Source organism: Sebastes umbrosus, chromosome 6, assembly GCF_015220745.1.
Source record: "Sebastes umbrosus isolate fSebUmb1 chromosome 6, fSebUmb1.pri, whole genome shotgun sequence".
Lineage (NCBI taxonomy): Eukaryota > Metazoa > Chordata > Actinopteri > Perciformes > Sebastidae > Sebastes > Sebastes umbrosus.
The window spans coordinates 25,010,942-25,122,332 of NC_051274.1; the positions used below are offsets into that span (position 1 = coordinate 25,010,942).

The 111,391-nt window shown below is 39.9% G+C and overlaps 5 protein-coding genes across 7 annotated transcripts; 2 read left to right on the forward strand and 3 right to left on the reverse strand.

The window, feature by feature from the left end:
• Nucleotides 1-5,152: 5,152 nt before the first annotated feature.
• On the forward strand, nucleotides 5,153-16,682 carry ttll10 (tubulin tyrosine ligase-like family, member 10). Its single transcript, XM_037771519.1, has 12 exons — nucleotides 5,153-5,402; nucleotides 7,227-7,597; nucleotides 7,770-7,926; nucleotides 8,630-8,748; nucleotides 8,984-9,104; nucleotides 9,758-9,843; nucleotides 11,466-11,646; nucleotides 11,752-11,923; nucleotides 13,201-13,341; nucleotides 14,765-14,881; nucleotides 14,977-15,070; nucleotides 15,974-16,682. Exons 2-12 carry the CDS (start codon nucleotides 7,282-7,284, stop codon nucleotides 16,612-16,614), a joined length of 2,145 nt encoding a protein of 714 aa, XP_037627447.1. The 5' UTR covers nucleotides 5,153-5,402; nucleotides 7,227-7,281; the 3' UTR covers nucleotides 16,615-16,682.
• A 4,506-nt stretch (nucleotides 16,683-21,188) lies between these two features.
• LOC119489748 (probable pleckstrin homology domain-containing family N member 1) lies at nucleotides 21,189-35,398 on the forward strand. The gene is made up of 11 exons (XM_037772532.1): nucleotides 21,189-21,714; nucleotides 27,826-27,949; nucleotides 29,776-29,922; nucleotides 30,182-30,268; nucleotides 30,987-31,074; nucleotides 31,152-31,288; nucleotides 31,386-31,532; nucleotides 32,018-32,104; nucleotides 32,381-32,456; nucleotides 33,418-33,494; nucleotides 34,893-35,398. The coding sequence occupies exons 1-11, from the start codon at nucleotides 21,620-21,622 to the stop codon at nucleotides 35,022-35,024; spliced, it is 1,197 nt and encodes a 398-aa protein (XP_037628460.1). The 5' UTR covers nucleotides 21,189-21,619; the 3' UTR covers nucleotides 35,025-35,398.
• Nucleotides 35,399-35,504: 106 nt separating this feature from the next.
• Nucleotides 35,505-67,952, reverse strand: arhgef19 (Rho guanine nucleotide exchange factor (GEF) 19). Its single transcript, XM_037772528.1, has 18 exons — nucleotides 66,418-67,952; nucleotides 66,014-66,207; nucleotides 63,277-63,509; nucleotides 47,243-47,954; nucleotides 45,667-46,128; nucleotides 42,985-43,117; nucleotides 42,813-42,898; nucleotides 42,459-42,715; nucleotides 42,189-42,349; nucleotides 41,935-42,087; nucleotides 40,544-40,673; nucleotides 40,301-40,375; nucleotides 40,119-40,208; nucleotides 39,870-40,033; nucleotides 39,139-39,297; nucleotides 38,969-39,048; nucleotides 38,779-38,883; nucleotides 35,505-38,607 (listed from the first exon to the last, which is right to left on the reverse strand). Exons 4-18 carry the CDS (start codon nucleotides 47,931-47,933, stop codon nucleotides 38,453-38,455), a joined length of 2,901 nt encoding a protein of 966 aa, XP_037628456.1. The 5' UTR covers nucleotides 47,934-47,954; nucleotides 63,277-63,509; nucleotides 66,014-66,207; nucleotides 66,418-67,952; the 3' UTR covers nucleotides 35,505-38,452.
• ano11 (anoctamin 11) lies at nucleotides 66,215-89,615 on the reverse strand. 2 transcript variants are annotated; one of them, XM_037772531.1, is made up of 26 exons: nucleotides 89,540-89,615; nucleotides 85,556-86,147; nucleotides 85,283-85,432; nucleotides 83,976-84,102; nucleotides 83,763-83,881; nucleotides 83,549-83,656; nucleotides 81,790-81,926; nucleotides 81,633-81,690; nucleotides 81,440-81,550; nucleotides 81,188-81,353; nucleotides 80,775-80,865; nucleotides 79,474-79,570; nucleotides 79,247-79,390; nucleotides 78,182-78,319; nucleotides 77,254-77,352; nucleotides 76,988-77,090; nucleotides 75,751-75,862; nucleotides 75,592-75,646; nucleotides 75,365-75,462; nucleotides 73,694-73,830; nucleotides 73,378-73,583; nucleotides 73,153-73,289; nucleotides 72,796-72,886; nucleotides 71,945-72,128; nucleotides 70,747-70,764; nucleotides 67,982-68,564 (listed from the first exon to the last, which is right to left on the reverse strand). In XM_037772531.1, exons 3-25 carry the CDS (start codon nucleotides 85,412-85,414, stop codon nucleotides 70,751-70,753), a joined length of 2,664 nt encoding a protein of 887 aa, XP_037628459.1. In that variant the 5' UTR covers nucleotides 85,415-85,432; nucleotides 85,556-86,147; nucleotides 89,540-89,615; the 3' UTR covers nucleotides 67,982-68,564; nucleotides 70,747-70,750. The 2 variants fall into 2 exon arrangements, with proteins under 2 accessions (XP_037628457.1, XP_037628459.1); XM_037772529.1 differs by lacking the exons at nucleotides 67,982-68,564; nucleotides 70,747-70,764 and adding an exon at nucleotides 66,215-66,475.
• Nucleotides 89,616-90,899: 1,284 nt separating this feature from the next.
• plekhm2 (pleckstrin homology domain containing, family M (with RUN domain) member 2) lies at nucleotides 90,900-110,100 on the reverse strand. Of its 2 annotated transcripts, XM_037771432.1 has the most exons (20): nucleotides 109,507-110,100; nucleotides 106,484-106,590; nucleotides 106,044-106,153; nucleotides 105,704-105,803; nucleotides 105,471-105,558; nucleotides 105,202-105,376; nucleotides 104,066-104,125; nucleotides 102,514-102,802; nucleotides 100,942-101,709; nucleotides 100,788-100,857; nucleotides 99,452-99,542; nucleotides 99,069-99,133; nucleotides 98,761-98,849; nucleotides 98,466-98,598; nucleotides 97,648-97,838; nucleotides 97,461-97,526; nucleotides 97,182-97,341; nucleotides 95,919-96,098; nucleotides 94,720-94,836; nucleotides 90,900-94,535 (listed from the first exon to the last, which is right to left on the reverse strand). In XM_037771432.1, the coding sequence occupies exons 1-20, from the start codon at nucleotides 109,564-109,566 to the stop codon at nucleotides 94,398-94,400; spliced, it is 3,057 nt and encodes a 1,018-aa protein (XP_037627360.1). In that variant the 5' UTR covers nucleotides 109,567-110,100; the 3' UTR covers nucleotides 90,900-94,397. The 2 variants fall into 2 exon arrangements, with proteins under 2 accessions (XP_037627360.1, XP_037627361.1); XM_037771433.1 differs by lacking the exon at nucleotides 104,066-104,125.
• Between the last annotated feature and the right edge of the window lie 1,291 nt (nucleotides 110,101-111,391).

Here is a 111,391-nt window from a genome sequence, read left to right on the forward strand (position 1 = left end):
CTTCATGTTAAAGGTAAAGGCTATAAGACCATCTCCAAGCAGCTTGATGTTCCTGTGACTACAGCTGCACATATTATTCAGAAGTTTAAGGTCCATGGGACTGTAGCCAACCTCCCTGGACGTGGCCGCAAGGGGAAACTTGATGACATATTGAAGAGACGGATAATACGAATGGTAACCAAAGAGCCCAGAACAACTTCCAAAGAGATTAGAGGTGAACTCCAAGGTCAAGGTACATCAGTGTCAGATCGCACCATCCGTCACTGTTTGAGCCAAAGTGGACTTAATGGAAGACGACCCAGGAGGACACCAAATCATAAAAAAGCGAGACTGGAATTTTCCAAAATGCATATTGACAAGCCACAAAGCTTCTGGGAGAATGTCCTTTGGACAGATGAGACAAAACTGGAGCTTTTTGGCAAGTCACATCAGCTCTATGTTCACAGACGCAAAAATTAAGCATCCAAAGAAAAGAACACTGTACCTAATGTGAAACATGGAGGAGGCTCAGTTATGTTATGGGGCTGCTTTGCTGCATCTGGCACAGGGTGTCTTGAATCTGTGCAGGGTGCAATGAAATCTCAAGACTATCAAGGCATTCTGGAGCGAAATGTGCTGCCCAGTGTCAGAAAGCTTGGTCTCAGTCGCAGGTCATGGGTCCTCAAACAGGATAATGACCCAAAACACAGCTAAAAACACCCAAGAATGGCTAAGAACAAAACATTGGACTATTCTGAAGTGGCCTTCCATGAGCCCTGATCTAAATCCTATTGAACATCTGTGGAAGGAGCTGAAACATGCATTCGGAGAAGGCACCCTTCAAACCTGAGACAGCTGGAGCAGTTTGCTCACGAGGAGTGGGCCAACATACCTGTCGACAGGTGCAGAAGTCTCATTGAGAGTTACAGAAATCACTTGATTGCAGTGATTGCCTCAAAAGGTTGTGCAACAAAATATTAAGTTAATGTTACCATCATTTTTGTCTAGGCCAGTTTCATTAGTTTGTTTTTTTAAATGATTCTGCTGAACCATAATTCAAAAACAATATCTGATTTTCATTAGTTAATTTTCAGTGAATTTTTATTTATTATTACTTTTGTCAGTTTCAAGTTATTTCAGTGACCATTGTGGGTTTTTCTCTCTTTAACGGAACGTTACCAACAACTTTACCTACGTCTGTACTTGTGCTTATATCCCATTTAATGAGGCCTAAATATCTTGCCAGATACTGTCATTTTCCACTTCAAGTGGTATTGCTCGTGTGTCTTTTCATAACTCCAGAGGGTGTAACCAACATACTGAATGACGTTAATCCAGTATGCATCACGTACATGTTTCGCTGCATTTACAGTTATCATTGAGTCTCAGCTGGGTGGGACTGAAGCAGCTTTTCTCCACCTTAGCACCTCGTGATGATAGTGTGAAATACCAAAGCTGCTTGGAGTACATGAAGTCTTTATTTTAGAGCCATATCAGTGTTTTTACATCATGTTTATCACATACACCTCATCATTTCCCAACGTTTGTGATGACTAATCACTGCGATAGGGTTAAAGTGAATCTGAAATTGTCACAACCGTAAACCCTCAACAGCACACAGTTATTTAGACGCAGATATGTAAAAAAGAAAAATGATTGCCTTTATAGAGAGGCAAATCCTCCCCTTCTGGTGGACCCATGGGATCTTTATTTTGGAAAACATATGAATGGTAGTCTAAGGTGAGAGAAAAATATCCCGTTTGATCCCGTTTGAATTGCGGCATGAATCACACATATGTTTATCAATTTAAATGATAATTTTGCAAGTCAAGGAAGTTGCAGTTTGTAGTAAAACTGTTGAACTATGAGAGTGTGAAAGTACGTAATTAGAAAGACTACACACCCAAAAGTTGTGCAAGTGGCGTCTCTCTCGCTGAAGCTACAATGCCTGTTTCATACTTGAAACAGATAAAACACATCAGGTGGCGTATTTATTATACACATGACTTATACTGTGCAAGACGAGAGATGTAGTTCACTGAGCGGCTTCACACAAAACTAAATGATACTACGACAAACCTACGACAAACTTTGACTTTCTTGACTTGCAAAATTATTTTTTAAATTGACAAACATCATATGTGTGATTCATGGCGCAATTTAAATGGGATCAAATTATCGTACATGTTTTTTCTGAAATAAGGTCCCATGTCGATCTGCCGGAAGGGGAGGGACTTTTGCTCTTTATAAAGGCAATAATGACATATTTTTTTTTATTTTTTTACATATCTGCCTCTAAACAGCTGTTTATGTGAGGACAGAAATGTGTAAATTCCATGTACATTTTCCCATGTTAAATCCAGTCTTGGTGAAACTCGATGTCTTTGTGTCTCCATCTTGCATTTGTCACCAGTGTGAATGAGTGAATACAGACCCTGGGAACAAAATGTCCCCCCCCTCCCCTCTACAACAGCCCCCTCTGCTTTCCCGGTGTAATTCTGTAAGGAAATCATGAATAGCGGGAGACAGAGAGACCCTATTGAAACGAGCCTTTCTTTACATCGAAACTTAACTCCATTCCTTCCACTATAACACCTTGACAAGGAGAATCCCTCCTGATAATGGGTTGTGTAGGGACACCACTGCTGCAGGCTGCATCCCTGTAATTGCTGAGCACTTCCTGGTGCAGGAGACAGTTGAGATGACATGGGAATGGGCGGGTCTCCAAAGACACACACACTTTATGGTGTAACTGCCCTGAGACACACACACACACACATACTTCTCATCTAATGATATACAGTATATTCATTAGTTTAATTTCATATAACTCCGTATATGTTTAGCTTCTCTGATAGAACACATTTTCACTGTCTTTTCTTTGGAAACTATTTTATGTGGTTTCTTTTTGAGTAAATAGGAGAAGAACTGGCCTGTTGAACAGACAATGAGAAGAGCACTGCCTGCGGAAACTCAGAGAAAACAAAAGGAAAGTTAAGGTAAAAAGCGTCCCGCATTGGCCCACACTGTTCTATTGACAGACAGAGATCAAATCAAAATAGGAAAGTTATTAATTAACATTTGAATCAGGAAATATGTCATACAAAATGGGAACACACAGATAGCCACACAAAATACACAAGCAAGGATATTCTCATACACACACACAGCCTCTTGGCAGATGGTGAACCATGAGGTCGACAGGGCTGTAAAACAAGCCTGTTCTCTTTGTCCACCTACGCAGCACTTTGCACAGTGTGTCTATCAGATGGCGGCTCTTTATCAAGGTGTGGCTGACACTGGCTCCGCACACAAAGCTTTGTTAAACAGGAATATGGGACGCCCGCTTCTAATAACTGGGGTGCTGTGGCTGCAGCTCTCTCTTGTGGCTGCCATTTTGCAGTGTGTGTAAATGACACAATGAACTGGCGTGACTGTCTGGTGACTTTTTGCTTCCTTCTTGAAACTTTAGTCAACAGCACATACTATGGCGTGTGATGACACCTACAGTTTGCATTTCTTTTGATATGAACCATGGAGGGACAGTTGACTGTTGCTTTTTGGGATTGTTAAAGATAAAATCTAAATCTTGTTCAGTTGTCAACATCAGTCTCTTCTTATACCCATAAAGCCATTTTTGGAGGCTTTTCCCCATTTAAGTTCTCGTCTGTTAGCAGAGTTTGACTGACCTGCCTTAAATATCCTATATCCTCTGTTAGGTGTAAATGCGCTTTTAAACTACAGGTGTTAGGCGTATGCGTCACTCCTGGTTACCCCACTGTATGTGTAATTATACGGTTGCATGGATGCTGGGTCTAAGAGGCATCCACCCCTGTCAATTATCAGACTGTTGGGAGGAAGAGAGGAGATTATGCATAATTGCCAACCGTGGCCGGGCCTGGGTGTTTCCTCCTGAGTCAAATCACCGAGACAGAAAGGTGATAAGTGCGTTGGCCAATGCGAGCAGACAAATACTATGTTGCTCAACTGCATACCTGCCACTGGATTTGGCTCTGGAAACGATATGATTCATCAATCACTGTTGGAATCATTATATTTATAGCAGACATTAGTCTCTCATAAGTATGATTTGAACAGCTGAATGAATTAATGTTAAAATAAACTGATGTTCACAATAAATACAATATATAAAATAATTAGGGCTGTCAAAGTTAACGCGTTAACGCAAATTTGTTTTAATGCCACTAATTTCTCTAATACAACTTGTGATTTTTAGGTTGTAGCAGACTCAGTTTTGAAGCTAGAGTGATACTGGAACAAGTAATTCATTGGTACCAACCATGTCACACTAGTTTGTCGCGAAGGAGGCTAAATAAAGCTCCAAACCTACGCTACATTTTGGTGTTGAAAAACTGTCATGGCCATTTTCAAAGGGGTCCCTTGACCTCCGACCTCCAGATATGTGAATGAAAATAGGTTCTATGGGTACCCACGAGTCTCCCCTTTACAGACATGCCCACTTTATGATAATCACATGCAGTTTGGGGCAAGTTATAGTCAAGTCAGCACACTGACACACTGACAGCTGTTGTTGCCTATTAGGCTGCAGTTTGTTATGTTATGATTTGAACATATTTTTTATGCTAAATGCAGTACCTGTGAGGGTTTCTGGACAGTATTTGTCATTGTTTTGTGTTGTTAATTGATTTCCAATAATAAATATATACATACATTTGCATAAAGAACGCAAATTTGCCCACTCCCATGTTGATAAGAGTATTAAATACTAAAAAAATGTATGATTCATTTGCGATTGATCACGATTAATCATGAACAATCATGTGATTAATCGCGATTAAGTATTTTAATTGATTAACAGCCCTACTTAACACATGTACCCTGGACAGAATTTTCACTTTTTTATGACATTTTGTGTCACTGAGCTTGTAGAAGATATCATTTTACCTTTTGTGTCAGGATATAATACCCCAGAAAACCGACAAATCCATTTTGATTGACACTCTGCTCTCATGTTACCGCAGGGTTCACACAACAGAGGCTAACAGGCAATTAATAATGAATGAAGCTAAACTTGGAGGTTGGGTAGGTGTGGGATACATAATCTTGAGTTTGTCTTGAGCTGCTGTTGTTGTAAGATTCAATCTACCAGCGGCAACTGTTGCTAAGGGTCCCATTACCGCAGTAACCGGTGATTGTTTACACTGGTCTAGTGGGTTTGCTTACTTGCAGTGTGACAGACTACACGGCTGATTTCAGTGGGCTAAACTGCTGACAGACATGTGATTTCACCTCTGTCAAGTCTGTCCTTCAGTCTGTGGTTTTGCTGTTTGTCTAGGTATGGCCGTTGGACTACAAGGTTGAGCGCACATGGCAGGAGAAGAACAGGCTGAGTAGGTTTTCATGGAGTCTGGCTGTCCTTGTGTGTGACGCTGGAGTTGCAGGTAAACCCCTTTGCTTCTGAATGTAGCTACAATAAGGTCAGCTCCTGTCTTCTAATACAAAACACTATTTGAGAGAGAGCACATTTTCTTTGCACTTTTTAATGTTTTTTGAATTTCTCATTTGCTAAGTGTGATATTACATTTCAACAATACAAACAAAACTAGGCTAAAAGTCTAAAGCTGCTAACAGGTGCTAACAACCCCTAGGAGATTAAATGTTCATTAAACCAAACAAAACTATACTAAGAGTTTTGTCAGTAGTGAGCCTTAACATTTAAGATGTAGTCTGATGGAAAGGTGATATGGGGTTACCAGAGGATGGTCATTCAAGCACAAAGGTTGAACTGGTGGTGTTAGACAAAAGGTCAGGGGGTCACCAAAATCATTTGGCGTAATCCTCTGAATACCTTGACCATCACATCCTCGCATCTATCAATTTACACGGCAGTTTGGCCAGTAGTCAAAATATATTTTTTCCTGTGAGCAGTTGAATGGACTGACAGCTGGACTGATTGATATGCTATATAAGCCTTGTTATTAGAGGGACAGAAATAATGTATGACGAGCTGTTTAGAATTCATACTAATCAACAAGTGTCTGCAGCCAAGCTAGCGCCTCCGTGAGGCTGTACTTAGGTACATTAGTGCGTTGAGCTAAATGCTTACATCAGCATGCTCACGATGACAATATTAACATGCCAATGTTTAGCACACTGGTTCCCAACCTGGGGGTGCTGACCCCCACTATGGGTTGCCAAAGCTTCACAGGGGTTCGCGAGACCTTCTTGATTTTAAGATATCTCAGCATTTCATTCATTTCTGTGAGGAAAACTAAATGGAAGTTTGTATTTTTATTTAAGATATAAACGGGATAAACAACCAAAGATCTAATAGAAAAATGGCGAAGTGTCTGCGAGAAGAAAACAACTTCCCAGCTTTTTTTCTTAAGGGTCCCTTTTTCTATCATTGAGTAATCTGACAACCCCAAATTACATTTTATTTATATTTTATATTATATTTGATGCATAACAATAACAGTACAGAATAAGTGATGAACTGTACAATTACCCCAAATAGTGAACGCAATAGTTGCAGGAAGTTTGTGTAAAACGAGCGATTTAGATGAATTTTGACCAGATTATTTACTGTGAATATTTCATGAGATGAGTTTCCCTTTTATGAACTTTAATACAATTCTCTGTATTATGTTTTTTTGTTTGTTTTAACAATCATACATACTTAATGGTCTTTTTTATTTGATACATTTTGTGTTTTCTTCTCCCTGACGCTTGGTCATTGCTCTATCAACTCTTTGGTTGTTTATCCTGTTTATATCTTAAATAATAATCCAAACTTTCATTTAGTTTTCTTTACAGAAATGAATGAAATGCTGCGATATCCTGAAATTAATAAGGCCTCACGACCTCCAGGTTAGGAACCAGTGCTAATTATGCATGATTGTTAAAAATAAAAAATAAATAAACTCATTACTGATACAATATTCACAGGAATGTATCTGCTCAAATTGCTTGTTTTACATTGAGTTAACCCAAATGGGTTAATTGTACAGTTTATCAGTTGTTTTGTGCGGTTATTGTTAGGCATTGAAATTGAAATGTTGACCCGATGATGGCGCTAGATGGACAGCTAAGCGTGGCTAATGAAAATATCATGTGACCATACCAGACGTGTACAGTACTATTAATGAAGGTTAAACTCTTCTTTCTCTTCTTTTTCCTCTCATACTCTACCCTCATAAATCTTCAGTGTGCTCTGACTCACAATAAAAAAACATCTAATTCCTGGTCTCCGTTTCTGATTACAGCGTCACTACACACCATAAAGAGGTTCTCACCAGCGATCTGCACCAGCACGAGGTCATGTCTTCTGAGTGCTGGGTGAAGAAGCCCTGCTATGAAGATCAGGCGGAGGAGACCGGACTGGAGAAGCAACAAGGGGAAGAAGCAGAGAAGGAGGACGTGGAGGTTCCCTGTGGGGACAACCAGTCTGCAGGAGGCCTGAGACAGGAGGAGCCGGGAGGAACACGGCCTTCGTCATCTGACCATAGTGGCGTGCAGGAAGCGATATCTGAAGTTAGACTAGAGCGGGTTCAGAGGGAGGAGAGGCAGACTCAGGAAAAGAGAGAGCGGTTTTCCCACATGACTGTCAACCAGGGAAGCCGGCATAGAGGTCCAGGTGTGTGTAGGGAAAAGTGTGATGTCATTTGTTGTTCTTTCCAAAGTTGATCCTTTATTGCAGCAAAACAACAAAATACAGTTCATCAACATCATTTACATGATGTACATAGTTATAAAGCTTATTTGTTTGTGTGAGTATGAGATGATTTCTGTGTTTGTGTGTGTAAAAGTATCAGGTGCAGGCCTGGTGGAGCGTTACCTCCGGAGGTCCTTCCCCAGGGGCTTGTCGACCTGCTCCTACCCAGACAGGGACCGGCAGCAGCAGGCAGAGGAGCCCCGGGGGCCAGGGCCTTTCTACTTCTTCGGAGGAACCAATGGGGCTGAAATGTAAGTAGACAAATATCAAATAAAGGACATGGAGTGTATCATTAATGTGCGGCGAAAAAGCGAAAACATTTTTCAGAACAAGCTGGATTTTTCTGAGCTTTCGCACTGCGAATAAAGGCATCAACCAATCATGTTGTGTGGAACGGACATATTCTGTACGTACACAATAGTGTACAACAACACAGAGGCTCTGTAGTCCGAACCAAGGCGGCAAAATTTATTATTTATTTCAATTTTTGACAAAGGCAGCGCAGACCAGATCCACTCCCTCCGTTGTTACCTTCCAAAATAAAAGCCCTAGGCATAAACACTGCTCAACTGTTTACCAGAAGAAAATTCACTTACAGCATTTTGCTTAAAGGAAACTAAAATAGCCTACAGTAGTTAAAAGTATAGAACAGTTTACTTCTAACAAACTGCCAGACGCTGCTCTGGGTCAATACAATCCCGGTAGTTGGTCCTCTGCCTGTGCAAATCTATTCAAACCTTTTATCGAAAAAGTATTGCAACCGTCGTAAATTCACATCGCTGCCGGTATGAATAGTTTTGATGCGAAATATTCACAGACAAGTATTACACATTTTTGTGTCTTTTATTCGTCACGTCCCTGGTGTGTAAAAGCCTGTATTCAAAACCCTAGTTTTACATGTGACCCCCTGATCTCTGGATTGTTGTTTGATTTTTCTTTGGACCTTTCCTTTAGAGTGATCAGTTACTGTGAGAGCAGAGGATGGAAGAGGATTTACAACAAGCACAGGGAGGATTTCAAACTCAAGTGGTGTGAGTCCAAATCACCAGCCAACTACCATAACTTCAGAGAAGGTGCAGTGCTTGATTAATCACTAGACATAATCTGAATGCTGTTTTTTTTTTTACTATAAACTGTAAAAATGTGCACAATCTGCCCAAAGGAAATGAGAAAGAAAATTGGAAATCTGTATCTCAAAAATGAAACTGATGTTTCATTTCTGTTCTCAGTTTGCTTTTTAGTAGAAAAGAGGATTATTGCCTTCCATTCACAGAAAGAAAACATGAAATCTTCATGTGTTGTTCCAAGGTGAGCAGCTGGTGTACCAGATTCCCAACAACAAGGTGCTCACCACTAAGATCGGCCTCCTCAGCAGTCTGCGGCAGTATGAGCGAGTCAGCAGCAAAGTCTACCACGGACGACGACTGAGGTTTTATGTGTATTAAAAGCAGACGGATATAACCGCTATTTCCCTCATATAATTTATAGTTGTGTCACAAATCTCCTAGCAACAATCTGGTGCCATCATGGAGGTTCAATAGAGGCCCGGCTCAGCAAATACTGAGAGAAAGACATATCAGCCTGTGATACTATTTAATAAACACGGCCAAATGGCATCAGCAGAAATCAGGCCTCCCATCTGAATCACACAAGCTTGGTATTGAGCATTATGTGTGTCAGTTATATAAACTATAATTATTGATAGTAAATGAATTCAGATATAACCTTTTACAATCTGAAAAACACCCAAACGATCTCTTTAATAGGAACAAATGTCTGTCTGATGACACATTTACAACACTACTGCATGCTTTGAAAAGTGGTCAGCAGTAATCTAGAGTATGATTCATTTTTAGGAAAAGAAAACATGTAAAAACACAGGTATGGTCCTTTAAACACACACGGTTTTATAGTTTAAAAATAAGGTGGAATAAATATTTATCTAAAATAACTCAGTAGGCTTTGGATGCTCAATATATGACGCATTTTTTCATGATTCTGATTTCTAATCCTGCTGGTTCAAACAGGGGAAGACACAGCCATTCATTTGTGCATCGTCCTTGTTGTATTTGTACTTCCCAGGACTCTTAAAATGGAGGAGTTTATTCCCAATACCTTCCGCATGGATGTGAGGGAAGAGAGGGAGGCTTTCTTTGCCCAGCAGGAAGGTAAAAATGCCCAAACATCTCAGTAGTACTTCATCAGAAGTATCCTGATGCAACGACAACACAACACTGGTTCAACCGGATTTGTGTTTATTTAGAAGGCTCCAGTGTAAAAAAAGATCAATCAAAGTTGACCTGTCAGGCATCCAATAATGAAAAGAAAGAATAGTTTGTGCTTGGTGGTGTTACGACAACAGTTGCCTTGGTGATTGTTTGAGGACGTTGGAAAATAATGCACTCCACCTCCCATAAGGCCCTGATTATATCACCAGGGGAACATGCTGTTGCCATAGAGATGAGTCAGCAGAGGGCAGGGCTGAGACACAAACACAAGGAGAGACGCTCAACAGGACTGAGACAAATAAAATACATCTAATATTAAGACTGAAGAAAAATATATATTTTTTTAGGACTGGAGATGTAACGATTCCCTGGTTTCTGTATTATTTGTAGTAATACTGTACAGACACCCAGTTATGATAAGTGATATACAGGTTATGACAAACATGGTTATCACTAAGTAAACAGGAGAAAGACACAGACAGCTGGTTTAGATCTCTGGGTGACGGATGAGTCTGTGGAAAAGAAGACGAGAGAAAAGAACAACCATCCTGAGAGTACTCTAAGAGAGATCATAACTTAGACTAAACATTACTCGCAAGGAGTCCTAGCTTAGGAGTAATTTAGGAAACATCTGTATACAGATGTTTCCTAAATTACTATAATAAATATATATGTATATATTTATTATTGGAAATCAATTAACAAAACAATGACAAATATTGTGTAGAAACCCTCACAGGTACTGTATTTAGCATAAAAAATGTGCTCAAATCATAACATGGCAAACTGCAGCCCAACAGGCAACAACAGCTGTCAGTGTGTCAGTGTGCTGACTTGACTATGACTTCTTTTATCTATGTTTCTGCATTGCATTCACGCAATCGATCTTTCAGAGGTTGTAGCGGGCTCAGTTTTAAAGCTAGATACTGAAGATACTGGCATCATATGAAACTAGAAAACCTAAAGAATATATTGGTACCAACCATGTCATAATAGCTTGTCGTGAAGGAGATTAAATAACGCTCCAAACTTGCGCTAAACTGTGGCGAGGAAAAACTGGCATAGCCATTTTCAAAGGGGTCCCTTGACCTCTGACCTCAAGATATGTGAATGAAAATGGGTTCTATGGGTACCCACGAGTCTCCCCTTTACAGACATGCCCACTTTATGATAATCACATGCAGTTTTGGGGCAAGTTATAGTCAAGTCAGCACACTGACACACTGACAGCTGTTGTTGCCTGTTGGGACTTTATGCTAAATATAGTACCTGTGAAGGTTTCTGGACAATATTCGCCATTGTTTTGTGTTGTTAATTGATTTCCAATAATAAATCTACACATACATTTGCATAAAGCAATCATATTTGCACACACCCATGTTGTTGACAGCCCTAGAAAGAATAAAGAACAGGACACCACAGAACACAACAGAAAAACATTGAAACAGTACAGACCTGAGAAGTCTCACTGAATCTCTGAGCAGAGTAGGACTTTATGTTTCATACCTGTGTATTTCACAAGTTTGTTGATTTACCTGATGTAACTTTACGACTGTCACCAGGTGAGAGCGACAATGAGAGTCCATTGTGGATCTGTAAGCCCACGGGTTCGAACCAGGGCAGAGGGATCTTCCTGCTGAAGAACCAGGAGGACGTAAACGCCTTCAGACTGAAGCTGCAGCAGGACAGCCAGGCCGACAGGAATATTCTCCACCGCCAGCCTCAGGCTCGCATTGTCCAACAGTGGGTGAACATACCGAACTATTAAAATGAAAATCAGGTCACATTTTGTGTCTCCAAAAAGGCAACATCTTGTTGACAAATTGCCCTTTCCTATTTTTCCCCCAGTTACATCCAGAGTCCGCTGCTCCTGAAAGGGAAGAAGTTTGATGTGCGCTCTTACCTTCTGATCGCCTGCACTGAACCTTACATGGTCTTCTTTCGCCACGGATATGTGCGACTGACATGCGGCCTCTACGACCCCAGATCCAACAACCTCTCTGCCCATCTGACCAATCAGGTACACCTTAATACTATACATACTCTACCAAAACATCCAGGGTTAACTCACTGACAGGTCAAAGTTTAAAGGATAGTGTTGTCCTAAAACAGTAGCCCATATTTAGTTTGTTGTAATCACTCCATCTGTTCATACTAGCCTTTAAAAGATCACTTTCGAATGTGTTCTTTCACTGTGGGTGAAAGCTGTGCAAAAATATAGACGAATGTATTTAAAATGGATTGAAGTCAAATTGAAGGCTTTTACGTAGGACACCTACATGTTCTGTTCGTGTTTTAAACAGCTGTCAACACTACGAGCAACCACGACGCATATTTCCCCGGATTCGTGTTTACTCCATCATTTATCTGACGGTAATATAAGGCTTCTGCCCTGTAAGTTAGACAAATCAAGTAGATATCTTTCAAACTTTGGAAGATATTCTTTGCAGTTGCTAGGTGACAATCCCCATACACTGCTCGTTCTTGTTTTATTAAATCAACTTTCTTTAATGAATATAACTTGTCAGTTTCGTTTGATTGCTGCTAGACCGACCCGTTAATACAGGTGTGTCCTTTGCGTTTGGCGAGTGGGAGAGAATTTTTTTTTTTTTTTTACCGCAGTGACTTTTCAATATCTGTTGATTTTTAGACTTAACGCTCTGCAGATATTGGAAATGTTTGGATTATACGAGTCTGAAACAATCCTTTGCAGTCGCTGTGCGCAATATACGGATACATTCAATAAGAGAGATAACTGAGATATGGCGACGATCCAACTTCTTAAAAAATCTGCTCTGTGCTCCTGCTCACGCTCCCCACTCACATGCTCTGACAAATATTAATTTGTTTCGAAATCTGGACACAAAAAGGATCGATTGCAGGTATCGTTTGACTGGAGAAGTTTCAATACTACTTGGTACTGAGTTATTTCGGTTGATACCTTAAAGGAGTACCGATTCCAGCCATAATTACCGGTACGCCTGCATTGAATAAAAAGAAGTACTGGAAACTGGACTGAAATCACTGATCATTTTGGGAGTTTAAAGGCACTTTATTTATTATTCATTCACCAGCTTGATACACAATCACAGATTTTGATACTGTTTGCCATGTAAACTTACATTTAACAAAAATCTAAAAGGACAAAATCATTCATGATAATACTGGAGAGATATTTGCATCCCATCCTTCTTTGCATTACTTGTCCTCCATTTCCAGAGAGGTTGAATAGATCAAGCCTTAGCTGTGGCACTGACTGTCTCATGTGTCTCTGGTCCCCCTGCTGTCCGTCTCCAGTACATGCAGAAGCAGAACCCCCTGTACAGCCAGCTAAAGGAGGACACTGTGTGGTCCATGGAGAGCTTCAACACCTACGTCAACGACAGGTTTCGGGTTGCCAAGGGTCTGCCCAGGGACTGGGTGCTGGGCGCCTTCACAGTGAGTACTGCCGTGTGTTGTAGCTCTCAGGGACCAATTACCATTATAATGAAGGCTGTTGGTGCTTGCAGCTAATTGAGATTGTGGTTAGTTTTGGATGATCTCATTCCTGTCTGAGGATACATCATGTTATTACTAGATGAAATGTGCTGTTTGGTGGTTGTTTTTATCCATAGCACTTTACAACAAACACAATCTACACATTTGAACTATTCATTTTTAGGTTACACTTTTTAAAGAGAAACCTCAAACCTTCAATGTGTGATAGTGACACTCATTGAAGTTTATACAACGAACCATATACATAGAGAAAGAATCTAATCGGTTATTAGAGCCACTCTGTATAGAAATGAAAAATGATTTCAACTTTATTTATTATTAAAGGAACAGTGTAACATTTCCAGGGGTCTGTTAGCAGTAATGGAATATGATATTCATAGCTATGTTTTCATTAATGTATAATCACCTGAAACTAAGAATCATTGTGTTTTTGTTAGCTTAGAATGAGTCCTTCATATCTACATGAGCGGAGTCCGCCGTGTTTCTACAGTAGCCTAGAACAGACAAACCAAACACTGGCTCTAGAGAGAGACATTAACGTTTTTACGTTACCTGAAGGACACCGTATTGCAGTAACATGAGCCTCAGAGTGCAAAACCGTGGTACCGCCAGCTACCGTCTAACTTCCGTTGCTCCTAAAGTAGTGTTATTATGGTAAGGACGACCTCTGAGCGAGGCGAACAGCGTTACCACGGTTTTGCACTCGGCGGCTCACGTTACTGCAGCCTTGGAGAGGGAGGAGTGAGCGGAGGGGTACTCAGTTAAAGCCATGATGTGTAGGATTGGCAGCATCTAGTGGTGAGGTTGCAGATTGAAACCAACTATTATTAATACATGTATTAAAGGGGCACTCCACTGAGTTGCATTATGGGAATTGTAGGATTCAGTGTGGTTGGAGGTTAAATCATTTTATGTACCAAAAGTCAGGATATCTCGTCCTCTGCGGTGTTGATTGTTTTTGTGTAGCTTAGTATTTCCTTAACTTGGTCTTTAAACTTACTTTTCTGTCAGGTTATGTGTTAGCTGGTAATATACTATAGTTAGTGAGATACAGTAATTTAGTTTAAAGCTGCATTTATCAAAATTATATCTACTCTACTAAGAATTTTAGCTTTTAATAGCTTATTGTTTTGTTTTTTTGATAAAAAGTTCTGATAAACCTACTGTACGCTCCCTGCCCGGCACTGAACAGCACACAAACAGTCAATGTTGTGTTTATACCTTGTTTTGCTAGCCCCAAATAACCAAATAAGATATTATTGCAGCTAAATTGTTTCAACACAAAGCCAGTCATCAGTAAAGAAATGATATAATAATTTATCCTAATTTGACTGGCTGGTTGTCTTTTCTTTCCGTGCATCAGAAGCGCATGCAGCAGATCATGACGCAGTGTTTCTTAGCAGTCAAATCCCAGTTAGACTGCCGACTGGGCTTCTTTGATTTGTTTGGCTGCGACTTCATGGTTGACGAGGACTTCAAGGTGGGTGAGACGTCGCTGATTATCTGATTGGTGTTCAACATGTGTGTTAATGTGTATGTTTCTGGACTAATCGTGTCTTCATGTGTTTATAATAGGTGTGGCTGTTGGAGATGAACTGTAATCCAGCTCTCCATACGAACTGTGAAGTGCTGAAGGAAGTGATACCCAGCGCGGTTGTGGAGACGCTGGGTGAGTTTACGTTATTACATCTATACAGATAGAAAAGTTTTTTCCAAGGTTCAGTAGATATTTAAAGGCAGGGTTGGTGATGTTGAGAAACTAGCAAGAGTACACTAGATTTTTAAAAATGATCCGAAAAATCCAGCTCAGTGTTGACAACTCATTTCCAATGAAAGTAGCTAGCAGCACTAGCTCCAAAAGTCCTTCAATCTAGCAAATCTCCAATGCCATGCCCCATTATGCAACTCCAATTATTGAACATATACAAACTAGGGTTGCCAATCGTTTAAAATATTAAATCGCTATTGTCCATAGTTAATCACGATTGATTGCAAATTAATCACATTTTTTATCTGTTCAAAATGCAACTTAAAGGGAGATTTGTCAAGTATTTAACACTCTTGTCAACATAGGAGAGGCAAATATGCTGCTTTATGTAAATGTATGTACATATTTATTAGCGTCTGTCAAAGTTAACGCAAATTCGTTTTAACGTCACTAATTTCTTTAATGCATTAACACAACTTGCGAATTTTAGATTGTAGCAGTTTTAAAGCTAGAGTGAAGATACAGGTATATGAAACCAGAAAACCTAAGAAATCTGTTGGTACTAACCATGTCATACTAGCTTGTCCAATCATTACATTTGGGCCTAATATAATTATTGGACGGGCTTATTCCTGTTCTGCGACAGCCACACACCAGATTTGGGATGTAATGACAATTTCAAGTAATATAACAAAAAATGTTTCTTAAATCTTTACCAACCCTGCCTTTAAAGTGTAAATTTAACACCACGCTCAAACAAAAGTGTTCTTGCATCATTTCACTGCATGCACAGGTACAGTCATAGTTCCCAATATTAACTATGTTACTTCACTAATTTGTTGCTGTCACTCCTTCATGCTCTAGATTTAACTCTGGAGATCTTCAACAAGTGTCGTCTCAAGCAGAGGATTTTTCCTTTGGCCAGTCAGAGGGATTTTGTGCTGCTTTACAACAGAGTTTTTCCACCTGATTCAGTGCTGGCCTGCAGCAAGAACAACACAAACGGGGAATTCAACCAGAAAAGCACCAAAAATACTGTACTCAGAAGATGCATGTCAGGGACAGAGGACAAAATTGTGCCCCCATCACACCTTGTAAGTGGGGAAGGACGGAGTAGTTCAAAGTCTGGCCAGTGTCCCACCACATCCATCACCGCCTCACCTCTCCATCAAAGCTCTCCGTCAGTGCAGGGACCTTCACATTTACACAGCAAAAGCATACAGACTGCTGGGAATAAGAACCCCAGGTCTAGGGTCGAGCTCAAGCTGGGCAAATGTAGTTTTCATCGTCATTCGAAAGCTGCAAATGATGTGAATCACTCGAAGGCACAGCAGAAGACCAGGATCATCACGTCGCTGTCGTCACCAAGAATCACCGTCTGTGGTTCTCCAGAGATGACGACACCATTCCCTCCTCATGCTGGTCCTCCTGTCTGTGGGAACAAACTTGAAGAAGAGCTCAGAGAGGACACAAACTATGTTTATGAGAAGAAAGACGAACTGTGATGCATTATTTGCAAATAGCTGCAATCTAAAGAGCTTTGTATAAAAATAAAGTCTATCTACAACTCGGACATCTGGTACTGTTTTCAGGGTTTCCGCCGGGGGCAATGACTTCTCATTGAAATTTAATGAGAATTAATTTATATATTTTGTGCAAAATAGAATAAAAAAAAAAGTAATATTATAGTATGTCGATATTTTTTTTTGAAAAGTTATAAATAATATGTCGAAAAAAAAGTCATAGTATAGTATGTCAAAAAAGTAAAAATAAAAGTCATAGTATAGTATGTCTAAAAAAGTTAAAAAAAAGTTATAGTATAGTATGTCAAGAAAAGTAAACAAAAGTCAAAGTACAGTATGTCGAAAAAAGTAAAAAAAAAAGTTATATCATAGTATTTCGAAAAAAAGTTAAAAAAAAAAAATCATAGTATAGTATGTCGACATTTTTTTTAAAAAGTTATAAAATAATATGTCAAAAAAAAGTCATAGTATAGTATGTAAAAAAAAATAATTATAGTATAATATGAAAAAAAAGTTTAAAAAGTCATAGTATAGTATGTGAAAAAAAGTTTAAAAAAAAAGTTATAGTATAGTATGTCGACATTGTTTTTTAAAAAGTTATAAAATAATATGTCGAAAAAAAGTCATAGTAAGTATGTCAAGAAAAGTAAAAAAAAAAAAAGTCATAATATGGTATGTAAAAAAAAAAGTAAAAAAAATAATTATAGTTAAGTATGTCAAAAAAAGTAAAAAAAATAATTATAGTATAATATGTAAAAAAAAGTTTAAAAAAAAGTCATAGTATAGTATGTAAAAAAAAAGTAAAAAAAGTCATAATATAATATGTAAAAAAAGTTAAAAAAGTCATACTATTGTATTAAGAAAAGTAAAAAAAGTCATAGTATAGTATGTCAAAAAAAGTAAAAAAAATAATTATAGTATAATATGTCGAAAAAAGTAAAAAAAAAAGTCATAGTAGAGTAGGTCAAAAAAAGTAAAAAAAAAAGTCATAGTATAGTATGTCGAAAAAAGTAAAAAAAAAGTTGTAGTATAGTATGTCAAAAAAAAGTAAAAAAATAATTATAGTATAATATGTAAAAAAGTAAAAAAGTCATAGTATAGTATGTCAAAAAAAGTAAAAAAAAAGTCATAGTATAGTATGTCAAAAAAAGTAAAAAAAAAAGTTATAGTATAGTATGTCGAAAAAAAGTAAAAAAAAAAAAAAGTCATACTGTAGTATGTCAAAAGAAGTAAAAAAAAAAAAGTCATATTACAGTATGTCGACATTTTTTTTTAAAAAGTTATAAAATATGTCAAATAAAGTCATAGTATAGTATGTCAAAAAAGTAAAAAAAAGTCATAGTATAATATGTAAAAAAAAGTCATACTATTGTATTAAGAAAAGCAAAAAAAGTAAAAAAAATAATTATAGTATAATATGTCAAAAAAAGTAGAAAAAAGTCATAGTATAGTAGGTCGAAAAAAGTAAAAAAAAAAGTTATAGTATAGTAGGTCGAAAAAGTAAAAAAAAAGTTATAGTATAGTATTTCGAAAAAATTTAAAAAAAAAAAAAAAAGTCATAGTATAGTATGTCGACATTTTTTTAAAAAAAGTTATAAAATAATATGTCAAAAAATAGTCATAGTATAGCATGTCAAGAAAAGTAAAAAAAAAGAGTCATGTACAGTATGTCGAAAAAAGTAAAAAAAAAGTCATAATATAGTAGGTCAAAAAAAGTAAAAAAAATAATTATAGTTAAGTATGTCGAAAAAAGTAAAAAAAAGTCATAGTATGGTATGTCGAAAAAAGTAAAAAAAAGAGTCAGTATAGTATGTCAAAAAAAGTAAAAAAAAGTCATACTTTAGTATGTCGACAAAAGTAAAAAAAAGTTATGGTATAGTATGTCAAAAAAAGTAAAAAAAAAAGTCATACTTTAGTATGTCGACAAAAGTAAAAAAAAGTTATAGTATAGTATGTCAAAAAAAAGTAAAAAAATTATTATAGTATAATATGTAAAAAAGTAAAAAAAAAGTCATAGTATAGTATGTCGAAAAAAGTAAAAAAAAAAGTCATAGTATAGTATGTCGACATTTTTTTTTAAAAAAGTTATAAAATATGTCAAAAAAAGTCATAGTATAGCATGTAAAAAAAGTTAAAAAAAGTCATAGTATAATATGTAAAAATAAGTCAAAAAAGTCATACTATTGTATTTAGAAAAGTCAAAAAAGTCATAGTATAGTATGTCAACATTTTTTTTAAAAAGTTATAAAATATGTCAAAAACAAAAAAATCATAGTATAGTATGTCAAAAAAAAGTCATAGTATAATATGTTAAAAAAAGACAAAAAAAGTCATACTATTGTATTTAGAAAAGTCAAAAAAGTCATAGTATAGTATGTAAAAAAAAAGTAAAAAAAAATAATTATAGTATAATATGTAAAAAAAGTTAAAAAAAAGTCATAGTATAGTATGTCAAAAAAAGTAAAAAAAAAAAGTCATAGTAAACTATGTCAAAAAAAGTAAAAAAAAAAAATTATAGTATGGTATGTCGAAAAAAAAAGTAATATTATAGTATGTCGACATTTTTTTTTAAAAAGTTATAAAATAATATGTCGGAAAAAAAGTCATAGTATAGTATGTAAAAAAAGTTAAAAAAAAGTCATAGTATAATATGTCAAAAAAGTCAACAAAAGTCATACTATAGTATGTAGAAAAGTAAAAAAAAGTCGTAGTATAGCATGTAAAAAAAAAGTAAAAAAAATAATTATAGGATAATATGTAAAAGAAAGTTAAAAAAGTCGTAGTATAGTATGTCAAAAAAAGTAAAAAAAAAAAAAGTTATAGTATAGTATGTCGAAAAAAAGCAAAAAAAAAAGTTATAGTATAGTATGTCGCCATTTTTTAAAAAAAAAGTTCTAAAATAATGTCGAAAAAAAGTCATAGTATAGTATGTCAAAAAAGTAAAAAAAAAAAGTCATTGTATAGTATGTCGAAAAAAGTAAAAAAAAAAAGTTATAGTATAGTATGTAAAAAAAGTAAACAAAAAAGTCATAGTACAGTATGTCGAAAAAAGTAAAAAAAAAAAAAAGTCATAGTATAGTATGTCGAAAAAAGCAAAAAAAGGTCATTGTATAGTATGTAAAAAAAAATTTAAAAAAAGAATTATAGTATAAAATGTAAAAAAAACTTTAAAAAAAGTCACAGTAGGCTATAGTATGTTGAAAACAGTTAAAAAAAGTCATAGCATAGTATGTCGAAAAAAGTAAAAAAAATAGTTATATAGTTTGTCGAAAAAAAGTCATAGTATAGTATGTCGACATTTTTTTTTAAAAAAGTAAAAAAATTATATGTCAAAAAAAGTCATAGTAAAGTATGTTGTAAAAAAAGTAAAAAAAAAAGTAAAAGCATAGTATGTCGAAATTATTTTTAAAAAGTCAGAGTATATTATGTTGAAAAAAAGTCGTAGTATAGTATGTTGAAAAAAAGTCAATAAAGTCATAGTATAGTAAGTCGTAAAAAAGTAAAAAAAAACCTTATAGTATAGTATGTTGAAAAAAAGCCATAGTACAGTATGTCGAAAGTAGTAAAAAAAGTTATAGTAATGTATGTCAAAAAAATGTTGAAAAAATAAATCATAAAAATGTCATATATAGCATGTCGAAAAAGCCATAGTACAGTCTGTCGGAAAAAAAAAAAGCCATAGTATAGTCCGTCGTAATTTTTTTTTTTTTTAAATTCATAAAAATGTCAGTGTAGTATGTCAAAAGAGTCATAAAAAGTCAGAGTATTGCATTTCTCAAAAAGTAATAGTATAGTATATCAAAAGAGTCACAAAAAAGTCACAGCATAGCTTGCCAAAAAAGTCATAAAAAAAGTCACCGTATGGTGTCGGTGTGTAATAAAAAGTCATAAAAAAAATCATAGTTTAACATGTAAGAAAGTCACAAAAATGTCCTAGTTAAGATTCTATTCATCACTTCAATAACTGGGTTCATTTTACTTTAGATTTGTAAGGAATATGACGTAAAGAGAACCTTTTAATTTAAATTTAAAAAGAGGTTTTTCCTCCAAAATAATGGTAGACTCTTTTACTGTAATCAAAACACAACATCAATAGCTGTTGCAAATGGAAAATATATCCATCATTTATCTTACATCAAGTTGCGTCACTTCACAGACACAGAAACAGCTCCTGCCCTGTGGAAAGCCAGAACCACTCAGACATGATTGTGTACAAACCCTCCCACCATCTTACTGTAATTCTAACCAGGAAAACCAACACTGCAAGCTGCAGATGTTGTGGCTTGTTGTTTTGACTGCAGCCCTCTGTTTCATAACTCATAATTATCTCACTTGCCTATCCATATTCAGGCTCTTTGCATGTAAACACAGACAGGCATGGTCCCATCTTTCCCAACAGGATGCTTGCTTCATCCATATGCTTCTCAACAAGGAGGCTGAGAGCACCAGAGTTATCAACACGAAGAGGTGTAATATCTGTAGCAGCTGCATTTTTATACCTACAAATGGTAATCTTTAAATGACAACCAGTTTTTATTTGTCATGGTGAAGTGTCAGCAGGTTCTCAGTGTGAGAGTCAGACTGTCAAAAAGAACCAACAACTGAGGAAGCTGCTCAGTTCTCTGCAGACAGCCAACTGACAGGAAGGAAGGAACAACTACAACGCTGCAACTCGACAAAAACGTCTTACCACTTTTATCTTCAATTCCTCTAACACCTTTTTGTTCTCGTGGTTCTATGGAAATACAAACTACATGCTGGCAAAAAGGGGGAACTAGAGCTTAGCAGCACCACCCCCTCCCTCCAGCGTACAATATCCTCTTTTGGACCCAACCACCCTCCGTTTTTTTCTGTTATCTCTTTGGTTTTAGTGTGGCACACACACACACACACACACACACAGTGGGGATGACTGTCTAGGCAGATGGTGCTCAGTGTGTGGACTAGAAGCTGAGACGGGCGGAGTGGGACAGACTCCTCATCCGTCATGGGATGCTGCAGTGTGACCCAGAGGCATACTGGAGTGGACGAGGTGGGCCCTGATGAGATCGAGCTCCTGGAACTCTCTGGAGATAATTTAGGGTAAGAATTAAAGCCAAAAACTTCTGAAAAATAGAAAAGTAGAGGTGGGGAATTAACAGAGTTATGATGACTGTACTGCAGATTCAGTCGTCTTTGTCACAGCCTTGTGCCTTTTAAGTTTGTTTAAATGTGGTTTTGTGTTTTTGAGTTCTAGAGGAGGAAGCGGTGAACTTTATAAGCTTCTCTTTCAACCTCTGGGGTTTTCTTTTGCATGTCATGCGTCACATTTTGGAGCTGAACATGCCAAACACAAGACTAGGTAGCCTCTTGCATAACCATTTTTCAAAGCTGCAGCGTATTCATTGATACCACAGCGAGGATGCACACACTACGTGCTTGTTTTCACAGATTAACAGGATGTGATTTTACACAGATAACTTCCAGGCAATGCAGTGAAGAAAAGGTTAAATTGTAAACCCTTTAACCAAGATGAAAACACCTGCACAACAACACATTACATCCATATGATTTCCACTCATCAGCACCCAGCAGAACAACAAGGCGGGAGAACTAATTGGCTCCTATTTACTAAACATGAACTTGAGGATTCGGTGATGCTGCACTGATGTGATTAGCAGATTACTATAAGACAATAGCTGAAGCATGGCGGGGTTTAATACAGAGTTAGGGCGGGACAAATCCCCACTTGTTCTAAGGCTGGGGGATTAGCAGTGGCTAATCACAACAGTAGCTACCAGCCCTTATGTGTGGCCGTTTAATCATTACTACTTATGGTCGCAGCCCACTTATGTTTGTATTCTACAACACAGACAAAATTGTTTGTTACTAAGGTGTAGAGGTGGAAGAAGGTACTCTGATCATTTACTTAAGTAAAAATAGTACCAACGTGTAGAAATAGTCTGTTTCTAGTCCTGCATTCAAAATTTCCATCCAAAAGGACTAGCATCATACCTAAAGATTTCTATTGTCTCTCAACAACTCTCAACATGGCGACGGTGAGCCACGACTCACAGCTAACAGCGCTAACAGTGCAAACAATGGCAAAAGTGCAGAAAGAGATAACGGTGTTATCTGGGGGGGGAACCGGACAGGTGGTGCTACGCTTCCGTGCCACCGTCGGTCGTTGTCAGCTGTAACTGCCATATGAGAGCAGTGCAGAGCAACTGGCAGCGAGAGCTAGCCAGCGGCGCACGCTCACATGCACAAACATGCACTAAAAAGCTATGCGTGGCCGGCCCAGCAATGTCAACAAAGCAAGGAGAAACTTGGATTACAACACACACCTAGGGAGAGAGATTCTCTCTGCTCAGGTAGACATTACTCCTCTAACGATCTTTACATCGCATATACTGTAGTTGTTTGCTGCTATATTAATATCTGGATATCATATAGACAGGTCAGAGTATAGTATGTCGAAAAAAATTATATAGCGTAGTAAAGCATGTACAAAAAAAGTCATAGTGTAGTATGTCCGAAAAAGTGATAAGTATGTCGAAAAAAGTCATTGTATAGTATGTTGAAAAAAGTCGTAAAAAAAGTCAGTGTAGTATGTCAAAAGAGTTATAAAAAAGTCATAGTATAGTATGTTGAAAAAATAAAAAATAAAAAAGTCAGTATAATATGTTGAAAAAAGTCATAGTATAGTATGTCGACCTAAGTTATCAACTAAATAGTGGAGTAAAAAGTGCAATGTTTGCCTCTAAGATGTAGTGGAGTAGAAGTATAAAGTAGCAGAAATTGAGGTACAGATACCTAAAAATTGCTCTTAAGTAAAGAGTAAATGCACTTTGTTACTTTCCACCACTGCAAAGATGCACACATATACTCAATCAGACATGTGGTGTGTGCTGAGAAATGTACACACAAATCCATAGCTGTGTCCAAATTTCATTAATAGTAACTCCAGAGGCGTTGGTAGAAATCACAGTGTGGCATGATCACAAAGAATACCAGGTGAGCCTAGCCCATCCAAGACCAAACATCTACTTAATAGGTTCTGAAACGTGTAGGCCATTACAACTATACTTTGCCTAATGCACCACAGTTTAATCATACAATCCTTTTACATCATCATGCATACATATCCACCGACATCGTGTAAATAAGCTTACTTTTGATATTTGCAGCAGGGGATGACGGGGCTTGGTGTTGAACACTGCAATGATTTCATCATAGTCTCTGTCAAAGGAGAGCAGGTATGGAAAGCCGTTTGAGCATTTATTCCATATCCTTGATATCAGACGTCAGTGTCCTCCACTAGTTCGGTCTTTGTCAGCACTAGTTGGACATTTTGTCTTACTAGTTGAACAAAAACTCTTACTAGGTCTTTTTGACCTTACTAGTGAACTAGTGAGGCTCAAAATGTTGCATGTCAAAGCTTTTGCAGCGTACTAGTTAACTAGTGAGACTGTCAGTGTTACTAGTTCGGTCCAGAGGTCCACTAGTGAGTCAAAAAGCTGACTAGTTGGGCTTTGGTCCTATAGTGTGGTGCACAGTCTCACTAGTTGGATAAAAGTGCCACTAGTTGCTGAAAAACAGTGACTAGTAAGAGTTTTTGTTCAACTAGTGCTGACAAAGACCGAACTAGTGGAGGACACTGACGTCTGATATCAAGGATATGGAATAAATGCTCAAACGGCTTTCCATATGAATGTCAGTTGGTATCTGACTAACCGTTGGAAAGAGTCTTTCACCAACTGCTTGTAATTAGTAAGGTAGCGAGGGCCCACATAACGTTACTGTGTCATTATAACTTGGCACTTTATGTCGAGGAGAAACTGGTGCAGGAGGAGTCGGTCTTGGTTGAGAATGATGGAGCTCCTCTGGCTTCTGTTCCTACATGCACAGGTGTTCCGGTGTAACGGGTGACCGTGCTATCTGGTGACGTTCCGCCAAATGCATCCGTGTGCTTGTTTACGTAACTGGTTGACGTCACGCTGACGTAAAATTCATGGCGTTCTGTTCGTGTTTGCAACAGCTGCTGTCACAACGAGCAATCGAGAGGGTTGCCAGATCAGACTGTCAGTTTTCAGCCCAATCACAATTTAAAACCCGCACAATTCAATAAAACCTACATTTATGTATCAAATAACCAAAGATAAAATGTTAGATGAATAGGCTATCACAATTAACCCACAAAATGTGCAGTCAGACAGCCAAATACACACATTTCCATGTCATTATAGTCAATGATAATAAAGTAGGTCCTCCTTTATCCCTAATGATGATTGAATACAACTCATGTCAATCAAATATTTCTCAAATTAAATTAGTCAATAAGTTTACTGAATTTTACATCTGTGTTTTTGACTGTAAAATGGCAGCTTGTTTGGTAATATTGTTTTAAATATTTTTTTACTAGCCCAATTTAATCAAAAGTAGTCCAATTGGGCGGAAACCAGCCCAACCTGGCAACACCGATTAGGCAGAGAGACATCTGCTGCCACTAAATGGAAGAGGAGGGGCTGCTCTCAATCTGGCATTTGTGAAATGCACTGCCAATCAAAATCTGACCTTTCACGTAGCCTAAACAAGAAGTAAAAAAACAAGAATTGTTTTATGTCTGTTCAGAGGATGATACAGCAAAAAAGGATGCCTTCTGATTGGGTGCCAAGTGGGTGGACCTAGGCCCACCCAGGCCCACCCACAGCTACAATTACTGTAATTGTTTAGATAGATAGATAGATGGATAGTAACTTTATTGATCCCGAGGGAAATTCAAGTTTCCAGCATCACAGTTCCATAGTGCAAAACATGTTAGTAAAAAGGCACAAGTTAGTAATACAAAGTACAAAAAAATATACCAAATATGAAAATACCAGGAGATGAAGAAAACTGTTAAAACTGAATATAGTGCAGGGTAACAACAAAGATACGGGACTATTAAAAATGGGAGTATAGTGCAAAAAGTGATATAGTGCTGGATAATAACATATAGGAGATATACAGTAGAGACCAGGGGATTAAGAAATGGCAAATATAATATACTAAATGCAGGATGAGAACTGAGGTAGAGAGTTTTTTTCTTCAAAAATAGACTTACGTGCAGAATAAAGCTGTACATTATTGGTAGAAGACAGTAAAAAACAGTCTATAAAAGTGCAGAGTAGAGCATAAACTAATTGCATAAAGTGATTTTGACTGTTGGTATACAAGAAATTAATGCACTTGTGCGGCAGTCTACATTGCTTATTTAACTTTTACAAAGAGAAATCAAAATGTAGGCTATTTCCAAAGATGTAATGCTTTTTGTTTTTCATTATATTCATTATTTAATGTTTATTTTTATAGGTGCAAGTATATAGCATGAATCAATGTCACATACCAGCATTTATAGTCAAAGATAAATTGCAACGCAAGCCCATAGATGGGCCTCTATAAAGAATATACACAAAACTCAAAATACATTAATTATTCGTGACCACATGACTGATACCTCTTTAAAAGCTGATTCGACTTGAGTTTAAAATGATCCATTTTGAGTCCCGTAAGGAGCTCCACATATTGATCCACCAAGCAGAAAACGACATCTGTCCAAAAGGAGGATTTACCAAATGGCACCTAACACAGTTCTCCATGAACACAACCACCATGTCACTGCCAATTTAGGCATTCATGGACAGGTTTAATATTAGCAAATCTATTGAAATGATCAAAACTTAACATATTTAGTTTCTTAAGAACATGACAAGATGTGATCTTATTGGCTTCCTGTTAAAAAATGTTAATTTTAAGATATAGCTAAAGATATATCATCTATCTATATTTGTGCAATGCATTGTGGAACAATAGGTTAGATCAATATCATTCTTAAAAATCAACTGTTGACTATTCTTCATTTTGTCACTTTTTCTGTGTACATCCACTACAGTACACATTCAAAACCTGCTTAGAATTAGTGCGACAGGCTTCAAAATATGGCAGTGAAGGGAAGGGTCAGCAGGTGGGTCTGTCTCTACTCTGACTCTGACTACTGTAATCTGATTATGTCTGTCTGCTGCTAGGCTGCAGGGGGGTCAAGACAAGCCATTTAAATTGTGATATGCTCCACTGCTCTTCAATCTCTTTTTCTTTTCTTTTAGGCACCAGTCCAAGCATTTACCATTAGGAAGCACATACAAAAAGGGGCCCACGATCATAGTTTAGAGACAGTTTTGAGTCTCGAGTCTGCATGACTACATGTCTTTGAATTGCAGGATAGAGCATGCACCTTAACATTCATACTGCACAGACAGGACCAGAAACTGAACTCACATCTGTACCACAATGAGGGCACGAAGCCAACCACAGAGCCACCGCGCCCTCAGCATTGACTGCTGCTACGTGACAGTGAAGTCTGATGAAATGTGTTAACATGGAACTAGCGCTGTCGAAGTTAACGCGATAATAACGCTTAACGCAAAGTTGTTTTAATGCCACTAATTTCTTTAATGCATTAACACAACTTGTGATATTTAATTAACCTCTTAAAAATCCGACGGGACTCTGATCTTTTGGAGGTTGTGGCGGGTTCAATTTTTAAGCGGAAGTGAAGATACTGGCATCATATGAAATTAGAAAACATAAGAAATCAACCATGTCATACTTACTCCAAATTTTGGCGTGGAAAAACTGTCATGGCCATTTTCAAAGGGTCCCTTGACCTCTGACCTCAAGATATGTGAATGAAAATGGGTTCTATGGGTACCCACGAGTCTCCCCTTTACAGACATGCCCACTTTATGATAATCACATGCAGTTTGGGGCAAGTCATAGTGAAGTCAGCACACTGACACACTGACAGCTGTTGTTGCCTGTTGGGCTGCAGTTTGCCATGTTATGATTTGAGCATATTTTTTTTGCAAAATGCAATACCTGTGAGGGTTTCTGCACAATATGTGTCATTGTTTTGGGTTGTTAATTGATATCCAATAATAGATATATGCATACATTTGCATAAAGCAAGCATATTTGCCTACTCCCATGTTGATAAGAGTATTAAATACTTGACAAATCTCCCTTTAAGAAACATTTTGAACAGATAAAAAAATGTGAGATCAATTTGAAATTAATTACGATTAACTATGGACAATCATGCGATTAATCACAATTAAATATTTCAATTGATTTACAGCCCCTAATGTGAACATTTGATGAAATGTGTTTATTCAGGGTGTGGAATCTGGGAGAGACCAGGCTTCAGCTGTCAGTGAGGAACAGCAGAGATGAGCAGCAGCCGCTGCCACCGCCGCCACCACCACCGCGATACCCTTCAATACGCCACCTGGAAAAAGAGGTCACTATGTGTGTGTGTGTGTGTGTGTATGTGTGTGTCTATTGTGTAGGACATGTCAAAGACACAACCGGAAACTTCATCGTGCACATTTCACAGTAACAACACAGTTAGTGGCTCACTTTAAGCAAACACTTTAACACTTTTTAGTGCTCGAGCATAGTGTGGCGAGATGTGTCTCACATCAACAGTTTCCACTCGGTGCTGTTATTTGTGTTGAGGCCAGACACACGGTGTTTACACACTGTAGGAATCTTCCATGACAAAAGTGAGAGATTCTGCATTCCCTGTTTGGTGTGATTCAAACTTTACAGGAAATAAAGGAGGGAGGAAACACTAACACGCAAACTTGAGTTTTTAGCACTTCTTTCCACTTGAATGACAAATTTTCTAAATATAAAGCCTCCAAACTCCTACAGAAGGACAAGTTTAGATACAAATCTCCTTGTATTGTGCAACAGTTTGCTCAAACAACAATGTCTAGAGGCTTGCAATAGTGAAACAAACTAAAATTTTCTTTGTAAAGCATGACTCATCTCACTGTGAAACATGTGGTCACATTTAAATACTGATGGGGGGAGTGATATGAGTCAAGTCATATTTCATTTGTATAGCATATTAAAAAAAAAAAAACGCAGTTGACCGCAGTGCTGAACATATACATAATAAAAATCAAAACAAATCAGGCAACAATAAGAACAGAGTAAAAACAGAATGTGCACATAATAGCAGTTAAAGAGCTGCAGCACAACAGAAGATAAACTTAATCAAACACCAGCGAGAAGAGGTGAGTCTTCAGCAGCGATTTAAATGATTCTGTCGTCTGAGCTGCTTTAATATGAAAAGGTGAGCTGTTCCACAGATTAGTGGCGGCCACCGCAAAGGCTCGGTCACCTCTGTTTTTTGAGTCTAGTTCTGGGGACTGATTGGTCGACCTCAGTGCTGTAACTGGAGTTGGTGATGGGTGGGTGGCAGATTTGGTGCTAAATTAAAATAATTTTACCACTTGAGAATTTATAAAAATAATCAATAATCCTTCCAAAATACCACATTAAGACACCAAGACCTTGAGGAACATTACAGAAAAAGCCATGCCGTGATTTGGTTTCAAAAACCTTTAACATTTGGAGATTTTTGGATGGTTTGGAGATTTGGATCGCGAGCAATTCTGTTCTGGAAACTGTTCAGAAACCCCCTTATTGTCAATCTACCTAGGAAAGCCATACATCCTCTGAATGATCTAGGTCTCTAGTTTGTGGTTGTAAAGTTTCATGAAGCTGTGATTATCCTAAAGGTCACTACATGTCATTTTATACAGTGAGGTCAAATTTTAAAAAATGATACCCAATTTATGTAAATCAAGACTGTTTAGAGACCCCAATACTTGAAAATAACACATTTATACTGCATTCAAAAAACTACATGTGATTATCATAAAGTGGGCATGTCTGTAAAGGGGAGACTCGTGAGTACCCATAGAACCAATTTTCATTCACATATCTTGAGGTCAGAGGTCAAGGGACTCCTTTGACCCCAAAATTCAGCCTAACTTTGTAGCGTTATTTAGCCTCCTCCCCAACAAGCTCGCATGGCATGGTTACCAATGGATTCCTTTAGTTTTCTATATTCATATAATATCTGTACTTTCACTCTAGCTCTAAATCTGAACCTGCTACAGCCTCTGAAAAACAGTACAGTCGGTCAGGATCGCGGGTCTCAGGGGGTTGATTAAGAAGAGAAAATGGCCACCCACTAGAAAAAACTACAAAATACTTCAATCCACACATCATAATCAATAGATATGGGCTGATACAGTTTTGTGTCTGTAGGTGGTGCTGTGGGGCCGGAGCAGAGACGAGCTGCACCAAAGGATCTACTCCCACCAGCCGATCAGGGAGTGGGAGGGCCAACCTGCCCACATGTATGGAGAGATCATCCACTCCTCCCTGGTGTCTCTCTACAACAGCTACACACAGGTAAGTGATGAGGTGTGGCTCCATCAATATGTCATCTTCAAATGAAATTCTCTTTAAGAATATCTGTAAGAGTTGTGATAGTGCTTGGGTGCCATACAGTACCCTAAACTTCTGTCTGGCAAGCAGCATCTTTTATTGAAAAAATAGTGAAACAGGTCATTTTTATTGTCATGTCTGTGTGAACAGTTGATGGAGCCTCTGACACTATGAGCCCACAGATCCTAAGTCTCGACTCAATACTTCACCTTGTCTCCCACAGGAAACCAGTGAACACTTCCTGGTGTTGTTCTCTTTCCACTTGCTGATCCTCTCTCTGGACCACTCTCGACAAGACTTCATTTATGAGGTATTCTTTGTGCATTTTACTTGAAACTGAAATATATATATAAATAGTGGCTAAGATTCAACCACACCAGATCCTTCCATTCTTACCTTTCACAATAAAAGCCCTACACATAATACACTGCATAACTATTTACCAGAGACAAATTCTCTCAGAGCATTTCGCTAAAAGGAAACGTTTCGGTACACAGACCTTCATTAGGTTATTTAAAAATAAATAAATTATATATATATATATATATATATATATATATATATATATATATAACGGAATTAAAAAAAACTAAAATAGCTGACAGTAGTTTAGGCCATACAGCAATTTTCTTTAGATAGACTGCCAGACGCTGCTCTAGGTCAATAGGAATTGATTGATAAAATTGTCAAATCATATTTTAGTTGTTTTTGTGAGTTGATATAAATGTAACTGTGTTAAAAAGACATATGATATCATCTCATATTGATCGCAGGCCCCTGAATTGAATCAAATCAAAATCATATTGGGGCAGACTTTGTGATATCAGCAAATATCATATCGTTGTCCAAAGAATCAATATAATATTGTATCGTTATGAAACTTGTGATTTACACCCCTAACATGAGCCATAACAGCTTTTTAAAGGTGACACTAATAATACAAATGCTTGATAATGTCTTTAGAGGAAGCTGAAGCTCAGTGACAGACATGATTTTTTTCTTACCCTTCGTGTTCTCTTATCTCGCAGGGCATCCTTCCTCTTTCTGGACTTTCCTTGGAAGCCATCTCAATGGCCCCGGACGCGTCACATTCACCACACATGTTTGAGATCAGCGGTGAGTCAGTGGAAGTTCAGCTAAGACATGGCAACACAGTGTCAAGTACTGAGCATGTTGTTCCCTCTTTCACACAGGCCCAATGGTGGACTCCAAGGTCTTCATATGTGCCAGTGCTGCGGATTTACAGAAATGGATGCAACACGTAGACGACAGGAGATACAAGTCAATGGCACAACCCATGAGTCCCACCCACTGCGCTCTCTCCTATCTTGTAAGGACCAACTGCTGTACATTACAACTCTGCATGAAAAATCAAAGCGTGGTTAAGTTGTAATTAATAAATTGATCACCATATTTCTTCCCTATAGTTACCCTGTGATGAGCACTGGAAAAGAGAAGAACTGAAAAAGTACTTACTTCAAGCTCCCGTGTGGCAGTGGGAGGGCTCGCCGATACAGCACATGGGTCAGCCGGGATACCTATCTGTCGTCCACATCATCAACACACACAGACAGGTAATAAATACTCTGCCACACTGCTTTAAGAATCTGCAAATGAGCACAGATAATTATTAATTTATCAGCTTGAAAACAAAGACAAGACGTTGATTTTTGTACATTTTTGTAGTCTTTTTGTACATTTTTGTACAGTTATGGTTAACTGTACAAAAGTATATAAACAACCAATACACTGATGGATAGTGAAAATGGCAAACAGATGAACTGATAAACAAAAAATCCATAAGGCCTGACATTTGCTATCAATACAATGTCATTGTCAACTGAAAGACAGAGATTTACACAATATTATGTGTATTATTAACATGGTATCAATATTTTCCTTTTTTAAATATCATTCTTTTCGTCAATACCGGTATATCGCGACACCCCTAGTGCCCATTTTATATTATAGAGAACATTATTTCACGTGTCACAGTATTTTGTCAGTGGTATCATCTGTATTAGACAACAGTAACAGTGACATGTCCTTGTTCTTTCAGGGACTACAGGAAAGACTGATGGTTCTCTTCCCACAAGACGTCCTGCTACTGTCAGTAGACAACAAGCGTCTGAATATAAGATATGAGGTAGTGTAAAATGACTCTATGGGAAAAATCCATAATAATACCTCCTCAACCACTGTGGCATAACTACCTGTCGCGGTAATCTTTACACAGCGCTTGTTCTTTTGACACATGACACACAGCTTGGGTGGAACATTTTGTAACTCACACCTGCCGCCTACAACATCCTTCAATGTCTCTCAGTCTAAAATTAGGTTCTTCTTGTACAAACATTGTATGAAAGTGAAAATTCTTGCACAAATTAAAGCATTTATTTTTCTTCCATGTCATCTCTAACAGGGCAGGTTGCCCCGACACAGCATCAGAGCAGTGGAGAGATCAGCCCTGCCTGGACGGCTGGAGTTTGAGCTGATAGGTATACTGTGCAAATGTGTGACATTAAAGGGATAGTTTGGGTGCTTTGAAGTGGGGTTGTATGAGGTACTTATCCAGAGTCAGTGTATTACCTACAGTAGATGACGGTCGGCACGCCCCCAGTTTGGAGAAGCAGACAGGAGTCACCGCGCGGAAGCAAAGCAATGTACTACTATGGACGGGGCCGGCAGCAAAATGTATTTTAGACACCTAAAAAAAAAAATCAATATCAGTTTAAGTGTACACTATATCGAGAGTTCTTTTGCTGGTTTACCTTGCTGTAAGACAGCTATACAGTCTGTGTTTCCGACGGGGAACCGAAGCTGTTATCTATGCTCTTGCCAAAGCAACCACACTTCATTGAAAAAAACAGTAATTTTACCTCGCACAACACGGGTGTTGCTGGTCTACCGCTGCCTCGATCAGTTAGTTTGTTTTTGTGTGACTTTGGTTAGTTTGGATTCACCAAAGTCACACAATAAAATAAACAAACAAACTAACTAATCGAAGCAGCGGTAGAACAGCAACTCCTATGTTCTGCAAGGTAAAATGACACATTTTTTTAATGGAGTCTGGTGGCTTTGGCGAGAGCATAGATGGATACAGCGGCTTCAGATACCTGTCGGAAAGGGCTGTCTGACGGCAAAGTAAAGCGGTGAAAATATTCTAAATATAGCGAACACTTAAACTAATATTGATTTTTTTAGTTGGGCCTTTCTTTTAGGGGGCTAAAATGCTTCGGTGATGGTACTCCTGTCTGTTTCTCCAAACTGGGCGCGTGCCGACCGTCATCTACTGTAGGTTACACACTGACTATGGATAAGTAACTCATACAACCCCACTTCAAAACGCCCGAATGATCCCCTTAATACTTTTTTAGCTATAAATGTAGCATTGAATTATAGCAAAATTAAATACCGTGAGGAATACAGTCATTTCATATAATTGCTGTTGTGTTTTAGGTGAGCTGGTGGAGCCCCTGCAGGTCTCTTGTACCTGTCTGGAGGATTATCGCAACTGGATGTTTCAGTTACAACAGGTAAGACTGTGCTGTCTGACATATTTAAAGGAATATAAAATGGTTAAGAGCTGAGGGGAACTGCAGAGTTGGTGGATTCTTTGTGGCTTTGTCACTACTTTGTCACTGGTTAACATGAGAGCAGAACACTGGAGCATTTAGCAGCTTAAGTGCGATATGTTTCCCTCAGTAGTTGGTGTATAGACCAAAACAAAGCTAAAAGAAAGTGGATTTACATGCATCACTCCAAAGATTCAATGTTGCTCCATATCTGCAGGACGCGCCAATTCTAATGAGTTATTCAGTACAACAGGCCCCTTTTCACAGCAGCCCTGGTATTGTGCATGCCGGCTCACTGGGACGTCTGTGACACACCAAATATAACAGGACCATAATCTATTACATCTGTGTTTACCATGTAAATTACATGTCAAAATGGCTCCTGTGAAAAAGGGCCTACTGAAGGCAAGCGCTTTGCATTGCATAGGTGTGTGTGAAAGTGTGAATGAGGAGGTAAGGCAGAAAAGCATTACATAAATACAATCCATCTACAATTTAGTATGCAAATGCTGTGTGTAGTTTGTTTCTATTGCCCCCAAGTGGCCGTCAGTTAATGCAGGTTTAAGATTTAAAAACACAGTTTTAGCCCATTTACTACATACAGTATCTTTCCATTACTGAGGAGCATTTTCTAATGCATGCTGCAGTGTTTTCTAGTACTGCCTGTAACTTTCCACCTGGGCAGCCACTGGTTTGGTTTAGTTTGGTATGAAAATCAACCTGTACGAACTTGTTAGAGATCAAATGCATTCTGGTTCATTTTTTTTTGTCAGTTTTGGTCTGTGGTTGTTTTGTAGAAATGAAACAGCTTGAAGCACAGATTATTTTGAAAATACTTTGGTTCTACTGCATAGAAGCTACAACATTTTATAGTGATTTGAACGTGAGACAACTTAGACTCTAGAGCATCCTGTAAAGGAGCAGTGTGTAGGATTTGGCGGCAACTAGCGGTGAGGTTGCAGATTGCAACCGACTGAAACTACGGTGGCAAACGCGAAAACGTGAATGTCCCTCTCTAGAGCCGGTGTTTGGTTTGTCCGTTCCGGGCTACTGTAGAAACATGGTGGCCGGCTCCGTGGAGAGGATCGGCTCCATATGTAGATATAAATGGCTCATTCTAAGCCAACAAAAACACAATGATTCTTATTATCAGTTGATTATGCACTTAGAGAAAACATACTTATTAATATTATATTCCATTCCTGCCATTAGATCCCCCTAAATGCTGCACACTGTTCCTTTAAAGTCAGTCAAAAAAGTTTGTATTTGCAAGAAATATTCACATGTGCTGAGGTGATGTTGAATACCTTAAATGTGAAGCAACTTTGCATCAACTAAATTTTTCTCTCTGACCTGCAGCCAGACAGAAGCAGCCACGTTACCGCGAGTCACGCTGCACCTCCTATCATGCCAAAGCTGCAGAAGAGCAGGAAGGAGTCCAAGGAACCGATGATCACAGCCGACCAACGCCACGTCAACGGATGCAGCTGACTCATCTGGATGTGGAAAAGCTCGGCTTTTATTATAAATCAGAAATAACCTGTAGATAGTATGTACATATTACTTTTATGTGCCACAAAACGGAGATACAGAAGTGAAGAGGCTCTGAAATGTTCTCGCCATATTTGGGTGATTTTGTCACTCTGAGGGACTGAACAGATGCTTATAGTTCTCTTTCATGTGGGAACAAACAGGAACAAGGTCATAACCCAGTTTAAGACCTCAGCTGAAGTTAGACGTAGAGACTGTAGAGCTGTAAAGGTTACTTGAAGAAAATAGTACTGAAGAAACTGTACATATTTAGCTTTGATGTCTTTGCCATAAAGTACATGTTTGACTTTTCCACAATAAACTGTTTAAAACTCTAAAGAATCATTTATTCAACACAACATAAAATGGAAGTATCTGTATTTATTCAACAGTTAAACATTTACAGTAGTGTGCAGAGATCCAGTAAACATCCAGTGTATCACAGTACTTATATTTATTAATGTGGTATTAGAAATGAATCAAACTGAAAAAGTTTATAGTTATAGAAAGTAATAATATTTGTGGAATCTTTGTTCATATAAATTACAGTCCATCTTCTACTCTTTATACATGAAGCCATCTACAGTAAAGTACATTTACATCAGAATCTCCTTAGAGAACGACCAGCTAGAGGAGTATAAATACACATGCTGCAACAGCAACCACTTAAATTACAACTAACAGACGCAGATATAGAAAAAAAAAGGGGTTATTATAAACATTTCATGTGCCACTGGAAGAGTTTACATTTGAATGTTGATTATAGTGGTTCATTAACAACAGATCTCAGCTCAGTTACACTGCGCTTTTGGTCATTTTGGGGATTTTTACAAGTAATGAGGGGAACGATGTGGACGATGTAGGACTAGCTTACTTGATCCTTTATGATTAGTGTAATAAAACAACGTCTAGCTTATATTCAACTGGAGCTAAAGTTTTTAAATTAGTACGTGTGAAGCACTTTTACAACACAGATGATTGATTTATATGGGTGCCGAGGTGAATTTGTATTTTGGTAAGTCTCCATTTCCTGGTTTTTAAAATTTACTGTCAACAAATGCCATGAAAAGAACAAACCCAGCATTGTTAAACCTCCCTACCCCGTCTGTGGTGCTCAGCCCCAAGCCAAACTTGTTCCTACCGAAGACAGAAATCTTTAAAATGAGTCACAAATATATAGTTTCAATATTACAAAAAGCTAAATCATTCACTAAAACAGCTGAGCACTGTAGGTTTTTTAGCAAACGTTACTCAAACAGGAGTAAATAGTGCATTTGTTGGGGACTACTTTCAGCTGTGGATTAATACACATTTGGTGCTCTAGTCAGTATTTACATCAGCAGGATGGTGTATGTGTGATCAACTACAACTCGCTCCCTCTTCCTCTCCTCAGTTCTCATGCATTGGCTCCGTGTTGTTGACTGTGTAGTTGCTGTGGCTGCTTCGACATAAAGTATATTGATGTTCAAGGTTTTTTTTTTTTTTTTTAAATCAGGGTTAGCCCTTTTTTTGAGCTGCGTAAAAACAACGTGGAGAGCGTCCGGACGAGGAACGCTAATCATGTTCAGTTTTCTGAAGCTGCTCCTTTGATTTAGAGTATGATTTTAGAATTAAATGTTCAAACGAAGGCTGTGATTATATACATAATATATAATATATATATATATATAAATAATAAAATAATTATTCAACTATAGTAAGTTATTACTTTAAGCTTTTGGGTGTTATCTATAGTAAATATAATGATCCAAAATGATGTAAAACTGCATAGTTTTAAGTGAAAAACCCCCAACTCCGTCTGTCTTCCAGCATCCCTGATATCAGGCTTTAGACAATATTTGTCAGCAGGATGAATTCATTGTTGGTTTTGGTCTCTTCGTGGGATTTGTTGACATTAATAAAAATACAGAATATAGTCAGCCTAATCCTTTAATCAGATTAGGGCCCTAACAAAGTATTTGCGTAGTGCGGCCTTGTTAAGAGGATAGTCTGTCCTTCATTTATGTTACAGAAGAATCGTGAAATCATCTTTTTAAAGAAATTAAACCGTCATTCTGCAGTTGCCTTGTCTGGACAACGACCAGAGTTCATGCAGTCATAGTTACTACAGACTATTTACAGTGCGTACAGGGAGGGTGTCGTCCTCTTTAATAAAGAGCCAAGGATTTTTTATCAATCCACATGGATGGAAATGAACTGATGCACTGTAGTGTATCAGATATGGGATGGACTAAATCACTAAAAAAAACTGTACATTTTGTTGAGTGTGTTGACTACACAGCAGAGCGATTTCTTATCTGCCTTCGGAAATTAAAGCAACACACAGTGTGAACAAAGATAAAAGATAAAAGGCCTCTGATGTGTCCTAACACAGCTCAGTAGGAGGATCTGCCTCGAGCGACTTCCTGGTGTTGTAACACTACATGAGTGAATCTCCTGCACCTCACAGAGCTCAGCTGACTGCATGAGACAGTCCAAAGAGGGAATCTGTCTAGAAACTTCAGTGTGGCAAAACTGTTAAAAGATGTCCACATGTCGGGATGCCTCGGTAGCTCACGTACTAAGGCAGTGGTTCTCATCCTTTTCGAGTCACGACACCCCCACACTAATTAGGTGTTGAGTGCTGCAAAACCGGTGTAAACAGCCGTTTCTACACTCCTTCCTACACTCCTTCCTAGCTGATTTTGAGTGATCATTGTGAATGCTTTGATACATAAATGTAAATAAATATTGCTTTGTTTTGTGATGACAGTTTTGTTTGTTTTTCTAGCACCTAAGCGTTGTCCAATGAGCTCCACATACTGTAGATTTTTGATACGTTGCGTGACTTTTTCTCGGCCCCTAACCCGCCAGAAATCCCTCGTCAAAAACTCATGTGCATGCACTCTCCATGCAACTCTCTATCTATTCTGAGGCAAACTATATCACTGATACAGGCGATTAGTGTAGAAAAAAATATGTTATTTAATTTTTTTGTCATCTTGCGACCCCCAGAAATGATATCGCGACCCCTTTAGAAGTCCCGACCCCAGGTTGAGAACCACCAAGGCTGAGTCCTTACCGCAGTGGCCTGGGTCTGAATCCGACCCCGCTTCCCTTTGCTGCATGTCGTCCCCGCTCTCTCCCCCTTTCCTGTCTTATCTTCAGCTATATCTAATAAAGCCCAAAAAATAATCTTAAAAATTGGCCGAATGTGAACGTTTGTCAACAGACTCTTATTGTATAAAAGCCTCTCTCATTTCAAGACTGTATCTGTAGGTAGCATGCTAGAGGAAAATGCTGGCTTGTTTTAGCACCTGCATGCTATACGACATACTGTGGGTCCCACATCCATCTAAAATCATCTTAAAAATGCACCTTTGACACATGACAAGTTGCAGTAAAAGTGGTTAGTCTTCCCCCTCCAGTTTCTGCGTGACACATTTGATGCGGATATTTTCTCGGAGGTTGCGGAGGCGAGCGCTGCGACTTGTGATTTCCTCCACGTAGGTTTTGGGGAACCAGCCCCGCTCCCCGTCAGATAGTCTGATGCCTTCCACCCAGCCTAGTGAAAGACAGCATCCCTTAGACATCAAACAAACCACTACACATCTACTACTGGTTTACAGACCAGACAGCCAGTAGGACACTCAGATTGAACTTTCTAAGTTATGTTAGGTGCAGGTTGAGGTTGGAATGCAGTTTATCTAAAAGAGAACTTTATCCAGCTTCTTACCATCACTTGTAATGGTCTTAGCGTGAAGAATGTCGGCCTTCTCCAGCGTTAACTCATCGTGCTCTTGGGCCTGATAGCTTTTGATGCACTGAACCTGGGATATATCTAAGAGGATAAAACAAGAAAAAGATGAATGAGAGGATTAAAAGGTTCATACTGATTCATAGTGCACCTAAAGCTCTCTACTGACCATCATTCTCACTGGCATGCTCGATGTCTTCGCGTGGATCAGATGGAAACATGGCTGTGATCCATCTCTGCTTCCCGCTCCTTGGTAGACACAACAAAGAAGGGCAGTTAGAGGCCCGTCTACTAAAGCATCCAGTTGTGGACTGAAGCTAAATTATTGTTGTTACTCACTCAGTGTGTGACTTGAGCAGGATCTGGTGTTTGAGCTGTTGGCCTTCACACAGCTGCAGGTGGAAGATGAAGCCTGAGATGCCCTGCAGCTTCAGACTGAGGTCCTTCACTTTCAGCTGTCCTATCTTGGCGTGAACGAACACCATGAACTTCCACGTACTGCAAGAACAATGTTGTTTTATTATCAAGATCACCAGCAGACAGTGCATGTCTAATAACCAGCTGGTGAGTCTCGTGTCTATGTGTAGATTTTTGTCATTGTAGCATATTTCAAATTATTCTGATGATGTATGTTTATGGATAATCCTGGTGAAACCCTATGTGTTGTTTTCAGACTATTAATCTTAGAGCCATGGGGGTGGTGGACAACATGGACTATTTTTGGATGCATTTGATTTTGCCACCTCAGACTGCTGAAGCTCATATTAGCTTAGGTTAAACTTTAGTATGCATTTTTGCACAAAATACGCATAGCGGATTTTGTTCTCAATTCATTACAGTGTTGTTGCGCTGGGAGGGGATTGCTGCACAGCCAGTACGAGAGGAGGAATGATTATGGCGACCTATTACTGTTTCAACGTGCATATATGGCATGTGAGCTTTTTATTAAGAGAGACTTATCCTTCAACTTATATTTGACACATTTTCTAAATGCTCCTCGTTGCCTATCATTAATCAGTCAAGCAATATTTTAGTTCTTGGTCTCTTTGTATCGGCTGAATATCACTCACTCCTTCCTCCTGGACAGCAGCAGACAGTCATTGAACAGGTGGAGGTACACAGGCTTGGTGGGCAACTTGAGCTTTGAACCGGAAATACTCATCATCTGAGTGTCCACCTCCAGGAGTTCACCGTGTTTCACCAGCCAGCGGGACTGAGAGATCAGAGGGAAGATCTGCAAACAAAGGAAATAAGTTGAGAAATACTGCAAAATGGTTAACGATGCAGATAAATAAAAGAAAATGAACAATTTCAGTCACCTTTCCCTCAAAATTGATTTTCTTATTGAGGTGAATAAGTTCCTCCATCCTCTTCATCGACTGCACACTGGAGTTACATTCTTTGATGATCTAAGAAGACACAACGTGGTTATTACTGCTGTGCTTCACCACTGATAATACTGGTACTCATCCAACTGGCTATTAGAGATGATAATCACCACCTTTTTTAGCTCATTGAAAGCTTTAGTGGCAGTGTCCTCATCCCGGGAACCCGGTGTCGTCCTCTTTAAGATGTTCTGAAAAGTAAAGACGTTTTTGAAGGCATGCCAAAAGAGAAAACAATACTCTTGTTGCTGGGGAAAAAAAATGCGGCAAATTGCTTAGCCGGTCCAAATATTATCCCATTTACAGTTCCACGTAATTAGGTTTCAAGTGCAAACATGAATTCTGCAGTTAATTTTTACCTCCACCAGCATTTTAAGCCGTGTGATTCTCTGAAACGGGAGGATCAGAAAAGAGGTCAGAGGAAGTCTTTGGCAGATGGGGTCCTCCTCCAAACGAGCCAGGATGCCGGGGAAACGAGGGTTCTCGTGCCTGAGAGGACAAGACGATTATATTTAGAGAAACACTTTAATGACTTTTGGTGAAAGTGGGTGTGAATTCCAGCATGCTTTTTACCCTGGAAAGAAAAATGTTAAGCCTCCTCTAGATGAACCATCTGCAAGTTAAGTCATGCAGGTGTAAAATAATACCGGAGCACCCTTAGAGGAAATCACGGACAGTTTATACACTACAGCCGCAAGTGTGCACAGAGAGATAGTGCCTAGATACTTTTACATATATTAGGCGAGGGGGAAAAAAAACGATTAATGTAAGAATTGCGATATCTTCTACAGTTCTGAATTGATTCTTTGATTCTGAACTTCCAAAAAATGATTTATAAATAAATTAATTAATATAATTTTCACACTTTATTCTTTTTTATTTTGTTCTGTACATACATGATCATCTGTACAAAATCGGACTTTCATACAACTGTATAATGTTCTTTCTAATTAAAGTTACATATACATATAATTATACAGGATGACAGGAAGCAGCATTCAGGTTTTAGTGTCAGAGATCACCGTGAAGATTGATAAATCTCCCATCTCCTAAACTGGAAAACATTTTCATGCAATTTTTAATCGAGAATCGATTTTGAATCAAATCGTGAGATACCAAAAGATTCACACCCCTAAGGCTGCATTCACATTGGTTTTACAGCGGGGTGGGAGAGTCACTTTACGGCCCAATAACTGCGACAATTAACTTCTTTTGTTCCCACATGACTGGGTTGTACAGCTGTAGATCACCGGTTATGTGATTGGCCACTGTAGCGTGACGTCGGGTTGCGTTTCTCCAAAAATTGATTTTTGTTTCTACTTTTCCGCCGCAGGCTATTGCATTTTTTTTCAGCAGCCGCAGCCCAAACATGCTACCCCCAAATCCATCGCACCCTCCAAGGCCTGAATATGTACTTAAAGAGGCATCACATTCTTTGTCTCACGCAGCATTCAGCTTTATTGATTTCCCAAATGATGGTTTTTTATGATGTTTTTATGATGCTCATTCTGTATGTTATATTATGTGCATGTCATATATGGTTGTTGATGTTTTCTTGATAGTCTTTGATGCTCATTGTGCAAAGCAAATTCCCCTAGGGGCAATAAAGGTTTCATTAATTTCATTGAAAATGTATAGGAAGTCTTGCGTTTTCATTGCACCGCCTGATCTGGTATGAATGCAGCCTAACATGTATGTCTAGGTCTCAAACAGCTGATATGTTATACATGTGATGAAAGCAGTTACTCACAGCAAACGTTGGTACGTCTGCTCCTGGTACGCCTGGTTGGTTACATAAGGTAAATAAACCCTTCGCAGAGCCGGGCAGTGCTCCAGGACGATGTCGCACACGTCAAAACGCAGAATGTCTTCCTCCAGCCGGTGCTCCAGGTCCTGAAGAAACCTGCAGGCACCGAGTCAGCAGAAAATACATTTAGAGGAGGACACACGATGACGGAGATGTTAAAATAAAGACAGAAGCATATCAGCAGCTCATTACATCACCTCTCACTGACACCTTTGACTTCAGGCAGCTTGGAGAAGAGCCACTGCTTATCCTGAGCGCCAAGACACTCGGCGACCTCCTGCGATAACATGAAGTGGTCCACCGCGATCGTCAAACTACGAATGTACGACGCCTCCGACGTCACCAGCTCAAACTTTGCCTGAGTTGAGGAAGAGACAGTTGGTCAGCCAGCCATCTACAGTAAAATTAACTAGCAAACAGATGTGGCGGTCCAAAAGAGAAAAAAACATCTGCAATGTCTCATTCACCTCCTGTAGTTTCCGTTCCTCGTTGCTGAAGTTGTCGAGCTGGCCGCTGGTTCGAACATCGGGGATGTCCTGCCACAGTGCAAAAGCAGAGCCTCGTGATGAGCGAAAGGAGCTGGATGGAGACAAATTAGAAGGAGACGGGGTCCCGTCTGAACCCTCATCCCTGAGCCCCTCCTCCTCTGTGCCCGGCTCCTTCCCCTGCTGCCTCTGGATCTCTCTGTTGATGGCCACGTCACTGTATTCCTGGTACAGAATCGCTGCAGCACAGTGAAAAGGGATGTTACAGGAAAACTCAATCAAGTCTCGGTTTAACTAAGTGCAATAGCTTAAAAAAAATAGTTCAGGTAAACTTACAACTAGGCAAAAACCGTGATAAGCGATTCGAACTAGCGACAGTTGGAAGCGTGCAGAACTCTTCCTCTATGGATTTCTTCCGTATTCTGTAGAATAGCATGTGAACTGACGTCAATACATGTCCTTTAATCTTTGCAGTTTTTGTGTGGAAATAGTTTAAGTCCATATTTACCCGAGTTTTGTGCTCCACCGATGCAAAGGCATGCCATTGTCACTGCTTGGCAGAGTGGGTGTAGGTCCTACAGGACTGTGGGGGGCGCTATCACTAGAGCCTCCTGAGCTGCGGTGCCTGGAGTTGGACTTATCTAAAGAGGATAAAAAGCACACGGTGCAGGTGTGAGGTCCATGGAAGAAGCAATAGACCTCATGCAATAACATTACTCTGTTTGAACCTTTCTGGATGTTTAGGGACAACTTTTTAGGAGGTAAAACTCCAGCAGCACTTGTAGTTTACAGAACAGCTTCTTGATATAATTGGCTGTTTCGGGCTCTCAGTTCACCTATTTGTGCTTTCTTCTTAAAGCTACTACGAGGAACTTTCATTTTGTGTTGATTTGGGCGGCCCCTGTGGACAAAAGCGGTAGTGTTTCTGAGCACCAGATTCCCTTTAGAAAACTGAAAGACAGTCTGCTCCGCTCAGTCCTGGTTCTGGTTCTCCCGTGCCTCCCTTTCCTCCAGCGGACCCAGAAATATGGCCTGAGCCTCCAGCAGCATGGTGTCGGTGTTGACTCCCAGTGGGGACCGGTGGAGCAGCGAGGCGAAGCTCTGCTCCTGAACGGAGGAAGAGCCGCTGCTGCCGGGTGCGGAGCTCCGACTGCAGGTCGAATGTTGTAGCGAGGCCGGATCTGGGTCTGTCTGAAGCGGGCTGATTGCTGATGGAGTCTGAGCTGGAGGAGTTTCCGGTGACCCTGCATGCCGTAAATCGTTTCGCCTGATTTCGCGAGGAATCTGACCCGATGACAGGCATTAAGAATAACTATATAGAAATAGACAATATTCTTGCAAATGGTCTCATTTGCTCATGTAGGTCATATATAGGCATCAGAATTATATTGAGACCGTTTCATAACCAGTTAAAAGTTCCTTGTAGTAACTTTAATCTACCAAACATATAATTTACACAGTTACCTAGTCCTTGGGGGTAACAAATATTTTCTTTTCCCCAGTATATTTTCAGACATTTTAGCCTTTAAGAGAGAGTAAAGAGACGAGAGGTGACTGGAAATAAGGAGTGAAAGAGAGGAAGATGACATGTACTTGCACCGGGCACATTGCGATTACAAAGTCAGCATCTTAAACCCCCAATAATTATTTTCATTTATGATTAATCTGTTGATAATTGTTTAAATGATTATGATCCATTCATCAGTTATGTACAGTTACTCTCTCAGTTAATTACATGTCTGTCAGTCATGTTGTTGATTGACTAGAATTCCAGTTGTTCCAAATGTTGACCTTTGCCCTCTGGAAACAAGTCTGGACACAAGTAACAGAAGTTATTGACTAGTTTTCTGTCATACAACAGCGCAAATGATTGAGGTTTGACATTGACTGATATGCAGGAACACTGAAGGTCTTAACCCTCACACTTTAAAGGGATAATTTGAGTGTTTTGAAACGGGGGTTGTATAAGGCGGTCGGCTCGCCCCCTGTTTGGAGAAGCAGACAGGAGTTACTGCGCCAGAAGCAAAGTTAAGTACTGCTGTGGATGGGGCTGACAGCAAAACGTGTTTTAGACACCTAAAAGAAAGGCCCACCTAAAAAAATCAATATCAGTTTAAGTGTACGCTAATATTTCACCGCTTTATCTTGCTGTCAGACAGCCCTTTCTGACAGGGAGCTGAACTGAACGTGAAACTTATTTATGCTCTCGTCAAAGCAAGCAGACTCTATTGACAAAAACAGTATAGCTAAGTTTCATTTTCAGTTCAGTTCCCTGTCGGAAAATATTCTAAATATAGCGTACACTTAAAGCTGAAGTAGGCGAGATTGGAGCAAATATGATTAAAAAAAGTTATTTTTATAAAACGGTCTCTATATTGTGACAGTAGTACATGAAACAGGTAACCTGAAAAAATCATGTGCCTCTGTGTCCTCCGGTGCTCCTAACGGCATCTGTAAGATTTCACATACCGGAGGAAAACAAGCAGTAAGAGCTGACCTGAGGTCTGCTGTCCATCTGCTGTCTACGAGAGCCGGCTGTCAATCACTCGCGAACTCCGACCAAACGGTCAAACTAGGCAGCGCTGATCAAATATGAATCAATATTATGTTACGTTAATGCCTATTTCTCGCCTCAAATGTTTTCAGAATCATCTTGTAGTGTACTGTTTAGCTGTAAAATGAGAAAGTTTGGACACGGCAGCCGTTGTGAAATCTGGTGAAGGAACGCCAAGTACCCGTCACATGACCGGAGCACAGCCAATAGGAACGCTCTCTCAATTAAATGACCTGTGATTGGCCAAAGTCTCCCGTCATTGCTAGATTTTCTAAAGCCTGAAAACAGAGCCATGAGGAGGTGCAGAAGTCTAGTTTTCTCTCAGAACACTTGGATTACAATATGCTGAAAGGTTATTATGGAAATTTTGCCCAATGATGCCAAAAACATACTGCCTGCTGCCACTTTAAACTGAGATTAATACTATCCCTTTAAGTTGGTTTGTCCTTTACTTTGTCACCAATCTGCATAAATATGTTGTCTTTGTTGAAGATGAGACCATTGAACTTGTGTTTTTTAAATCACTGTTTGTGGTATTTATTTGTAATGGGTTTTATATTGCTCTTGGTTGGGCTAGGTTTATGGACTACCTTTGAATGAAATGTTACCGTGATATTGGTTCTGTTTTCTACTCACAGTCGGCGTTGGGGCTGATGCTGTTGGCGCTCTGTCTGTCTCTGGAGGCGACCCGTGCAGACAGCGACTTCCCCAGCTTCAAGGTGAAGGAGCTCTTCCTCTGAGACAGCTGCAGTCTGGATATCAGTTCTGAAGCTGAGAAGCGCCGCCGTTCTTGATCCCCCTGACGACTGCGTGGAAAAAAGCTCCCCCCTGTGGCACTTGACGTTTCTACACTCCCGCCGTCTTCCCCCACCCCTGGCATTGAGTCCTCTATTATTTGCAGGGGTTCTGCAGGTAGATTAAAAATATCATCGTCTGTGGATGAAGGGCTTGAAATGGCCTCCAGAGAAGATAATCCACTGAGGTCCTCCTCCAGGAAAGATGCAAAAGGTCCTGGGAAGATGTAGTCTGCGTCCAGGATTGGGCTGCTGAGAGATTCATCGCTCTGGCTGTCTGGGGAGTAAACCTGGATCTTTCGCCCTGGAAACAAGAAAATAACTTTATTGGATTATGAGGAGGCACACCAGGCAAAAACTTTGTCCTTTCATAAACTGGTAAATTTTGCTTCCATAACATGTCTTCTTTCAGACTAGTGAAAAGAAAACATCCTAAATACACATTTAGGTGTTTCCTTTACTACTTTGTCTATTCGGGTCTGTAGATTTCTCCTAAATTAACAAAAAGTTAACATTAGATAACGCCTCATTTGCATATTTAAACATAAAATTTCAGAAAAATTGTAATACAAAAAATAATCGTCTTAATGTAAGTAATCAGCTGGGGAAGTTTCATGGTGATATCTGTTGGTTAAAGATTTTTACCCTATTCACCTTTAGTGTGCAAAATGTATGGAATTTTACAATCCATATCTTTAAAGGCTGTTTTCTCAAAAATTACTTTTCTCTCCGACTCTGAGCCAGAAATCTCCACTTCAGTAGCAACCGTGTCATACTAGCTTGTCGAGAAGGAGCCTAAAAACACTCCAAACTTGCGCTAAATTTTGGCGAGGAAAAACTGTCATGGCCATTTTCAAAGGGGTCCCTTGACCTCTGACCTCAAGATATGTGAATGAAAATGGGTTCTATGATGGTTACCCACGAGTCTCCCCTTTACAGACATGCCCACTTTATGATAATCACATGCAGTTTGGGGGCAATTCATAGTCAAGTCAACACACTGACAGCTGTTGTTGCCTGTTGGGCTTCAGTTTGCCATGTTATGATTTGAGCATATTTTTTATGCTAAATGCTGTTTTGTGTTGTTAATTGATTTCCAGTAATAAATATATACATACATTTGCATAAAGCAGCATATTTGTCCACTCCCATGTTGATAACAGTTTTAAATACTTGACAAATCTCCCTTTAAGGTACATTTTGAACAGGTAAAAAATGTGTGATTGATTTGTGATTAACTATGGACAGTCATGCGACTAATAGCAATTAAATAATTTAATCGATTGACAGCCCTAGTTTTTTTCATTTTCTACCCTATTCATGGGATGTCTCCCCTTACAAGGAAGCATGTAAAGAGCTTTTAAAGCCTGATTTGTTATGTCATCTTAGTCCATAGGGGAAAAAATCTGCACACTCACGGATAGACTTCTCTTTCAGTGAACCCTGTGACGTCCTCCTCTGCAGCTGGCAGGAGTCAAGGCTCTGAAACCCGGGACCTTCAGGTGAGGATGGGGAGCAAGGTAACTGAGATTCCCAGGAGTCTCTGTCGGAGTATAGAGAGGACAGAGGGAATGGCAGAGGGAGGCTGAGCGCCGCGTAGAGAGGACGACATATTGTTGTGACACTACGAGGTTTTTCTGTCTGCTCCTGCAAAGAAGTCCTGATGCCGTTATGGCATTCAAGCTCACAGTCACTCGCAGGTGTATGAGAGTTCAAATTCAACGTTGTTTCGTGCTCATTGTCTGTCCTGTGGCAGCCGTTCTGCTTGTCATTCAGTTCATTTAGTTTGTGTCTGAAACAATTCAGGGTCACAGAGTGTGTCGTGCATTGTGCCTCTGGAATAACAGTCGGCCTCGGAGAGCCGAGACCGTTTAGTTTAGGAGTCACTGGTGGCTGTAGCTCAATAAACGCCAATGTTTCCTGCTGGCACACGGCGACATGCTTGTGGTGACAGGGGTGGAGGAGAGGCCTGTCCTCCTGGGCCTCGCTCAGAGCCTGGGACTCCCCTGAGCCAGGGATCCACATGCTGGGACTCTCTCCTCGGCAGCGAAGAGAGTGAAGGTGGGGTTGGAAATCAGGAAAAGGTGAGAATCCATACCCAGGAAGCATGGCTGAACGAACACATGGGAGCTGCAGAAGAAGAGAGGGAGAAGAACTATTTAATATGTTTTACTAAAAAATATTCCACATGATCTTTTTATCATTTTGTTTGACTTTATTAATGTCTCATTTAAATGCAAAATTATTTCTTTTAAATGTATGAATTCATTACTTGATTATACCTTATTAAAAGGGACTGTGTTAAAATGATTAGTGTAGGGAGAGGGGGTTGAATCTTATGTTTAACTTTTTAAAAAGGCAAGACTCCACACTATTTTATTTGGACCCTCCTCTTGACTTGAAAAAATACCCTCTACACTCCTGGAATTAGCAGGATGGACTCTGAAACTATCGACACGTGCAGGATGTTTCCCAGTCACACACACACGTACCAGCACGAACACACATACATTAAGGTGTAGTGTATCTCCTGAGCCGTGTCTTCCTGCTCTAATTAAAGACCTCTCAGCATCCAGCACCTGTATTTAACATCTAGACACACACCAGCCTCCAGACAGAATACCACAACAGACAGACAGATGGAGTAAGGTAGGAGAGCACACCCTAAACACTCTCACCTTTCACCTGAGATCTATACCCATCCATCACTCTGGTGGTTTGCCAGTTTGTCTTCCTGTCAGCTCACATTAACTAGCAGGCACCTCCTGTGATTGAATATTCACAGTGAGCGTCTGCAGCGGCTCATAAAGTTAGCTCTCCTGACAGGCTGTTAAAACACACACTTGTGGAGCTCTGTCTCTTCTTACCCACCTGCTTCCTGAACAGCTAATCCTCATCTCCTGGATTTAACCACCAGGTAAAAGGAACTGTACAGACGCTAACATACAACACAGACGGTCACATGCAAACTGTGTACGCACAGAGGAGGGATGCAGAGGTAAACTGGTTTTATATTTGTTATTTAGTCACATTACACAAAAGTCACAGTCCCACATCATTTTCAAAATACCTTAAAAAAGCAGCACCTTATATCCAAACAAAGTTAAGGTACACTATTCTTGTCAACCAGAAGTGACACAAGAGGGTGGAGCTAAGTACAACCAAACACTGAATGAGACATTTTTAGAGGAAGAAAAGGTTATAATTAACTTTGATGAACAGAAAACACACTGTGAAAGGGTTAAAGCTGTAAGACGAAAACATGGACAACTCCCAACAACCTGAGCATCCCCGCTTTATGGTCTATTTGACTCTAAATGGGACCATAATTTGCTAAATGAACATCATGCTGTATTGAAGAAGACTTGCTGCTAGCGATTGAGACCATAAACTCATGTTTACAATGTTTATTGAGGTAATAAATCAAGTTAGAAGTCGGCTCATTTTCTCATAGACTTCTATACAATCAGACTTATTTTTGCAACCAGAGGAGTCGCCCCCTGCTGGCTGTTAGAAAGAATGCAAGGTAAGGCGCTTCAGCATTGGCTTCACTTCTCAGACCCGGAGGTTGCCGCCTTATTTTACATTATAGTAAGTACTATCACATTAAACTGTACACCTGTAATTTACATAGGAGTGTAATTTAAGAGGATGAAAGCATACATTAATGCTTTTCCTGAAAGTATAACTTTGTTTAGGATGGTGTTTGTTTGCCTGGAGAATCACAGCCTGGAAATAATAGTTTACCTTCCTCTTTATTGAGAGCACATGTGTGCTGTGAATATGAGGCTGTTGAAAAGCCACACCTGCTCAGGCAGCCCAGTCAATCCTATCTCTCTCTCTCTGTTTCTCTGCTACACTCACACACATGCGTTTGCATGCATGTATGCACACACACAAACACAAGTGCACACACACACACACACACAGTACTGCGGGCACAAATGGTTACCTGTTCCCTGCTGCAGACAAAGGCAGCCTTTATCTGAGTACCTGGGCCAGGCTGCCCTGAGCACAGGACACCTGAGAGGGTGTGGGAACTGCTTATACTGATCCACTCATATAGTGCAGCCACTGAGCCATATAAACACATCCAGACCACTGTTGCATAATGACACAAGCTTACTGGTGTCTGAATGTGATTACTGGCTGGTTCAACTGTAATCCTGCTGTAGATGTACAGTATTAACCAAACTTTTCTTACCACTAAATCAGGTCTAGGGCTGTCAAAGTTTTAACGCAAAATCGCTTTAACGCCACTAATTTCTTTAACGCATTAATGCAAGTTTTAAAGCTACAGTGAAGATACTGGCATCATATTAAACTACAAAAGCCCAAGGAATCCATTGGTACCAACATGTCATACTAGATTGTTGTGAAGGAGGTTAAATAGCGCCATAAACTTGCTCTAAATTTTGACGAGGAAAAACTGGCATGGACATTTTCAAAGGAGTCCCTTGACCTCTGACCTCAAGATATGTGAATGAAAATGGGTTCTATGAGTACCCACGAGTCTCCCCTTTACAGACATGCCCACTTTGATGATCACATGCAGTTTGGGGCAAGTCATAGTCAAGTCAGCACACTGACACACTGACAGCTGTTGTTGCCTGTTGGGCTGCAGTTTGCCGTGTTATGATTTGAGCATATATTTTATGCTTAATGCAGAACATGTGAGGGTTTCTGGACAATATCTGTAATTGTTTTGTGTTGGTAATTGATTTACAATAATAAATATACACATATAGTTGCATAAAGCAGCATATTTGCCCATGTTGATAAGAGTAATAATTACCTGACAAATCTCTCTTTAAGATACACAAACTGTATCTCCATGATCATCTTATCTTTCAATATTATCGTAATGAATAAATGTTCACATAATCCTCCATCAACAGCCGAGTCATCATAAATCAACATACTCTTTGTATTAAATTAGTTATCTGCTCATTTGATCAAGAAACCTCAAAGATCCCAAAAACCGACAATAAGCCTCACCACCACATTCATCACAGCATGAAAGCATCCGATTACACCTAATGCACATTCCTCATGCTGATACAATTATATCACGCGATTAAAATTTCAATTCCAAAGACGTGTAATTTCCCTTGTCATAGCAGGGTGTTATTTGTGACTGTTATGGACTTTGCTGCCAGTGTTTCCCCTGTAATTTCACTAGGCTGCTCTAAGACGCCATGTCTGCATACAGCAGTTAATGAATGGCACCCTGGCATGCCTTTAATGCCAGCAGTCATACGAGGAGCATTTTTAATTGTGATATTTTTCATCATAAATGTCTCAGAATAATCCTTTAATGGAGTATAGCACATAAATATGAGCATAAATCCATTGCTGCTGATTCAGCTTCACGATGGAGCCAAATGTTGTGTAATAACATAATTAAAGTTTGTTTGATGTTTACCAGAGGGGAGATACGAATGTTCAAACAAATGGATTCACTGTTGGATCTGTTTGCGGTTCATGGATGTGAAGAAATACACTTCTACACTGTTTGCTTTTCTAATGTTAGGGAGTGTGATAGTGCTGTGATAGGGATCGCCTCGCTTCCCAGCATTGGACGCTTGATGGGCTGCCACTAGACACAAGACACTCGGCACCTCATTGCACGAACGCTTTGCCTCGTGGACTGCTGCTCCTAGTTTTCGCACCGGAACCAACATGGCGGCTCGTATATCAAGAAAATAGTTCACCGAAATGTGTTTCTCTGAATCTGTCTTTATTTTGGATCGACAACGATTCGTTTAAAAGTTTCTCGAGGGTGTTTTTCAGAGGCTGTGTGTCACACCGGATTTGCATAAAGTAGCCTAGACCTCAACTTTATGCAAATGAGGAGCGGCCAACGTGACGCCCCGTCTCTCGAATCGTGCCGCAACGCTACCAGATTGCATTGCGCGGCTGCTTACACAGACAATGAATGGGAAGTGTGGAAAAGGCTGTGGACACGTACCATTATGGTTTCAGAGAGGAAAATGATCATCATATATTTGTGCCTGGTTTATAAAGTCGTAGTCTGACTCACCAGATATAGACTGTGGGTATAAGCCTGCTATTGGCCACGTATTTCATCGCATTCTCCTCCCCTTCCGCTATAGAGAGCAACCTTTCCGGTGGACCACCATCGGATGGGATTATTTCAGAAAAAATATGAACGGTAGTCAACGTTGAATTGCACCATGAATCACACATATGATGTTTGTCAATTTAAAAGATAATTTTGCAAGTCATGAAAGTCTCAGTTTGTTGCAAAACTGTGCAAAAGTATCAGACTGTGAAAAAAAGTAAATAGAAAGACTTCACATCCAAAAGGCACATAAGTGACGTCTCTCTCACTGAAACTACGATGCCTGTGTGTTTCGTAATGGGATGTACTCACATCAGTTCTTTCGCTTCCCGGTTGATAAAAAGACCAGGAGTCGCTGGATAAAACACATCAGGTAAGATAACCTTTCATTTGTGCGTGAAACATAGCAGTTAACTAGCTAGCTAGTGTTGGTGATGCATATTGTGTGAGACGAGAGATGTAGTTCACTGAGCGGAGGCTTTCTTGACTTGCAAAGTTATCTTTTAAATTGACAAACATCATATGTGTAATTCATGGCACAATTCAAATGGGATCAAAGATGTATTTGTCTCTCTCCGTTGACTACCGTTCATATTTTTGAAAAATAAGACCGGAAGGGGCGGGACTTTGCCTGTCTATCTGCTTGTTACCGTTTGTCCTGTGCTCAGCGACGCCCAAGACGATGTGATGGTTTAAAGAAGTACAAACAAGCCAGACCATTTTTTTCTCTATAGCAGAATGATAATGTGTGCAGTCACACACAGCACTGTGGGGATAGATTTGGCTATGCAAGACTATAAGAGTCGTTTAACTAATACTCTGTTTGTCGATGTGGGTCAATAAATGACTCTTCAAATTCTCTTCTATCTGATAAGACTTTAGCCTGAAAACATCAATCTACTGTGTTTTGTCAGTGTGGCCATGAAAGGCTGATTAGGGTATTTGCTTCAGTTGGTCAGACATTACTTCAAGTTGAACATCATCAACATGAACCTTTCCAAGATGACATCACAAGTCGGGGCTATATTTGGCACATTTTTTCACATCATCAGGTTGTGGTTTACTAAGGCTGTTTTTCCACGGGCCCGGTACAGCCTGCTTTAAAAAAATAAGTCTTCTATATTTTTCTTATTGGTGACAAATTCCATGAGAAAGACAAAAAAAAAACAACAATCAATTTATCCAACTATGAACATACTGTAGTTTATTTTAAGTTATTCCAACATACGCCACCCTGCTGCTGTAAAGACTCACTGTGTATTAATCCACAGCTGAAAATAGTCCCCAAACAAAATGCAACATTTATTCCTATTCTTGTTACATTTACTAAAAACTACAGTGCCTCAGCTCTTTTGTGAAATTATTTAGTCTTTTTTTTAAAATGAAACCATATATTTGTGACACCTTTTTAAAGATATAAGTCTTCAGGAACCCTCAGGGCCCAGCGCCACAGACAGGGTCAAGTCAGAGAGTACTGAGAGACAGAGAAATGCATAGCAAAAATACTGAATGTCACCAGTCTTATCGGTTAATTGTGCAAATATCTCCTCCCTCAAGACGTCACAGTTTTGGCAGTAACTGTACATAAACTAAGATCTGGTGAAGGAACTTTTTGTTACGTTGGTCCTCATTTCTGGAACAAACTGTTTGCTGATCTGAACACAGATTCTCAGTGGATGTTTACCAGGCTAAAACTAAGCTTGTGAGATTAAATCAGGGTTTGCCAGGAGAGCGGCTCTATTAAAAGTCCTTTCTCATCCTCTTGTGTAATATAGTACAAAAAACCTGTTTGAGTTTCACGACATTTCCTCCCTATTTACTTTTCAGCTGCTCAAACATGGATGTTCCTACAACGAGGTGACCCCGGATGCAACCCATATCAGCTTTCAAGTCTAAAAAAACTCTCTTTCTGACGTCAACAACAAATGCCAAATAGAGCTGTCCTGAATACCATTTCTTGGGCTTTGAAGCCTCGGTGAGAAATATTCGAAGGTATTCGAAACTTCCGGCACGGCGCTGCAGGCTGACATGTTCTTCTGTCTGTCTGCCTCCACCCCCCACCCCCTGTTTCAGTGCCGCTGCAGCACTACTGTACACACACACACCTCTACACACAACAAACAGTGATATCCGTTTGAAAATAACTAATAATAAGTCATGCTGAACATGAATAATGAATAAGGTGGAATTATTCCTTATTTCATGGGCCACTTTGGGATTTCTACTTTATCATTACATACTTATATCAAAGTATAACAAAAAAAACGAAGCATTCGAATACTGATTTGGAGGTTAATTACCATGGCAATGGTCAAAGCATTGAAGCAATCGGGTCAGCCCTAATGCCAAAGCAATTGTTTTTCCAGTAGTTTGTGTGGTGATACACAGTGAAAGTAACCTGGTTCCAGACCGAGCCCATCAGAGCTTGGTTTGTTGGATTAAGAAGGTCGGGATGTCATTTTTTTGTGCCACGCTGCGTCCAAAATCTCATACCATGCACTACTGCTCAATATGTGTACTATAATACTATACAATATACCTTTGTGTGGATAAACAGTAGTATGTATCTTCTCGGACCCACTGAACTGTAATTATCACGTCATTTCCTGAGAACCCTACTTGCCAGTTGGAGACGCGTAACCATGGTAACCCGTACCAACCTCACGTGACTAAACGATGATTTGTGGGAATCATAAAGTCTGAACTAATTTAAAAACTATATTACGCCTAGAAAAGTGAAATCTAATACTTATACTTAAATTGAAGCGTTATTGATGTTATAGAGCTGTCCGCCATTCCGAACGTTGTCGTTACTATTACAAAGCATTATGGGATATTTATGCTGCCGTAGTGTCCAGTATTTGCATACTGTAATATTCCCTGGAAATACCCTGGAAGACATTTTATTCAATTAGAGGACACTGTGAGCTTTGTTATGTACTGGTCACAGATGGAAGTCACTAAAAATCATATTGGAGGATCATATTTATTGTTTGCAGTGTTAAGGATATCCAACCAACTAATATTTGATCTAACATTGATCAGACTGTGGAAACTTCAGTGTCTGTCCCTTCCCCCCGCACACAGTTTTCCCTCCATGAGCATAGGTCTGGTGTGTTTGGTCAGACAGACTGGAGTGTCCTGACAGTGTGGTGTGACCAGCTCATGTGTGTGTGTGAGATCGCAGTTTAACTTGGTCACATCGGACCACTAATTGCCAAGCAGGAGACTAAAGAGCCCAGCATTGTCTGCCGAGACAAGACATGACATCATTCAGCGTCACTTCTGGGAAAACCATCCTCACAGTCTCTCTGTGATTTTGTAACACTTTCTATCACTGCTGGGAAAGTGATAAGATTCTGTCCACTGGAATTACTAAAATTATTTTAAAAGTTTTAACAGTGGGATGTCAACTTATTAGTGTTTGTGCTACTCTTCAGCACAGAATATATTAATATTTTCTTGTGTTTACTGAAGCAGCAGACTGCTGTGTAGTTAGGGTGAGTTGTTGCAGGCTGCTGTGGATCTAAAATAGCTTTAAAGGGATGGTTCAGATGTTTTGAAGTGGGGTTGTATGAGGTACTTATCTATAGTCAGTGTATTGTACAGACAGGAGTTACCGCACGGATGCAAAGCAATGTACTGCTGTGGATGGGGCCGGCAGCTAAACGTATTTTAGACACCTAAAGAAAGACTCACCTAAAGAAATCTTTTCTTTTAGGTGTCTAAAATACATTTTGCTGCTGCCCCCGTCCCCAGCAGTACATTGCTTTGCTGCTGTGCGGTAACTCCTGTCTGCTTCTACAAACTGGGGGCGTGCTGACCGTCATCTACTGTAGGTAATACACCTACTATGGATAAGTACCTCATACGACCCCACTTCAAAACAACTGAACTATCCATTTAAAGTACTAACCTCAAATCTTCCCCTCATCTTTTTGCAGTCTTTTGTGCCGGTTTTCCATCCAATTATTTTGATGCAAATTATGACGTGCGTTGATGTAAAAACAATCAAAGGCAACCTGGAACTTGTTGATAAAAATCAGACATTATGCAATACGATTTCGTGCTTGTTTGCGGTAGGCAGGTTTTTTGTCAGTGAATGATGTGGTTTTGCAGTACAGTAAAATGTATCTCCCATGTGTCTAACCTTATGATTAGATAATTGTTAGTTGCCAAGTGATTTGCCTCGACCCAGCTGATAGCAATGCACGTAACTTGAATTTTTGTTTTTGCACACTTAAAATACCTGGATTGGAAGCCAGGGCGTGTCTTCTTGGTATTTTAATGGGCTTTGTCTAAATCTCTCAATCAAAACAAACTCCTCAGCGAGTTCCTGTCAGAGAAAGCGTACCAGATGTCAAGTTGACGCACTAAGCTGCTGTTTTTTTGGAAGATCTGACACTGAATGGTGTGAGAATGGTTGAGTGAAATCAGGTGAGGGAGTTTTTTGTATTCGTTGCTCTTCGAGCCTCCACCCACTCTGAGACAGGTGAGCACCCCAGAGGCTACAGAGGAGGCAGGTGGAGGGGGGAGATATGCCCAAATGTTTACACATGGTGTGGGTCCTCCTAATCCGCCTCTAAAGCCTCAGGCAACTTACCCATGACCTTCCCAGACACTATGAAGATACAGACTGGCTTTACAATCACACACAAGGCCCACCTGAATGTGTGTTTGAGACGCTATCTGTCTCTGATTGAAAGCGACAAGACGTAGAGAAGCCTTCTCTGACCTTGTCTCACCCGGTGGGATTCCCGCTGACTGAAAAAGGGACAAACAGCAACCTCTCATTTAAAAGCCTGAAAAAAATGGTGACCATCTCACACGTAAACGGCAAAACTTTTGGACCTTTAACCTCTCACTCTGCCACCATAACAACTGCAGTCAGATAAGCCGGCACTCAGGAGACATACAGCCAGGATGGTAAAGACACAAAGGAGCTATTGACTAACTTATGGAAATCTGTCTAATTATGGTGCTTTGTCATAAGTCACAAAAGCTATGGAGGGCCAAGGATCCAACATGCAGTAAATCCAGAAAATCTCATAATCAGTACCTTCTGACAGACCATGGTTATCTGTATGAGATGAGATGCTAAGAAAAGGAGTGCTGATTTAGGATGTTTTGTCAGGTTACATGGACATATGAAAAATCCAACACATTGGGAATCCACCTCAGTAAAAAAAGTAGATCTGTCCTCCACCAAAGAAATTCTCAGTCGATTAAACACTCATACGATTTTTGTCGACTAATCATTTAGCTGATTTAATCGACAGATCTGTAAAACGGAGTTTCTCCACAAAGAATCACACAAAAGCACCACTTTAAATCTGGTGTTTACCAGAGATTTGCACATAAGTTTCTTAGAAATAAGTCATCAGAATGAAAGAAGCATAAAAAAAACAACTAAAGACCAAAACGACCGATAAGTCGACTAATCGACTAAGAGGGACCAGCCTTGGACATTGTTGGCTTACAGTACTGTATGTTCAAAAATCCACCAGACTCCATCATCAAAAAAGTGATTTTTTTTTTTACAATTAACTCAACAACCATTTCATGTTTCATACAGCTATTGACAACAGTTTCTCCAATAACTGATATCTCACTATGGATTAAATGTGATGAGCTAGTATGTAATGTGTCATCCTTACACGTCTAGGTCCGCAACTAATGGTTATGTTCATTATGCATTCATTTTATTAATAAATTGTTTAGTCGATAAAATAGTTAAAAATACACAATATTCCAGAGCCCAGGGTGGTGTCTTCAAATTTCCTCTTTTGTCTGACCAGCAGTCCAAAACCAAAAGATATTTAATTTACAATTATGAAGCAGATATAAAGCAGCAAATCCAGAGCAATGAGCAACTTTTTGGCAATTTAGGCTGATCAACAACTAAAACATTCAAAAGGGTAAGGCTAGCAATTTATTATATTTTTTTGCGTTCATTCCCATGAAAAGACCAAATCCTCTGATGCATAGAGCTCCATTGTTGTCCAAAAACTATCCACATCAATGATCCACACTGTTGCACAGGGTGACGTGTTCCTTCATTATCATGAACACACACAGTATAGTTTAATTTAGTCAATCTCACATACACCATCCTAAAGCCGTAAATACTCAATAGAGCACCAAATGTATATTACTATGCCTCTGAAAGTAGTCCCCAGTACATTCACCGTTTTACACATTTTTGAGTAAAGTTTGCTAACACTACAGTGATTTCTTTTAGGGGAGCTATTCAACCTTTATCAAAAGTGAAACTTAATTTGTGACACATTTTTAAAGATTTACACTTTCAGTGGGAACCAATGGACTTGAGGCTGAGAGCCAAAGACATGGTAGGGAGGTAGAAAAGTATTTAGGGACGGACTAATGCATTGTTATTGTTGGTAGAGGTGGGGGAAAAATCGATACAGCATAGTGTCGCGATATTTTGCCTGGCAATATTGCATTGATACATGGACGGAAGTATTAATCTTTTATTATATAAACTAAACCCTTAACAATCCGGTGGGCCCGGCCACTATTCTGTCTTTCAGAGGTTGTAGCAGGCTCAGTCTTAAAGCTAGAATGAAGATACTGGTATCATATGAAACTAAAACATCTAAGGAATCCACTGGTACCAATGTCATGTTAGCTTGAAAGTTTAAATCGCAATATATCTTAATTATAATAATAATAATAATAATAATAAATTCAACTTATATAGCGCTTTTCAAGGACTCAAAGACGCTTTACACTATGGGGGATCGCAATACTCAGCGTATCGCAAAATGTTTAAAATCGCAATAAGATTGTATCATGACTTAAGTATTGTGATAATATTGTATCATGGGGCTTCTGGTGATTCCCACCACTAATTGTTGGTTTGGGACTTTTTGACAATAAGAAAATATCAACAACCTTATCTAGTTTAAGACGTTTTTAAATCAAAAACGCAGAGCCGTATCCTTTAATCCATTCTCAAAGTTACTGGTGATTCATTTTCTGTTTCCCGACCAATCATATCGGCACTAGAAGCTTTGCAGTAACTGAGTAACATTAAAATAAGGTATGCCGTTCATGTATCTGCTGTAGTTTCACTTCAGTTTTTTATGTTTTTATGGTTTAAATTCAGTGATAGGAGTCGGCCGGGTTTGCTGTACTCAAACTGTCAATCAGAGCACTTGGATTACAATCTGATCATTTGCCACTGAGCTCTCAAGAGGCTGACCTACTTTACAACAAACTGCTGATGCATCTCTTGCATTCATCTGCTCCTGTGTTTACTTGCGCTCTCTTCTTCCTCTCTGTTGTCTCGCTCTCTGCTCCACTTTTTCCCAGCTGAGCAACAGCAGTTTCTCCTCGCCCCCCCTCCTCTTCCTCCTCCTCCTACAGCCTACAACTTGCTTTTATTATCTGGACAGGTATGGACAAGCCGTCCACTGGGCTGCTTGTTGTTTTGAAATGTGATCGGGTAAAAGTGGAACACACCTAACGAGCTGACCATCCAGACGGCTAAAGCTATAAACTATTCAAAAACAAACTCTGGATACCAGCAGCGTCTTCAGGGTTAAAGCCAGAGCTAAACACCCTTGAAGACGCTGAAAAGAAAAGAAGAGCTGCTGCTGTTTTACTTGAGAACAACATCTTGTTTGTGTTTTTCTTCCCAAAGAGGCACAAAAACATTTTAGCAAAGAAGAAACGCCCTCCTCCTGAGCCAGAAAAGTATTATCTCGCATGAGAAACACACACACAGCGTCTTATTGGCCAAGTCACAATCTGCAATAACCTGAGGGCTACAGTGCTAGACAGGTGTGCAGCAACACAGCCGCCGCGGTTTCCGCACACATCACCTCTGGGCTCGAGTTTCTGTCTGTTTTACCCTTCATGCACGGGGCAAATATTCTCTCACATACAGATTAACTAATAAATGGCAGAGCCTGTGCACTGTGGTTTGTGCTTTCAAGGAGATACAGCTCTTTAGAAAATCAGCTTTTCTACTTACAAATCAAAGCCATCACATTACTGTATTATCATTAAGTGAATACACAGGGTTTAACGCAGTAGGTGGTCTCTTTTATTGTCCAGGTTTAAAGACAAGTTCATGTCCAACTCCGGAGGCACTCAACCCCCAGACGGGACCCTCTGATACACAGAGACACTTTTCCACATTCCCTGGATGACTCGGCAAGCTCATTCCTCTGAAATTGACCACTAAACCGAGGCAGGAGACGAACAAAGCAGCTCAACTGTACACGTGCAGGAGTAAGGGGCTGCTATTATGAGCTATTAAGGCCGCTGCTATTTAGGCCACAAGCCAAAAAGACTGGAAAGTGACAGGGTCTCTAAAGTATCGGTGTCACTGATGGTTAAAGGACAGGTCGCCATCAGTCAATGACGCCTAATGATTTGATTTTAGGCTAGTTTTAAGAAAAACAGGTCTGTGCAAATCACAGAGCAGAAACATTCACGTTGAGGTTAGCAGCTGGGTGTGGACACGTGAATGTAAACACAATAAGGAGCACAGGTAGGGCTGGGACGATACACCTATCTCCCGATTCAATACTATCACGATTCTTGGGTGAAAAACTTGAATCATACACTTCTAGGGACTTTTACTTCGGAAAATGTATGTAGTCAGAGATGTCCCGAAGTCAAATATATCAGTCATTGTCAGGAATTATACATTTTTTCCAGCAACCCAAACATAACAAATTAGTGGTATTTTCTTTTTAATTTATAAGGGACATGTAATGTTTTATACTACTTGTGAATAGAATCCAATCAATCTTATTTCCATTCATGTATTTTGTATATACAGTTCCCTTTGTCAAGACCTTATTTTGAAAACCTCACATGTGTATACTTCCGCTAACTTTGCCAAGTCTGTCTCTAGCGGGCCTGTCAGCTCCGTTCTCTTTATACATCCATGGTCAGCTCCGTCGGGGCCGTTTGAATGCGTTTAACATAACTATCAGTATATGGGTGCTCTACAGTTGTAGCATCAGCCGGTTTGACCACGGAGATGAGAGTGACGGCTGGCTTGACCGCACGTTACCTCAATACAATAACGTTTCCTCTCCATGACAGAGTTAGGATGTAGCTTTAGCCATGATGTCTAGCTCTGCTTTTCCTGGCATTGAAAAAATATATTTAAAAATCGCGATACATAGGTGAATCGATAGTTTTCCCACCCCTAAGCACAGGTAGCATTTGATTGCAGGGTTCGCTGGGGGGTGGTGAGGGAGGTACGGGGTAGAAGGAGGGTGAGGCGTGGCATCCTGGAACGCTTCCCCTCAGCATATACACCAAGCCCCCAGGAAGTTCGCCGGTCGTCGATCCCGACTTTCGTAGTGGCCAAATGGCGTTACTGCAACTTTCGTGTCAGTCACGTGATGCATTGGGCACAAAAAATACTTTTTCCCACAGACTTACATTGGGAAAGAGACGTCTGTAACTTTCTTTTGAGGTGAATCAACTTCCCAGTACGAACAGCTGACTAGCCCTTATTTTAAAAATTTAATTTTTAAAGTTGTAAAATGCACTAATAGCGGAATCCAGAGTTATTTGCCTTCCTCCGTTCATGTGATTGAGACCCAGACCGAGGCTGGAGCGCAAGCCGTGACGACGGCGTGACGTTGGGACCCTGTGACCGAGTCATGTGACCGAGCAGACGCTACTGCGCATGTTCAATGTGCCCAAGATCCGGGTTACTTTTCCAGACGGAAGTCGAACCATTTAGGCTTCATGCGCCACTGAGCAACTTTCATAGGAATGAACGGGGCCTCGCCTCCAACGCTGTATCCAGTTCTCTTAATACATCCATGGTATACACACACACACACACAAACACACTCAGACAGACACCGTCTGAGAGGCAGGTGATGGGGCAGGTGCTCTCCAGACATATGGGGGGAGGGAGGAAGTGGGAGGAGGGAGGTGAGCTGAGTTATAAATCTGTGTGTGATATGAGCAGGCATGCAGAGGTTACTCAAACATACAGTAGTGTGCTCGCAGGCTAGACATTCAATCACAGCGACAGGATATCCTATATCTCTTTTTTTTCCCCCCAATGTGATGACTATTCAAATTGTTATCAGAAGTCTGCCATCACACAGGGGATCTCCAGCCTGTAATAAAGTGCAGTAAAACAGTTCAAGGTCCTGATTTATGCTTTGTGCTGGTGCATGTCTGCCTAACGTGCAGGTGGTGCGTTCCAGTCCAGACATACCGTAGTAAATCAGATAATCCAGAAAACACCCACAGCTATCTATTTGCACTCCAGCCAAAATATGTACCTCCAGACTATCCATACACACAGACACACAGCAGCAGCAGCAGTCAGCTCACATGACAATGCACTTAGTCATCTGGATGGCAGACAGAAATGCAGCCATCACCTCAGCCCGCCCTCTCGCTGATGGGGTTTGGAAGATGTTTAGAAAAAGTCTTGAGGGTGTTTCACATGTGGGTCACAACTAGAGAAGAAGAAGCTTCCTCAGAATTAAAAAAACATAACTTGGCTGCTGAATGTCACAATCCGTGTAAACAACTCTGACCAGCTGGAGGCTCCACATGAGTCAACAAACAAACAAACAGGGAGAAAGGTGAAAGAAAAGCCAAACCACTGTGCATTGCCTCTGGGAAATGCATGAACACATTCACACACAGATCCACGTACACTCCTCAGTGAACGACCCGAGGCTCCCTCTTCGCCCGAGGCTACAAGCAGAGGAGGTGTTATGAGTCTTATGCTAAAATGTCCCACGAAAACAGAGAACAGAGACGTTTCAGCCATGTACAGTTTTTTAACAACCCCTCATCCAACATACTCCAGACATGCACTTACCTGCCCCGCTCTGCAACAACTCATTGCTGCACTGTAACCATCACATTCAAGGCTCGCCTCTCTCTGCACTGCCTAGGGAGCTGCTGGAAACATTATCGATGCAAGCAGCGACTTCTTCCAAGAGAATACATGAATAGAGAAGCCAATGATCAGTCTGGCAGGACTTGTGCATCTACTTGTGCTGGATATTTAGCTACTTTTGTATTGCAGGAAAGTAAAAATAATGGTAAAACTGTCACATTTGAATCCTGCATTTCACTGCAATTCACATATTGAGCCTGTGTTGTTCCCTGTATCCCACATAAAAACAGCATCTACCTTTGTTTTCAGAGCTGTCAGATAAATGCAATGCACCTGACAAGCTGCACTACTTTCTCCACCACACAAATCAGAGCTTGCACTCTCAGGCAAACAACACAGCTCAATTTTCACTCAGCAGTAAAAAATCTCCAACTTGGAGAAAAAAGGCCATGAAACGTGAATGTATTTCTCTGCTTTGTTAGTAATTGTTTTCAGTACTGTACCTCATTGGTGTTAGCAGCCTAGTGTGAGTGCTGGATGGTAGCCAGCAGCTGTGTGTGAATCCATGCCATCCCAGGGTCAGGCTGAGCCACTCTGCTATCCATTGCTGCCTTGTGTTCCTCCCGGCTTCTCTCCCTCTTCTCCTCCTCTCTCAGCTTCTTTTCTTTTCAGCTCAGACTTTTTCAAATCTGTGCTCTTCTGCCTGGTTCTTTTTCTTCTTCTTCTTGTTCACCGCCTCCTCGGGAAAAACAAAAACAGGTTGGAAAAGCAGCCACCACTTGCTGCTCTCAGAGCTACTTACAATGCAGATCCCCTCTCTAAAGCTCCTCTGCTCTCCCTTCCCTCTCGCTCCTGTTCCCTCCCTCTCTCTCCCTCTCTCTCTGCTACTGTTGGGGAAGTGCTCTCTCATTTTCTCTCATTCTCCTCCCCCTCTCTCGCCCTTCCTCTAATAGTTATTTAGTGTCTCATTTCAGCACCTGCTTCGAGACAGAACGAGAGGAGTGAGCAGACAGACTTGAAGAGAAAAATGTTGCTCCTCAGTGGGAGTGTGTGTACAGCATGCACGTGCACTTTATCAGCACAAGTGTGTGTTCATGTACCGTGTTATTTGAGTGTGTGAGATTGTGCATTCACAACAAGCACAAAGACTGGCATGCAAAAGTGCATATTTGCATAAGTGTTTGTGCATGTGTGTGTATTTGCATCACTGTGTGTGCAGATCCATCGTTAGAAATGCCCGTGGCTGTGTGTGTGTGTGTGTGTGTGTGTGTGTGTGTGTCTTCATGCAGCTTTTCACTGAACGTCAAACTGAGAGTTGGTGAAAGAAAAATAGCTGCTACGGCATGTTTGAGCTCTCTCATCTCTTTCAGTGCTCCCCGCTTGCTGCTGTATCAACTATGTTCACTAATCAAACATGAAAAGAATGGCGGTGCTGGTGGTGGTGGTGTGGGGCGGTGGATGGGGGGGCGGTAGGTTACCTCGGGACACTAGTTTACTCAGCAGTGGTGGACGTCTAATTGTCCCCTTTTTTGGTGGAGGAAAACAGGTCACTAATAAAGGCTTGAGAGCTGGTTGCAATTTTCCTTTTGTATCACTATTCTTACTGAGATTTATTTTTTAATTGTCAATACTGAACTCAGCATTAAATATTTTTGGTGGGATAAAATATAGGATGTACAATACAATTATGAGGCCAGATAAATAACTAGCTATTTTAACCCCTAACATACATCTTATCCCTGTATCCCCATTAGCTTTAAAGGGGATATACTGTATCATCAACACTTTTCAGAGCTTGTGCACATACTAGGGCTGTCAATTGATTACAATATTTAATCCTATTAATCATGATTGTCCATGATTAATAGGATTAATCGCAAATTAATGGCACATTTTTTATCTGTTCGAAAAGTGCCTTAAAGGGAGATTTGTTAAGTATTTAATAGTTTTATCAACATGGGAGTGGATAAAATATGCTTGCTTTATGTAAACATATGTATATATTTATTATTGGAAATCAATTAACAATACAAAACTTTGACATATATTGTGCAGAAACCCTCACAGATACTGCATTTAGCATAAACAATATGCTCAAATCATAACATGGCAAACTCAAGTCCAACAGGCAACAACAGCTGTCAGTGTGTCAGTGTGCTGACTTGACTATGACTTGCCCCAAACTGCATGTGATTATCATAAAGTGGGCATGTCTGTAAAGGTGAGACTCGTGGGTACCCAGAGAACCCATTTTCATTCACATATCTTGGGGTCAAAGGTCAAGGGACCCCTTTGAAAATGGTCATACCAGTTTTTCCTCGCCAAAATTTGGAGCGTTATTTAACCTCCTAGCTAGTATGACATGGTTGGTATCAATGGATTCTTTAGGTTTTATAGTTTCATACGACGTCAGTATCTTCACTAGCTTTAAAACTGAGCTCGCTATAACCTACAACCAAAAAATTGTGTTAAAGAAATTAGTGGCGTTAAAATTAATTTGTATTAACGTGTTATCGCCTTAACTTTGACAGCCCTGGCACATACATTTGGGTATCTGGAGTGTCTACCAACCCAAAAAACTGTGAAACAAGACAACCCAGTCAGTTTTTTGGGGGCTGCCTCGATCAGAAAACGTGATTCAACAAGACAATTCGGATTTGGCTCCCCTTCCTATGTCACATGCAGGCTCATTAGAACCAGACATATTTGGCCACTTTGGGATCTCCGCTAGAATTAAATATACAGTTTTGTGGGTTTGAACAATGTTTGAGTTTGTAATGACGGACCAACTGGGGGGGGGGTCAGTGAGGTTCAACAGAGTTAGAATATTATGAACTGAGGCTGTTTCTTTTTTTTGTTGCTGATGTTCAATATGAAATCTGCGTATATGGTATAATTAAAATATATTGATTATCAGCATTTAGTGGATTTGTGTACTGATGAAATTATCATGTTGCGTAATGCAGGATTTTTATGACTTAATGCATAAAAATTGCATTGCATCAGTTTGATTCTTGTATGTGATTTTGCATATATTGTACATATTGTGATGTAGGCTACAGTATATAAATATTGCAAACATATTCATATAAATATATGATATTGATTTCAGACATATCACCAGCTCTGCAGTTTATCTGCATCACACTCAACGTCTCAGAAATGGATCAGCCTCATCAGAAATGTGTTTTTTTTTTGTATACTTTTGGTCCCCTTCGGCGTGCCGTGTTGCATCGTTACCTTGTGGCTGATGTGGAGCTTTGTTTTGCAGTCCATGCATGCAAGCGTCTCCTTCCTCGCTCCAGCAGTCGGTGAATGAGGCAGCCGGTGTCCACAGTGCATACCTGTGCTCGCTGACATGTACTAACTCACTCTTCCTGCAGGCCATGGCAGAGGAACGCACCGCAATCATAACAATCAGAAGATGAATGTGGCTGGGAGAGGGAGGGAAAGAGAGCGTATATTAAAAAAAAATAAGGACGACTAAAGTGAAATAAAAGGGAGGAGAGAGTGCAGGAAAGGGTGAAGAATGGGTGAGGAGGAAGAGGAGATAAAGTAAAAGACAGGAGTTGCCCAAGGCCATAGCCATTGGTTTCGTTTGTGAGGGGAGGAGGGAGAGGAAGAGAGAAATCATCAACGAACACCTGTCTGTTTCTGACTCCTAATAAATCAGCCTCCTCTTTATCTGTCTGCAGGTCTCTGCTGTTTGGAGAGAACAAGCAGAAAGTGGAGAAGGTAGATGGAACAGCATGATAACATAAAGTTCATCCCTACAGCACAGTGAGAACATCAGAATCCCACGCTGAGGAGGCATATGCATTCATCAAACTACATTTATTTTGGTCTAAAAGGTCCTAAATGCAAAACAGATCACACACAAAATATGTTCTATATGGAGGTACTATTTCACTCCTGTTTACAGTATCTTACAGCAGCGACTCTCAGAAATCCTCTTAACTCTGCAGAGAGTTCAAGTAGAAAAGACGGACATGCTCAGCATCCACGGACAGTAAACATGTACAGTATATATTTACATTGCATACAGTGCAAACGATGTGCAGATGTTCTTCATCACAGTGAAGACATCAGATAATCTACGTAATAACAACAGCTCACAATCAAAGCCTTTCAAAAATTAACAGGGAAAAAAACACTGTTGGTTCTTTGCCGTCTTACAGTATCAGCTACTGATAAAAGGTAGTTGCACTTTGATCTCAAGTCAGAGGTCATCATAAAGAAAACAACCACAATTTAAACTCAAAGGGTCACCCTGCTGATTTTACACCAATGAAACAGAATAGGAGAAGAACATTCATTGCACAGTTTTCCGTAGTCATTTTAACGGTACAAAAGAAAAGGGCGATTGTTCTTAGTTGTTATGGTAACAACACATGATAGTGGGGCTGTAAAGTGTGGTCGCAGCTCGCCGAAGAGAGAGCAGATGCAGCTTCAGACACGGATGGCTAGTTATCTAGGTAGTGAGGCGGAGAGATGGTTAGATCAAGACCTGCAACTGGCCACCAGTGTAGCATTAAAGCATAGTGGAATTAGCAAGATAGCTAACTAACCATGCTGTGTGGCTTGCAGCTTGCTAATTCCAACATGCTTTAACGCTTCACTGGTTACAGAAAATGAGCCGAACAAAGTTGCCACTCATCTGGTGATAGCAATGTGCTTTCCTCCCCTGAGAGCGTGTGGAAGAAGTATTAAGTTTCTAAATTGTACTCATCAACTCTGGCTCTCTGTGCTTCGTAACATTACTATTCCACTGCTTGTTTTAGTTTTTACTGCAAAACCTCATCTCAGTGAGTCTACGACTTGCCATAACTCAGTTTATATGGAAGTTAGCCTGGTTGCAATGGCAACGGTACACATAAAAATGCCCGCCACTTTGACCGTCCTGCTACGTTGATTTCAATGGGAATGTCTTTTCTTCTCCTATTCTATTTCTATACTACGATGGGGAGTACTACACAACCTGCGTAAACTGGTTCTTTACTGTCGACTTTTGCACTGGAGGAACTTGAAAGTGGAGTTTCCCCCAAACACCATAACAACATTTGAGCATATTGTTTATGCTAAATGCAGTACCTGTGAGCGTTTCTGGACAATATTTGTCATTGTTTTGTGTTGTTAATTGATTTCCAATAATACATATATACATACATACATTTGCATAAAGCGAGCATATTTGCCCACTCCCATGTCGATAAGAGTATTAAATACTTGACAAATCTCCCTTTAAGGTACATTTTGACCAGATAAAAAATGTGCCATTAATTTGCGATTAATCGCGATAAACTACAGACAATCATGCGATTAATCGTGATTAAAAATTCTAATCGATTGTCAGCCCTAAGATATATATTTAGGCAGTACTTTTACTGCCTAGACAAGAAAATAAATAAACAGATTGATGCAAATTGGGGGCAGCACATCAGCATCTATATTAATCACATTTTTCAGGGCGTTTTTGTTCTGTTTCTTGAGTGTCCGCTAGGCCCAGTTGCTGTAGGGTCAGTTCCCAGTATGGATAAGGTGGGTGAACTAAGTTTTGGGTGAGTTTAGCCTCCATTACACAACCTGCTTATCATAACATCTGTGCAGCGGTATGCATATTAATGAAATGAAAACAAAATCCCAGTGCAGAGACGTATTCAAATCAGGGAAAAAGTTCACTCATGTTATCCCAGATGTGAAGGAGTGTCTATTATTCCTCCAATATCCCCTCAAACCACTCGTTTTTCCTCACTGGAGTCCTAACTCATGTTTCCAAAGGACGCGTCGCTTGCTTCAGGGGAGGCAGTGCAGTTGGGTTTGGACACGGTAGGAATGGGGAAGGAGCAGAGAGACAGAGGAGAGAATTAGTTCTGTCAGACTGACTACTGTAGGAGGAATGGAGAGGGAAAAAAACGCTGACAGACAATCTTTGTTACAACATGCTACTGAACAGCTGGCTGCTACTTTCTCGTCTTATATTCAGTGACATTTGCGATAAAACAGATTGTTTCAATTACCATGAGTTTTAAAACATTTTGAGAAACATGCGTTATTTCCCGAGAATGAGACTATATAAAAAAGATGACAATCTCATTATCTGTGTGTTAAGTAAGGAGCTAGAGTCTGGATGTGGTTAACCTAACATAGCAGAAAACAGCTAGCCCGGCTCAGTCCAAATGTCAAAAATACACCTAGCAGCACCTCTAAAACGTACTAATTAACATACTCTATCTTAATTGTATAACCCCTGATATAAACTGAAATTTAAACACGACAAGTTCTGGTTTTAGGGGAGTAATGTGTTTATAACTCTTTCTCGATGAACGGCGGGCACAGTGACTGTGAGCTGCCTCCAAAAGTCTTGTTTGTGGAGGTCGCCAGGTTTGGTAGCATTGCACCTTTAGGCCCTAATCAGACGAAGTGTGTTCTGCATCCTTTTTGTAATTGTTTTGAGTGAGGCATTTTGCAAACTGCTTTTGAGTTGCTGAGTGCCTCGTGTTTTTCTGCTCTATGCACCCTGCGTTTTTGCTCCCTGAATGCCTCGAAAAAATTCAACTCAGAGCAGAAAAGCGGACGGACTGTATCAGGCCATCAGTGATGCAGAGAAGAAAGTACTGGGCAGATGGAGCCAGGCTAGCCACTTCCAGGCTTTATGCTAAACTAGCTAACTATGTCCAGACACTTACTTTAATTACCAGTAAGTTTTGTATCTGCTTGTAGTATAAGTCGAGCATAGGGCTGGGCGATAATTCAATATTATCGTTTATCGACTGAGTGGTATCATATCATGATAACAAGATAATACTGCCTTATTGTTTACAAAATGATGCTGTCAAATGAATGACTTCATAGGTAATTGTACTGAACATACACTTTAATAATTTTACGTATTACATTTATTTTGTGCGATGGCGTATTAGGGCCATTGTAGGTAAAAAATAAAATAAATAACTACAGAGCCGGGGGACTGGGGTAATATTCCAAGAAAAAGATTCTTTCTGAGATTAAAATCGAGGAAATAACTTAGATATTCTCTGAGATTTAAGTGGCAAATTTGCGAGATAATAATAATAATAATAATAATAATAATAATAATAATAAGAAGAAGAATAATAAGAATAAAAACTTTATTTATAAAGTGCTTTTAAAAATAAAGTTACAAAGTGCTTTATATAGTTGAACCAGGATTAAAACATTTCAGGATTTTAGGCAAATAAGGAATGTTTTAAAATAAAACTGCTAAAATTAATTATTTTTTAAAATAAGATAAGTAATATATATATATATATATATATATATATATATATATACATATAAAGTCATTCAACTACGAGAGAAAAACTTTGACTTAAGCTCCCTGTGATTAAAGTGGCAAATTTACAATAAAAAAACTAACAAATTTGCGAGATTATAAAGTCATAAATTTATGAGAAATCTGAAAAATAGTAGAGTGCAAAACCGTGGTAATGACTATGTTTTTTCTTGTAAATTTACGATTTCAATCTCGTAAATTCTTTTCTCGTTTTTTTCTTCGTTTTTTTATGATTCTAATTTTGAAATATCTAAAAAAAATACTCCTATTAATATTGTGATATTGATTTCAACTGTATTACCCAGCCCTCGTCGAGCAGTCACTCTGCATCTCTCGCCTCCTCAGTAACTACGACAACCAGCTTCAAAACAGAGAGACTGACGACAGCTTTAACACAATAAACTGTCACTGTAATTCGTAGCAAGGACCTTGTCTTTTACAGATATTATTTAGTCATAACATATATCAATTGATAATATAGTTGTTGCGAGAAATGACAATAGGTGTTAGTGTGCTGTAGTACTGTAAGTATTATAGGTTTCATGAGTTAATACCACTGAATTGGTCATAAATTGTCATTTGATCAATTCTGCTATAGTTACTGAAATAATGACATCCTTCTTGAGAAATGCCATTTACTTACGTGTTGTGTAGTACTCACCTCATCAAGCAACATTGACTACATGGGACACATGACAACAGCATGGGTCAGAGCACAGGGACACACACACATACACACACAGAGAGGAGGACATGTATGAATGTACAGGCTGTGATCCTCACACTGGGTGCTTGAACTGTTCTACTGTTTATTGTTTACTTCCTGCTAACAAGGTAATGCTTTTTCATTTCATTTATTTTATTTCTGTCACACTTTTATCTAGTTAAACAAGCAGCGTTAATAGAGGGAATTCTAAACTACACCAACAGACATCAGCCCGGTGTACAGCTGTAATCAAATTCATCTGACACTGACACATTTGGCTAAGATCCCACACAGATTACCTTTAATGATCATGTTGCGTGCAGTGTAAGGAGTTAATAAGAGCTAGTTGAGCACCTCGCGGGTGCTTTGCAAATCTGTGGAGGTGTGAGTATGTGTGAGCTTTTAAAAAACCTTTAAAATCTGGAATTTATTTATGAGAATCAACAGTGACAGGTTTAACACTGGATGTGAACTGTGAACTGGTGTCTTGTTTCATTGAACACCTGTATGGAACCAAATGGGACGACAACATACTGCAGAACATCAAACATTTACAATATGATTGTGATATTTAGTTCAAATATCATAAAGCTAGTGACTGATAAGACCGTATGAAGAAGCGAACGTGAGTGTCTGCGTCATCGTTTTCAAAGGTCTCCGTTTCTGCCTGTTCAGATTAAAATGCGACCCCAGAGTTTTCAAACTAAAACGCCGTCAGCAGCATTTTCAAACATCTTTTAGGGGTTCTAAAACCCCAGAGTGGTGTGGACGCTCCGCATTAACGTAGCAAAAGTTATGCGTTTTAAAACATATTAGTGTGGATGTAGCCTGAGTATGCTTTGGGTGAGCTGACCCTTTGAATTCTCCAGACATTATAAAAGTTAGAGAGCTAAGTTTGATATAACTGATCATAGATCACTCTCACCGCTATTATCTCTGCACACACTATATCAACTTCTCTTGGAGTAGCTCTTATCAAATACAAACTCATACTTCCCTTGCATTAAAACATTTGAGGATTCCTGATCTAGAACCCGAAGAGTGGCTCAAGCCCTAAATATTGAAATACAGAACTAGAGTGTCAGGTTTTATGAATGAGTGTCTGTTGCACTACATTGAGTGTGTGTATGTGAGTGTCCCATGTTCTACTGACCTGGGCTGGAGGTGCCTGGAGAGACGGGGGCGGCCCCTCGGCCTCGACTCACCAACAGGGCCTCCTGGTTTTCGGCCAGAGCCTGCTTGGCCAGGTAGCGCTCCCTCTTGATCTTCACCTCCAGGGATTCGGGGACATCGGGCACGATCCAGTCGATGGCTCGCAGCACGAAGAACACCACATGCTGGAGGAGGGAAGACGGGCAAAACAGCAAGACCTTTAAAGGTGCAGTGTGTAGGATCTGGCAGCATCTCATGGTGAGATGAACAGACACTTCTCCCGTGTGCCAAGTCTGTAGGGAGAACTATGGTGGCTGATGCAAAAACGTGAAAATACAAATGTCCCTTTCTAGAGCCAGTATTTGGTGTGTCCGTTCTGGGCTACTGTAGGAACATGGCGGACGGCTCCATGAAGAGGACCTGCTCCGTATGTAGATATAAAGTGCTTATTCTAAGGTAACAAAAACACAACGTGTCTTATTTTCAGGTGATTAAACACTAAAGAAAACATACTCATAAATATTATATTTAATTTCTGCTCATAAATGCTACACACTGTTCCTTTAAGCTCCTCATCAGACTGACAAAAACTGCCTCTCCTGTCATGAAATCTGAAGTTTAAACTCAGAGTACACAAGCAGTTTGACGTCATATGTAAAGAGATGGAAAGCAACATTTGTGTTTGAGCTTGAAGGTGACCTGGAAATTAATATTTTGACAGTCCATTTTGACTCGCCTTTATCAGTGAATGGACTTTGCTCAGTTGAATTATCTCCCTGACAACCAAGCGAACTCCCTGGCACAGAATGAAACAAATGAGCAAATAGAAAGACAAAGCAGCTCCATTCATACCTCAAAAGCGATGATAAAGCTAAGTCTGACGGCGAGAAGCTCCCAGAAGAACAGTGAGTAGTTTCCATTGTCGTCTCTGTACGCTTTATATCTAAAATTAAATTAAACACAGAGTTACTGCAGAACAAACAGCAGCAAATGACAACTGAACAATGTGTTAAACATCAGTAATACCACCCTCTGTTGGTCAACGCTGTGATCTGACGTCAGCAAGATTAAAAGCGAAACTTTGACATTTTGTTTGCAAAAATTACATCAAACGAAACATATTTGAGAGGCAAAACATGGAATTTTTAACCAAAGGGTGTCTCCCCACTCTTATATTACATGCATTCAGAGTATCAGCCCACAGTGTACCTGCACATGGGGTTCTCAGTGTAGTTAAGTGGGGCGTAAGCCAAGGTGAAGTTGACGTATCCATTGAGATCATTACCGAACTTGAACTGGTAGAGCAGACGAGGTAAGAAATCTGACGTGAAGGCGATGAGGAAAGCCTGCAGACGGAAAAGAGAAGAAAAAATGATGTTGGAGAAAAGAGATCAGGATCCAGTCTGGGATAGATGTCGTTTCCAACGGACTCACGTTGGCGATGACGGACAGGTGCGACAGGGCTTCCAGTATGTTGAACCAGACTCCGATGTTCTGGGCGCGCTCAGCCACCGGCCGGCGGTACTCGCACGCAAACTTGTGGGCGTCCAAACGGATTTCCACCCAGTTGTTGAGGAGGGCGAAGAGCGGAGCGAGGGGGAACGCTGCCACGAAGATGGTGATGAACCCAAACTGGAGCACTGCAGAATAATGAGTCAGACAGTTATCCTTTTTTTACCTACGTTCATCATACTGTATGTTATAGACATTTGAATGTCAGTGACATTAAGATACAGTAGCGGATACTTGCCCATCTCCAGGTACTCTTCAAACAGGCCTTCACACTCCACCAGCTGGTAGTCTTCCTCCCAGCGCTGAGGCTCATGGGATGCCTTATCTCCCATCACCTTGGCCAGAGATCTCTTCTGTTTCCAGGCCGTCACCTTCCTGTCAGAGCAGAGAGACAGAGCTTAGAAATATGAAATGAACATGACAATAGCGTTAATATAGAACTTTTATATTCAACACATCGGGGTCAGACTCATAAACAACAGCTGCTGGTAGAGATTCTGATTTTAGTTTAGCACTGCCTTTCATTTTTGTTTCACAGTTTTCAATAGTTTGTGTCTCTATTGTTGTCATTTTATACACCCTGAATACAAACTATAATTCATAGATATTATATTACATGGATAACTGTTAGCTTACAATTCAGTGTTTTGAATTTTTGCCCTGAGCATGGGTTTTTCATTTCTTCAAATCTGGATTCAGTTGGAGCTGTTGTCATAGTAACAAGTCCCAGAGGCTGAAACCTTCAAAAACTGTTTCAGACGGTTCTATTGTGGCATCTCAGTAACTCATCCTTGCTCTGCTGTACCAAATATCTGTCTAAAAACTCTGCACTTGTCATAATAATAATAAATCTGTACAGCATGGCCACTTTCACACAAAAAGCACACAAACAATCTTTTATGGTTCGGTATTTAGGTAGGACACGAATCAGGTGCTGGACAGGTTTCACTTAAAATGTGTCCCTTCCTTCTCTTCAGTGGCAGCTATCCTCTCAGATATGAGCAAGAATGTAGGACTGGAACAGGTGTGCTGATCCAAAGAGGCGGATGCCGCAACCCGAAGGATGCTGCCAGTGTCAGTGTTAGATTAAGCCTTGTGCAATAATACGTCCTTTGAAAGATTCAAGACGCAGATGAATTGGGACGCAGCTACGGTATAACAGAAACAACAAACCTGGCCGTCAACTGCGCTACCGCCTAGTTGGGCGACACCGCTCTCCCCAGAGGAAAACTATGGCACAGCCAGCAAAGAGCGATTTTACTGCTGATGTTGTGGGCGGGTTAAGCCTCATACTGTGAGGGGAGCATTCGGTGCCAAAAACTTAAGGAACACTATCTTTAATGTTTCTTTAAAGGCTCCCTGGCTTTCTGCTACAGTATATTATTTGTTTACCAAAACCCTCTGAAACCTGATTCTGCCCTGTTGTCTGGTCTGCTATGTGTCTGGAGACACTCACACACACACAGACAGTGTGCCAGTGCTGCAGAGGTACATCGATGAGCTTTACTGCACCAAACAAACAGAGCTGCAATCAGGATGCAGAGCCGTCTGATGCAACACCTCAAAAAACAATGACAATGTCATGCAGATAAAAAAAAAAAAGTAACTATGGATTTTAAGCAGTCTTTTAAGACTACAAATATCACATGATTGTATTATGCTAATTCAATTTTATCCGGTTCTATTTAATGTATTTGATACTTGTGACAATTTATGAATTCCAGGTGATAATCAAATTCAACAATTTCAATTTCAATTGTACTCCTGTCTGTTTGAGGAAACCTTGTATACGTATACCTTATAAGCTCTATGAGACAAAGTGAAGCAAGTTTGAAAAAGGTCCGATACCCTTTGAGGTGTTTAGTAAAAGTAGAAATCATAATAATGTCGGAGATACTGATAAACTTACGGGATAATGAACTCCTGAATGTTGTTGATGAGTTGCTTTCCCACCATGATGATGAAGAGTTGCTCAGCCAGTTCAATGAGACAACCCCCGGGACCGCACTGCAATAGAAACACAGAGATATGACACAATGGAGCATCACATTTTCTACATGCTTAGATAAAAATAAAATAGCAGGGATCTGTAGTACTTTCTCTCTTTGACATTTATCGGTAAATTAATAGACTCACGTCTTCATTCCTCATCCCAAACAAGGTCCCATAGTTGGTGGGGTAACCCACAAACCTGCCCACACAGAGAGGTAACACAGTTAAAATCTTATTTGGCACAAAATGTTCTGCCTTTCTCAACGGTGTCCGTGTGTCTGAGGAGACTGACTGGTGTCTCACCTTCCTTTAAAGAAAGCCACGTAGAAGGGGGACGAGTAGAAGTTGACAAACTGGAAGATGAACACTTTGAAGATGAAGGAATTGTCATACTGGGTTTGTGTTCTGTGCATCTCTGCAACAGAGAAAAAAACATGGACACAGTGTTAAACACATTCAAGTGAAATTAAAATAATAATGTTACCATGTTCAGAGATCTCAGCAATATCTTGGTGAATATATTGTTATCTTAATTGATAGAAATAATAGTCAAAACTATGTCAAAAGGATCCAAGAAATAAACTGGAATTATCCTCCATAGGAGCAAATGGAGTGAAATCAACACAACGACTCTGAGCAGTCAAATCTTTATCAGACAGACATTAATTCACCTGAAAATATAATTGTGCTTAATTTACTCTGTCTCATCAAGAGAGATGTCAAGCAATCCAATAAGCATTTGAACTGCAAAGGTGATATATCACAACCTCTAGTGTCTCTGGGGCAAAATCTATGGTTTATTTATGTGCCTTTTTTGCTCTGAACTGTTCATTTCAGTGCTTCGTAACTGTTTTTAGCCACGAAGATTGTAACTGCAGTGCTAATTTGCATGCCAGACGGTGTTAGCCTGCTAACATGTTTTCACACTTTGAGTATTCGTCTAAAAAAAAAATAAAATCGCCACCACTGATGTAGAAAAGAAAAGATAAAAACAGATTAGAGGAGGATGGATGATCTTTTGATGCTGCTGCAGTGGTTACTGATGTATACAGTATGGACACACTGCAAATATGGGTACTGATCTTAACATTATTATTCAGTGTGTTTTATTTTCCATCTTATTTTCCATTATGGCACTCTATCCAAGTCAAGTCAAGTCAAGTAAATTTTATTTTGGGCTATACAGCCCAAAATCACAAATCACAAATTTGCCTCAGGGGGCATTACAATCTGTACAGGATACAACACCCTCTGTCCTTTACACTGTGACCCTCTCATCCCTGTTTTCATGTCCCCTCTGTCTGTTTTCCTTTTTTATAAAGCACATTGTGCTGCATTTCTTGTATGAAAGGTGCTTTACAAATAAACTTTATGGTTATTATTATTATCATTATCACCACCACAGATGTTGTAATCAAATTCAAGACACCCTCTGCTCTTTGAAGAGTCTCGTCTGTAAGTTAGTGGCGATCCAGTGAGAGGCTGATATCAATACACAACATTTGGCTTTGAGGTGTTAGAGAGCAGTATTGATTCTTACCCCATTTAGTGAGCTGCTCTGCTAATGCAGTGTAGACCCGGCCCATCAGCAGGATGAGGCCCAGACTCACAATACTGCTGGAGATGTTGGCTATGGTCGTTGCCTGGGGAGGACAGCACACACACATGTATAAATATTAATAGGCGCACACACACACACATACACATACCCACAGAGGGTCATTACACTGCTTTTAAATAGAATGCAAAATAGAACAAATTAAATCCACACATCCACTGTAGATGCCTTGTGCAGCTCTGATGTACCTCTGTACGCAGGACGGGGCTCCCCGTACGGAACATCATCAGGCTGATGATACCGCGGCACATGACCACCGTTACCAGGAAGATCATCACAACACACAGCTGAGAGGGAACACACAGGGATACTGGGTAAAATGTGGATTTTGTGAAGGAAAACAGCAAAGAAATATTCTGAACAACATCTCAGTGAAGTAGTTCTTCGTGGGGGGTTTCCCCACCTTCACTGCTACATATTATGTGGCACGCCATCACAGCCAGATGGAGGGCAGCCATCATCATCTACACCACTCCCCATAGTCGGCTGATTCTTTTTCCAGATACCGGTAAGTAGTCATAGATACTATTCTACGCAGTGTGCCTTTACAGACCTGGTGCCAATGGTAGCAATTTTTCAATTTTCCACCTCCATCATCATTGCCAGGAGGAGGGTTGGAGAAACTGATCCTCAGATCCCTGAACAGGAACAAGTTAATCCTGAGACTGAACGTACAGTACGGTGTATGGCTGAGATGATCAGATCACATCCAGCCCTGTGGGCAAATGACCTGGATTCATTATTAGAGAAAGATTCAGTTACCACTGCAGGATTCAGTGGTGTGAACCCCACCTCTCTTTCTCTTCAGGATTACAAAAGTAAAAGCTCAAAAAAGACACAGAGACTCCTCACTGAAGCCAAGTATAATGACAATGATTGCAAAAAGAAGAAAAGGAGAATAAGTTTGACTTGATATGTGATTATTTCCATAGAAAACAAGTAGAGTAATTCATTACAATAATCAAACTGTACTGTATTCATCAAATTAGAAGTCGGTGATATTGACGGGCTTATCTGAGACTCAGACATAATGACTGATACCAGCAAACCAATATATTACACAAGGAAAGAACCTTCTGTAACCCCAAATACTTCATTAAAATAATGCTGTCTCACCATCATAATGATGACCATGGAGCCACCGAACATGCGGGACAGCCTGGTCTTCTCTGGAAAGTAGGGCTCTTTCACCCCGGTCACTGGGTTTTGCTCCATCGTCGGGGCCATGGCTGCAAACTCTGGACGAGGACGCTCCTGAGGCAACACAGTGATGACATCAGCATCAGTGGACACACTCTTTGCTGGTTTGACGTGACCTGACGTAGGTTTCTGCATGATGACGCTGCTACATATCCTTACAGCCAGTGTATTAACGTTACATACAGTAATTTAGATGGTGGTCGGCATGCCCCCAGTTTGGAGAAGCAGACAGGAGTACCAGCACGGAAGCTAAGCAATGTACTGCTGTGGAACGCCACGTTAGTTCAGATCCGAAAGTCACACAATAACACAAACAAACTAACGGATCGATGCAGCGGTAGACAAGCAACTCCCGTGTTCTGTGAGGTAAAATTACTGTTTTGGTGAATGGAGTCTGGTGGCTTTAAAGACAGTAATATAACAGCTTCAGGTCCTCGTCGGAAAGGGCTGTCTGATGGCGAGGTAAAGCAGTGAAAATATTCTAAATATAGTGTATACTTAAATTGATATTGATTTTTTTTTTTTTTTTCTTTATTCGCGACTCCCGTCCACAGCTGCTTTGATCGCTCTCTTCAAAGCCACCAGACTACATTCACAAAAACAGTAATTTAACCTTGCAGAACGCGGGAGTATACATTTAAAAAAAAAAAAACTAACCCTTTCACTTATTTCCTAACTTTGACTCAGCTAGTGCTAACGTTCACATTATTCATAACCTTATTGTTTAGCTTACTTTGATAACATACGTCACTGCTTTTTGCTAACAGATGAGTGGGTGTTTATATTTGAGAAAAACATAAAACAATGCCCTTTAAATAAAGTTAAAGGCGCAATAGGTAGTGATGCACCTCATGCCTGGGAAACCCAACTCTCTTCCCATTGACTTAAGGTCTGCAGCTAGTCCCTTAATCATGACATACCTAAGAACCATTAAAGTCATACTCATACTGAAAACAAACAAGAAAGGAAGGATTGTGAGACCTCTTCTTCATGGAAGTCCATGCAGTCCCAGTGATGGGCCAGGGTGGCCATCTTTCTCTTCCAGTACTCCAGGAAGGTTACGGCCCAGAAGGACATGAACACACTGAAGAGGACCGTACCCGGGTGGTCAAACAAGTAGCCCAACTGCAATGCAATCAGAGTGCATCAACTTTAAGTCTCTTTGCATTAAGAAACTGAGGTAGTGACATGAATTGAAAGTTCATTACCTTGGCCATGGTGCAGATGTCAGACATGTTCCAGGCCTTGCATGTGTTACAGAGAGGACACATCAGATAACTGGCTCCGCTGTTACAGATGTCCTTACTGTTGACAGACACGTAGAAATACATTAGTCACAACTGAGAAAACATGTGTTAAAGCTTTCAAACCAGGACCGCTTTTCAGATTTTGATGTATCAGGTGGCCGAGCACATTTGACAGAAACTATAGTTACCAATGTGAGAGATAAGAGATTGGCTGAATTAGTAGTGATGTATTTTGTAGTTCACACAAACCACGGGTATATCGATTGAGTGAGAAAATAGAACAGATGGAAGGTGTTGAAATCTGTCTCCCAGCTCGCTGCCAGGAAACAGAGCTACTGCACTTTCACTTGTTACAGTTATTCAATGAGCTAGTGAAACAATGACTACACATGCTGCACAAATAACGCTCACTGAGAGACGTCTATCTTCGTTATTTATGCCACGGGGTGATTGTTATTCTGCTCTAATTGTTCATTATCACATAAGCTTGCTGCAGTTTGTTGCCGCAGGCTGCTCTCCATCCATTCTCCACTAATCAGTGGCTTTAATCTATGGTGTGAACTAATGAACCTCATGAATCAGGAGGCATTCGGTCGTTTCCTTCCTGAGATATTGACTCGTCTTCCACTCTCTCTAACCTCCCTTTTTACTTTATGGTGGGAATGAATTTTCTGTCACTGAAACCAACAGGATGCAGTACAAAGAGAATGGTAAACACAAAACAATTGGTGAGGGAATATGAGGGTACAAACACTCTCAGGTACACCTACTCCGAAAGAGAAATGACTCCACAAATGCTGTGTATGAAAAGTAGAGCCCACTGTGGTGATAAATAATAAATAATAAATTGGGCACAGACATACCCCATGTGGATTGAATAATTATGGGGTTTGTTTTCATGCAGAGCAGACTGAGAAACAAATATACCAAAGCATCAAAGCACAAACTGTGATTGCTTTACATAATTTGGGAGGAAGAGTGTGAGTTGAGTTTTAATTTCTAGGTGATTCCGACATCCCTTAAAAGGTATAATATGCAGGAATTTTCTAAAAAAAACAATGTACAGCCTGATTCTGCAGAATCATAACTACTAATACTGTACTATTACAGTACTACTAGTACTAGCAGTACTAGTACAATAGCATACAAATCATTGCGTAATGACTGTAAAACAGGTGGAGTAAGTCTAAGTTTAAGACTTGACCAATATAACTTGACCCATGAACTAAATCAACTAAAATGCGGACTGTGTGTGGACTCACGCCGGTGTGTTGCTACCCATGGACATGACTCCAGACACAAAGACCAGGGTTCCAACCACTGCAGCTGGCAGCAGCCACGCTGTGTAGAAACCTGCAGAGACATAAAGCTCCATTAGGCTGCAGCTCTTGGCTGATGCAGGGATGTGCAATTACACTGCTGTTTGGTGCTGAAATGTCCTTGATAAAGAGGTCGGGTTGGCGTCGCAGAAGGCGACTGACAATGTGTGATGCTGTGTATGCTACACCCTTCTCTTTCTATCTCATATACAACTACCTGTTATTATGTGACCAAAGTTCCATATTTAACTGAGCCATCTGCATGACAAGTGAGAAAACGCCATGTTTCCCCCACCCCAAAACTACTAATTTCAATGCATAGAATCTTATTTGTATGAATAAGAATTTATATTTACCCAGCCAGGCAAAGTAGAGTGCGATCTTCTCTCCAAAGTACTCCCTGATGTGGTCCAATGGTTGGTACTTGTACCATTTGCACCAGCGGGCCCAGTAGTGGTAAATAACCTGCCTCTGGTTCAGCTCGTCAGGACGAATCTCATACTTTGGAAGCTCAAAGGGGCCCTGTGAAAAAAAACAACATGTTGATTAGAGCGGGAAAACAGCACACACTTTACATCCGATTAAAGAACAGATAAATGATATCTGACCTCGTGCAGGGGGAAAGCTGCTGTGTACACCCCTTCATTTACCAGTCTCTCCACACCAACCTCAGCCCTCTTCCTTTTGCCGTATACCGTCCTGGCAAGAATCTCATACACCTGAAATAATACACAAACTCTCATTCCATGGGAGAATAATTTCACTGAGTACATGCACTGTAGAGGAATTCCTGTTACTCACAACACGGTGTCTCTGTGTGTTAGTGAAGTAGGTTTCATGGTTGTCACAGCCAACGAACCTGTAGAAGAGAGACATTCATTCAGCCGAAATACACTTTTATATACTGTGATACTTTGTTAACCGATCCTATTATTTACCATCATTAGTAAGAACTCACCTGCTCATCTTTGACTTGCGAAAGGCACATGTGTAATAGTCTAGAGGCCTGTTTGGCACCGACTCCTCCATCACGTTAGGTATGCATAGTCTTTTCATAACCCGAGCAGATGTGTTTAAGTCCAGATTTGGCTGCGCCTGGAAGTCAAACACACATTCATTCAAGATGAAGAGCATTTAATATTCCTTTCTCTTTAAATAACTACAATCCTTAAAATTTCAGTGGCAGCTTGTATCTGTTTACAACACAGCCAAACAAACCGTTGGCAGAGAGGATTCAGTTACAGTCAACAATGGCGTCCGACACGATAACACTCAACTCATCGGCTTTTGTCTTCCACATCATGTCCAGTACCTGCATGTACTTTTTCCTGTGAATGCCTTGTGTGCGGGTACTGGGTTTGCATTTGAACCCTGCTCAAGAAAGGTGAACTCCGCCACTAACAATACAACACTATAGCCACCCACACATGATCAGTGGTAAAATCGCTCTGCGCTGGCTGTGCTATAGTTTTACGATGGGGAGAGACCAAATAGCCGGAAGCACTACCCTTGGTATGGCGCACCGCTCGAAATTGCCGCTTCAGAGTTCAAATTATTTCAACTTTGACCTTGGTTGCTGCTGACCTTTCAAAGAGATGAGATAACAGCTACAATTATTGTTGTTGCCTAGAAATAGTGAATGACGTTCCTTTCGCACTTTTTGGTGACATATTATACCTGCTAGCACTGCAAGGCTCTGAGCTCTACCTCACAGTGAGCGAAGGGCAAATTGTTATCATGTGAAGGCAGCTTTAGAGTCTATAACCATGTTAGCGGCTCCGTGAGGTTGTACTTTGAACTCAATCTTAACATAAACATTCTAACATGCTAATATGCGCCCAATGACATTTCAGTTGAGTTCGATTAAATTTAATGCTACGATGCTGATATTTAACAGGTATAATATGTACCATGTACTGTATATGTATGTGTGTAAGGGGTTTGTCATCTTAGTTTAGCATGCTAGCATGCTGATGTAAACTAATTAGTAGGACTGCCCCCTCTTAGTCGATTAGTCGACAAATCGGTCATTTTGGTCTTAGTCGACTAAGTCTTCTTTAGTCGATTAGTAATTCTTTATGCTTTTTTTTTGCTTATTTCTAAGAAACGTAGGAGCACATCTCTGGTAAACACAAGATTTAAAGTGGTGCTTTTGTGTGATTCTTTGTGGAGAGACTCAGTTTTACAGATCTGTCGATTAAATCAACTAATAGATTAGTCACAAAATCGTATGAGTGTTAGTCAACTAAGAATTTGTTTGGTCAAGGACAGCCCTACTAATTAGCACTAAACACAAACGAGTACAGCTGAGGCTGATGGGAATGTGGTTAGTTTTGCAGGTATTTGGTCATAAACCAAAGTACTGGACAAAATGTGTACCAGATTTTGTGACAAGCCATCCAATAGTCCAAAACAAAAAAATAAATGTCAACCTCATGATGGCACAACTGGAGAAATCAAAGGATCACTAAAGTCAGCAGGATACAACGTATAAAAACCATGAATTTCTATTGCAATTCATCTTGTACATACTGAAATATTTCACAGGACAAGTGAAAACTTTGACCAGCTGGTTACACTAGACGAAAGGTCAGAAGATCACCAAAATCATTAGGACAGATATTTCATTCTGGACCGATGGACAGACTGACAGTGCCATCCTCTTAAGGATTACACCTTCATATTAGACTTATTTGACTATAAATAGTTGCACTAACCTGTAATGGAGCTCTCAGACAGAGTTCCTCAGCGTAATACAGCATCACATCCCAAGGAGCACTGAGCTTCAGAAAATGTATTGTTTTCTTTTCATTCGACGTTTCCTCCTGAAGAGACGAGAAGCAACAGAGAAGTGGTTAATTTGAAAAATCAACAAAAATAATGAGTTGATTTAGAATTTATTAAGAAGATGAATAATCTGATCTACAGCACCTTTTCCATGAGCACTCCAGCGCTCTCCAGATTCTGAACAAACTTCTCCCTCCACTGTGCCAGCTGTGCCTTCCCTCGCCGTTTCCTCCGCGAGCGGATCTCCCACACCAGCACAAAGTCTAAACCCAGATCAACCATAAAGGTCCAAAAGATTAAATGAAGGACTGAGCTTGTGACAACTAATACGAGCTGCTGATGCTACCTAGTACCTACCGATTTTGGTTCTTCCATCTCTGAAGTAGTTCCCCAGCTGTGGAACCGGCTGCTCACTTCTTGTATTACAGTGAATATACATGGGATTATCACCTTCCAATTCTTCGTCATCACCTGCAGCTGAAAACTAAAAGCATCCAGAGTCATCAATATCTGTTAATTAAAAAAAAAAAGTGAGAACTGCGTTTTTTACTCCCTTTCCTGCAGGCAAGTCCTTTGTTCTGTATATTGACAGTTAATTTGCTCTTGATGAGGTTTAACCCATAAGATCCTGAGCCATTACTCAGCATCATAAAAGCCTCCACTTTGCAATAATGAGTCCAGAAAGATGAGATGGAAAATGATCACTGAGCTTTTTACAGTATGATTGAAAACAGCTCTTTCAGTGCAGTAAAGTCGCGCTTCCCAACGAGACATTTTTTATTTTCCCAGTGACATACAGTAACCTGGGGGTCCTGACACCCACTACAGGTTGCCAAATCTTCACAGGGGGGTCGCGAGGCCTTCTTGATTTTAAGAGGTGTAAGATAACTTTTTTAAAAACATACAGTTGGCCTATTGCATTTCATTAATTTCCATGAAGAATACTACATTTTTAAAGTTTGGCTTATTTATTAAGGCCACTGTGACGACCTGGACACAAGTTATATTCACAGAGCCTTCCCTCTCTGCTAAACAGCCTCATCCTGCATTAGAAAAGTACACAGTTAAAACAACCAAAGAGCTGATAGAACAATGGCCACGCTTCAGGAAGAAGAAAACACTGAATTCGTCAAAAAAAAAGAAGCTTATTAAGTATGTATGGTTGTTAAATATTCAAAACAATACATAATACAGACAGGGAATTGTATTAAAAGTTCCTAAAAATAACAGGAAAACTCATCTCTAATGCAATATTCACAGGAAATGATCCGCTAAAAAGTCATTCAAATCGCTTGTTTCACACAAACGTCCTGCAGTTATTGCGTTCAGTATTTGGGTTAATTGCACAGTTTATCAGTTATTCTGTACTGTTATTGTTATGCATTGAATATAATATGGAATATCAATAAAATATGTCCCTTAGTCGTCAGTTTACTTAATGACAAAAGGCAATAGGTTGGGAACCAAAGTCATGCCACACTCCTGTAGATATCAGATCCACTGCAAAATCTCAGAGAAGTCAGTGAGGCGTGAAGGGATGAGCAGAGCAGCAGGGTTATGGCTGCTCTGTGAGTGTGCAGTTATTGTTTCATATCTATGTGATTTCTCTATGAAAGGAAAACACGCTGCAGCATTATAGAGGAAAAAAGTAAAACAGTGCTTACATATCTTGGCGGAATGAAGATCCCGTTCTGCAGACTCCCATAGCTGTCTGTGGTCTGTGCTTCACCCTCATAGTCCAGATCCAGGAGGACCTTTCTGTCTCCCCTCAACGGCTCTGAGCCCTTCCTCAACATGATGAAGAAGTCCTGTGGCTGGACACATATACTGAGCATTCACATGATATTATACTGTATAAGAAATCTGTGCTTATTTCTGAAGTAACTCACAGATGAGATGCTTTTAAAGAAAGAGACTGAAAAGAGAAAATACTGCACCTTTGCTGTTGTGATGGATTTGCAGCAATCTGTGCTTCCCTCGTCTATCTCTCCTCTCTATCTCTGCATCCGTCAAGCTCCTCTGCTCCCCCGCTAGATAGCTGTGGAATACCGTAATGGACCTAACATGCAGGCAGCAGCAGACACTTCACTGCATTTCAGCAGAGGGAATATACATCAGTGCAGTGCACATCCCCACTTCGTAAATAATGTAAGAGTCAGTCAGGGGCGGAGAATGGCAGAATAAAATCAGAGCTCTCTCTCTAACGCGCTCATTATGCAGAATATACAACACGTTTGGGGGCAATCTCCTCTTTGATGTTAACGGGTATTCCCCCATCTATACAGGCTGTTTTGCATGTTTCACTTAATTGGTTTTGAAATGTACACACAATTAACATACATTATAAACAGGGCTAGAAGAAAAAGCTCCACCCCTCTCAGCTGTATTTCCTGATGTGCATCATCACAGACACGAGGTTGTGAACACCTTCCAAGATTCAGAGATCCTCAACCTTCACATGCATCATCAGCACTATAGGTGACATAATTGCTTTTCTCCAACACACCTCCTTTTCGGTGGACTGCATTGCTGCAGAGCTGGCTGCAAGAAGAGTATGAAGAGGTACGTACAGAGGAGGAGTAAAAGGGAAAGAGGGAGGATGCACAAAATTGTAGCGCCACCAGAGATTAAAATTGCATTAGAAAGTGAAAAGCCGTACAGCAGAGCATGGTTTAAACATCAGTTACATGTAATAGGTAGAAATACAATTAAAAGTCCCCTAAAAGAGTCCTCTGCAAAAACAAAAACACTGCTTTCACCAATTACGACCAATAATGGCACAGATTTTTCCCGTCTATATAACTGTGCATGAATGTAACATTCCAGATGTTATCTCAATCAATCTACAGTTTCAAAGTAGACTTTTGAAAGGTAGTAGTAGTAAATATAAGAATATCAAAAAATTCTTGCATGGTAAAATACTTTCTATAACACTATAACAGTAATAACCATGACATAAGATATCTGAACCACCAAAATATACTCGTAAAATATCAAAATAAACACATTTTCTTAAGAAAAAAGCTCAGTAAGTGGCCGATCACACAGAGTGCGTTTTAGCAGCCTGGGGCGGCTTTTAGTAATAATTTTCAATGAGGGTGAAGTGTTTCGCGTTCTGCTTTTGTGTTAATGAGCGTACAATGTACAGATAGCGGGTCATTGTTGTGAAATAAACCCCTTCAGGGCGATGCAAGACCTTCGCGTCGGGGTTTATTTCACAACAATGACCGGCTCGTTGTACATTATCCCTTACATAATAAACACAATATGATTTTGCAGTGATCAGACTAACTGGTGTTTCATAATTATCACTTACAAAGGAGCACTAATGCATTTTCTTTTTCTTTTTTTTCTGGCCAAAGGTTTTAAGAAATGATGAATCATGCTGTTAAATTCTGTATTGATGGACTGAATGCTGTCTTTGGTTAAATACTCTTTCATAAGTTCCTCCGACCTCAGCTGATACCGTCTTAATTTTTCATTCAATTTCTTCCCACTCTAATGTTTCCTTTGAACCTCCCAAAGAGACAACCCACAGAATTTTACTTATCATCAATCCTATCAATCTGACAATCCTCTTCGGGTTTTCTACCATTTGCTGATTCATTCTGTGGGAACACTTTCCACTGAGGATGAGTCTACTGCATGTTGTTCCTACTTAGTCATTAAGATCAACTTGACTGGTGACATCACTCTATTCTTCATATTTATTGGGTAGTGTTCAGTTTCCTTGGCTTGTTGACTTTCTCTTCTAGTCTGTAAACTGTATCTCATGCCCTCTGATGTGTTGTCCTCTTCCTAAACGTCCATCCCTGCAGTGGATCAATGTGCCTTTCCCTCACCTTCCTATATAAAGTCAACCATCAGCCATTATTGCAGCTCTCCTTGAAATAAGAAGTCAAAAACAAAGACTTTCCTATAATCCTCTTTGATCCAGTTCTGTTGTGTGCAGAGAAAACAACACACACAGTGAGAAGAGTTAATGAAACCACAGCACAAGTACACCCAAGGTGACATTATTCCCCTGCTAGAATGATAAAAATGTACCTGAACAAGACCAGCAGTAACTTGTTGCCCTAGCAACTGCAAAAAGATAATTAATAATACCAGAGGCTGTGAACATTACCGGTCTATGCTGTGTTAGATATTGCCTTCTTTTCCCTATGGACTCATTACAGCTTGAATCTGAGCCTGTTAGTGGTACAAACATGCACTTTTAGTGAACCTAACGTTACACTGACGCTTGCATACTTGCCCTCGCAACTCGTTTTGCGGCTGCAGTGTTCTCCCTCAGTACTGGACCAATTTCTGGACACAAATAGTGTTGTCCCCATTAGTCATTTGGACACAAAAACATGGGAAAATAGGGTTGAAGGTTGAAAAATACCGAAGTTACCCTTTAATATTAGACAGGGCTGACTTAAAGCATAGGCAATATAGGCAGTCACATAGGGCGCCACCTTCTTGGGGGCGCTGGTCGCCCTCTTGAAGAGGAACCTCATATGTGACCTCTACTGGTGACTGGGAGGAACTGGAACTCAGCATTCAGCAATGCACGACACTTATCTGACAATATGTCAAATGTTTTTTTGTTTGGAAAACAAGGCTTTCCAGTCCTCCTAGCTCAATTGTCTTCCAGCGGTATTAGTTTAAAATGATGCGTGGGGAGTTTCAATTTCAAATCAGTGATGTAGGCTGGAAAGTGACCTTCAAAAGTCAGGAATTTAAGTAGTTAATCACGGAGTCATGGGCAATAATCATCTCCCACAGACATATTGTAGTCAGTATGCTATTTTTTTTTTTTTGTGTGGAGATTATAGCAGTGGTTCTCAACCCCCCCTTTTAATTAGTACTTTTTAAAAAGACTAATTTATTGGGGACCTGGGGGATCGCAGCCAAAATCACCCAATTGCAGCCTATGCAGTTAAAATATTTAAAATAGAATAGATAGATAAAATGTTTGCCATGGGTCCGAATTTAAAGTATCACACGCTATCAGGGGGGGTAGGGGCACTCTGTCAGTCATTTTGAAGAAGACAGATGCAGCAGGCACAGACTTACTCTTATGCTCTGTCTATTTTAATTTTTACACAATAAGCAAACAATCTGTAACTTTCCTTAAATAATAATCTGTTGTTTTTCTTCAAGGGACATTAATTACATAACTAATAATGTTTTTGAGAAGAAATATGTTAACATTTTCCTATGATGTTTTTTTTTTTTATAGTTTATTCAGTCGGTAGTCATAGTATGTTAAATAGGTTGTTAGGATGAGGTTAAACTTTATCAAACCACTTTTTTATTGACGCGCCTGGGACTATGTCTTCTTTATTTGTTGGGTCTCATCCTGTCCGCCTTGAAAAAGATTCCAACATCAATTGCGTATCACATTTTCCCTCTGCGTCCCACAGTTTGAGAACCACTGGATTATAGCAAGAAGGGCAGTATGCAATGGAGACTACGTTTTTTGCAACTGCTCTCTTACCTGTGAATCTTCTGTCTCTGCTCTAACATGACTGTCCTTATGTTTGAACGCAGAGCATTTCACTGGTTTGACCTCAGGGCTCTAGACTGCGACCAAAATGATCGCATATGCGACCAAAATGACCGCATATGCGACCAAAATGACCGCATATGCGACCAAAATGACCTGCCTCTGATCTCAGGAGCTGCAGCGTCAACTGGGAATTATTCTCAAGTCAGTGAGTTAAACTTTCTAGTAGTTACCAGTAACGTTACGGTTAGCTAACGTTAGACTGTTGGATGTTAACGGTAACGTTACAGTTAACGCTCACTAACGAGCTAGCAGCCGACGTTTGCAATCACAGTGAGTGAGATGACGATAACGTTACGTTAACGAGGAGTCAAAACTCCGCCACAGCTCAAATCATGTTACTGATGTTAACCACTTATTTACTTACTTACTCCTCTCTTTGTTCCCTTTGGGTAACAAGGCTGCAATGAATGAATTCAGTCCGTGCCAACATGCTGCGTCTCTCCCTCTTCTCTAGGCTTGTGTCGTTTTAGACCAATGACGTCATTGATGACGTCCGAAGCCTCGCTGCCCGGCCTTACCTTACCGTTCATGAAGTGGTTCAAATCTTCACTGGTTCAACCAATGCCATTTTCCAGAAGTGACACAGAACACTAATATTACCCCTCCTGCAATTATTATATTATATTACACTACACTACAATACAATTATTGACTAAAGGATTGGTTTACACACATAAGATGCATTACTCACAAAACAATTACAGTTTATATACATGTATCTTATATACTCATGATATACTTACTAAATAGACATTTTATTATATATGATATATATATAAATTGATTACATGGTAATCGATTTTTTTTCATTGTTTATAGTCATTCCCAACAGCCTTTACTGGCGCAAAATACAGTATATCACAGATCTGTGGTCCCAGTAGACCACAACCAGCACGGCTCCCAGTAGACCACTTACACTTACACACCAAAAACGGACAAACTGACAATAACCTGATATTTTCAGGTGGATTTCATTTAATTCTCACTGTGCAATATCATTTTCCACTTGTGCACTTTTGTTAATAGTCTGTTTATTGTCAATACTGTATATACTATAATTCCTATCTTTATACTTGGTTCATATTTTGTTACACTTTGTTTAGCTCTTTTTTTTTTTTTACTGTGTTAGCTGATGCATCTTGTTTTTTGCACTATCCCCTTTGCTGCTGTACACTGCAAATGTCCCCACTGCTGGACTAATAAAGGAATATCTTATATCTTATCTTATCTTATCACATGGTTAAGATCATATCTGCCTGTTTTACACTCTTTGACCACCAGGTGGTTTCGTGCAAATGAAGCCTCGAGCAATGAACCCTTTTCCGAACCAATTTGCTGGAAAGCTTCAAAGCTTCGTGAGGCTTCATCTCGCCATCACTAGTTTTTATTGTAGGCAATGTAGTCCGTCCGTTGCAGGCAACTCTAAACTTGTTAGTTAAAATATTTTGCAAATATCAAGTTTCGAGGCATTGTCAATGTTTCATTCGGGTATGTAAATTAAGACAACTATTTATTAGCATGCAAGGTCATTGATTAATACCATGCTGTATCCCAAAAAAAAGGGTGCGACCAAATCATGTGCTTGTGCGACCAACTGAGAAAGTTGGGAGCACCAGTGCTACCAGTGGAAAAGTTAGTCTAGAGCCCTGGACCTATAACAGAAACAATGCAGATGTTAAAAGCAGAAATACTGGTACATATAACACATGTATCACCACAGGACCCAAGGTTTCATTTCAGTTTATTCAGTTACGCTGTCCAATCACAAAGGTTTATTTGTACATTCATTACCATTATGAACAGTGTAAAACCTTCTGGACATGCACGTCTTTATGTGTGAGCGTACGGGATGTTATATTTGATTAGTGCTCTATTTACAATTCAATAAAACCGCTTACAAATATTACATGCAGTATACATTTATGAACAAAATCAAAAAGCGCCTTTTTCACAATGCATCACTTAGAAGATGTCGTCCATCATTGGCCAGCAATGTCCCACATTCAAAACTTTAACCTTTTCTTTATATACACTTCATAGGCCGCAACTCTATGTAGTTGATTCTTTATTGATAATCCAACAAACATTTCAAGTAAGTCCAACTATTGCAAGTGTGCTCTCCCTGGTCAAAAAGTCCTTAAGTAATCCACTGGGGGAGAAGATTCTAACTACACGACTTACTAATCCTATTTCAGAGCCCACTGAATTATTAAAAGGACTTTTACATAAAACCTTTTCCAACATGTAATCTTACTTTGCAGCCTTGTCTGCGTGCGCAAAATAACTTTATAATGCTGCACTGAACCAAAACAGAAAAAAGGAATTTTAAAAATATTGAATTAGACAAAACAGCAGCGATTAAAAAAAACAAAAAACACACGGTGAGTTTTAAGGTTTTGGATGTGACGTACCTTCTTCACCTGAGATTAGATTTCTTTGTAAAAGAGCGGAAGATGAACGAGACCAAGTGGCACTTAGAAAGGCTTAATGCACTGATTAATGCTGACATGAAAGTAATAGTGATTGAGAAAGACACACAAACATACATACAGTAAGTGACATATGTACAGGGCTGGGTATCATTTGAAGCTATTTGATACTGGTGCCTATTCAGTATACGCATATAATCACATTTTTCTACACAAACCTGCCTGATTTCTAACAGCAAATATCAGGCAATATCTAATTAAAGGACAATGAGCAAGCATTCTGTGCCAACATTCAATACAGACATTTTTATGTCTGTACTTGGTATCAAGGTTGGATACCCAGCCCGACATACAGCACATATTCTGACTCGTCTTTTCATAAAGAAACCAGAACAACAATATAAAGCTAAGATGATTGTTTGAGATTTCTAACGCAGTCAGCCAAATTGTTCAGTGTAAGGCAACTACAAAAAGGAAAAAAAACAGTGCTTCATTTATATTTAAATGAATTGGCCATGTCATCCAGTTCAGTCAAGGTTGTCAAAAAGGCAACATTGTCTTTGCATTGTAATGAGAGGAGTTACACACCGTCATTGACAGAGCAGCAGTACTCTAATCAGTGTTAATGTTCAGGACAGATTGTAACACATGCACTAACATGTACTGACTAGAATTTGTAGTGAAACTAAAAATGGTTTTATTCCTTCACCTAGCAAAGCTTTAATATCGGATGATATTATAGACTATTTAAAAGCATTAATCTGCAAAGAGAACAGAAGCTACACTTGGTCTAAGTTGAAAGGCTATTTAAGGATTCTGTAAACCTCATACATGGTCTTACTAAATGACTAGTGCAGAAAGGGATGTCCTTATTTAGTGGAGTGGCCGGATCTTACTGTACAGTATGATACCACCAACCACTGGTGCAAAATAAAAGTTAGTAACAGATTCTTCACACAGACTGTAATTGACCGATCCCCATCCCCCCCTTAGCTACTGTTACTGGGTCGGACAAGCTTGACAAAAAGAAACATGGCGACGCTGGTCCGTTTAGGTGGGTGCCGTAGTGTGTATTAGATCGACGATAAGGACTACAGTATGCGATATATTCACAATGATAACTTATCCCGTTGGGATGCTAGACGTCATGTATATCCAAATAAATAACACCAAAAGTTACTTCAGGGCGGCACATAGCCTTACAAAGATACAATAAACAAAGATAAGTTAGCCTCGATCTTTTCCGATAATTTATGTCATCTTAAAAATATGCCAGCAACCAATCTGTTTGACGGGACTTAGGAAGGGTCAATTCTTACTCCATATACTTGCCCACACTAAAGGGGAAGTGCACATCTGCTAATGCAGACACAGAAGTCAATAGCAAAAGAAAATATCACTAATCAATTGAATAATTTAGTAACAATTGTTCCCAACTTCTCTACAATGGAAATACAAAAGCAAATGTTAATGATATTAACACAAAACTGGTAGCATTAAAAAAAAAAGACTAACAGCAAAAACAATGTGCAAGTCTGCATGGAGGCCTCCACTCGTCTCTACAGAGTGGAGATAAAAGGCAAGTCTGTTGCATTTCCTGATTTCTTTTTTTTTTTTATCTGAGTGAAAACGTTGAAATTGGTAAGCGAGATCTCAGATATACGACATGAGCGGGAGAGCAAGTCATGTACAGTGCAACTGTTAGATATTCTTCATATTGAGATCCTCATTCTCTCAAGCGAATGTACAATGTGACAATAATTCAGTGTAGAGGTATGTGTGCCCTTATACGAACCAAAACTGAATATCAGACACTTCCACAACCATCAGTGACTATGCGTTGATACTGTACAGCATTATATATATGTATGTATGCTCTAGTAACTGTTACTAAGCGAGGAGTGACTTTTATCTTCACACGGTTGTGTGACTTGTGCGATCAGAGAGCGTTACTTCTGTGTGTGCAAGGCAAGGAGTGTGAACTTTTCCACGTTGTACACGAGCATCAGCTGCCCCCTTCATATATGGCTTTCTTGACATATATCAGATTTTTTTTTTTTTGTGAAAGAAAACATTAGTAATTCTCTTATTTCACTGTGCAGGGAAGCTGCTGGTAATGGATCCTTCCTCCCCACTCAGCTTCCTCAATGTACTAAATACGTTTCATCATTTTCAGTCCTGTCTATATCTCAAAGTCAAGGCTTGAATTTGACGTTTACTTTGTGGAAACAGAATTTCTCAAACTCTATTCAGCAGGATATATTTGAATGTATTGAAGATAACACAACTACTGTATGTGTGTTCTGCAATTATCTATCGCCATTTCCTACAGAGCTTTTTCCATACGGAGAGTATCATGTGACCCCAAACTTTTCATTGATTCAATATATTTGCTGCTATTTCTTAAGAATCTCTAATGAAAGAATAATGGTAATGTATCACTGGGATCAAATACAAATCTGGTGTATCGTACTGGTAATATTTGTTCATTTCATTTCATTTCAAGTGAGAACATTCTTGCTGTTGCATCGCTGCGATGGGATGTGCCGCATGCATTGCTACTTCTGCAGGAGGTTTCTCAGATAGAAACATATCATCAGTGTATCAGAGGTGCATCACCAACCAATAACCACGTCTGGTTTTCAGCTTAGGACTCATTAGTTTACAGTGACACACAGACTGTATGCCAGAGTTAAATCCATCTATCCTGGAACTATATCAGACTGTTTGACTATCAGTCTGTCTCAGTGGCTACCCACAGGTTAAGTGTATGGGTGCATGTTTGTGTGTCTGTCAGCACCAGGGTTCCCGCTGGGCTCTGCCTCGGGCCAGACTGTCTGCCCTCTGCCAGGCGCTGTTCATCAGGGCGAGGGCCTCACCACAACGCTTCTGCACGGACGGATCCCACACTTCTTTGTGAGGAAGGTCAACCTGTGTATAGTGAGGACATACATGAGGGTTCAGGCAGATGGGACAGCCAGTGCTAGTAGTTGTTGGATTTAAGATCTTGAATTAATATTTTAGGGACAGCGAATATTGCTGTATTATATATATATATATATAGTGCAGATTTTTTTCCCCCTAAAACCACTGATAACTACATCTATCTACCCACCTGGAAAACGGCCTTCCATGTGTTGTCTAACACCTCCAGCAGTCGGTCTCTCTCTTCACAGCCGCTGAAGTATAACACCCACGGAGGAAGGAAATGGGTCCGATCTGCCGCAAACTCCTACAGAGGGAGAAAGTGGGAAGGCTTACATTAAAGGTCCTAAACACAAGAGAACTATACCAGTGCTATACACTGGTCAATCTCGGAACCAATCGGCTATCGATCTGATGACATAAACCTCATTGTTTACAGTCCGATTAGCAACTTGGGATGCGAGACTGTAGTTGGAGTTCAGAGACGACGTGTCCGACCGGATTGTTTCACAAGTAGCCAGTTTACAAACTAATTTTAATCCAATAAAAACCTAAATCATTTTCAGACGATAGCAGATGGGTTCCCAGAATGCATTCACTACTCGAACGTGATTGGTCAGTACTAATCGGACAAAATCTTGTCCCGTTGCCTACAGATTCTACATGTGAATGCAGAATCTGTTTATTATATTATGATGAGATTATATACTTTTATATACTGTAAAATGTACTGTCTGTTAATTGTTTATACCTTTAGATACATAAGAGTAAAACAAAAATTGAGCTAATGCTATAAACCTAATTTCCTCTTGCTCTCCCATCATTATGTGGCCATCATGTTAGTTATGGATCAGGAAACCATATATCTGAAAATGTAAATAATGAATGAGCTCCGTTCAGTAATGCCATACCGTTCTCATAGTCTCATTTGAGGTTGTTAATTAACAGAAAATGTTTTGGTGGAAGGCACTTCATGACAAAAATTAACTAGATTTTAATTAAACCCTAACCTCATTAGGTCTCATAAGATGGGGAGATGCCTGAATCCTTTAGCAGAACACTACTAACACCCCAACTAAGTTAGTCAAGTTTGTTTGGTATACACACACATGATGAGGGCTGGGCCTCTTTTTGGAAACATAAAACTTAATTTGTGATGTTTTCCCATTAAATTTAATTTGTAAAACATCACAAATTATATATGTTTTAATGGTAATAAGCATGCATACCCTGAGCAAAAGCCCATTCCTGAAATTTAGGAGAACCCAATAACATAGCTTAGTTCCATAGTTAATATATTAAAACTGTGCGACACATGAATACATAAAGTAATTAGTCTAAAAAAACAAAACACTAACACCAAGAGGAGTTAAACAGAGGGCCACTCACAATGACACAGTACTGCTTGTCGGCCTCCACACTGACAGCAATGACATCACAGATATCGGCGCTGCCCAGCGAACGGAAGAAGCTGGTCTGACAGTCCTGATGGCAAGTTAGCAGCCTCCTCTCTGTCATCACCAGGCAACATGGGATACATGGAGTGGGGGCCACACCCTGAGGGATGACCTGCAGGTACAGAGGCTGAAAGTTAATTATACCTTGCATATACAATGAAATGTATACGAGACAACCTGGATACCTTTTGCACTTTATGAACATCAGCAGCTGTTGTAACAAAGTCCTGTACAGCCAGCACAGTGCATGCCTGCAGGGATTATTTGTCAAGGAGAGTTCACTTCTCACAGTCCCTTCTGGTTGGAAGCTGTGAGGAAAGCCAATCCAACTTGACTGATGAGTTTCCCCATTTAAAGGGCGGGTCCATCTGCATTCTTTTCGGTTTTCCTCAAATGGCAAATCAGCCGTTGCAAAAAGCAGGTAGGTTACCATAGTAAGCTAATCAATAAGGTTATGAATAATGTGAATGCTAGCTGAGTCAACTTTAGCCGAAGTTTGGAAATAACTGACACGGTTAGTTTGGATTTTTTGAAGTGGGGTTGTATGTATACTCCTGTGGTCTGCAAGTTGAAATGACTGTTTTTGTGAATGGTGGCTTTGAAGAGAGAGATATAACAGCTTCAGTTCCCCCTCAGAAAGGGCTGTCTGATAGCGAGGTAAAGTGGCTGTGGACGGAAGCAGCAGAAAAAAGTATTTTCGCCACCTAAAAAAAATCAATATCAGTTTAAGTGTACACTATATTTAGAATATTTTCACCGCTTCACCTCGCCATCAGGCGGCCCTTTCCGACAGGGAAGCTACAGAATGATATAAAAACCTAAAAAAAAACTTAAATAAATGGACCCACCCTTTAAATTCAAATTAAATGCAACAATGTGTGGGATATCACAATGAGTGCATTGCGAGTTATTATCACAAGAACAAGTGCTCGCTTTGTTCTAATTAAGCATGTTTGAATTGTTTCTTTTTTAGGTAAAAGTATATTGACAGTACATGCCACTGATCTAGTCTTACAGCATATACAGTTGAATAATTTTAGTTTGAAGATGTTTATTATGGACTGTACTAATGAACAGACTTGTGACAACCATTATTGTCCCCCTGCGTTTTATTAAAATATTGAGATACATGTATTATTAGAAATGTAAAAAGTGTTTTCTAAACACATGATGTATGTGATATACAGCTCCTCACCCCTTTGGAGACGGACTGGCAGAGCAGCAGCATCCAGTCGGCCATGTCCTGCTCATTGTTGGCGCAGAGCTCCAGCGGAGGACGCTCTGTCAGGATGACGTGGAAGGCGTGGGGGCGCTCTGTGCTGTTTGAGCGACGGCAGCCTCCACAGTGCTCGCCTCTGTCGGGCACAAAGAGCATGAAAATATATCAGTGAACACCATTTTCTTAGAGTTTCTTTTACTGCTTTTTAACAGTAAAGGCCCAAAAATGTTAATCTTTCAGCCAGTTGAATCTTACCCCATAGTGACTGACAGCAGAGGTGTCCCATCAGTTCTCTCTGCATACAGGTACAGAATCCCCTTGCTGCAAGAAAAGAGGAAAACTATTTATATTAACATATGCTATATTACCTATGTATCGTGACATCCCGAAGACATATTGATACCAGCTGAAAGGGGCGATGATGTGTACGACCTGCCCATACCTGAGGACGAGGTAGCAGCTTTTCCACAGCTCTTTGCCGAGGTAGGTGGATCCAGCCCGGAACTGCAGAGTCCCCTCCTTGGTGCTGGAAGGTTGTCCAGGGATTGGTGGGCCACCCTGGGGTGACAAAGTCATGTCCATAGGATCCTCCCAGTGGACCAGTGAATACAGTTGGATGGACACTTCATATACCTGCAGGAACATGGAATAATATTTCATTTGTAAATTCTTTTCATAATTCATTTTTTAAAATGTCAAAATAATGAAATACTTTGTAATTTTGTCCGTTTATTCATAGATTAATAAATGAATTTGTAAACACATTTATTAATGCCTATTTTTACTGTACAATTTGTTATTAATCAATTAAATGCTCTATTACTATTTACGTGACTCTTGTGTTTTACTCCATAAATTAGGGCTGTCAAAGTTAACGCAGTGGCAACACGGTAATAACCCGGTGGCAACACGGTAATAATGCGAGGTGTGGACTTAAGTCACTAATTTGATGACTTTAGACTTGACAAAGTCAAAAAAGACTTGCAACTCTACTTGGACTTTAACACCAGTGGCTCCTAACTTCACTTGGACTTGAGCCATTTGACTTGAAAATACTTGCTACCCTGCCCCCAAGCTCAAAGATTAAAAAGTATGTTATTTAAAAAGTGTTCCTTTAATGTCCTGGTTAAGACAAGACTTTGTAATTTTGTCTTATGATTAATGGTTGATGAGTTACATGTATGTCAGCTTTCTCTCTGTTCAGACCAGACCTGTAATGAAGAGCTAAAACAGTATATGTGAAGTTCAATGTGTCTGTACCTCACAGTGAGATTCCTGCGAGACAAACTTAGTGAGAGACAGTTTTTCCATGGTGGCATCAGTCAGCACAGACGGGTAAGGAGGCTCTCGACAACCCTTCACCATGGATGACTTGAGAACAGACAAAAACCACCTGTAAGTGAAGAAGGATGGATTGGACAAGGTCAGAGGAGGGACTAACTGTGATAATGTGTCCTGTATGGCTCACATATGACCGCAGATGAGTAGTTGTGCATGCTGGCTCTTTGCACAGGGACACAAGGACGGCTGTACAGAGATATACAGGTACACTCACTGAGTCAGAGAGGCATCAGCTGTGTCCAACAGGAATTTTCTTCGTCTGTTGGTGCAAACCACCATCACTGTCTGTTGGTCGAGGCCCACCTAATGGAAAACAGTATTACAAATAATTTATCAGACACTCCAGCGGACATATTCGTGCGAGGCGAATATCTGCTTTGCATTTGGTCTGAACACACCTTAAGATGACCGTAAGAAGACAACATGAAAGGGTTTGTAGAAACATGTGTATGTCAAATAAGAGCGGCCCGAGCGTCGGACAAATGAGAGAAAATGACAAACCCTGTTATGCAGGACACTTACCGACAGATAGTCTATCTCATTATAAGAAACAGCATCTTCAACTGTGTAGGGCTTCTCTGCTGCACCTGTGGAGGAAAGCGAACGTAAAACCAAGACATGCAGTGAGCACATGTTAATGTAGAGTATTTTCTGCCTACAGAATAACCTCATTTAAATGTATTCTCTACTTCCTAGAACATCTCATGGGAACATTACTATGGTAGAAACTGTCAGATCTGCAGGGATGTGTCAGAAAAATAAACTCTCAGGGTTGCTAGTAGACACTATTGGTTTACAAAGTCATGGTCAAAATTGTTTTCCCTAATTATAAAGAAATTACGAGATCAATGCCTGTTTACCATGTGTAAATAAAGTCAATACAAGCTGTGTTTTTAGCCACTTACCCTTTCTAAGCAGGTAGATGTAACAGTCAGTCAGCAGCAGGTAGAGGGGCTGCAGGTCGCCCTCCATGTGGCCTGTGCTCATTCTCACCATCTGAAAACACAAAGATATATCAAGTCAAGTGTCAACAACCTCCATATTCCACTGTCTCAAACTGCTCTGTTCACTAGTGATGGGTTCTGGCAACTGGATAGCAGCATAGCACAAATGTTGCTTTATTCACTTGATACTTGAAATGTTTTTAGAAGCTATTGTGATTTGTAATAAAACTGCATCTATTTTGTTTGCAAAGTGTGGTGCAAAGACCGAACAGATAAATTACTATAGCCTGAGTAAAAAAAGGTTAAAAAGGCAATTGGCAAACTGAGCCTTGCAACATTTCCACTGAATAACGGTCTCCAAACCACTTCTGCCATGTCAAAACAAGTATGAAGTAAACAATACCAAAACTGGCTTAAAGGGATAGTTTGGGTGTTTTGAAGTGGGGTTGTATGAGGTACTTACCCATACACAGTGTATTACCTACAGTAGATGACGGTCGGCACACCACCAGTTTGGAAAAACAGCCAGGAGTTACCGCACGGAAGCAAAGCAATGTACTGTTGTGGAATATATAATATATTAGAATATTTTCACTGCTCTACCTTGTTGTCAGACAGCCCTTTCAGACAGGGAACTGAAGCCGTTGTATCCATCTATGCTTTCACCAAAACAACCAGACTCCATTGAAAAAACATGTAATTTTACCTCACAAAACACAGGAGATGCTGGTCTACCATTGCCAGCAACCCCTGATTTCTGCGAAGTAAAACTACTATAATTTCCAATGGAGTCTGGTTGCTTTGGCAAGAGCATAGATAAAGGCTTCAGTTCTCAGTCGAAAACATAGACTGTATAGCTGTTTCACGGCAAGGTAAAGCGGTGAAAATATCCTAAATATAGCGTACACTTAAACTGATATTGATTCTTTTAGATGCGCCTTTCTTTTAGGTGTCTAAATTACATTTTGCTGCCCCGTCCACAGCAGTACATTGCCTGCCGACCGTCATCTACTGTAGGTAATACACTGATTATGGGTAAGTACCTCATACAATCCCACTTCAAAACACCCAAACTATTCCTTTAAAGACTCCTTTCAAGACAATCATGACATTAATTTACTTTCAGGTGGGCTTGGTAAACAACCATGACGTCACTGTGTTTCCTTACTTCTCTAATTTTTATTATTTGATTGTTAATGTTACAGTTGAGCCATTAAACAAATACGTTCACATTTTCTCCAAAGAAAGTAACTTCTTTCAAAATAAATAAAAGCACAATGAGTCACTGTGTCTTCACCTTGAAGAGCTGCTCCTCGTTCTCTCTGAACACATGAATCATGAGAAGAAGATGGTGATTGTTGTCCACCCTGAAATATGAATCACGAAGAACATTAGACACACTTTAAACAACATTATAACAACAAACAACTCATTTTGTAGAAACTCCTTACTTAAACTCTGCAGGATGAGAATTTTCTGTTTCCTCAGTAAACGCATCCTTGTTGGTTTCCTCGCCTTCATCTGTTTCTTCCTCCCTGGTCTTCATCTCGGGCTCCTGTCCAGCTGACGCTTTTGCCTCGCCTTCATCTTCAAGGCCACCTGAAATAGTCTGTGATTGGCTATGCTCTGTAGAGTCATAGTGGCCACCACCCGTGGGAGTAGAGTCTGGACTGTCGGGGGTAAAGCAGCGTACTTCTGCAGACGCAGGAGAGGCCTGCAGGAAGTTGTGGCTTGAGACCAGAGGGGAGAGAGACGACTCTCCGGGAGCTGGGTCAGGTGGCTTGCCCTCTGAATCCTCCCGAAAGGGCTGCTGGGCAGGAGGCTCAGGGCCCCGGTCACAGCCTTCACTGCTTTTCTCCTTTCGGTGCTCCCAGACCTCCTCCCCATCTAGAGCCCCGTTGAGCCGGTCCATGACATCACGGAGGGGTTGGCCCACGGTGTCCATGGAGGTGTCCCTCATCTCTGGGAGCCGTAGGAGCCCTTCTACTTCGTCCTCACCTCCTTCCTCCACAACCTCTGATCCCACCCTGCTTCTCCTCAGCTCCGCCTCGGCATCCAGCTGAATTACCGTGCCGTTTAATGATACCACATCCTCTGAGGCCAGGTGGCTGTTGTCCATTTCTATGTGCTCAGAGGACATGGAGTTATGGATGCTGCTGATAGAATCTGTGGAGCCCTTCCCTCGACGCTTCTTGGCTGGTTTCCTTCGTCTGGCCATCCTGGAAGACCAGAGTGGTTAGTTGTGGTTCCTCCGTTTTATTACAATTAGATTTAAGACCGTTGCACACCAAGTCCGTATTCTTCATCCAAAATTGATGCACGTTTAATAATAAATACAACCTCACATTGTGTCAATCACGTTTACATATGGAATTCGAAACATTGGTCTGTCATTAAAGTTTTCAAAACAGGTTACATTTTCTGAGATTTTTCGATTCTGTCAGAGTTGTTTGACCACTCAGAGCCACCGTAAATACAAACCTCATCATCCAAAATATGGCATCTGATAATGCCGGGTACACACTACATGAGAATCAAGCTGATTTTGGGTGCGATTTCTCGCTCCGAACAATCGTCAGCAAAGCCCTGATTTTTTGATGGTTCTAAAGATTATCTTGCCAGATATTCCTGTGGCGTGAGGTACGTTAAAAGTGTTTTTTACATCCCCCGATCAGCTCGGAAGTCCATCCTGGCCGCACCGATTTCACGTCGCCAATATTAAACATGTTCAATATTTACGATCGGATCTCCTGTTGTGTGTGGGGAACCCTGAGGACTGCCGATGACGCAGTCACGTGGGAAAGAACGAACGAAAGAATCCAAAAACATAATGCTTCCAACCGCAGCTATCTCCGGCGCGGAGGCATAAAAAACGCAATGGAGTGTGCAAGGTTTCTGTGCATAACAATTTTTATCAGATGAAGGATTAAAAAAAACGCAAACATAATATACCTACTTGGTGTGCAAAGACCTTAACTGTGCAGACAGAATATGAGTCTACAAGCCAGAAACTAAAGCTGTACCTGATGACCTCCAGCTCATTGTTGGTGCTCTCCATCTCCTCTGCAGCGGTGACGGAGTTGTGGCGGCTGGCCACATGAACTGGCGTGACGTCGGCTGAGGTGCTGGTGGTGTTAGTGTCCGAGTCCTCGTTGAAGGGGTTGTGTCTGAAGGTGGGGCTGTGTGGAGCGAGAAGAGATGCTACCTTCACCTTGACGGTGCTGGTAGAAAGGACCAACGTGTCGCTGATGACTGTCTGGGGATCAGAGCCACTGGACCGTGGGCAGCTGGCCTGGTCGGTAAGGTCACCCTCTAACATGAAAAGAAACACACAAGAGTTAAAGAAGCAGTCACACTTTTATATATGTATAAGAAATACACAGCATTTTTGGCACTGTCTCGCCAGTAAGAGGAATAATACATCAAAAGGTTTTACCATAGAAAGTCATTTATAGTTAGATAGAGTTGTTTGCTGTTGTTTTTGTATGTTTTCATCACCAATGGAGAGGTAACCAGCGAGACAATTTCACAAAAACTTTGTGTATTTCTTCATCAGCAACGCACACAAACAAATGTTAGAAGCTACAGTGTCCTTTGTAGTTCTTCAGCAGGGTCAGAGAGGCACAAAACACAATGCGTAAGACATCAAGTAGGCACACAGCCGGGCAGCAGCTTTCTTTGCAGTGGCACAGGCCTAGGTCAAGCATTACTTCTGCAGCTAGAGATGGGTCATACAAATATCTAATAATATAATTTGCAGGAATTAGCATGAATGGACTGACCAAGCTATATGGCATAGACCAAACCAGACCCTCTGATCACATTTAAAACAAATCCCCCAATTTCTCTGATGCTGTTTCCACTTAACTGATTACTTTTATAAAGTTATGTGTCATCAAAACTTCAAAAGCTTACTACAAACTGATGCTGTAGTAATACAAAGTAATAGGGCTGTGCAATTAATCAAATTTCAATTACAATTATGATTTTGGCTTCCAACGATTATGAAAGCAAGATATAAAACCTCACACTACAGTTGAGCTGAACCGAGGCCAGTGCCACATTTCATACAGGAAGAGAAGACATTACAACAACAATACGCCAGACAAACATGGTGTAATGTAGACAGACTGGACGGGGTGAGTACCAGGCAGAACACCAGGCATTTATCTTGCAGTGGTAAATAATAAGGCAGAGTAAGCATTCGGAGGAACATTCCCCAGATGAGTAACACATGCAGAACATGGAAGATAACCGTTCCCACCCAACACTGAGTTCCCAGTGAGCCAAAGAGCTGCGCTTCTTCACAAACTTACCAGTCAACTTATAATGTATGAAGATTTTTGTTGTTGTTAATCCATTCCCACAAATAGAAGCACTTTTACCCATGTTTCATGTCCTGAGATCAGCAGTCTTTTGCACCAGCTAGCTGTACTTTACATATTATTAACATGTCTAAATACTGGCTAGAGTACCCAGCATGCATTAAGCACAAACTGCGGGGTGGCCATGCCAGATAGGAGGGAGGGAGGGATATGAATGGGCAGGTAGGGGAGGGGTTGACCAATGTCCCACCTTCCCAGTCTGCACTTGGCAATGACTGCAACACAGGGAAGATGTCACCGAAATCATAATCTAAAAAAAGGAAGGATAACATTTAACATTAGAGAGAGATGGAGTGGAGACAGGAGAGAAGAGATGGCACAGAAACAGAAAAATAACATGACATATGGTATATGAAATAACAGAATCGATGGGGGGGAATAAGACAAAGTGGGAACTAAAACTAAAACAGGGAAAATGACTCAGTACTTTGTGGAGAGTGTTGGGAAAGACATTCAGTGAGCGCTGCATCACCCCGATGAGAACATTCTTTAATCACGAGCCTCTGCACGCCAAGTCATCCATTTGATAAAATGCACTTTGGTATCCGTGAGTCACCAAAGAGTCTGCAAGGATCAATCCAACTTCTGCTTCAACATGCCATTAGCTTGACATCACTGTATGCATTTGTGCCAAAGCATATGAGTGTGTACTTGTGGACTGAAATCATAAACCCAAAATAAATGCTGCCATTCAGTAATAGTCACATTGTGATGAGTCCATATAGTGTCCAGATTAGAGGCACACAGAGACATATAAAACTGACTCTAGATGTATAATTGAGCTAATTCAAAGGGGAACAATACTGAGGTCCAAATGATTATCAAACCAATTAGTCTAACTGTCTAAATCTACTGTGTTTTGTCCACCTCAGCCTGCTAGTGTTGCAGCGCGCTGCTTTTCTTAACTACAGCCGGCTCTACACTGTGGGTTGCACATGGGAGTGAAAATTAGGTTGTGAATGTGAAAAATTATTTGGCCGCACTGGTGATTGAACTCCAAGTTGATAAAATACTAAGATTCGTCAACCTCTGACTGTAGCAAATCTGTTATCTCTCCTCTCTTATCAGTAAATATCAGTGTACAGAACATTCAGCTAGCAGCTTCCTCTTTTGACAAATGTCAAAAAAATAAGGTGTGCCAACTTTAGAAGGCTACAGCTGTTATTTCAATGTCAGATAAATATTTAATCAACATTTAAGTAAATATACGTATCAGATTAGACTGTTGATATTTGGGTATCGGCAGATAACACAATAATAAAGAACACAGATTGGCATTGGCGCCAAAAAACGTTGATCGGGAGTTTAAACAGCCCTACTGCTTACCTTCACTGGAGGGGGCTATGGCACTGTCGTCCCACTCCAGGTTGGTGGAGGTGAGGGAGGTGAAGGAGTGCAGGGACAAGCTGTCTGAGCTGGGCAGCCTTTCCTCAAAGTCCAGCAGGTTGTGGGGTTTGTAGTATTCTGGCATGTAGGGGGCCACGTCCAGATAGGGCGCATCCTGAACCAGCAGGACCCAACAGAAACATTACATACATGCTGCTAACATTTAGGAGCAGCATTTCTATTGATATTATCATGAAATATATGCTAACCAGCTCCAGATCAAAGCGGATGAACTCAAGGCCAGACACCAGCGTGAGGAAGAGCGTGAGGTGGTCATGACTGCAGACCAGTGCGTTCCTAGCAGAGAAGAAAATCAGTTAGCTTCATAAATACTTGAGTGTATCAATTTGTCCTAAAAAAAACATAGAAAGTAATTCCTGAAATGCATTATAACTTCCACTTGTTACATAGCATCAATGTGTGAATTGGATGGATGACTTACTTGAAATAATACTTCTGTAATAATCCTTGGTTCTCCTGGAAGAGGCGTAGATAGCTCTCTAAAGAGCTCTCACTCAATGCGAGGTATAACCAAGCACGGCCTACACAGAAAAGAGAAGAGTTTGTAGACATATAACCCACTGAATGACGCCATACCCCAAAATTCTAGATACAGACTGTAGGTACCATCAGGGCTTGATAATAACATTGTCCTGTCGGGATTGTGTATGTTGAAGTACATGGGATTTATTGTTTTACATTTGTATTTTACCGTGGTATCGAATTGGTATCAAGAATCCAGGAACTTCACTGGTATCGACTATTACATTTTGATTACTCACTTCGACCAAGGTTGGTTGCTATGTGCTGAAGCTCGTCTATCTGGCGGACGGCCTCTCTCCTGGTGAAGTGAAGGACCAGGACCCAGTAGCCCGAAGAGATGTCCTGCAGGCTGTAATGTACAAAACAGTCAATAGTATCACATGCATTAGGCCAAAAGGGGGCAAGGGGAGTAGCGTGATCACACGAAAACTGCATTTTCAAAGAAATGCAACAGTAATATACTGTGATGTATCTACACCTAGATCAATTATTTGTAGCGTGAGTGTCAAAGCTGACAAAATTGTGACAGTTAACATGGAGGGACATGCAGAAAATATAATAAAAATAGGATTTATAACAGGATTTTTTTGCAAGACAAATAAAAACAAACCAGATTACTATTTGCTCTATGCACCTTTCCTCTTTCTAGTGTGCAATTTACTTGCAGTAAGCCTCTTACCCATACAGCAGAGCGTGGTCAAGGTGTTCACAGAGGCGCTGAAGGACCCGGTCGTGATTTCGGATAGCCGGAGTCTCATCTTCACAGGCCGCAAAGTAACTCTGCAGCTGTAAAGAAACAAGGTTTCTCTGCTGTTTATTTTGCTGGGGAGAGGGAAATTTTAACTCCAATTCCAGTTACAAAGTTACAACTATTTGTCAAGAACTGATTGTATTTGAAAAATTATCACAAAGGACAGACCTCTAAAGTTATATCTATTTATTTTCTAAACAGTTAGGTTGGATTCTATAGGACTGTCAGGCTTGGGTGCATGGATCTGGAGAGGAATGTTTTTATTATTTATACTATATATACCTGAAACCAGCTGTTTAAAAACTTTGGAGGTAACCAGGTACGTTACCTCTACTAGTCCCTTATCAACGACTGTTGAATCGCTCTCCAAGAAATTGCTTTCATGCAAATAAGCAAAACAATGAAGTTCTTTGACTTTGAATTTGAATTTCTAACCTGATGATCAAGTTCTTTCTTTGTTTTGGCTCTTTGTACTCATGCACACTGGATTTGAAATAGAACAGTGACTACAGTATGAGCAGACACTGTTCATTAAGCGTGCTTAATGGTTTTCACATTAATATGGGGGGAACACTGTAGGAATTTTAGCCAGGCTTCCAACACATTTTCCATTTCAGATTCCATACTTTTCCAGACTCAAATTTCCAGTTTTCTTGGTAGATTTTATAGACTATATTTGACTTTGTGACTTGGTGACACAGGGAGGATGGTGTGACAAAATTCCACACAAAGTTTGAATCCAGCTTTCTTATCCCATTTGGACATTTGGAATTGTTAACCAACCAGGCTTTGTATTTGGGATTGTCAAGCCAGCCCTTGGAAAACTTGCATTTTCCCATTTTGCTCAAGCTCGCTTTGGCATGCGCTCTCTCACACAGTGGTCCAAACGCCATGAAAAACTGTCCCCTTTTTGTGTAATCAATATATTTTTTAGAAATTTTATATTTTAGAAAACAGATTAGGGTCAACAGTCTGGGAAAAAAAGGTTTTTCCTTACTCTCTTTTCTTTTTTCCATACTTATCCAGACCTGGAAATTACTCAAATCAAAATTCCATACTTTTCCATACTGTGTAGGAAGCCTTTGAGCTCTTTTTCTACATGATCCAAGGTTTAGGACAGTGCAGCAGGACAATGATCCTACAGTCACTGCAACACAAAGTCAAGCAACCAAAGAATTTAGTGCCAACAGTGGAATGTTCCTGACCTAAATCCTACTAAGTATGGGTTTTACTGTTGTGACTCCAGTGTGCAGGTACTCCTTGTATTGCAATTTTACTGCTGAAGACCAAGCTGAAGGCAAGCAGCAGTGAGTGAGCTGGCTGCAGCACAGGTCTGGCAGAGCATCGCCAGAGAAGATGGGATAGGATAGGATACGGATGTAAAGGATATGCAGCCAAGTACATTTGATCCCCTCAAATTAGGGGACTATGTATTAAAAGGGCTACAATTCCTACATTGCACATCTGGTGTAGATGTATGATCAAAGGTGCCACTTTTACCCTTATAGACATTTTCATTTCAGATCCAATGTGCTGGCGTACAGAGCAAAAGCAACAAAAAACTCTGAACGCACTACATTGTATGCGTCTTATTTCTACTGACAAATACAAAGCACAATGTTAGATGCAGGCAGCTCTACTGAAAGGTACAGTTTGTTCAAGCAGATGATGCCGAGTGTGTTTCCTTGTGGTCCACTGTCCTGCATTGACCTACAGAAGTATTGAAACCTTGAGGCATGACCAACCTAAGTGTAGGTTGGAGTAGCTTTGAGGATTGCGTCCCAAAGAAAGAGGAATTTTATCCTGTGTGACTATCTTTCCACACATGACCAAGCAATGTTTGTTTCAGGTAAACACTGTGCACTTTCTTGGAAACTTGAGGCATACCATTCACGGTCCTTTATGAAGTCTTTACAGGGAGATAAACGGGGTAATTGGACTAAAATGTATTAGACAAATGTGGATTAAGGATGCAAGACACAATACTGGGCTCATTGCATTAAACACTGGTGAACTAGAAATGGGAAATTACTGAGACAGAGACAGATGAAGGCTGACCCCCATATGAGAACTATGAGGACTTTGAGAACTTTTAACATGCACTATCTGCAACCATCTTGGACTCTAACCACTGGCGCACTTTACACTTACTTTACACTATACATCCTATATACCACTTTATAGACTGCACATATGTACATATTACATTTATTTATTGTACATACTACATTTATTTATTGATGGACTGTACACACTATGTTCACCCATTCACTCTGTATCTTTTATATCTCTGCTTATTGTTTTTATAATTTTTGTATACCTTTACCTCTCCTGTGTTTCACTCTGTTGCTGATGTTGATGCTTTGACACCTGAATTTCCCTCCGTTGATTAATAAAGGTTCATCTTATATTATCTTGTCTCATGAGGAAGCCCATGCAAAATAAAAAACTAAAATACACACAGTTTTCTAAAGTGAATGTACAAGCATGCAGGAGGAAGATGCAAAGCTGTCTGTCTGGTTATGAGAAAGGAAGTTTCACAACAACAGACAGGCATAGCTAGACACAAAATATGTCGATTTACTGGCTATTGTGGCTAAGTTATGTTGCAAATATGTGTCTCTTAATACAGTTGCTTGCAGATGTGTTTACAACACATGCCGCAGTGAGCAAAACACAGGGGCTTGCTTGATGCCACTACTGTTCCCCCAAGAGGTCAAAGAGAGAAACTAAAAACAACAACATGACAACAATAAAGGTGGATTGATAAATTGTAGGGAATAGTCTACAATGAGGAACAGGCCCTCCCATGACAGCGAGCTGATAATGTCCCACACCGACTTGAAAGTTGCCCTCTTTGGCAGACAAAAGATGACCTAATGTTACAGTCATTCATGTGAAAATAACATTTTATTATTTGTAAGTGTGCTGATCAACCAGACGGAGCTTACCTTCTTAACAGACAGGGAGATGTTTTCCAAGATGCGATCCTTTACTTTCAGTTGATCCATCACTGGTGTGTTTGGCAGCTTTCAGCAGGCTGTCAGCTGACTCCCAAAGAGCTCTTGTTATGCTAATGCTAATGCCGCCTTAGCTTAGCTTAGCTTAGCTAAATAACATTATCTTTCTGCCTCCACTGCTGCCAAACTAACACACACAGCTTTGGCTGCTTTCACAATCAATTAGACAACAACCGCTAATTAACAACCATCATATTAATGCTAAAACAACCCGCGGTGAGAGGTCAACGTCTGTCAACGGCTCCGGTTAGCCAACAAGTAATGTTAGCCTAGCTCCGCGTTAGCTGCTAATTTAGCCACTTTGACGCTAGCCTCCGGGTGGGGGTGGCTAGCAAGTTTTTAGAGTCAAGACTATAACTTTTAGCAGCATTTGTGGTTATCATACTCTCCGTTTGGTCTTTGTGGTTAGCTCTTGTGAACTACTTTGAGTTATCTTTTCCCGCATTAGCCTCTATAAGTAAGTTAATTAACATCAAAGTCACAGATGCTACGGGTACTTCTTGTGCTACTGACCTAACTGTGGACTCCAACTGTCAGTGCATTACGTCACCACTAGCCAGCGCGTGGGGAGACTATAGGGGCTGAACCTCATTCATAAATATCACTATTAAAAGTTATATTTGCTCAACTTTGTGCAAAAAACATAAAACATCATAAAATATGACTTGATTTTAAATAATCAGAATTTACTCTTCAATTCGGCGCGTGCAAGACTCCATGTTTTAACTTGTAAATAATACAATTATAATAAATAATATATAATATAATAGAATTTTTTTCATCATAAATAAATTGCGTTTTGTAATTGGTTTACTCTCTTAGTCAAATAATGGTAATAAAATATATCCACAATAACATTCTTACTAGTAGAAATGTTATTTCAAGATATCTACAACTTTGATTGTACTACTCAACACCGAAGTAAAAATATAGGAATATCTTATTTTATCTTTAACATTTAATAGCTAGATTGGATATAGTGCAAAAGAACATTTCAGATATTCACAATGACATTTTTCCTATCCACAATTGTCATTTTAAATATCCACGTCATTCTTCCTAGGAAAAATTAACAAATTGAATGTAATTTTAGTCCCTTAAATTTGTAACAAATAAGATATAACTTTGATTGTACTACTCAACAAGAAATACATTAAAAATAATTCATAATTAAGATATCTTTAAATCCTTAAAAAAGTAAGTGTCTGTTTTAACATTTAATAGCTAGACTGGATATAGTACAAAAGAACATTTCAGATATTCACAATGACATTTTTCCTATCCACAATTGTCATTCCTCTTAGGCAAAATGAACAAATTGAATGTAATTTTAGTCTCTTAAATTTGTAACAAATAAGAAATCCATGTCAATGACTAAAATTTATTCAGAGATGTTTGTCTGAAGAAGTCTGCCACTTAAATAATTCTTATTTATTATTTAATTTACTTTTTTTTATTAATATGTTTTATTTATACTACATTCTGCATTAAAAAATATCACTATTAAAAGTTGTATTTGCTCAACTTTGTGCAAAAACACAATGCATCATAAAATATGACTTGATTTTAAATAATCAGAACTAACTCTTCGAATCAGATATCTTTAAATCCTTAAAAAAGTAAGTGGTTGTTTTAACATTTAATAGCTAGACTGGATATAGTCAAAAAAGAACATTTATGGTATCCACAATATTTTTCCTAGGAAAAATGAACAAATTGAATGTTATTTTGATTCTCTTAAATTTGTAACAAATAAGAAATCCATGTCACTAACTAAAATTTACTCAGATTGTTTGTCTGAAGAAGTCTGCCACTT

Excerpts from the sequence above, each read along its gene's own strand:
- ttll10 (XM_037771519.1), top strand. The coding sequence starts at position 7,282 with ATGTCTTCTGAGTGCTGGGTGAAGAAGCCCTGCTATGAAGATCAGGCG. Across the intron at positions 11,647-11,751 it reads CAGGCTCGCATTGTCCAACA|TTACATCCAGAGTCCGCTGC; the intron begins GTGGGTGAACAT and ends TTTTTCCCCCAG. Across the intron at positions 13,342-14,764 it reads GGGTGCTGGGCGCCTTCACA|AAGCGCATGCAGCAGATCAT; the intron begins GTGAGTACTGCC and ends TCCGTGCATCAG.
- LOC119489748 (XM_037772532.1), top strand. The coding sequence starts at position 21,620 with ATGGGATGCTGCAGTGTGACCCAGAGGCATACTGGAGTGGACGAGGTG. Across the intron at positions 27,950-29,775 it reads TACGCCACCTGGAAAAAGAG|GTGGTGCTGTGGGGCCGGAG; the intron begins GTCACTATGTGT and ends TTGTGTCTGTAG. Across the intron at positions 29,923-30,181 it reads TCTACAACAGCTACACACAG|GAAACCAGTGAACACTTCCT; the intron begins GTAAGTGATGAG and ends TGTCTCCCACAG.
- arhgef19 (XM_037772528.1), bottom strand. The coding sequence starts at position 47,933 with ATGCTTCCTGGGTATGGATTCTCACCTTTTCCTGATTTCCAACCCCAC. Across the intron at positions 42,716-42,812 it reads ATCACGGTTTTTGCCTAGTT|CGATTCTGTACCAGGAATAC; the intron begins GTAAGTTTACCT and ends ACTGTGCTGCAG. Across the intron at positions 40,209-40,300 it reads CTTTCAATGAGCTAAAAAAG|ATCATCAAAGAATGTAACTC; the intron begins GTGGTGATTATC and ends GTGTCTTCTTAG.
- ano11 (XM_037772529.1), bottom strand. The coding sequence starts at position 85,414 with ATGTTGAGGAAGGGCTCAGAGCCGTTGAGGGGAGACAGAAAGGTCCTC. Across the intron at positions 81,551-81,632 it reads ACACACAGAGACACCGTGTT|GTGTATGAGATTCTTGCCAG; the intron begins GTGAGTAACAGG and ends GTATTATTTCAG. Across the intron at positions 72,129-72,795 it reads GCTTTATCATCGCTTTTGAG|CATGTGGTGTTCTTCGTGCT; the intron begins GTATGAATGGAG and ends TCCCTCCTCCAG.
- plekhm2 (XM_037771432.1), bottom strand. The coding sequence starts at position 109,566 with ATGGATCAACTGAAAGTAAAGGATCGCATCTTGGAAAACATCTCCCTG. Across the intron at positions 106,591-109,506 it reads TCTCCCTGTCTGTTAAGAAG|CTGCAGAGTTACTTTGCGGC; the intron begins GTAAGCTCCGTC and ends GTTTCTTTACAG. Across the intron at positions 104,126-105,201 it reads CATAGCCCCCTCCAGTGAAG|ATTATGATTTCGGTGACATC; the intron begins GTAAGCAGTAGG and ends TCCTTTTTTTAG.